This window comes from Mustelus asterias, chromosome 9 (assembly GCF_964213995.1).
Source record: "Mustelus asterias chromosome 9, sMusAst1.hap1.1, whole genome shotgun sequence".
In the NCBI taxonomy this organism is placed as follows: Eukaryota; Metazoa; Chordata; class Chondrichthyes; order Carcharhiniformes; family Triakidae; genus Mustelus; species Mustelus asterias.
The window spans coordinates 3,661,998-3,783,893 of NC_135809.1; the positions used below are offsets into that span (position 1 = coordinate 3,661,998).

The following is a 121,896-nucleotide window of genomic DNA, read 5'->3' on the forward strand; positions in this document are numbered from 1 at the left end:
GAAACTGTGCAGAGAATGAACTGTTAACTTTGCTGAGAATCAGCTAGAAACTGTGCAGAGAATCAGCGGGGAACTGTGCAGAGAATCAGTGGAAAACAGTCCAGGCAATCAGCGGGAAATTGGGCAGAGAATCAGCTGGGAACTGTGCAGAGAATCAGCTGGAAACTGTGCAGAGAATCAGTGGGAAACTGTGCAGAGAATTTGCTGGAAAATATGCAGAATCAGATGGAAACTGTGCAGAGAATGAGCGGGAAACTGTGCAGAGAATCTGCTGGGAACGGTGCAGAGAATCCGTTGGGAACGGTGCAGAGAATTAGTGGGAAACTGTGCAGAGAATCCGCTGGGAACAGTGCTGAGAATCAGCGGGAATCTGTGCAGAGAATCTGCTGGGAACGGTGCAGAGAATCAGCGGGAAACTGTGCAGAGAATCTGCTGGGAACGGTGCAGAGAATCCGCTGGGAACGGTGCAGAGAATTAGTGGGAACCTGTGCAGAGGATCCGCTGGGAACAGTGCTGAGAATCAGCGGGAATCTGTGCAGAGAATCTGCTGGGAACGGTGCTGAGAATCAGCAGGAAACTGTGTGGAGAATTAGCGGGAAACTGTGTGGAGAATTAGCGGGAAAATGTGCTGGGAAACAGCAGGAAAATGTGCAGAGAATCAGCGGGAAAATGGGCAGTGAATGAGTGGGAAACTGTGCTGAGAATCAGCGAGACACTGTGCAGAGAATGAACTGTTAACTTTGCAGAGGATCAGCTGGAAACTGTGCAGAGAAACAGCGGGAAAATGTGCAGAGAATCAGCTGAAAACTACAAAGAATTTACGGGAAAATATGCAGAATCAGATGGAAACTGCAGAGAATCAGCGGGAAACTGTGCAGCGAATGAACTATAATCTGCAGTGAATCAAATGCAAAGTGGACAGAGAAACAGCAGGAAACTGCGGTGAATCAGTGGGAAACTGTGCAGAGAATGAGTGGGAAACTGCGCAGAGAATCCGCTGGAAACTGCAGAGAATCAGCGGGAAACTGCAGAGAAGCAGCGGGAAACTGTGCAGAGAATCAGCCGGAAAATATGCAGAATCAGCTGGAAACTGTGCAGAGAATCAGCTGGAAACTGCAGGGAATCCGCGGGCAACTGTGTAGAGAATCAGCGGAAAACTGTGCAAAGAATTTGCTGGAAAACATGCAGAATCAGATGGAAATTGTGCAGAGAATCAGCGGGAAACTGCAGAGAATCAGCTGGAAACTGCAGAGACTCAGCGGAAAACTGTGCAAAGAATTTGCTGGAAAACATGCAGAATCAGATGGAAATTGTGCAGAGAATCAGCGGGAAACTGTGCAGAGAATCAGCTGGAAACTGCAGAGACTCAGCGGGAAACTGTGCAGAGAATCAGCGGGAAACTGTGCAGCGCGGACGGGGTTGGCGATAATCAATCATCTCCATCCCGTCTGACTCAGAGTGTTGGCAGTTTTGACCTCGAATGGGTCTCGCAGACAGACAGATTTTGCAGAGATTGCAGTCAGTTGTCCTGTATTCGAGTTCTCTCCCCTATTCTCATTTGGTGAATTTAATGTAATCTCACACTTTAAAAAAACACATTGCTTGAATTTTATTTGTAACTAAAATACTGATTAAAAATGACGGTGAGTTTTACGTCGCGTTTTAATCAGTTAAGCTCCCGAAATTCAAAGTTTCTCTCTTAATTTGTGGTTTAAATCTTTCGACATTTACTCTGTCCCTGTTGTATCAGCATTTCCTGATGGTCATCAAAGGGTTAAGTTCAGAACGGGTCCGCAAAGCAGAAACAGTTTCTGCCCCGGATATCAACTTCAAAACTCACTTCTTCAAGTTTATTCTGCCATCTCAGGCTGTGAAAGCTGCCGCTATGTTTCCTGTCTGTCTGTCTGTCTGTCTGTGTGTGATGCAGGAATAGGGGAATCTCTTTAACTGGAATCCCACTGTCCTTGAAATGGGATCAGATAAGAAGTCTGCGCAATCGATCAACCTTCCCCCACCCGGAGTGTGAAACTGCCCACAATGTAACTCCAGCTCCGGAACTCAACTTGTCCGCACTTGTCTCTATCTCCCAGGCTAGCGGGGCGCAATGGGGAGCTTCTCAGATCCACAGATGATGGAACAACCCGAAAAACTAGCCGGAGTATCTCAGTGCTGCCTCTCGGGAGTATTCGAGGTGACTTTTCCCTCTAATATTGGGTCTGTTGTTTGAATCCCCACCGAGTGGGCGAAGCCGAGACAAAACCTAATCTGCGGGTTCATGAGGGGAGAATGTTGGATAAATAAATCTTTGAATTCCAAGGACGAAAACAGCAAGGAAATGTTCGAAGTGAAGGTAGCATTTGATGAATCCCGGTTAATGGTTTTTCATTTCATGATGCTGTCACTGCAGTTGTTGAAATGCAGTTAGTTTGGCATCATATAATGTTCCAGCTAACACTCCCAAGTACTGCAAATTGAAACCAGTCCCTATTTTAAAATGTTGTTAGTTTTCACTTTTTTTTCTACATTCACTGGGTGAGATTTTGCTTTGTAAAGAGTGCTGAGATTCATTTGCATGCACTGGCACTTTCGGATAAATGGCACAACCTTTGGGCAGATTTGTGGTTAAGCAGGAACTACAGAATTTATTGTCCAAATTGTGCCATTCTGCTATCAGCTTTGGGCGACACAGTGGTTAGCACTGCTGCCTCACAGCGCCAGGGACCCAGGTTCAATTCTGGCCTGGGGTGACTGCCTGTGTGGAGTTTGCATGTTCTTCCCTTATCTGCATGTGCGTGCTCCAAAAATGTATGGGCTAAGTTGATTGGCCATGCTAAATTGACCCTTGGTGTTAGAGGGATTGGTGGGGTTACAGAGATAAGGCTGGGGGGGGGGGGGGGGGGTGGGGGGCGGTGTTGTCGGCGCAGGCGCAATGGACACTGTTGGGATTCCATGATTCACCAAACTGGCACTTGACTGCCCGCCTTGCCATTGAAATGCATCGAGGAATGTGAACGCTGTATTAACTACCAACTTAGCTTCTCATTACAAATCTAACTATCTTTTTAACAATGTGACAACTGTCAGTTACTGGCACGCAACCTCTCTGACACAGAAAATTAACTGTCACAAGTGTGGAGCCTTATTCCTTCAGATGTATTATTTCAAATTTTTAAAATGTAAATTTTCAAATTTCCTTTCTGTCTATTTTTTCCCCAGACTCTTATTACAATCTCCCTTACCCTTTATTTCACTTCCTTTATCTAATTTACCCACTGTATTACTTCTTCCTCACTCGTTGCACTGTTTATTTCCTTCAATCTGCTTGGGTTTAGGAGACATTGTTGTTTGTCCTCTTCTGTCAGGTCTCAGTTGCCCCCTCGCTGTGATTCTGTCATCTCAAATTCCAGCAACATGTCACGCAAAATATGTAAAAATCTCAATGTGCGGCAGGCAAGTCTAACTAATACCAGCTGCTATTAGATGTCCTGCTAAAGCAAACTCTGGCTCATTAATGTACTTTGGTTAGATAATTGTGGCAATGCAACCAGGAAAGCATTTTCTAAACTTTTACCAAGAAGCTTTTCTGAAAGTTTGATTTTGAATGTAGCTTCTTCCCTCTATATTACCAGTTTTTAGGGCATTGATAGGTCTCGTGTCAGATGGACTTTGCGTTGTTTGTCCTGAACGCTGATGTCTTTTTTCTGAAACTGTTCAATGAACGTGGAGGGATGAGAGGTTCCGAGATTGACATGGCTGCAGTGTTAAGTGACTGCAGGCAATGACTATTATTTTCTCACAGGAATCTGATACAGCCAGTCTCAAAGCCTTTGTTCCAAATGCCTAAGTAGCTGGGTTGCCCAAGCTTCTGAGTGAGCGCCTAGACCTTGTGCTCGAGTCTATGGAGTGGGACCTGAACCTATGAACTTTCGGGACAGTGGTTCATGTTGACTCCTGGTAAGAATGCTCAGGAAGTGAATGGTCAGAGTGGGGATGAAAAGTAGCCTGGAAAGCTAAGCACCAAATAACCTTCTGTTGGACTTGAACGCTATTGGTAGCAGTCTGCATTAACCAAGCGTCAGCAACTTGTTTGGTCTAGATTTCAATTCCAGTTGTCTTCATTCTCTCCACAGGTAGTTAGGACTTGTCTTGCCTCCTATCCTCATCTCTTTTACCTGATGCTGTGTGTGCTAACACTGAGTGGGGTGAATGCCAGTCCAGAGACCCTCTGCGGGGCAGAGCTTGTAGATGCTCTCCAGTTTGTGTGTGGGGACCGAGGCTTCTACTTCAGTAAGTTTCTTTCTCATTCATTGGGATTAATAGTCACCTTGTGTCAAAATGTGAGTAAATGGTTCAGACTGCAACTCTTCAATCAATGGAATCCTCACAACAGCTTCAGGGCTTTATTTTGTGAAGTATTAATGATGTAATGATAAGGAACAAGTGATTTTGGACCCATGGTTCCCAAATCTTTCCACCACTGGGGGTTTTCTCACCTCACCTCACCTCTGGGTCTGTTGTCAACTTATTGATAGAGATTGATCACTGCCCAGATGATATAAGACAAGGTCTTTTATCATTCATTGATTATCAGCCTATCATATCTGTCCTAGCTCTTTGAAATAATTATCCAATTAGTCCCACTCCTTTTTTCTTTCCTCCCAAGCCCGGCATTCTTTTTAAAGAATATCCAATTTCTAAATTGCAACTGTACTTGTCTTGATGATCCATTCAGCAAGTGCATTCAGATTGTAACTACTCATTGCATAACAAAAATGCACCTCATTTCCAAGCTTGTAGGAGGAGGTTAATGATAGACACCTTGGGGCCAGTAGAGGCAACATTGTGAGAATGGTTTTACAGACAGGGGAGAGATGGTAGGCCACAAGGTGTGTTTTAAAGAAGTATTTTAACCCCTTTGAGTGCTGTGACTCTCAAGAGCAAATACAAAGCAGGTTTTCTTGTAAGTTTTTTTAAAAGATGGCTGGGATTCTCCCAAATAAAGTTCTAAATTCACAATGTGTGGGGAAACGGGAGTAATGCCCACCAGTTTTTTTAGCGTACTTACCAGAGCGAATCTCCAACACCGAGCACTGCAGAGTGCCTCAGCGGGATTCACTCTGGAAAGTAGAAGTTGGGACCTGTTCCCACCCTAGAAGCTGGCAGCATAGCGCTGAGCGGGCCACTGCCCATGTGTCAATCTGTCAGAGCGGAGATTGGCGCTTGCACATTGAATCCCACCCCCCTCCCCCCCGCTCTCCACCCCCCCCCCCACCCCCCCCCCCACCCCCCGCCTCAACCACACAGCCCCAACTCCCTCAGCCCGATGGCCAGCCTCGATAGCCCTCACTCCCTCCCCCATCCATCCTTTTGTAGAGTGACAACGGATATCCTCCCCCCATAGGCCCCCCCCTCCCCCACTCCGACACTGCCCGGTGGGCCTCAATGGCCTCTGGTTCCCTCAGATGGGGTTGGACATCTGTTCCCCATTGGGGGGGAGGAGTCATAAACGATGCTTGAGGGAACCATTCATGGCAGGGTTGGGGGAAGACTCCAGCAGATTCAAATTTCCACATGATAATCAGCCGCACTCCGATTTCCAGCACAGAGCTGATTACGCTACGAAAAAAAAGCTTAGACTGGGAGCCCCCCCACCCTCCTCCCCCCCCCCCCCCCCCCCCCTTCCTCCCCCTCACCCACCCACCCAGTTGCAATCAAGCCCCAAGATGTAGCCTGGTTTGTAACTCTGAAGTAAAAGGGTGTCATCACACCTGTACCTGTTGGTGAATTTCCCGGTCAGATTCTTCCTTTGCCGGGCAATATCACTTCCTTTTGAGTTTCTGTCTCCCCGTCTGATAGGCTGGAGGCTGCTGCTGCTCAAGATGTGGGTCAATAAATGTTTCTTTTCAGATGCCATTTTCTGCCAAGTGACCATATTATTAGCGTTCCTTCTCATTTTCCACACACATGCTTTCTGATGATTTTAGCACTGATTAATAGGGTTTTTATCTTGCCCACTCGCACCTTCTCGTGTTGGGAGTATATTTCCTTTACACTCACTGGGGCAAATTTTACTGTTCCTCCTGCCACGGGAATCGTAGCGGGCGAGGGGCGGACCATGGAAAGGTCCACTGACCTCTGGCAGGATTTTCCAGTCTTGGGGCGAGCACAGCTGTAAAATCCCGCCCATTGAGTGAAATTCCATCCTGCAGCCAGTGAGTTGTGTGGCCATTGTACATCAGTTTCTGTAGACATTTGGACAATAGTAGCTATTAATTCCACAGGACAGATCTGTTGCATTTTTCATGTCTCTCCAATGGAATTTCCCAAAATAGTTGTTGGGACATTTTAATATCCTATCAAGATAAACAGGCTATTTCCAGCCTTGGGCAGTTTCATGCACATCCCCAAACAAGGACAAAAGATCCCCTGACCCCATCTTATTATAACACAGATAGGTCATCCTCCGAGTCATTTATTAAAAAAGTAGTCAATTTGTCTCCAGGATTACACAGGTTGGACAACAGGAAGAGAAAACATTGCAACTGTTTCTCTGGTTACAACTGGATAAATATTAACAATATCAGCTAAATGGAGACGAGGTTTAGAAGTTGGCTGGTGGGCAGTTTCAGTAGATTCAAGGGTGCATCTCATGGACAAGATGAGCTCAAAGAGGACTCAAGGGGAGGAGGGAAAGAAACTAGAGAAAGATGCAAGTTCAGGTTGAGGCCAATGACAAGCCTTAGAAAAGGTTCGGTCAGTGGGTTAGAGAAAGATGGGGCAGAGGCGACTGATTGGATATTCCTAATGATAGTGACAAAGAAGTTCATGAGCTCCTCACACTTTGTGGAAAGGGAGTGTGGAGGACACAGACAAGAGCGATTTAAGCAGATCATTTGCAGTAGAGAAGCTGGGGTTACCTTTGCAATGTAGCAGGATCTTGGCAAAGTGAATAGTTTTGGCATTAGAGAGCAGGACCTGTTCGTGTTTTGTGTGGTCCATCCAGATCTGGTAGTGAACGGCTAAACCAGTCATCCACCATATCCTTTATCCCTCTTCTTAACAGTGGAAGAACTACCATATCTGAAACCTTGACAAAAGTGCACATTTCCTTTCCAGATTTAGTTTTGTACAACACAGCATTTCTTCTACTGAATGTATTTTTTTTGGCATGGACCACTCTCCCTGGGACTTCAAGCCCATGGATTCTGGCAAGGTTTTCAGCCTATGCATTATGGCCAGGGTTTCAGATGATGCATCAAATCATAGGGGTTGTTGGGTTTCCAACAGTCAGCTGGTCAGAGGTACTTTCTTTTCTGGATGTAAAAATATGCTTATAACAGAATTCCTCCAATTTCTAGCCCAGGAACAAGCTATCTGACCCAACCGGTCTGTGCTGTATCAATGTTCCACACAAGCCTCCTCCCACCTATTTCATTTCACCCCTTTCTCCTTCATGTGTTTATCCGGTGTGATAAACAAGGGGTCAAGCAACAATATAGGCAGGGTTCCAAGGCACAACATAGATACCCAGAAGTAAAACCCAATTAATAAACAATTTATTAATTAACCCACATGAAAGAACATAGCCAAGTTCACAGTCAGGAAATCAGAAAAGGTTCTACTTACCGAGGTGATTCTCATCCAATCCTTAGTCAAATTCCAAATCAGACTCTTGTCCACAAGACACATGGTGAACTTGCGCACAGAAGCCCGCCAACGTCCTCACTTTCACCCTAAGGCTTCCTATCTTAGCATGACTCAGTACTTTTAAAAGTTTTTAATACGCTTATTAATTAGTGTCACAAGTAGGCTTACATTAGCAGTGCAATGAAGTTACTGTGAAAATCCCCCAGTCACCAAACTGTAACAGGGAACAACAATTTATACTGCATGAGAAGAGATCACTGGTGGAGGTGTTGCTATGGTGGAGGTGTTGCTATGGTGGAGGTGTTGTTATGGAGAATGCCGCAAGGAGCAGTTAGCTGCCAAGCTTTGTTCAAAGTCAAACTGGGCAGGTCGATTCTGATCGGTCAAAACAATGCCCTGGGAGATGGACCAATGAACGGCTGTTCCTGCATTCTCCAAAACAATGCCTGCACCAATCAGAGTCAACTTGCTAACAGATCAGCACTCAATTTTTATAGGCTATAAATTGTTGTTCCCCATTATCATTTGATAATTTCTACCAAGCTGTCCTGATAAGTACAAACGACAACATGTCTCTTTTGTCAGAAATACTCAAGTTCTGTATCACTAAATTGCTTACTGTTCTGCTATAATTCTGTGATTGTATTCTATAATCATGTGCCTTCTACAGGGCCACTATGTCATGTTTATAATACAGGGGTGAGAACCATATAATGTATTTTTCCTACACAGACAAACCCACAGGCTACAGATCAAGTGTGAGACGGCCACACAGAGGGATTGTGAATGAGTGCTGTTTCCAGAGCTGTGACCTCAAATTGCTGGAGATGTACTGCGCAAAACCACAGAGAGCGGAGGGCCCCGTACGCATCCAGCATCACACAGAGAAAGGACAGAGGGTAAGGAAAGGTCATGTCCAACCCCAACCCCTCTGCCCATTACCGCAGTCCTCAAAGAGTACTGCAACTCCATTGTCTCAAGCTGGAATGATTGCCTTTAGTCTCCATTGCAAACTCTCCATCAACTCCAATCCCCTTCTGAGCAACTGTCTCAAACCATTTGCAAAATTTGCATTATATTTGAACATTCTGCCCCATATCCTCTCCCATCACAAAGACCGAGTTCTCAATCACCAATAAATCTCCCAACTCTGCCCCTACCTCACCTGACCTGGAAAACCTCACCCATGCGTCTGCTACCTCCAGACCTGGCTATTCAATGTTCCCATCTTCCAGCCTGCATATACTTGAGCTCATCTATGTATCTTAGCTTGCACCAAGTCCCATTTGGGCCCCGGTCCCACTCCCAGCTTGGCCCCCACCCCCATCCCTATGCTTTCTGCCCTAAATGCTTCAAATTTAAAACTCTCATCCTGATATTCAAATCTCTCCATGGCCTTCTCCCTCTGTATCTCTGTAACCCCCTCCAGACCCACAATCTTCTGAGAACTCTATGTTCCTCCAGTTCTTGCCTCTTGCACATATCAATCACACTTCCTTCAATCCATTCTTGACAACTACCTGAATTCTCTAAAGGTCTGATATTACTTTCCTCAACCTCTCTACCTCTTTCTCCTCTTTAAACGTGTTCCTGAAAACCAACATTTTTGAACCGAGGTTTGTCTAATATTTTCCCTCTCAAACTTTCCATTTTCTCTGTTTATGCCCCCTTTTTTGATTCAATTATGGGATCTGAGCATTGCTGTCAAGGCCAACATTTACTGCCCTTCCCTAATTGTGCTTGAGAAAGTGGTGGTGAGTCGACTTCCTGAACCACTGCAGTCCCTGTGGTGTAGGTACCCCCACAGTGCTGTTAGGGGCTGGGTTCCAGGATTTTGATCCAGCGACAGTGAAGGAATGGCAATATATTTCCAAGTCAGGATGGTGAGTAACTTGGAGAGGAATCTCCAAGCACTTTGGTACATTTTCACCTACATTACATTTTATACAGAAATGCAAACTATTGTTGTTCAACCTTCCACAGTTGGCATGGTGGCACACTGGTTAGCACTGCTGCCTTACAGCGCCAGGGACCGGGGTTCGATTCCTGGCTTGGGTCAGTATCTGTGCGGAGTTTGCACATTCTCCCCGTGTCTGCATGGGTTTCCTCCGGGTGCTCCGGTTTCCTCCCACAGTCCAAAGATGTGCGGGTTAGGTGGATTGGCCATGCTAAATTGCCACTTAGTGTCAGGGGGACTAGCTAGGGTAAACGCATGGGGTTGTAGGGATAGGGCCTGGGTGGGATTGTGGTCGGTGCAGACTCGATTGGTCGAATGGCCTCCTTCTGCACTGTAGGATTTTATGATTCAAGTAAATGCACCTCTGTAAGTACTGTTTAATTTCCACCACTGAATGTAATTCTTTTGGAGTTACAGGAGAATGTCTGGAGAAATCCCAGTCGAGCTAATGCTAGCAGTGTCAACCGGAACTACCGAATCTGAGACATGAGGAAATAAACGAGGGACCGCCGGAAAACCTTGCTATAAAACTTGCCAATTGTCCACAGTCGGAATCACACACTAGTCACCGTTTATCAATTGAAACCTGCCGTTAGGAGAACTCATTTTGTGGAAAGCACCAATTTTCTCCACCTTAACGCCATTCCTGTTTTTATTTTGTGTGGGGGGAGGGGGAACGAACAAATGGGTTTGAATGGATTCTGCAGCAAGAGAAAAAAGTCTTTCTGAGCAAGAGTTCCACATTCAACATCCATGGGGACGATGGCTCGATCGATGTGCGTGTGTGTGGACCAGTTAAAGGGCCAGTGACTAAGAAACAGATTTCATTTGAACTTACGCCTGAAGATTATGAAATATTTCATTATTAATAAGCTGATCTGATAGTGCCGGGGTCATGTTTGACACTTTATGTAGCATATTCATTTGCATATAAGATGCAGGTTTGAAAACAATTTTCATTGGGGGGTGCATCTTATAAGCAGATTAATACTTCTGTTTTCTCCCAGGAAAATACGTGATGGGGTGGGGAGAACACATTGTGGAGATGGGTTCAGTCTCTAGCTTGCTGTGCAGCCTATATGCATTTGTGGCATATATGCACGCCAATACGGTAATTGAACTGAGCATCAAAAATTCAAGTTGGATTCCAAGTATTTTCCATATTTCCACACCTGTGTGTGTTGATTTTTGTAACTACAGATACCATAAGATTACAAGACACAATCTGATATGATTTCATCTACAACCCTCGGGTACTGCTGAAAAAAGAGATATTTTTGTCAAAGCTTTTAATTTTCCACTCACCAGGCCAATCAGAGGAATAGCATTGCCAGGACAAATAATAAATGTATACCAAATGAGGAGAGAGTGCTGATCGTTTCACACGATTACTTTGATTGGTAGAGGTGTTACCATAGATAATGCACCAGTTGATGGTGACTGACAGTTAACTGCCAAGCATTGTTTAAATTTAAACCAGGCAGCTTGAATCTGATTGGTCAAGCATTGCCCTGAGGAATGAACCAGCGAATGGATGTTACTTGTTTTGTTTCGCTGAAACAGGGACGACCTGTGTTCATGTTCTTTCTGTCTGCATTTCAGCCTCTGAAGAACATGGCCCTGTGTATTAATATATGTAGCTGCAAATGCACCTCACTGTGAGCCTGACAATCTAAAATTGGTTTTCAGCATAATTCTTACCACAATGAAGATTATATAAATGTTGTCCAATCGCGGAATCTCATCTAATGGGGACATTGTGCTTTGGGTTTTGCAACCCCATCGGCTACTTGGGCCTGGTCTGTACCTTGTTTATTGTGAACAGTGGAAGGGACATGTTGTTTGATACGATCTGCCAGTATTTGCAATTTACAACCTACATACCTAACATCATACTGACATAGGAAAGTGGCCAGTCTACCTCAGATTACCCTTAAAGGGCAAGGAATCTAAAATATTTGAACAACTAGCCATTTCACACTGCTTCATGAGTGGTATTCGCCACTACCAGGATGTTGTCATCAAGCCAAAAGTATTTTACCCAGGCCCTCTCCCCCACCCTATCCCCTTAAGGCCACCATTTACCATGGCTAATCCATCTAACTACACATTTTGGGACACAAGGGGCAATTTATCATGGCCAGTCTGCTTAAACTGCACATCTTTGGACTGTGGAAGGAAACCCACGCAGACATGGGGAAAATGTGCAGACTCCGCATAGACAGTGACCCAAGGCTGGAATCAAACCCGGGTCCTTGGCGCTGTGAGGCAGCAGTGCTAACTACTGTGCCATCGTGCTGAGCTACTCTGCCACCATGCTAATAGTCATATGTCGCAAAGACCAGTGGATCATATTAGACGGAACAGTTGATTCCTTGGGGCAATGCCTTGACCAATCAGTGTTAAGCTGCCTAGTTTAAATTCAAACAATGATTGACAATTAACTGTCAGTCATCATCAACTGCTGCATTCTCCATGGCAACGCCTCTACCAATCAGTGTCTACTTGCCAACCAATCGGCACTCTCTTCTCATTTTTTATAACCGCTAATATTCTTGTGAATTGTCCTGATGAGTGCAAGATGAAAAGCTTCCGTAAAAAAGTATTTTTATTTAGCAATACCCGAGCTCTGTGTTACCAAAGAACTATTTGTATTAACCCTGGTTTCAGTCAATACAGTAAGGTCACTGATCTCACTATTCCATTGTTAAGAGGCTGTAATTCTTTGAACTTGAAGTTTGCATTGTGAGCGAATTTTTATAAATCGATTTTATTGTTCTGTTTTTATAGCTCTATCTCTGATCTGTGCATCCACCCCGGCTCCACATGAAGGGCAGAATTTCATACCATATCTCTTATTATGTGAATATGACGGAGCTTAAATGAAACTTTCACATCTTCTTCCAACCGTTTTCTGAGAATCACATAGAATTTCCAGCTTCCATAGCTGGTCCATTCCAGTGTTTGTGCTCCACACAAGTCTCCTCCCACCTCTCTTCATCTCAACCTAACAGCAAATCCTTCTATTCCTTTCTCCCCCATGTGTTTTACCAACTTCCCCTTAAATGTAACATTCACCCAACTAGTAAGTGCCACGGTCCTCGAGGTAAAGGTGTTCCTCCTGAATTCCCAATTATCATCAATGATTATCTTGCATCGCTGACCTCCAGTGTTGGTCTCCCCCACAAGTGTCTCCTTGAAGCTAACTCGAAAAGTTTATTTGTTGGCTTACATTAACACCGCAATGAAGTTACTGTGAAATTCCCCTAGTCGCCACACTCCGGCACCTGTTCGAGTCAATGCACCTAACCAGCATGTCTTTCAAACTGTGGGAGGAAGTCGGAGTACCAGAGGAAACCCCCAGAGACATGGGGAGAACATGCAAACTCCACACAGACAGTGACCCAAGCCAGGAATCGAACCCAGGTCCCTGGTGCTGTGAGGCAGCAGTGCTAACCACTGTGCCACTGTGAGCAAGGTAACATAATCTTAAAATTGGAACTCAACTCTTCTGGGGACAATAGGCATTTCTTCACACAAAAGTGTTGTAGCAACCTGGAATTCTCATTTCAATGGCTTTAGATATTTAGGGATAATTGGGGATTTCAGGGCTGCAATTGATAGATTTATACTGGGTAAATCTCACCGAATTTGGAGCTAAGGTGGGAAAATGGAGTTGGGGTTCAGATAAGTCGTATCTCATTGAATAGCCGAATAAGATTGGGGAGCCATTGGACTTCCTCCTGTTCCTAATGGTACAGTGTTGATTGAGATAGTGCTGCTATTTAGCTGCCCTCCACACCCCACCAGGTACATTAACTGTGAGTTTGGTTTTGCGATAATTCATTTGTTAATTTTCTAATGAAAACATTAACCCACTTGTTCTGTTTAAAGATGCTGATGGAGCTATGTTCTTTTTTTAAATTTCAGTCTATCTTTCCTCCAAAGGCGGAGTGAAGTTTAAAATCCGCTCGATCTTTAATTATCAAGGATCACTGAACTTTGGTCACTAGCATTGCCTCAGAAAGATTTGAATTGTACAATAGCCGACTTGCCTTACTCAGTAAGCTGTTACGGAAGGAAATCTGCTGTCCTTACCCAGTCTGACCTACATGTGGCTTGAGACCCACAGCAATGTGGTTGACTCTTAACTGCCATCTGAAATGTTCAGTTCAAGGGCAATTGGAGCTGGGCAACAAATGCCAACTTTGTCAGAGATGTCCACATCCCATGAAAAAAATTGAAGAAAAAAATTGTGAATCCAACCAAACATTGTGTAATCATCAGCGAATATCCCCACTTCCGATCTTATGATGGAGGGAAACTACCCTGAGGAGCTGAGATGATTGGCCTCCAACCACCAACATCTTCCTCTGTGTCTGACGGGTTTCTGTCTGTCTCTTTTACCATCTTCACCTTCATTGCTTTTCATTTCCATCTTATAGAAAGGATATTATTAAACTAGAAGGAAAGAAGAAAAGATTTACTAGGATGCTACCGGGACTTGATGGATTGAGTTATAAGGAGTGGCTGGATAGACTGGGACTTTTTTCTCTGGAGCGTAGAAGGCTGAGGGGTGATCTTACAGAGTATATATAAAATAACAAGGGGCATAGATCAGCTAGTTGGTTTGGTCAATGTCTTTTCCCAAAGGTAGGGGAGTCTAAAACTAGAGGGCATAGGTTTAAGGTGAGAGGGGAGAGATACAAAAGGGTCCAGTGGGGCAATTGTTTCACACAGAGGGTGGTGAATGTCTGGAACAAACTGCCAGAGGTAGTAGTAGAGGCGGGTACAATTTTGTCTTTTAAAAAGCGTTTAGACAGCTACTTGGGTAAGATGGGTATAGAGGGATATGGGCCAAATGCGGGCAATTGGGACTAGCTTCAGAGTTTAAAAGAAAAGGGCAGCATGGACAAGTTGGGCCGAAGGGCCTGTTTCCATGCTGTAAACCTCTATGACTCTATGGTGTTTGACATGGTCTTTACCAAAACACCCTTCCACACTCACATTGCAAAGGGACCTGGGGGTCCTTGTGCATGAGACGCAAAAGCCCAGTCTGCAGGTACAACAGGTGATCAAGAAGGCAAATGGGATGTTGGCCTATATCGCGAGGGGGATAGAATATAAAAGCAGGGATGTCTTGATGCACCTGTACAGGGCATTGGTGAGGCCGCAGCTGGAATACTGTGTGCAGTATTGGTCCCCTTATATGAGGAAGGATATATTGGCATTGGAGGGAGTGCAGAGAAGGTTCACCAGGTTGATACCGGAGATGAGGGGTTTGGATTATGAGGAGAGGCTGAGGAGATTGGGTTTGTACTCGTTGGAGTTTAGAAGGATGAGGGGGGATCTTATGGAGACTTATAAGATAATGCGGGGGCTGGATAGGGTGGAGGCGGAGAGATTCTTTCCACTTAGTAAGGAAGTTAAAACTAGAGGACACAGCCTCAAAATAAAGGGGGGTCGGTTTAAGACAGAGTTGAGGAGGAACTTCTCCTCCCAGAGGGTGGTGAATCTCTGGAATTCTCTGCCCACTGAGGTGGTGGAGGCTACCTCGCTGAATATGTTTAAAGCGCGGATGGATGGATTCCTGATCGGTAAGGGAATTAAGGGTTATGGGGATCAGGCGGGTAAGTGGTACTGATCCACGTCAGATCAGCCATGATCTTATTGAATGGCGGGGCAGGCTCGAGGGGCTAGATGGCCTACTCCTGCTCCTATTTCTTATGATCTTATGTTCTTACCATCCTCAGCAACTGTTTCTGTGGATTCCAAATCAAGTTCTATCCCTCACATCTTGAGTCCACCCAAGTATCTCCAGAACATACAACATTCTCCGCACTCAGTGCCATGCACCGCCATATTTACACACTCAGCCTCACACTCCAGCAGCAATAACTCATCCTCTCTCAAAGCTGTTCTTGTTCCTAGTTCCATTTTATTCTTCGTCTCACTTGACACCTTAACAAGAAGCTTTTTCTCTTCCTTTCAGGTGTTAAGGGACACAAGCTCCAGCAGCTTAGTGACACCAACATCCACCTGGGACCCTCCCCAAATTCCCATCCCTCTGACCCCATTCCTTCTTTAATCCTCATCCCTTGCTGTGTATTCACTCTGCCCTCTGACCTGCCCCTGTCTGATGCTGAGTGTTCTGTACTCCCCAAGCAATGCAGTTTCATCCCCTGACATCCTCACCTCAATGAATTTACGGCTCAGCGCAATGCTGAATGCTTCTCCAGTTGCCGCTGTTTCCGTGCTTATGTCTTTGGGCAGGAGTCTTTCCCATGTTCAATGGATCTTTTCACCTGTCTCCAGTCTTTCCCCTCCACCTGGACCCCACTCTCTTCCTTCCGACCTGCTTCTGATCTTTTCATTGAGAACTTTTTGTGTGATATCAGCGGGCTCAATTTCTCTGCCCCTTTCACCCAATCTAACCCATCTCCTTCTGAACTTGCTGCACCCTGTTCCCTCAGGTCCAATCCTGACCTTTTGATCAAACCTGCTGACAAAGGTGGTGCTGTTGCCATCCTCTACCTCACAAAGGCTGAGCACCAACTCTCAGATACTTCCGCCTACCTCCCCCTGGAGCATGACCCATCACCGAACATCAAACTATTGTTTCCAGGACTGTCAATGACTTCATCCCCTCTGGAAATCTTCCTTCCACAGCTTCCAAACTCAGTCCCCCAACCCCGCAAAGCCCGCTTCTACCTCCTTCCCAAAGTCCACAAACAGGACTGCCCTGGTACACCCACTGTATTAGCATGTTCCCACCCCCCCACAGAACTCATTTCTTCCTATCAAGACTCAAGACCACAAAATATAGGAGCAGAATTAGGCCATTCGGCCCATTGAGTCTGCTCCACCTTTCAATCATGGTTGATATGATTCTCATCCCCATTCTCCTGCCTTCTCCCCGTAACTCCTGATCCCTTTATTATCTATCTATCCCTGTCTTAAAGACACTCAATGACCTGGCCTCCACCGCCCTCTGTGGCAAAGAATCCATAGATTCGCTACCCTCTGGCTGAAGAAATTCCTCCTTATCTCGGTTTTAAAGGAGCGTCCCTTCACTCTGAGGTTGTGCCCTCGAGTTCTAGTCTCTCCAATACTGTCTCCCCTTGTCCAGTCTCTTCCCACCTACATTTGTGATTCCTCTGATGCACTACATCATATCAACAATTTCCAGTTTCCAAGTCCCAACCGCCGACTCTTCGCCAAGGATCCCAACCCCTCTACACCCCCATCCCCCAGTAGGGTCTTAGGCCTCTGTACTTTCTTCAGCTGAGGCCCAAACAATCCCCATTCAGCCCCTCTCTCCTTTGACTGGCTGAACCTTCACTCAATAACTTGTCCTTTATCTTAACTCACTTACTCCAAATAAAAGATGTAGCTATGGATATCTGCACGAGCCTCAGTTCTGTCTGTTTTTGTCAGTTATGTGGAACATTCCTTGTTCCAGTCCTACTCGGGCCCGATCCCATTTCTGTTACAAGGGTGACTGTATCGGCTGTATCTGAACCAGGAAATAATTATAACTTTTTTTTCCAATTTCTTCCCCTTTCTCACCCTCACTTGCTCCATCTCCCTCACTTTCCTTCCTTGACACCTCAGTCTCCATTTCTGGTGATAGACTGACCACCAATATTCATTACACGCTCACCAACTCCCACAGCCACCTCAACCGTAGATCCTCACACCCTGCTTTCTGTAAGGACCCTATCCCATTCTCCCAGTTTTTCTGCCTCTGTCGCATCTATTCCGATGATGCCACCTTCAAAAACAGCGCTTCTGACATGTCCGCCTTTTTCTTTAACCGAGGATTCTCCCCACTGTGGTTGACAAGTTTTTTAAAAATTTATTTATTAGTGTCACAGGTAGGCTTATATTAACACTGCAATGAAGTTACTGTGAAAATCTCCTAATTGCCACACCCCAGCGCCTGTTCAGGTACACTGAGGGAAAATTTAGCATGGCCAATGCACCTAACCAGCACGTCTTTCGGATTGTGGGAGGAAACCGGAGCACCCGGAGGAAACCCACACACACACACGGAGAACGTATAAACTCCACTGAGACAGTGACCCAAACCAGGAATTGAACCTGGGTCCCTGACACTGTGAGGCAGCAGTGCTAACCACTGTGCCACCGTGCCACCCCAGGATGTGTCAGGACTTCAGAGCTTTGATTTGATTTGTTGGTTGTGGGATCACTTAGCACTGTCTATAGCATGGTGCTTTTGCTTTCTGACATGTATGTAGTCCTGTGTTATAGCTTAACCGGGATGGTTCCTCGTCTACAGCCTTGGCCTCATGGTTTGACGGTAATGGTAGAGTGAGGAATATGCTAGACCATCAGGTTCTAGATTGTGGTTGAGATCCATTCTGTTGCTGCTGCTGATTGACAGCACCTCACAGAGGCCCCGTTCTGACCCATTGGGTCTGACCTGAATCTATCCCATTTAGCACAGTGCTAATGCCACACAACACAGTGAGGGGACCCTCAGTGTGAAATCGAGATTTTGTCTCCACTGTGTGGTGCGCATTACTATCAATACTATCAGTGACAGATGCGCCTTTGATAAGTTGATTGGTGAGGATGAGGTCAAGTAGATTTTTCCCTCTTGTTGGTTCTCTCACAACCTGCCACAGTCCCAGTCTGATAGATGTGTCAGATGTCGACCAGACCAGGTAAGGACAGCAGATTTCCTTCCCTAAAGGACATTAGTGAACCAGATGAGATTTTACAATAATCCAGTCGTTTCATGGTTGCTTTACTAAGATTAGCTTTTTATTCCAGATGGATTTAATTAATTGAATTTTAATCTCTCAGCTGCTGTATTGGGATTTGAACTCGTGCCACAGTGTCATTAGTCCAGGCCTCTGGATTAGTAATCCAGGACCACTAAACTATTGCACCCATTTCAGGATCACTATGACTTGGTTTGATTTATTATTGTCACATGTATTAGCATACAGTGAAAAGTATTGTTTCTTGTGCGCTATACAGACAAAACATACCATTCATAGAGAAGGAAAGGAGAGAGTGCAGAATGTAGTGTTACAGTCATAGCTAGGGTGTAGCGAAAGATCAACTTAATGCGAGGTAGGTCCATTCAGAAGTCTGATGGCAGCAAGGAAGAAGCTGTTCTTGAGTCAGTTGGTACATGAGAGTGGGAAGTGTAGACAGAGTCAGTAGACAGAGACAAGTGTAGACAGAATGGATGGGAGGCTGGTTTGAGTGATGGATTGGGCGACATTCACAACTTTTGGAGTTTCTTGCGGTCTTGGACAGAGCAGGAGCCACCAAGCTGTGATACAACCAGAAAGAACCAGACTTGGATGAGTGTCATGATGAGGGTCCAATTTTGTGTCAGGATATAAAGGTGTTGGGTGTGGGGAGGGGGATGAAATCGGCTTTCCTCATTAGCGAATTGACAATGCACTCTTGTACAGTGTCCGGTCTCCTGCTCTGCAATGGAAATGATCTGCTGGCTCATTGCAATACCACTGCACGTGACTGGGTGAACACCACTTCCACTCTCAATATTGTTCCCAATATCTCATCTTGAACAAGCTTCTCGCAATGTATTGGTTGCACTGCAAACTTAATGATCCCCGCCATTTATAGCAGGTCCCACTGGAGCAAGTGCTTGTGGATCACACTGTGCTGTATTATGTTAATTTATCATCTGTCACGCTTCAGTGCATGCAATGGCAATGGCAACTAGGCAATAGCCTAGTGGTATTATCGCTAGATTATTAATCCAGGAAGACAGCCACAGCACCTGGTGGAATTTGATTTCAGTAAAAATATCTAGAATTAAGAATCTACTGATGACCATGAAACCATTGCCGATTGTCGGAAAAACCCATCTGGTTCACTAATGTCCTTCAGGGACGGAAATCTGCCGTCCTTACCCGGTCTGGCCTACATGTGACTCCAGACCCACAGCAATGGGGTTGATTCTCAATTGCCCTTGGCAACTAGGGATGGGCAATAAATGCTGGCCAGCCAGCAACGCCCATGTCCCATGAATGGATAAAAGAAAATCTTAAAGAGGTTCTTTCCAGGTGCTTATGATATTGTAGTTCTTATTGCGGTAAACATGGTACAATCTGGTCAGGGAACAAAATTCTGGGTGAAATAATCAGAAATAACAACTTTGAAATGAAAGTTAATGTGAGTGTTTAATGGTTTTCGCTCTGTGGCCAGTATAAATGATTGCCCTTGGTAAACTTCAGCGTTTTAAGTAGCGGGGACTTCGTTATTTACAAGGGATTATTTACATAATATGTTCAGTACAAAGGTGCTATTGTGTCGCTTGTTTGTGAAAGTACTTGACCTTAAGAGCAATAGGTTTTATATAACAAACCAGCCAACTTCATCTGAGAACGCATGCAGGAAATGTAGGTTTCACATTTAATAATTGTTGATAATCTTGTCCATTACTTGAATTCTACACCCAGACAGAAAGGCAGAAATCAGCCTCTATTTTATCTCAAAAACCTCAATCGAAGCTGTCCTATTTTAGAAATATTTTCCTGAGGATTGTCCCTCATTCAAGAATATAATAACTGAGCAATTGTACTTTATTTTTCAGTTGGTCCTTGAGTTATGGGGCAATATTATCATCATCTTATCCCAAGAAGGCAATAAACGCCCTTCTCTCAACTGCAGCATTCCTGGGAACTGTGACAATCTATTTCAGTGTGATCAACAAAAGCAAAGATATTGTTATTTCAATCTTGTTTTAGGAAATAGAGTCAATAGAAATGTAACACAGCTCAATAGCATGGCTAGTCAAATAACTAATCCTCACATTATTCTCTCAGAATGAAGATACGGCAATAACTGGATTCACATTGTCTCCCGCCAACGCAGGAGACACAGTGAATCTAGGTATTGTTGTATCTTCATCTTCTGGGTGGCACGTTGGCACAGTGCTTAGCACTGCTGCCTCACAGCACCAGGGACCTGGGTGCAATTCTGGCCTCAGGTGACTGTCTGTGTGGAGTTTGCACATTCTTCCCGTGTCCGCGTGGGTTTCCTCCGGGTGCTCCGGTTTCCTCCCACAGTCCAAAAATGTGCAGGTTAGGTTGATTGATGATGCCAAATTGTCCCTTAGTGTTAGGGGGTCTAGCAGTGTAAATACATGGAGTTACAGGGATAGGGCCTGGGCTGGATGATTGTCGGTGCAGGCTCGATGGGCCAAATGGCCTACTTCTGCACTGTAGGGACTCTATGATTCTATGAGGATGGCCACAGATACCATCTGCACGTGTAAACTGGTCTGCACATGTAGAAACCCAATGGCTTCACTCCTCTGCGCCCATCATGCCAATACACATTCACATGCATCAATTATGTGACTATGTACACACCTGTCTGTTCCTGTACTGTTTCTGTGAATAAAAAGTTCTTTATTTGTACACAGAATGAGGTCATGTTAGTAATTTCTTGCAATTAACCTCATATAAGCTGCAATTACACACGGCAATGGTCTTTATCATGTTATTTAACCTGGATGAACTTTACCCTTGGGGCTGCTGTGTACGATTTGGAAATGAGCTCCACGGATCAGGCACAATTCCCTGCCACTTATTCAAACGTATAAGCCAAATTTGTAAACGGAATGTGTTAATTCAGTGACAATGGTAATACTGCTGAATGTGAGGGTCGAAGGGTAGATCCTGTCTTATTGGTGATGCTCATTTCCTGGCACTTGTGTGGGGTGAATGTTACGTGCCACTTGTCAGTCCAAGCCTGGATATTGTCCAGACCTTGTTGTATTTGGATATGGACTGCTTCAGTATCTGATGAGTCGCGAATGGTGCTGAACATTGAGCAACATCAGCAAATATCCCCATTTCTGACCTTATGATGGAAAAAGGTGAAGCAGCTGAAGACGGTTGGGCCTGAGGAACTCCTGCAGTGATGTGCTAGAGCTGAGATAATAAACCTCCAATCACCACAGTCATGTCCCTTTGTGCCAGATTTGACTCCAACCAGCGGAAGCTTTCCCCCTGATTCCCATTGACTCAGGTTTTGCTAGGGCTCTTTGATGCCACACTTGGTCAAATGCTGCCTTGATGCCAAGGACAGTCACTCTCACCTCACCTCTGCAATTCAGCTCTTTCGCCCATGTTTGAACCAAGGCTGTAATGAGGTCAGGAGTTGAGTGACCCTGGCGAAACCCAAACTGGGCATCAATGAGCAGGTTATTGCTGAGCATGTGCTGCTTGATAGCGCTGTTGATGACCCCTTCCATCACCTTACTGATGATCGAGATTAGACTAATGGGGTGGTAATTGGCTGTGTTGCATTTGCCCTGTTTCTTTCAGGATATACCTGGGCAATTTTCCACATTGCTGAGTAGATGCCACTGTTGTAGCTGTACTGGAACAGCTTGGCTAGGGACACAGCAGGTCCTGGAGCACAAGTCTTCAGTACTATTGTCAGAATATCGACGAGGCCCTTTGCCTTTGCAGTTTCCCATCCTTTCAGTCATTTCTTGATATCAGATAGAGTGAATCAAATTGGCTGAAGACTGACATCTGTGATGTGATGCTGGGGACCTCCTCAGGAGGTCGAGATGGATCATTCACTCGGCACTTCTGGCTGAAGATTGTTGCGAATGCTTCAGCTTTATCTTTCACACTGATGTGCTGGGCTCCTCCATCATTGAGGATGGGGATATTTGTGGAGCCTCCTCCTCCACGGCTGGATGTGGCAGAACTGCAGAGCTTAGATCTGATCATCCTTCACAGATACCTTCACATCCTCTTTGACCACAGGCGAGGCTCCAGAGGACTGGCGAATAGCCAATGTTGTTCTCTTGTTTAAGAAAGGAAGCAGGGACCATCCAGCAAATTATAGGCCAGTGAGGCTGGCATCGGTGGTGGGGAAGCTTTTGGAGAAGATACTGAGGGACAGGATATATGCACACTTGGAGGAAAATGGTTTCATGGTCATCAGTAGATTTTTAATTCGAGATATTTTTTTGTTGAATTCAAATTCCACCATCTGCCATGGCGGGATTCGAACCCGAGTCCCCAGAACATTAGCTGAGTTTCTGGATTAATCGTCCAGCAATAATACCATTTGGCCATCGCCTCCCACTCTGCCTTCCACTCTGTCCTGCCGGTGAGACAGGACATACACGGGAATGGTGATGGTGATATCTCGGGCATTATCTGTAAGGTATGATTCTGAGAGTCTGGCTACATCAGGCTGGTGCCTGGCTAGTCTGTGATACAGCCCTCCCACTGAAATTGACCTCAACGAGTTGGGTAACTTTCGGCTGACAATAGAGGTAAATATTGGATTTCCATTAAATCCCAATGGATTTACAAGGAAGGAAACTGGCTGCCCTGTATTAGGTGGCTTACATGGGTGGGAGTTTCCGGCCGCACTCACCCCGAGGCCTTAAAATCTCACCCGAGCTCAACGGGCCTTTACATGGTCCGTGTCCCGCCTGCTACAATTCCCGTGGTGGGTGGGACAGGAAAATTCCGCCCCATGTGTCTCGGTCACTTGTTATGTGGCCACTGATGACCTAACAACCTTCTAAATGAATAGGAAGACTCACCACTGCCTTAAGCAAGCTACAGATGGGCAAGGAGCATGGCAGTGCTGCCCACATCCTGCCAAAATCTAAAAAACGGAACCCTTTAACGTAAATACTCTAGTTTCTGTCGACCACTTGTGCTGCAGTTTTCAAATGGAGACATTGGCCGGAATTTTACCAGCACGTCCGCCCAAGGTTCCTAACAATCCCGCCTGAGGCCAACGGAGAATGTTATTCTCCCAGCCTTGCCCGCCCCCGGAATCAGGGCAGGTGTGCCAGTAATTGCATTTGACTTCCATTTTGTGCAGTCCATAAGTATCACCTCTCTGTGGTTAGCTAAATAAAGCTTTTCAAGCAATAATCAAAACTGTGTGCACTGGTGTCTTGTTATAGCAGCTGGGTGAACAAATCAGCTCTGTTGCTGCACAGCAAGATCCCGCAGATAACAACATGATGGAGAGCCAGCTAAGCTGGCATGTTTGTTGGTGGAAGGAGGGATGTTTTGATTTGATTTGATTTATTATTGCCACACGTATTAACATACAGTGAAAAGTATTGCTTCTTGAGTGCTATACAGACAAAGCATACCGTTCATAGAGAAGGAAAGGAGAGAGTGCCAAATGTAGTGTTACAGTCATAGCCAGGGCGTAGAGAAAGATCAACTTAATGCGAGGTAGGTCCATTCATGACAGCAGCAGGGAAGAAGCTGTTCTTGAATCAGTTGATTCGTGACCTCAGACTTTTGTATCTTTTTCCCAACGGAAGAAGGTGGAAGAGAGAATGTCCAGGGTGCGTGGGTTCCTTAATTATGCTGGCTGCTTTGCCGAGGCAGCGGGAAGTGTAGACAGAGTCAATGGATGGGAGGCTGGTTTGCATGAAGGATTGGGCTACATTCACGACCTTTTGTAGTTCCTTGCGGTCTTGGGCAGAGCAGGAGCCATACCAAGCTGTGATACAACCAGAAAGAATGCTTTCTATGGTGCACTTGTAAAAGTTGGTGAGAGTCGTAACTGACATGCCGAATTTCCTTAGTCTTCTGAGAAAGTGGAGGCGTTGGCCTAGGACAGCTGGAGAAGCCCTTGCTCTTTTTTGAATAGTATCCCCTAATTGTAAATTTAGCACATTCAAAGGGAAGCCTAGATTGTACACTTGTGTCCCTGAGTGGTGTTACATCGATGAAATACAGCCTCCAACCTTCTGATTCCGAGACTGGAATGTAACCGACTGAGTCACATGCCTAGTTACAGGAACTAAACCCCTGATACAACTGAGCGCAAAGCCTGTGATACCATATTACCCATGAGATGATTCAATTCCATTGTTTCCTACACACACTAGTGAGCAATCCAAAAAACATTTAACAAAACAGAATTAAATATTTTATTACTGAATTACTCCAGCAACAGGGCTGTGATGAATTGAATTGCAAAGCAGTTACATCTTAATATTAAGATGATTAGATACTGTAGCAAGGATAAAAGTTTCTCAAACTGAGAAAAATATATCAGAACAAAGTTTAGTAAAATATTAATTTTCTCTGAATTAAATTTGTTAGATATGGCGTTATTGTTTTATATGAGGGATTAATAAAATCCAGAGATAGAACATCAGTAATGTGGGTGACACTAACACCTCTGACCTTACCAGAAAGTTTTGACATCATTCTGCATTCAACAGCATTCATACACACTCTTTTAATATCATCTGCATGCAAAAGCAATCATTTAGTCATCATTTGATATCAAATTATGATCAAATGGCATAATAGGTGATCCACTGACAAGAAATGAAACCATTCAAAGCTCAAACAACATTGTTTGTGATCACTTAGAACCATTAGTCCTAGGCCCAAACATTTTCAGCTGCTTCATCAATGACCTTCCTTCCATCATAAGTTCAGAAGTCGAGATGTTTACAGATGATGGCACAATGTTCACCACCATCTGTGACTCCTCAGATACTGAAGCGGTCCATGTCCAAATGCAGCAAGATCTGGCCAATATCCAGGCTTTGGCTAACAAGTGGCAAGTAACACAAGCCACACAAGTGCCAGGCAATGATCACCTCCAATGTGGGAGAATCTAACCATCACCCCTTGATATTCAATAGCATTACCACTGCTATACCTTCCACTATCAACATCCCGGGGGATACAATTAAGCAGAAAGTGAACTGGACCCAGCCATATAAATACTGTGGCTACAAGAATAGGTCAGAGGCTGGGAATCCTGTGGCAAGAAACTCACCTCTAAACTCCCCAAAGTCTATCCACCATCTACAAGGCACAAGTCAGGAGTGTGATGGAATACTCTCCACGTGCCTGGATGGGCGCAGCTCCAACAACACTCAAGAAGCTCAACACCATCCAGGACAAAGCAGCTCCGCTTGATTGCTACCCCGTTCACAAACATTCACTATCTCCACCACCAACAAATTGTGGCAGCAGGGTGTACCATCTACAAGATACCCTGCAGGAACCGGCCAGGGCTCCTTGAACAGTACCTTCCAAACCCATGATCATTACCACCTAGAAGGAAAAGAACAGGAGATGCTTGGGAACACCACCTCCTGGATGCTCCCCTCAAAGCCACACACCATCTTCATTGCAGCAGCTCACCATTGCCTTTTCAAGGGCAATTAGGGATGGGCAATAAATGCTGGCCTCGCCAGCGATGCCCCCATCCTGCAAAATGAAATTATTTAAAAATGCAGTGATCAGCAGCCATTCAAGTGACATCAAAAGTGATCATGGAACTCGATAATGGGGAAAACCTCTAAGTTCTGGTGATAAGGGTACAATTGATTAAGTTTTTTCCAAGTTCCAGTTGATGCAGCGCATGCATACAATGCATTAATAGTTTAACAGCGGGTCAGTACATGAATCAATGTTGAGATTATTGTAGTGTGGGTGGAAGGATCTGGAGGCAAAGTGCATTGGGATAATTTTCCAAATACAATTTCAACTGATCTTTGATGCACACATAGAGGCATTCATGATGCATTTTACATATTATTACCAGTCAACTTTCATCTTCAGTCTCCACCCTTCTCACCCACACTTCATTTGATACAATCTCTTCTCATGATTGGATGTGTTCTCATAATGAAAATCCATTCGAGGACCATGTTCATTGACTCATTTTTATTTAATTATTTGTGCAGAAAATTCAAGAATTACATAAATGACAATTTCAATGGAGATTTACACGATTGTTTTGATTTGTTCACAGATGAGGGCGTTGCTGACTAGGCCCAGCATTAATTGCCCATCCCTAGTTGCCTTTCAGAAGGTGGTGGTGAGCTGCCTTCCTGAACCGCTGCAGTCAAGGTGCACCCACTGTGCTGTGGTGAAATGTAAACCTGATCGTAATTGGCTGTTGAGAATAAGTGGACAGTGAAGAAAGTTTTCTCCAAATATAACGGGATCTTGATCAATTGGGCCAGTGGACTGACGAATGGCAGATGGAGTTTAATTTAGAGAAATACGAGGTGATGCATTTTGGTAGATTGAACCAGGGCAGGACTTACTCAGTTAATGGTAGGGCGTTGGGGAGAGTTACAGAACAAAGAGATCTAGGGGTACATGTTCATAGCTCCTTGAAAGTGGAGTCACTGGTGGACAGAGTGGTAAAGAAGGCATTCAGCATGCTTGGTTTCATCGGTGAGAACATTGAATACAGGAGTTGGAACGTCTTGTTGAAGTTGTACAAGACATTGGTAAGGCCACACTTGGAATACTGTATGCAATTCTGGTCACCCTATTATAGAAAGGATATTATTAAACTAGAAAGACTGCAGGAAAGATTTACTAGGATGCTACCGGGACTTGATAGATTGAGTTATAAGGAGAGGCTGGATAGACTGGGACTTTTTTCTCTGGAGCGTAGGAGGCTGAGGGGTGACCTTATAGAGGTCTATAAAATAATGAGGGGCACAAATCAGCCAGATAATCAATATCTTTTCCAAAGGTAGGGGAGTCTAAAACTAGAGGGCATAGGTTAAAGGTGAGAGGGGAAAGATACAAAAGTGTCCAGAGGGGAAATTCTTTCACACAGAGAGTGGTGAGTGTCTGGAACAAGCTGCCAGATGTAGTAGTAGAGGTGGGTATTTTGTCTTTTAAAAAGCATTTAGATAATTGCATGGGTATGATGGGTATAGAGAGATATGGGCCAAATGCGGGCAATTGGGACTAGCTTAGGGGTTTAAAAAAAAGGGCAGCATGGGCAAGTTGGGCCAAAGGGCCTGTTTCCATGCTGTTAACCTCTCTGGCTCTATGACTCTAATAACTTTGGTTTTATGCGAACAAATGCCTTTAAAATATTCCATATAACTAACACAGTAAAAAGATTTTAATATGATTTTAAACGGATTTTATTTTATTCCATTATTATTCATTAGGGTTGCCACCCATAGGGAGTTTTGCAAATTCCTCTGGGCTAACCTATACCAACAACAACCAAAGAGCTTATCGTATGAAAAACAGTTGAGGACTCTGGGTCTGTACTCATGGAATTTAGAAGGATGAGGGGGGATCTTATTGAAACTTACAGGATACTGCGATGTCTGGATAGAGTGGTTGTGGAGAGGATGTTTCCACTAGTCGGAAAAATTAGAACCAGAGGGCACAACCTCAGGCTAAAGGGACGATGCTTTAAAACAGAGATGAGGAGGAATTTCTTCAGCCACCCTGTGTGCAGTTCTCCACCAGTCAAGTGGGCCGGCCTGAGACTAGCAATGACAGTCAAGTGTTGAGGTTGAGGAAGTCGCGGGCAGGAGTCCAAATCTCTTTGGGTTGAGGTCAGGGGTACTGGACGGATTTGGGGGGTGTTTCCAGGCCAGCGGCATCACTCAGGCACAACTGGGAAGCTCTCCAAAGTTCAGCAGTGAGTAGACCCGAAACAGGGAGGGGACTGTGTGCGACTGGGAGGGAGAGTGGTGGGAGAGGGAGTGTTGGTCCAGGCACACAGATCCAAGCAGTTATCTTTCTCGGATGCCCAAGAACAGGGGTGGTCATGGAGGGGTCCGGGCCTGCTAACTATTAGGTAGTCCTCACTCCTGGCTGGGGAGGAAGGTCAGTGGCAGGGGTGTGGGAGAGAATTAGAGGCAGGGATATGAATTGCAGACAACTCTGCTGATCCCAGATGTTCTTCTCCAGACCATCCTTAATTTCTCCTCTGAGTTGGTCTCCTTGGTGCAGTAAGCACCTGCAGCAGTGGCAGTGGTGGAGGGAGCAGCAGAAACAGTAGCGGAGATGGCAGCAGTGGCAGAGGTGGTGAGGAGACATGATCAGAAGGAAGGGGTAATGTGCCAGGTGAAATGGAAGGGACGATGGAAGTTCTAGAGATAAAGTTTGAAAAAAAGGAAGGATTTGCTGTTTATTTTCTCATCATAAAATGAACAGAAATCCTCATGATCACTTTTGATGTCCAATGATCACATTTGATGCCTAATGATCGCTTTTGATTTTGAGTAATTGCTATCCCTGTGAATTTAACCAGTTGTGTTGGCTTTTGAACGCATTAATGACTCCTGAAGTAGGAAGATGTGGTGTTAAAAGATGGCTAACTGAACATTTTCAATGACAAATGTGCATTATTTTTGCAATCAGAACTCATTGCAATTTACCCCTTTTGCTGTCAAATGATATACTGATCACTCTGCATGCAGTTGAACACATAATCAGTGTTAAATTGTTCTGGTAGGGGAGTGAGAAGATTTTGAGCTCAAATATCTGAATGCAGTACTGAAGGATTGTTGAATTGTTGGAGGCCACATTGCAATTAGATTTTAAAACATCTGCCACCTCGTGGTGAACATAAAAGATCCTTTCCCATGGCACTTTTTGAAGAGGGGGCAGGGGAATTACCCCCAGTTTTCTGGCCAATATTTACCCCTTTATTAAGGTTGCACAAAAGCAGACTATTGGGTCATTATCATATTGCTGTTTGTGGGAGCTTGCTGTGTGTAGATTGGTTGCCACTTGTCCTACATTGCAGCAGTGACTACACTTCAAAAGAATGTAATTTGTTGTAAAGCATTTTGGGGCATTTTAAGATTATGAAGGGTGCTATAGAAATGCAAGTTGGGTTGTGGGAATTGGGAGTTGTGTCTCTCCTTGCCCCTGTAGCGAAGGAAGGGGGTAGTTTGATACAGAAAGCAAAGTCTATAATGTTTTCTTATGAGTGAGAAAAATAGAGAGAAGCGAGGGGAATTGCTATCGCAGTTGACTTGATTTATTGACAAAGGCTTTATCAAATACACACAGTTCTATTTACATTATCATGCTTGCAGAATTCCCTGTCATCCAATGTTTAGTTGGATCATTATGTTGGATTCCTAGTAAATGCAAATGGAACCCTGAACTGTCTCTAATTTCCCATTCCTATATTTAGCAAGAACTTTCATATCTGAAACTGTCATTGAATCACTAAGCATGAATCACATAGGAGGCCATTCTGCCCACTATAGATGTGCTGACTCTCTGAAAGAGCTGGTCCGTCCCCACTCCCGTGCTCGTTACCAATAGTCATGTAACTTTCTTTTCTTTTGATTTGTTCAACTCCCCCGTTCAAAGTTACTATTGAATCAGCCGGACATTCGTCATCCTCACAAGTCGCAACCTAAAATATTCTCATATTTTTTCTTTAGCCAATTATATTAAGTGTGCGTCCTCTGTTATCTTTTTCCCTGCCAGTGGAAACAATTTCTCCTTATTTACTCAATCAGCACCCCTCATGGTTTTAAACACCCTCTAAATCTTCTCTCAGCCTTTTTTGCTCTGAGGAGAAAAAGCCCAGTTTCTCCAGCCTCACCACATAACTGAAGCCCCTCATCTTCTGGAGTGGCACAGTGGTTAACACTGCTGCCTCACAGCACCAGGGACTCGGGCTTAATTCCCAGCTCAAGTCACCGTCTGTGTGGAGTTTGCACTTTCTCCCTATGTCTGTGTGAGTTTCCTCCGGGTGCTCCGGTTTCCTCCCACAGTCTGAAAGACGTGCTGGTTAGGTGCATTGACCCGAACAGGTGCCGGAGTGTGGCGACGAGGGGAATTTCACAGTAGCTTCATTGCAGTGTTAATGTAAGTCTTACTTGTGACTAATAAATAAACTTTGATTTACTTAACTGGTGAACCTTCTCTTCATCCTTTTCAGGGACCTTAACATCTTTCTTAATGTGGTGTGCCCAGAAATTACTACGGTTAATAGTCAACAATTTTATTGTTATCCTATTCTGCATGATGCAAGGTAAATTAAATTAATTTTGACCTTTTATCATCGAAGAATTCCTCTTTCTCCGGGTTGTCCGGCTGGAATTGATCAAACATTGAATGCCTTATCTCTCCGTTAATGTTCTTTGAAGGCATTGACCTAACATGCAATGGAATGTTCTAGCATTGAGACCTGGTCACTTAGCCCAATTTGATGAATTTCTACCTTTTCTGCATCACTGGACGATATTTGACACCCAGTGAAGTATTAATTAACCTGACATGCACAGAAGGAGAATAACTGAGCAGGGATTAATTTCCAGACCTTGCTGGAGGAGGGCATCTCACTCTGTTTTTTATTACCTTCCCGCTCGTTGTTGTGTGGTGTGACTTGCTGGGAGTGCAAATTGATGACAGTGGGAGCAACAGAATATCTGGGGCTTCACTGAACAATGGGTCCAGCAGTCTATCTCCTTACCAAATGAGAATGAAGGACTGAGAAAGAAACAGATTAACAATGGTGAAGGAAATCGGATAAATTAGAGACAGATCAGATACAGAAAGAGAAATAAAGAGAGGAAAAGAAAGATTTAGGGAGTGTCACAGACAGCATGGCAAGACAAAGAACAAGAGGTAGGACTTAAATAAAAGGCCATTTCTAGAATCTCAATGAAATTGAACAGTTTATATTGTTATAAAAATAGAAAATGCTAGAAACATTAAGTAGTTCTAGCAATACCTATCTTATGTCAGAAATTAAATTTAAAGTAAATTAAATTGTTTCTTTTCCATGCCGGAGGGGTTTCTGTTTATTGTACTAAATATTAACACATCCCAACAGATACTTACACTGTTAAGTTCCAGCCCTAACTTTCTGTGATGAGTTCAATGGACAATTAATGTGTAAATCCAGCAAGTTTTTAAAAGTACCAGGGAGGCTGAGAGCGAGATGTTGTTTTTGCAAAGCAAATGGAGGAATGGCTTAACAATAAATCAAGCAGCAGGTTCTGGAGGTTCTCAATTCACAGGGTGTCCTGGAACCCAGAACGCATTGATTGATTTGTGAACTAATAGTGTGTCATACTGTCAGTTTCCCAGCAAGCTTTGGCTAAATGTCTTGTATTTGTTTACAGAATGCGCCATTACATATTTAAACCCAAAGCATAAAAGTTAATCAAAACTCTTTTTCTTTATAATCGAACTCAGGCAAATAAATACATTGCCGGTTAATTGCCGCCTTTAAAATAATTATCATGTAAATATAAAAACAATATTAACACCAAATGGTTTCTGCTCTCACCTCTGTAAAGTGGCTGGAGATAGTTTTCTATGTTAAAGTTGCACTGTAAATACAGTTTGTCAATGTTTGATGTTCATAGGTATTTCCAATATTTAAGCAGCGCTATCGCTTAGATAAATGTTTTTTATAATCAAAGCTTGGAATTTGGAAGTGTGGTGAAGCTTTCACAACTTTCCATAGGCTAAAAAAAGGATTTCTCCAAAACAGGAAGGATTCTGCACTCAAAATAAATCCCTCAAGGATTAGCAAGATTTCAATTATGAAACTCATCTTCTTTGTCCAATTTATAAAGTATACGGCGTCCAATTTTAATTCAAGACAGAAGTGAATAGGATGGATTTTTTTTCAAGGATCTCTCAAAACTTGATATTGGGAATTAGATATGTTAATGTATCATCCTTTAAATAAAAGATTAATCTTTTTTAACATTATGTGCCCTTTCTTCTTTCCATAGAGGAAGTAAATCACTCAAACTGCTGCTGTTTTGGATATTGCAAGTGTTGAAATAGAGATAAACCCATTAATTCTGGATTGAAGGAAATGATCAGATGCCTCTTGCTGCGTTGAATCAGACATTCCATTCTTTAAGACAGGATAAATCTAAGCTGCCAGATAGGTTTCTGCAGGAGGTCTATTAATGGTGTTAAAGAATATAAAGTCAGGTGTAGCAGCTTCTCACCTGCTTCAGATTAGACTTCGCTCGTTGGCTTTGGGTTTCTGTGCAAACCGCCTTTGAGGTGAACCAGTGCAAGAATGATCATTTCAGTTCACACAGCTCTCTTTATTTCTGTGCTGTTCTCTGCAGAGTTCTCCGTTTCATCTGCCGTGGGGCAATTGGAAGAAATCAAAGTGCCACAGAATGACTTTAACCAAGAAATGTTGGCGAGTTTTGGTCTACCAGAGCAACTGAGGTCTTCCGGCTCAATCAAGCATCACCAAGGACTGCAGCTGGACAAAGTAAACCCAGCATTCTTGTTTATTACAGTGAATTCTCTCTTACAATATGTAACTGATTCTTTCATTTCCTAAAGAAAACTATTTTTTCGACCTTTAAATGTGTAATATAAATTGTTAAATTGATCATCAGTGAGAACTTTCAACAAGACCCTATATCTTGTGTGTGTGGGTGGGGCTCTGCACCTCCCTCTCTGCCTACGAGGAGTTTGATGGTGTTAATAAGGAAATTGCTTCCATTGACAGAAGAACCATTCGCCTATCACATCCCTGCTGACTTTTTGAAAGCTTGATCTAATTAATCCAACTGCCCAACTCTTTCCTGCAGGCTCTGTGAATTTCTTCTTATTAAATATTTATTGAAAGTGATTATTGATCACTATCCTTTCCGGCAGCATGTTCCAGATCAGGTCACTGTCTATGTGGAGTTTGCATGTTCTCCCTGTGTCTGCATGGGTTTCCTCCGGTTTCCTCCCACAGTCCAAAGATGTGCCGGTTAGGGGGAATTGACCATGCTAAATTCCCCCTTAGTGTCCTAGGATGCGTAGGTTAAAGGGATTAGCGGAGTAAATATGTGGGGTTACAGGGATAAGGCTTCGGTACAGACGCGATGGGCCGAATGGCCTCCTTCTGCACTGTAGAGTTTCTATGATTCTATGAGATCACAACAACTCACAGCAGAATTTTTATTTTCCTCATCTTCCCACAGTTCCTTTCCCATTTTTGTCTGCTGGTAACGGACCCTCCTGCAAACAGTTCTTCCTTATTTATTCTACCATGATCATTATAACCTTGAACACTGCTGTCAATCTGCCTCTTCACTCCCACTGCTAGGAGAACAATCCCAATTGTTCCAGCTTCCTCATATTACTGAAATACCTGTGATGAACCTTTACAGGCCTGAACCTTCCCATTCTCTCATTGTCATTAAAACTCTGCTTAAAACTAATTTATTTGACCAAACATTTAAGACCGGATTCTCAGACCTCACCCGTCGGCCACATTCTCCGTTCTCACTGGCAGGAGGGATGAACGGCCGGAGAATTCCAGCCTTAGTCGCCTATCATAATGTTTCCATCTTTGTCTTGATGTTCATTTCTGTCATTTTTATGCATCCATGAAGCAGCCTTGTTAAAGGTGCTATAAAAATGCAATTTACTGTTGGTGTTGTGAACTTCCATTCTCGTTTTCCTGTTTAGGATTTAGGTTTTAGGATGGACCCCAAAATTCTTCAACGTCCTTTCCTATCTGCTGGTCAGAGGTTATTCAAACTTCCCTTGACCTTGAATAAGCCAGTGAAAGAGCCACTGTACTTCTCCACCAAGAGGACTGACGCATCGCAAGAATCCAACCGGCTGAAACAGTTGGCGATGACAGACGCACATCGAGTCACTAATGGTGGAGAAAATGAGGCTGCGCTTCCTGTGGGCAGGAGGGATTTTGACAGTAAGTTGTTGGCATTTCGGAGTGGTTGTTGAATTGTGATCTGCAATTATAGTGGGGAGGGGGTGGTGGAAGAAGTGGCAAATTGTAGGATGGGCCATCTTATAGAGGTCTATAAAATAATGAGGGGCACAGATCAGCTAGATAGTCAATATCTTTTTCCAAAGGTAGGGAAGTCTCAAACTAGAGGCCATAGGTTTAAGGTGAGAAGGGAGAGATATAAAAGGGTCCAGAGGGGCAATGTTTTCCACACAGAGGGTGTTGAATGTCTGGAACAAGCTGCCAGAGGTAGTAGTAGAGGTGGGTACAATTTTGTCTTTTAAAAAGCATTGAGACAGATACATGGGTAAGATGGGTATAGGGGGATAAGGGCCAAATTGGAACTAGCTTAGGGGTTAAAAAGAAGGGGTGGCATGGACAAGTTGGGCCGAAGGGCATGTTTCCATGCTGTAAACTTCTATGACTCTGATATTTATTCAGCTGTGTGCATTTCATGCCTGTGAATTTTCTTACTTTATGCTATAACCCAGCTGTGGTCTGAGGATAAACTGATCAGTAGTTTTGCGTCTCACTGGAGTAATCAGTTCCAGAATGTCACTTTTCTAGACCAGACGCACTGCCCAAAACAATGAATCTCTGGAACTTACTCAGGCTTTACTGCTGTGCAGAACCATTTGCCAAAGCCAATTACATAATTTAATACATTTTTGGCACAAATGCCAGAAGGTGGCAAACTCAAAGACCGCGTGGTCAATGGGGCAATGCAGCACTGGAGGGAGTTCTGCACAGTCAGAGATGTCATTTCTTTTGGATGGGGCATTAAAATTTCTGAATCAGCTGTGTGCCACATCCCCACTCAGAATATAGCTGTTGGTAAACTGGCTTCTACATTTGACTGCATAACAAGGTACCAAGCTACAGAATAAATTACTGATGAAATGTGTTGCGACACATCAGAGATAGGTGATGAAAGTGAGAGATGAGAGAACTTGCATTTACACAGCACTTTTCACACCCTCAAGGCATTCCCAAAGCAACTCGCATTACTATTGTTGTAACATAAAAAACATAGTGGCCAACTTTTGCACAGCAATGTCCCACAGACAATCAGTTTTATTCCAGTTGGCCAAGGGATAAATATTGGCCAGGACACCAGGCAGAACTCCCTGTTCTTTTTCAAAATAGCGCCATGGGATCTTTTATATCTCTTGCGTCCGAGAGGAATCTCATTTAATGTCATCTCCAGAAATGGAACAAAGGAATTGGAGGAAATTCAGCCCCTCAAGCTGCTTCTGTCATTCAATTTGATTATGACTGATCTGTATCTTAAATTCATCTACACATCCCATTATACCCAACAAAAATCTATAAATCTGGGTTTTCTTTGGTGAGGTGAGGTGGGGTGAGGTGGGGTGGGGTGGGGTGGGGTGGGGTGGGGGGAAGAAAAGGGGCAGAAGAGGGGGGGGGGGGAGAGAAGAGAGGGGGAGGACCCAGATTTCCACTCACCTTTGTGTGAAGAAATGTTCACTGACATCACCCCTGAACAGTCTACCTCTGATTTTAAGGTTACCCTTTCCTTCTGGATTTCCCCCATCAGGGGAAACAATTTTTCCCGATCAAACCCCTTTAGTCATATTGAAGAACAAAGAAAATTACAGCACAGGAACAGGCCCTTTGGCCTCCAAGCCTGCACTGACCATGTTGCCCGTCTGAACTAAAACCCCCTACCCTGCTGGGGACCATATCCCTCTATTCCCATCCTATTCATGTATTTGTCCAGACGCCCCTTAAAACTCACCATCACATCTGCTTCCACTACCTCCCCCGTCAGTGAGTTCCAGGCACCCACCACCCTCTGTGTAAAAAAATTGCCTCGTACATCTCCTTTAAACCTTGCCCCTCGCACCTTAAACCCATGCCCCCTAGTAATTGACTCTTACACCCTGGGAAGAATTTTGTAGACTTCTATCAGGTCGCCCCTCAACTTCTATCATTCCAGTGAGAACAAACACTTCAATTAGCTCCTCCTTTAATCTTCTAAATTCAAGGAAATACAAATGCAGTATTATGGCCTCAGAATTTAGCTCCTTTAGAGCTGGTATCATTCCCGTGAATCTAAATGTAGCAATACACGGGAGTAGCAACCTTGAGTTTTACCAAGGTGTCACAGCCTTAGCTCATTGAATACATTTATGCCGCGGAATCAGAAGAACTTGGATTCAAAACCATATCCACAAAAAGATACAGCACTATCTTCTCGAGACAGCACTATCTTATTGAGGGGGGTCAGAAAAGACTCATTCTGCATTTTAATTATATTTTAATTTCTCTACTGCAGTGCTACGATGTATGCTTGGACGAGTGTACCGACCCTGCTGGCAAAACTGACCACCTCCTTGCAGCCAATAGACTCTTGGTGAAACTTTAAACCCGGCATCTGATTAATGCCACTGTGTTTTCGTAGATGATTGAAACCGTGCATTTGGTCCGTCCTGTGATTTATTCTCCACAGCTTAAACTGTGAATTCTTTAATAACTTGTTCAAAGTTAATAACTATTTATTATTGAACTTGTGACAGTCACTGTATTAAAAAAAATTATTGAAGTACTGAACAGCTTGCGTGCGTAACAGCGAGAGCTTTGCATGTACTGTGCATTTTAAAAATAAATTCACACAAACTGGTTCTTCATAATCGGTGGGTTCAACATTTCAAACATGCATCTTGTCCAGTTTCAAAAGTAGAAAAATAATTTAAACCCGAAAGAAATTTGTGAGCTTTGATTGTCCAGGAATTAACTTATTCTTGGCCTTAGTTTTGACTCCTTTCAAGATCTTCCCTGTTTTCTTCTGTAACGTGACAGATTTCACATCAATACCTGCAGGTGGTTCATTCTCACAGTCCAGAGTGGGGTCCGATTCCACCCGTTTCCGCTTTGCCACCTTCCTGCTGCCTTTCTGATTCCCAATTCCGTCATTCCCAGCTGTCTGGAGAATTGTTGCTGTTCCTCGTTTGCCTGTGGATTCCTGCCCTGCGGCCTGGGCTGTTTGCCTGGAATTTCCTTGTTCAATAGGATGGTAAAGAGGGGAGAAACATAATTCAGACCATACCTGAGAAATTCCAAATTTAAATTATAACAAGGTTATTTTGGAATGTATATCATACTTTCTGAATCTAACTTCTTCAAAGGATCAAGGCACTTTCCCCCACCTCCCAAAATTGGGAGAAACCAGCCAGTGCGGTTCAGTATTTGACACACTGCCCCTCTGTTGCCCAACATTTCAATTTAGCCTTGCAAATGTTTCCTTTAAGTATATTCGTAATTCCCATTTTCTAAATTCAGAAATTCCAAATTTTAATAACTCTCCGCATTAAAATAATGTGTTTCATAGAATTCCAACAGTACAGAAGGAGGCCATTTGGCCCATCAAGCCTGCACCAGCAACAATCCCACCCTATCCTCGTAACCCCACATATTTACCCTGCTAACCCCCCCGCCTCTGAAACTAGGGTCAATTTACCATGACCAATCAACTAACCCGCACATCTTTGGACTGTGGGAGGAAACCGGAGCACCCGGAGGAAACCCACGCAGCCACAGGGAAAACGTGCAGATTTCGCACAGACAGTGACCCAAGCCGGGAATCGAACCCGGGTCCCTGATGTTGTGAGACAGCCGTGCTAACCCATCTCCTTCTCCCTGGTCCTTTTCCACTAAGCTCCTTCTAAGATGCTCTTTAAAATCCATCTCTTTGCCCTAGAATTGGGTCACCTGCCAACTATCTGCTTCTGTGACTCAGTCAGTTTTTTCCGGATAGTGCTGATGAAGCACTTTGGGATGTTTTACTCGGTTAAGGTGCTGAACAATACAAGTTGTTGTTGTCGTGTCCTCTGGTGACTGACCCTCCTGACAGTGGGAACAGTTTCTTAGCAACCATTCGGATTCCTGGACCTCCCAGGTTTGTGCTCCAGGACCACACCTGCAAAAGCATTTTCAGGGACTAATTACTCCTGTGTTAAAAAGCTTTTAGACTCCCCTACCTTTGGTAGGGGAGTTTAAAACTAGAGGGCACAGGTTTAAGGTGAGAGGGGAAAGATACAAAAGGATCCAGAGGGGAAATTTTTTCACACACATGGTGGTGAGTGTCTGGAACAAGCTGCCAGAGGTAGTAGTAGAGGCGGGTACAATTTTGTCTTTTAAAAAGCATTTAGACAGTTACATGGGTATGATGGGTATAGAGGGATATGGGCCAAATGCGGGCAATTGGAATTAGCTTAGAAGTTTAAAAAAAAGGGCGGCATGGACAAGTTGGGCCGAAGGGCCTGTTTCCATGCTGTAAACCTCTATGATTTTAAGCACTTCCTCGCATCAAGCCTCAACTGGCCTTTTACCGGCCTGTTTCCCATATCCCCTTGTATAACATTCATAGTTTAACCATTCCTATTTCTGGAATTCAGCTGGAGATGGTGAACTCTTGTCCACTGCCTTCAAGTTTGCAGAGTCTGACCCTTCCTCAAAGCACGAACAACTCTGCACCACTTTGACATTTCCCTATTGCTTGGGAAAATTAGACCAAGTACTACAAAAAAAACCCAAAAATGCTGTATATATGAAAGTTAGTCTAGCTCTTTTTTCTAGGGCGGCACAGTGGCACTGTGGTTAACACTGCTGTCTCAGTGCCAGATCCCAGGTTCGATTCCGGCCTCGGGTCACTGTGTGGAGTTTGCACGTTCTCCCTGTGTCTGCGTGGGTTTCCTCCGGGTGCTCCGGTTTCCTCCCACAGTCTAAAGATGTGTGGGTTAGGTTGAATGACCATGCTAAATTGCCCCTTAGTGTCAGGGGAACTAGCTAGGGTAAATGCGTGGGGTTATGGGGACAGGGCCCGGGTGGGATTGTGGTCGGTGCAGACTCAATGGGCCGAATGGCCTCCTTCGTGCTGTAGAGATTCTATATCTTTCATTGTACCATTTTGCACAGGAAGTGCTAGAAAGGATGATGGGAAGAAAGGTACAATTTCAGAATCCACTGTCCACTGGGAAGACCACTTGTATGAGCACAGTTTCAGGCCAAACAGCTCGATGCTGGAGTTATTTTCTGCTCTATGTGAGCCTCTCCGAACCCTACATCTAAATTCATCAACAAATCTTCTGTTTCTTTCTCCTGCACGTATTTATCCAGCTTTCCCTTTCTATATTATTCACCTCAACCAGTCTGTGATAGCGAGTTCCACATTCCCACCACTCTCTGGTTTAAAGAGGTTTTGCTTGCATTCTTGACTGGATTTCGTATCAAAAGGTAACAGGGTACAGCAACTCTAAAAAGTCAATCCAAGAGTCTTCTGGGGTCGGAAAGGCAAGTTACTGGTAGCAAGTAATGTTCCCTTTCAAAGTTCATTGTTGTGTGCAATCATTTTTTCCAATGTGCTTAAACTCTTTGCAAGGTATTTATCATGGAACAAGGCTTGTGTGATATCTTTCAGGCTACTGCACAAACTCGCACTTTGCACAAACATTAATAGTAAGCATGTAAACCTATTTATATTCCCTTTCATTTTGTATTCGACAGGAACATAGGAATTAGAAGCAGAAGTTGGCAAATTCAGCCCTTTGAGTCTGCTCTGTCATTCAATCAGATCATGGCTGATCTCTCCCTGGTCTCAAATCCACCTCCCACCTGTCCCCCATATTCTCTTATCCCTTTTTTAAAAATTAGAAATATATCTATCTTCCTCTTGAAACCATTCAACAATTCAGACTCCCCCGCGCTCTGGGGCAGCAAGTTCCACAAATTCACCACTCTCTGCGAGAAGTAGTTCCTCCTCATTTCAGTTTTAAATCTACCGCCTCTCACCCTATACCAATGGCCTCTTGTTCGAGATTGCCCCATAAGAGGAAACATTTGCTTTATCAATCACTTTTTAAAAATTACACAACTTCAGCGAGTACAAGCCCAAACTGTTTCATCTCATCAACCCCTTCATCCCCGGAATCAATCTAGTGAACCTCCTCTGAACTGCCTCCAATGCCACCACATCTTTCCTCAAATTAGGAGACCAAAACTGGACACAATACTCCAGATGTGGTCTCACCAACACCCTATACAATTGCAGCAACACTTCTCTACTTTTATACTCCTGTCCTTTTGCAATAAATGCTAACATCCTATTTGCCTTTTTTATTACATGCTGCACCTGCATACCAACTTTCTGCGATTCATGTACACAGACACCCAGATCCCTCTGCCCGGACATATTTTTAATCTGCTTTCCATTTAGGTAATAATTTGCCTATTTTTTCCACCAAGATGGATAACCTCACACTTATCCGCATTAAACTCCATCTGCCAAATTTTGGCCCATCCTCCAAGTCTATCGATATCCATCTGTGAAATCATTATATCCTCTTCATTGCCTGCTTTCCCACCTATTTTAGTGGCTTCCACAAATTGTTCTATGTTACACTCTGTCCCTGCTTGCAGATCATTTATATAGATTGTAAACAGTTGAGGTCCGAGGACTGACCCCTGCAGCACCCCGTTAGTTACATTTCGCCAGCCAGAGAAGGACCCATTTATCCCGACCCTCTGCTTTCTGTCAGTCAGCCAATCCTCAATCTAATCCAGTACGCTACCCCCAATTCCCTGCGATCTCATCTCTGGATCAGTCTTTTAAGTGGCACCTTGTCAAATCCCATTTCAAGGTTTCAATATTTACAATGAGGCGCTAATATTGGAATTCTAAAGCATGGAGATTTTATTGGTAAACTTCCCATAGTGCTGTCCGTGGGCAATTGGCTTTAGATATTCAAGTTGGTGACAAGAGAAACTCACTCTATAGAACCTCCTGGTGGCCATAGCTTGCAACTGCACTGTGACAGTCGGCATGGCAAAATTGAAAGGGAGGTGTTGACATAGCAACTTACAATGGTCAGTGATGACATGAAGAGGTGGCAACAGGAAGCAGGGTTTGTGGACAGGAAGTGTTCTATGTTATAAAAGGTTTCTAAGAAGAGATAGATTTGTCTTGATATTGCCTTTACCTTCAGTAGGTGCATCGTCACAGAAGATGGTTAGAGCTGGTTTAGGTGCAGGTTGCACGCAGGTTCGAGCGTGGCTCAGGCTGGGATAGTTGGGAGATTTGTTGTTTGCTTCAAAATCCGCTTTGTACGTACAAGAAAACTGTGACTTGATCAAAGTATGCTTCACCTGGAAAGAATGGGAATTGAAATAAAATCCCATGAGTGGAACTAAGCACATAATCCATGTGTTGCAACAAAACCTTAGTCACAAATATTTTTCAGATCAACAATGCAAATTAAATCCTGCAATTGTTTGGTGGCGAGACAAAAATTTATGGTTGGTGCTATTTTGCACCTAATTTATATTTTTGTAGGAAAATGTTTAATCAGCTTAAAATAAAATTAGTTCCAAGTCTAGCAAGGCCAATGTAAAACCACACCTGGAGGTCACCCTTGGAATGTGTGGTATTAGGCTTGAAATTTTTCAGAGCACTGCCAACCAAAGGCTTCTGCGTTGGTCCATGGTTACGGTTGGCAAGGTACTATAGTGATTTGCTTCATGGAGGCTGCTGACCAGAAAACTCTCCCATTCGTAGCAGCTCCCATTGTGGAGCGTTGGAAGGATTTCCAGGTTGATGCTCGACCTGTCTGGCCCTGTTAGGAATGCGCCTTCCTTGCCCATCAAGTCCTGGACTGGGACTTGAACTAAAGCTTTTGGCTCAGAGGAGGGGGTACCACCCACTTCTATATGAAGTATAGGCTTCATACTATAGGAATGATATTGAGAAGGTATAGTGCACAATTACTGGGATGCGTCTACAAGGACGTACAAACATATCGAAGGCTTTGTCTTTTAGAATAAGAGCAATTAAAGGAAGTGTTTTAAAGTTATTAACAGGATTAATAGAAGCATCTCGGTGAGGAAGGCAGATGACAATAGTTATCAGTCAGTATGGATACATCTACTTGAGCAGACAGATATGATATAGTTTCAAATTATATCCAGAAGGCTGCCCCTCCGACTGTGCAGCCCTCCCACAGCGCTGCCCCTGTGACCACGCAGCCCACCCACAACACCGCCTCTCCGACTGCGCAGCCCATCCTCCGTGCTGTCCGCCCGACTGTGCTGCACTCCCTCCGCACTGCCTCAGTTTTGCACCTCTGACAGACAAGCGTTCCCCCACCACTGTCCTTTGACTGTGCAGCGCTCCGAGAGCACTGCCCCTCCGACTGCATAGCCCACCCAAAGCGCTGCCTCTCCGACAGCAGCCCACCCTCAGGGCTGCCCCTCCCACTGTGCAGCGCTGCCTCAGCTCGGTGTTTCTCCTCTGACCATTCAGCGCTCCCTCGATGACAGCCCAGTATAAGTGCAATGGGCCTTGGCCCCACAGTCTCCTGAAACAAAGTGACAGACAAGATTGAGGAAGTCAAGGGGGAATAATCTATCACCAGTCAAATCTCAAAGGATATCATTGGTGACTGACCAATCATCGCACTGGTGATAATGCCTTAGTCACATTGGCAACACACAAAAAATTCAGCAACATAAAGCAAGAAGCATATCTAACCAAAATAAATCTTCCACAAAGAATGGTAGGATATAAACAAGGACTGATGATCAATAGGAGGAAAACTATGAAAATGCACTCTCTGTACACACATAAACCTTCCAGAAATGCTTCTATTTTCTCCCAAAATGAAAGTCAGTTGCATCAGTCAACCTGGAGATGAATTTCAGCAATTGCACACAGCAGCAGCTCACTGAACACAACAAAATTTAACGTCACCTTTGTCAAGCGTTCTTCCTGCATCTTTTCCTGAATGCGATGACGAAAGGGCTTTGGAGATAAGCCACTTGACTGCTTTGGAGAGCTAGAATTAAAACGATGTGAAAGGTTTAATTCCAAAAAGCTTAGCAAGGTTGTACTCGCTCAGGCTGTGTGGCCAGTCTACCATTGAGGTGCCAACCGCCAGCCGCACTGCAATTAACGCAGATAACTGGGTCGTTTCTGCAGAGAAGGGAATGGGGATGGAGGAAAGAAAGGGTCAAAAGGTGAAACTGTGACTGATGTATGCTGGTGTTATTACCCCTCCCCCACCTCAGTGTTGCCAAAACTGTGCAGTATTTTAGAGACAATCTCACAAATGTCATCATTGATGAAAACAAGTTCCTTTTTGTAATGTCTTTTAAAGTGGTGACTATCCCAAAGTGCCTCACACAAACATCAAACAAAGTTTAAAGAGCAGATATTAAGGCAGGTGACTAAACGTTTAGTCAAAGAGCTAAGTCTTAAGGAGTGTCTCAACAGGAGAATAGAGAGATGGAGAGGTTTAGGGTGAGAATTCCAAGAGTTTCAGACCAAGGCAGCTGAAGGCACGGCTGCCAACGGTGGAGCGAGGAAAGTGGGGGATGTGCAAGAGGCTGGAATTGGAGGAGCGCGAAGATCGAGGAGGGTTGTGGGGCTGGAGCTGGTCACAGAGCTGGGGGCAGGGGGGAGGGGGGCGAGATTGAAAACAAGGCAGGTCAGTGTGGTAAACCACTGTTAGCTTATTACCTGTATATGTGACATACCTGGACACATCCCTGCCGGCCCTACCCGAGACTCCTCCCCCCCCCCGGTCCAGGTATAAAGGAGACTGCTCCCCACCCCCCTGCCTCAGTCTGGACCAGTTCATCGGCATGGGTGTGCTCCAAGTCTTTTGCTAATAAAAGCCTATTTGTTCTTGCATACAAACTAGCCTTTGCTCGATTGATGGTGCATCAGTCAGCAAGCACAGGGGTGACGGGTGAGGAGGGTTTGGTGTAAGTTAGCTAATGGGCAGCAGAATTTTGGATAAGCTAAAGTTTACAGAGGGAGCAATGCAGCAAAAGTCAGCCCAGAGAGCATTGGAATAGTCAACCTGAGAGGTACCAAAGGGCATGGATAGCTTCAGCTGAGAGACTAGCACAAGGGAAGGGCTGAATGGCCTGTTGGTGTTTTCAGGAATGTCAGCGTTTACAGCACCAAGTATTTTCCTTGGCGCTTCCATTATTCTCAATGAAATAAATCAAGCAATGCCCTGACAGAGAGTTTGCAAAGGTAATTCTTATTTCACAAGTTATCCAATCCTGCTCCTTCCTCCTACCCTTTGATATTCCTCTCTCCCTTTCAATCAAAAATATTTTTACATTGAATTTTCTGCTACATACTTTGAATCAAATTACCTTCTGTACAAAGAAATAAAGTCAACCACACATTACTGTCGTTGCTAAGCTTCACCCATGGATATTTTAAGGGTAATTTGGCAAACTCATTTGGGAAATTGCTACACTGGGAGCATAGCTTCCTGTAACATGAGAAGGTATCTTGGCTCCAATTAATGAGTGTTCGAGATGGCTATATGTTATAGAAACATAGAAACTAGAAGCAGGAGAAGGCCATTCGGCCCTCTTCTATTCTTCATTAGACCATAAAACTTCGGCACAGTGGTTAGCACTGCTGCCTCACAGCGCCAGGGACCCGGGTTCAATTCCGGCCTCAGGTCACTGTCTGTGTGGAGTCTGCACATTCTCCCTGTGTCTGCGTGGGTTTCCTCTCACACTCAAAAGGTGTGTGGGTTAGTTGATTGGCCGTGCTAAATTGACCTAATACCAGGGGGATTAGCACAGTAAATGTGTGGAGTTATGGGAATAGGGCCTGGGTGGGATGTGGCCGGTACAGACTCGATGGGCTGAATGGCCTCCTTCTGTACTGCAGGGATTCTATGATGATTTTATGATAATTGTGGAACAGTTACCTCAGAGTCATGAAAGCTTTGGGATCAATTCCCACCCCATGAAGTGGAGTTGGATTTTACAGGGAGGGGGCCTTGCTCACTTTCCCGTTACAAAGGTAGCATACTGACCAAGAACCAGCCCACAGTGATAACACACTGCCAGCCCCCTAAACAAGCAAGACACAAGACTTGCTCCCTTTGGGGTCACGACAACCCGCCCTTGACAGCTGCCAGCCAATCTGATTGGCCGACAGCTCTGGCAGTCCCAGGACTCGGTAGCAGGCACTGCCCAGACTGCAGGCAATGGAGATGGCCATGGATTGCAAAGGCACCAGACCCAGGTGAGCCCAGTGTTTTTGGACAGGATGTGGGAGGGTGAGGGGAATAGGAGACCAGGCGGGATGGCACAAGGGGGTGGCTGGGGTATCTTGGGCGGTGCCACTGACGTGCACAGAGCATCCTCCAAAGGACAAGCTCACCTTACCTGTTACTGATTTTCAAAAAATTGCTAGTAGCCTGTCGATTTTGGCGCTTGCCCGCCTACCGGGTCACAAGGTATCAGTGCATTGCCTTGCTGCCTGGCATCAGTCGTAGCTGGCAAATGTGAAATGCAGCCCAGAAGCACGTACTCCAGGTTTTCTCTTTGGGTGGGGAAATGAGGGAGTGCTGCACAGTCAGAGGAAACAGATGAGACCAGGAACATGCCTGTTCTCCAGGTAGGTGTGAAAGATCCCATGGCACTAGTTTTATAATAGCAGGGAAGCTCTCTCTGGCATCTTGGTCAAGACGTCTCCCTCAACCAACACTAATTTTTTTTTATTCCTTCGTGGGACATGGGCGTCGCTGGGTTGCCAGCATTTATTGTCCATCCCTAGTTGCCAGAGGCAATTGAGAGTCAACCACATTGCCATGGCTCTGGAGTCGCATGTAGGCCAGACCAAGTAAGGACGGCGGATTTCCTTCCCTAAAGGACATTAGTGAACCAGATGGGTTTTTCCGACAATCGACAATGGTTTCATGGTCATCAGTAGATTTTTAATTCCAGATATTTTTTATTGAATTCAAATTCCACCATCTGCCGTGGCAGGATTCGAATCCGGGTCCCCAGAACATTAGTTGAGTTTCTGGATTAATAGTCTAGCAATGATACCACCAGGCCATCGCCTCCCCTATTAAACCAGAATATCTGGTCATTATCACGTTACTGTTTGTGGAAGCTGGCTGTGCACAGATTGGATCATGTGTTTCCGTGTTTTCTTCATAACAGTGATGATTCTTCAGAAACTGGCTGTAAAGTGCTTTGAGACACAACGTTCTTTCGTTATGAATGAAACTTTGACTGAAATATATTCCACTTTGTACCTGAACAGGGTCAGCATGCATGGCAGTCCGATCATCGTCGAATGTTGTTCATCTCCATAGAGTAGCTCAGCCTTACCTTTGCTGGGTGGCTGAGCTGCTTCTTCATCAAGTAGGGCTATGAAAGCTTTCACAGTGCTTCTGCCACCATACGCTGTGGCATGGTTGATAGCATAAACTTTGGGCTAAAGATTTTTTTAAAAGAAACAAAAAATAAGTTTTCATCGAAAGAAAGAACAAGACTAATGGCAAAATGAAACAACAGAACAACAGGTGATTCAGTCGATCCTAGAATAGATTCATAGAATTCCTCCAGTGCAGAAAGAGGCCATTTGGCCCATCGAGCCTGCACCGACTCTCCAAAAGAGCATCCCACCCAGGCCCTATCCCCATAACCCCACATATTTACCCTGCTAATCTCTCTAACACTAAGGAGCAATTTAGTATGACCAATCCACCTAACTCGCACATCTTTGGAGCATGGGAGGAAACCGGAGCACCCGGAGGAAACCCACACAGACATGGGGAGAATGTGCAAACTCCACACAAACGGTCCCCCGAGGCCGGAATTGAACCCGGGTCCCTGGTGCTGTGAGGCACCGTGCCACCCCTGTTTGTGTTGGCTCTTTGCTCAAGCTACTCTAATCAGTCCCACTCTCCCATCCCCACCACTCTTCACCCAGAGCCCTACAAACATTCCTTTTCAAGTATTTAATCCATTCTCTTTATTACTGAAACTGCTTTCATTGCCCCCTCAGACTGCACATCCCAGATCATCTCACCGAATTTAAAATAAAAAATTCTCCTCATCCCCCCCTCTGGCTCTCTCTGGATCCTATGATTTTTTCATGGCGCTTTCAACATTTGTTGATATCTACATTGAATTAGGACTTCAGCATGGCCAAGAACAGCCCACTCAGTAAATTAATTAAGAACAAATCACTCATAGGTGGCACAGTGGTTAGCACTGCTGCCTCACAGTGCCAGGGACCCGGGTTCAATTCCGACCTTGGGTGACTCCATGGCCACAGCAATGTGGTTGACACTCAACTGCCCTCCAAGGGCAACTAGGGATGGGTAATAAATGCTGGCCAACCAGCGACGCCCATGTCCCATGAATGAATAAAAAACATCCCGTCAGAGTTGCTTTGGGACTGGGGCTCCAGTTTAAACATAACCCCATCAATTCAACATTGTTATCGATCACTAACTTCACAGAATTACAACTGAAGCTGCAAAAACAAAACTAAAACAGGAATCAATCTGGAACACCCGGTACAGCTGAGGTTTGAAATTTAAATGTATTTGGTATAGTTAATAAGTGCATAAAGTTTTCAGTGGAATATCCTACGGAAAATTTGAAAGTCAATGATGCAACTTGTATCTAGAACAAGAGCTGTTACTAAGTGACTTGAAGGATCTTTTCAAGTCATTTGACTCATCTTTTGTTGCATGGTTAGGAAATACATTTATCCAAAAAGTCAGACTGTACTAATCAGGGGATTAACTCTAATCCCCGGGCTATATGGATCATATTTATGAAAAGGGAAGTGAGGATCTGAAGCGAAGCAGTGGGAGATTTGAATAGAAAGCATCATCACCCGCGAAGGGCTGATGCCCGTCGTAATTTCATCCGTGGACTTGTGCTGAGAGTTGACGACATTATTAATCCTCGCTGTGAGTTCTTGTGTGATCTCCTCGGCAGCCTGGCAGAATGGACTCTCGCTGCTTTGGCCTTTCAGCAGTCGCCTTTTGATGGTGGACAGGATCTGACTGCCTGCAACACTGAAAGCAAAGACAGTTAACCATCGGACGCTCTTCCACAGCATTCCTGGCCAGCCCCCCACATTCTGCCCTCCAGAAACCCGGACTCATCCGAACCTGCTGTCCCCCTTACTAACTCACACGAAGTGGCACAGTGTTTAGCACTGCTGCTTCACAGCACCAGGGACTGGGCTTCAATTCGAGCCTTGGGTCACTGTCTGTGTGGAGTTTACACATTCTCCCCGTGTCTGTGTGAGTTTCCTCCGGGTGCTCCGGTTTCCTCCCACAGTCCAAAGATGTGCGGGTTAGGTGTGATGCTAAATTGCTCCTCAGTGTCTAAAAATGTGTAGGTTGGAGGGATTGGCCATGGTAAACGCACAGGGTTTGTGGGGGGGGGGGGGGGAGGGAGGGAGGAATGATGTTCTTTTCGAGAGCTGGTGCATATTTCAATGGGCCAAATGGCCCCCTTCTGCGCTGTAGGGATTCTATGAAGTCTCCTTATGCACTATGACTGTGTGGCCAAATTCCCCAACATTTTAATTTTCAAGTTTGCTGATGACACCACCATAGTGGGTCAGGTCTCAAACAATGACGAGACAGAGTACAGGAAAGAGAAAGAATCTGGTGAACTGGTACAATGAAAATAATCTCGCCCTCAATGTTAACAAAATGAAGGAGATAGTCATCGACTTTAGGAAGTGTAAAGGAGAACATGCCCCTGTCTACATCAACGGGGACAAAGTAGAAATGCTCAAGTTTCTAGGTGTCCAGATCAGCAAAAACCTGTCCTGGTCCTCCCATGCGAACACTATAGTTAAGAAAGCCTACTGACGCCTCTACTTTCTCAGAAGACGAAGGAAATTTGGCATTTCAGCTACAACTCTCACCAACTTTTACAGATGTGCCATAGAAAGCATTCTTTCTGGTTGTATCACAGCTTGGTATGGGCTCCTGCTCTGCCCAAGACCACAAGAAACTACAAAAGGTTGTGAATGTAGCCCAATCCATCACGCAAACCAGCCTCCCGTCCATTGACTCTGTCTACACTTCCCGCTGCCTCGGAAAAGCAGCCAGCATAATTGATGACCCCACATACCCCGGACGTACTCTCTTCTACCTTCTTCCGTTGGGAAAAAGATACAAACGTCGGAGGACACGTACCACCTGACTCAAGAACAGCTTCTTCTCTGCTGCCATCAGACTCTTGAATGGACCTGCCTCGCATTAAGTTGATCTTTCTCTACACCCTGGCTATGACTGTAACACTACATTCTGCACACTTCCCTTTCCTTCTCTATGAATGGTATGCTTTGTCTGTATAGCGCACAAGAAACAATACTTTTCACTGTATACTAATACTTGTGACAATAATAAATCAAATCAAATCAAATCATTCACCAATCATCCTGGCTGCCCAGTTCCCAGTTAATAAGTGCCTTAAATTTAAAACTGAAATCCTGATTTTCAAATCACTCCCTCTTCACCCTTCCCTATCTCGATAATTTCGGTTAGTTCAACAACTCTCCCAAATCATTGTTTTGCCCCTCTGATGTGGAGATGCCAGCGTTGGACTGGTGTGGGCACAGTAAGAAGTCTCACAACACCAGGTTAAAATCCAACAGGTTTATTTGGTAGCTCAAACTTTCAGAGCGCTGCTCACCTGATGCAGGAGCAGCACTCCGAAAGCTCGTGCTACCAAATAAACCTGTTGGACTTTAACCTGGTGTTGTGAGACTTCTTATTAAGCCCCTCTGTTTTAATCTCTCCACCACTCTCCATCGACAGTAGCCTTGTGACAATGTTACTAGATTCACGATATGAAGATATCCACAGAATAACTGGATTATCATGAAAATACTACCTGGTTCACCAATGCCCAGTTAGGGAAGGAAAACTGCCATCCTTACCCGGTCTGGCCTACATGTAACTCCAAAACTACAGCAATGTAGTTGACTCTTACCTGACCTCTGAAATGGCCGAGTGAGACATTTTATTTTATCAAACCACTCAAGAAATTAAAACAAAAATCAGACCACCTGGCATCCACCTAGGTAATGGAAACAGCAAAGGCACAGCCTGCCCAGTTAACCCAGAGTTCTCCTCACCTCCATCTGGGGGCGTGTACCAAAATTGGGAGAGCTGTCTCACAGACTAGTCAAGCAGCAGCCTGACATAGTCATGCTTACGGAATCGAACCTTGCAGATAACGCCCCAGACACCACCAACATCATTCATGGCTATGTCCTGTCCTACCGGCAAGACAGACCCAGCAGAGGTGGTGGCAGCACAGTGGTATACAGTCAGGAGAGAGTTGCCCTGGGGGTCCTCAACATTGACTCTGGACCCCATGAAGTCTCATGGCATCAGGTCAAATATGGGCAAGGGAACCTCCTGCTGGTTACCACCTACTACCCTCCCTCACCTGATGAATCAATACTCCTCCATGTTGAAAACCACTTGGAGGAAGCACTGAGGGTGGCAAGGACGCTGAATGTACTCTGGGTGGGGACTTCAATCAACAGTAGCACAGCCGCATTGCTGAAGTCCGGTCTGGCTGAGTCCTCAAAGACATAGCCGGCAGACTGGGTGTGGGGTCGGTGGTGAGGGAACTGACCTGAGGGAAAAATCTACTTGATTTCACCCTCACCTATCCACCTGTCACTAATGTATCTGCCCATTGGTATTGGGCAGAGTGATCACACCCTCCTTGTGGAAATGAAGTCCCATCTTTGGGCTGAGGATACCCTCTGTCGTGTCGTGTGGCAGTAACACCATATTGAATGGATAGGTGCAGAACAGACCCAACATCTCCAGACTGGGCATCCATCAGGCGTTGTGGGCCATTAGCGCAACAGAATTGTACTCGACCACAATCAGCAACCTCATGGCCCAGTATATCCCCCACTCTACCATCCCCACCAAGCCAAGGGATGGACCCTGGTTCAATGGAGTGTGCAGGAGGGCATGCCAGGAGCAGCACCAGGCATACCTAAAAATGAGGTGTCAACCTGGTGAAGCTACAACACAGGACTACTTGCATGCCAAACAGCATGAACAGCAAGTAATAGACAGAGCTAAGCGATCCCATAACCAACAGATCCGATAAAATCTAGTCTTGCAACCCCCTTGAATGTTGAAGGTGAAGGGATTATGTGTTTGAGGATTTTGTCAGGATTTGCTGGGGTGGATAGAAACATAACATTTTCCATTGATAGCTAGAGGCCTAGGACAAAGAATCAGAGCAGGCCATTCAGGAGATGTTTAGAAACACTTGCACGCAAAGTGGTGTTGCCCTCCCACAGAACACAGATGTTAGCTTAATTAATAATTTAGAGTCTGAAACTGATAGATTTTTGTTACACGAGAATATAAAGGATATGGAGCCAAGGCTGATGGATGGAGTTCAGCCATGACCTCACTGAATAGCAGGGCAGGCCCAAGGGGCTGAACGGCCTCCCGTGTTCCAAAACTTGTGCTTTGATCATTCCTTTCTGGCTTCAGTTAAACTTACTCTCATTTCTATCATTTCCTTCCTTCACCAATCCTAATCTGCTGACACTGTTCTGAAACTGGCGATAGACGTAGAGAGAGAGCGAGAGAGAGAGACAGGAACACAGGGAGAGAGAGAGAGAGAGAGGCAGGCAGAGAGAGAGCAAAAGAGAGGCAGGCAGGCAGAGAGCAAGAGACGAGATGGGCTGAATGGCCTCCACTATGCTGTAACATTTCTATGGTTCTGTGGATTCAACTCCCAACTGAGCAATTTCAGAATTCAAATTCAGTTTTAAAAATCTGGAAAAGCAGTAAAATCAAAATGGTGAGGCCTGCTGTTGCCACGGTGACTGCTGTCAGATTGTAAACATCAAAACATTAAAAAATAGGAGGCCATTCGGCCCTTCGAGCCTGCTCCATCATTCATTTTGATCATAGCTGATCATCCAACTCATCGTCTGATCTGCCTTCCCTCCATACCCTTTGATCCCCTTCACCCCAAGAGCTATATCGAACTGCTCCTTGAAAACATTCAATGTTTTGGCCTCAACTACTTTATGTGATAGAGAATTCCACAGACTCACCACTCTGAGTGAAGAAATTTCTCCTCATCTCAGTCCTAAAAGGTTTACCCCGTATCTCAATCTGTGACCCCTGGTTCTGGACTCCTCCACTATCGGGAGCATCCTTCCTGCATCTACCCTGTCCAGTCCTGTTAGAATTTTATAGGTTTTTACACGATCCCCCCTCATTCCTTTGAACTCCAGTGAATATAATCTTAACCTAGTCAATCTCTCCTCATACTTCAGTTGTGCCATCCCCAGAATCAGCCTGGTAAACCTTCACTGCACTCCCGATAGAGCAAGAACATCCTTCCTCAAATAAGACCAAAACTGTACACAATATTCCAGGTGTGGCCTCACCAAGGCCCTATATAACTGCATCAAAACATCCCTGCTCCTGTACTCCAATTCTCTCACAATGAAGGCCAACGTACCATTTGCCTTCTTTACCACCTGCTGTACCTACATGCTTACCTTCAGTGACTGGTGTACAAGGATACCCAGGTCTCATTGCACACTCCCCTCTCCTAATTTATGGACATTCAGATTATAATCTGCCTTCCCGTTTTTGCTACCAAAGTGGATAACCTCACATTTATCCAAATTAAACTGCATCAACACCCAACCAATTCATGAATTTGGGGAACAAGCCGACCATCGTACCCAGGTTAGGTCTCCAAATTCACACCAAAATGGGTTGGCTTGATTGCCCTCCAAACTCCCCAGAAAGCCTCTCAATTATTGGAAGTTCACCACCAACACCACCTCCTCAGGGCAACAAGGGATAATTAGGGCATGAGTTCCAGACACGTCAGTCTGGAAAAATCGGCCCTTCAGCCCAATCTAAACCTAAGACTTTTGTGCTAAAATAGGCCACCTTAAACTCCCGTGAACGTCAGTCTTGTCTATGCAATACCCTGCTCAGGTCAGTAGCAAACAGGTTATCGGGTCATTATCACATGGCTGTCTGTGGGAGCTTGCTGTGCACTGATGTCTGCACAATGTTCAGCACCATTCACGACTCCTCAGATACTGAAGCAGTCCATGTCCAAATGTAATAAGATCTGGACAATATCCAAGCTTGGGCTGACAAGTGGCAAGTAACATTTGTGCCACACAAGTGCCAGGCAATGGCCATCTCCAACAAGAGAGAATCTAGCCATCACCCCTTAACGTTCAATGCCATTACCATTGCTGAATCTCCCACTATCAACACCCTGGGGTTATCATTGACCTGAAATGGAACTGGACTAGCTATATAAATACTGTGGCTACAAGAGCAGGTCAAAAGCTGGGAATTGCGTAGGAATGTGTGTGGGAATTCTGACTCCCCAAAGCCTGTCCACCATCTACAAGCCACAAGTCAGGAATGTGATGGAATACTCTCCATTTGCCTGGATGGGTGCAGCTCCAACAACACTCAAGAAGCTCGACACCATCCAGGACAAAGCAACCCACATGATTGCTACCCCTTCCACAAACATTCACGCCCTCCACCACTGACGAACAGTGGCAATTGTGTGTATCATCTACAAGATGCACTGCAGGAACTCACCAAGGTTCCTTACACAGCACCTTCCAAACCCATGACCCCTATCGTCAAGAAGGACAAGGGCAGCAGATATCTGGGAACACCACCACTTGTAAGTCATCCTGACTTGGAAATATATTGCCGTTGCTTCACAGTCGCTGGGTCAAAATCCTGGAATTCTCTCCCTAACAGCACTGTGGGTGTACCTACACCATAGAGAATGCAGCGGTTTACAAAGGCACCACTTTCTGACAAGTAACTGGGGATGGGCAATAAATGCTGGCCTAGCCAGCAATGTCCATATCCCATAGATGAATTAAAAAAAATTAAATTAGCTGCTACGTCACCTATATTATCACAGTGACAACACTTTCAAAGTATTCCATTTACTGTAAAGTGCATTGGGATCCAAGGGCCATGAAAGGGGCTATATAAATGCAAGCTTTTTTTGTAAGGTGCAAAGGAATAGTTTAAACAAGAGAGGCATCCACTGATTGGCAAATATAGATACAAAGTAAATAGATACTGACACACATCTGGTCATCATAATGTAGCCTATTTGTCGCAGAGAAAATTTTGATAAAAAGTTATAATTGTGCTTAACGGACAAGATATAATCCAAATAAAATACTGACTATTCATGCAATTATAAACCCCTTTCTTTCTATATAGGAAATCCTGAAATAGAGGTTAGATTGGGAAAGGACATTAAACTACTGGCTGATAGAGCTGGACTCTGACCTCATAACAGTGAAGATATTTGGCCAATTCTAAATTGTGTAATAATTGACAGATTATAAAAATAAACCAAATGCAAGGCTGGCTGACAGAATCTGCTGATGTCCCGCAGCGTTACTGGGAACTCAGGGCAATGTCACGGTTCTGATCGTTTAAAGAGAAATGCAGATATAACAAACAAGTTTGCCAAACTAAACAGTGTTGGTGAAGGTGGTGCAACCACTGGACCGTGAAGATGCCAGGTCTCAGCGCTCACCCCATCCCAGCTTCCCAGGTGCCTTTATTGGACACATGGCACTGGTCATTTGCCATTAGGGTCACTCAACAAGGTGTTGCTGATAAAAAATGGCACCTTTTACAATCTCAAACAGTGACAGAGAATCATAGAATCATAGAAACTCTACAGTGCAGAAAGAGGCCATTGGGCCCATCGAGTCTGCACTGACCACAATCCCACCAAAGGCCCTACCCCCATATCCCTACATATTTACCCGCTAATCCCTCTAACCTACGTATCTCTGGACACTAAGGGGCAATTTTAGCATGGCCAATCGACCTAACCCGCACATCTTTGGACTGTGGGAGGAAACCGGAGCACCCGGAGGAAACCCACGCGGACACGAGGAGAATGTGCAAACTCCACACAGACAGTGACCCAAGCCGGGAATCGAACCCAGGTCCCTGGAGCTGCGAAGCAGCAGTGCTAACCACTGTGCTACCGTGCTCTTTACAGCTTACAAATTATCCCTGAAGTGTAGACATTGCTGTAATGCCAATTTGAGCTCCCACAAACAGCCAATTAATAATATTGACTGTTATTCCTGTTCTTGTAGTGATTTTAGTTGAGGAATAAATATTAGGTAGGATCCCAGGGAGAATGCCCTTGCTGCTTCTGAACTGGGATGTAGTGGGATCCCTTACCTCCACTCAAGAGGATCAAAGAGATTAATGTCTGATCCTAAAGATGGTGTTAGAGCGCGGGGAGCACGCTCAGTGCTACCCTGTAGTGCCAGCCCCGATTCTGTGTTCAAGTGTCTGGAGTGGCACTTCAGCCAACAACCTTCTGACCAACAGGGGTCGGGGAGAGTGCACATTCAGTGGTACGCTTGCTGTCCCCACAGCAACCCCTGGTGGCAGTCTGAGCAGACCCATAGCTGGGGAGTGAGAATTCCCAAACGTAGGGGAGTCATTGCCTCACTTTCCAAGTTGAAAATGAATTAGATGCCCCCCTCCTGCCCCCCTTACATTGAAACTAAAGGAACAGAACCTCACCTTCCTTTAGGCATCTCACAGCCTTTCAGATTCAACATTAAATTGAATCATTTCAGATCCTCAGCTCTGCATCCATTTTTTTCAGACAGCAGCTTTTGTTAATGATTTTGCTGTTGCCATTTACACCTCGTCTAGACACAGTTTCTGGTTCTTTACTTCTTTGATATGCACCATCCTTTTTTGTCCTTTACTCTCTCCTGCCTTCCACTCTAGCACAGACCACACTCCCCTCCCTTCTCCACTGTCTCTGTACTTCTTCTTTCCCTGCCTTTTTTGATTTTGCACTTGATTCTCCTTCCTCGCCACTTCACACAAAGCTACCCATCAGGCAGGAGCAAAGCAGAAAACAGTCAAAACAATCAATAGCAGGAGGTGCACGTTCTCTGGCACGGAACATAATGGCCTTCCTGCACTTCCGTACCCACAATGCATTGGACGTGTTGCTGGAACGGTGGGAATTGCAACATCGCGATCCTGTTGTCAACTATAAGAGGGGTCACCTTGTAGCAGCGTGTCCTGGACACGGATGTAAACCGGGCAGTACGATGTCACAGTGATTGGCACTGCTGCCTCACAGGGCCAGGGGCTCGGGTTCGATTCCCAATTTGGGTCACTGTCTGTGTGGAGTTTGCACATTCTCCCCGTGTCGGCGTGGGTTTCCTCTGGGAGCTCCGGTTTCCTCCCACAGTCCAAAGATGTGCTGGTGGATTGGCCATGCTAAATTGTCCCTTAGTGTCAGGGGACTAGCTAGGGTAAATGCATGGGGTAATGGGGATAGAGCCTGGTGGGATTGTTGTCGGTGCAGACTCGATGGGCTGAATGGCCTCCTTCTGCACTGTAAGGTTCTATGCTTCTATGATTGTATAATATTTACTAGTTCTGAAAGAAGTTCTTGACTTAAAACATTGGGTGAGAAATTGGATAGCGCTGTTTATTTTTTAGGTGCAGAGGTTGTGATTTGTGACCTGTCCTTGCCCATTCAGGTTGTGGTTGATAACACAAAAACTGGGTGTCATCTGCAGCTGGTAGCATAAAGCCAAGTGGCATCCATGCTACACCTCCAAGTGACTGGCTGGCTCTGCACTTCGCTTGTGGTCTGGCAGCATGGTGTGCAGAACAGGCAGCCAACTCTTCAAGACAAGCTGTGCCTTCAAGGGAAATGACATCAAAATATTACTGCTCCAAAATATTACTACAATGTAAATTACAATGTAAACTGAGGCAGAGAGAGGCTGCCCATAGTGAGGGATGCAACACTGGAGGATCCGGGGTGCAGGTGGGCAGAAAGGGAAAAGTCAGTGTTCATTCCGGGTCCAGGACATGCTTGGGAGCTGGATTATCTTCTGTTACTCGACAGAAAGAGACACCCTTGTGTTTATTGTCTGCAATGAGGTGATTGTAATCCCCAAAATATACAATGTCAACAGGCATTATGAAACATGCCATCCCTCTCACAAGGCAAAATGCCCGGAAGGTTCTGCCTCACGTACTCGACAGCTTTCAAATCTGAAGGCAGCCACAGAGGTGGGCACTTAGACAAGCATTAAACAAAAGAGTGACGTGGGACTTTGGCTAACTTTTGCATTGCTTGGTTACTTGCAAAAAAAATGGAAATCCATTCTCAGATGGCGAATTAGTGAAAAAAAAGCACCATTGAATCATAAGACCATAAGACATAGGAGCAGAATTAGGCCACTCGGCCCATCGAGTCTGCTCCGCCATTCAATCATGGCTGATATTTTTCTCATCCCCATTCTCCTGTCTTTTCCCCATAACCCCTGATCCCCTTATTAATCAAGAACCTATCTATCTCTGTCTTAAAGACACTCAATGACCTGGCCTCCATAGCCTTCTGCGGCAAAGAGTTCCACAGATTCGCCACTCTCTGGCTGAAGAAATTCCTCCTCATCTCTGTTTTAAAGGATCGTCCCTTTAGCCTGAGGTTGTGCGCTCTGGTTCTAGTTTTTCCCACTAGTGGAAACATCCTCTCCATGTCCACTCTATCCAGGCCTCACAGTATCCTGCAAGTTTCAATAAGATCCCCCCTCACCCTTCTAAACTCCAACAAGTACAGACTCAGAGTCCTCAACCATTCCTCATACGACAAGCTCTTCATTCCAGGGATCATTCTTGTGAACCTCCTCTGGACCCTTTACAAGGCCAGCACATCCTTCCTTAGATACGGGGCCCAAAACTGCTCACAATACTCCAATTGGGGTCTGACCAGAGCCTTATACAGCCTCAGAAGTACATCCCTGCTCTTGTATTCTTGAATCGGCAGATGTTTATTTGTTTGGTTTAAACACCAAGAGGAAATGATCAAACGTCTGCCGCTCAGCAGCTGTACCGAGAGTCAGAGAACAAGAAGTTGCTGCTGATCTAGCAGAGCAGCTTTTCAGATCGGTACGATGGTGAGGCTATCAGTGTAGCGCTGGGTAAATGCAGAGATATTAACAACACTGCTCTGCTCCGCACATGGGTTTGTTGTGTTGACTGATCTGAATATGAGAAGAATTTTTAGATCTCTTGGGAATACATGGGCGAACACAGAGCTCACTATTTCAAGTCATTTACTAATTATTTTAAAGGGCATGCATTACCTTTGGAAGAAATTGTATCAGTTACAACAGATAGGAGCGTCTCCATGACAGGAATGCACCAGGGAGTTGGAGCTTTGTTGAAAGCTTGCATACCGAACATATTTGCTGTGCACTGCACAATACACCAAGTACTCTGCGCTAAACTTAACACAGAAGACAGACTGAAAGCTGGTACAGATTGTTAACTTTTTAATGGTTAATGCAAATGCCCAAAGCCCATTCATACAGCTCACCCACTAGCCTAAGTTGCCCACTCGACTAACGCTTTCAGAGGGCAGTTAAGATTCAACCACATTGCTGTGGGTCTGGAGTCACATGTAGGCCAGACCGGGTAAGGACGGCAGATTTCCTTCCCTAAAGGGACATTAGTGAACCAGATGGGTTTTTATGACAATCAAAATTGGCTTCAACGTTCACAATTACTGAGACTAACTTTTAATTCCTGAGTTACGACCATTTAGAAAGATGCGGATTAATCCGGGATAGTCAGCACGGATTCGTGAAGGGCAAGTCGTGCCTCACAAATTTGATAGAATTTTTTGAGGAGGTAACTAAGTGTGTTGATGAAGGTAGGGCAGTTGATGTCATATACATGGATTTTAGTAAGGCGTTTTATAAGGTCCCCCATGGTCGGCTTATGATGAAAGTGAGGAGGTGTGGGATAGAGGGAAAGTTGGCCAATTGGATAGGTAACTGGCTGTCTGATCGAAGACAGAGGGTGGTGGTGGATGGAAAATTTTCGGATTGGAGGCAGGTTGCTAGCGGAGTGCCACAGGGATCAGTGCTTGGTCCTCTGCTCTTTGTGATTTTTATTAATGACTTAGAGGAGGGGGCTGAAGGGTGGATCAGTAAATTTGCTGATGACACCAAGATTGGTGGAGTAGTGGATGAGGTGGAGGGCTGTTGTAGGCTGCAAAGAGACATAGATAGGATGCAAAGCTGGGCTGAAAAATGGCAAATGGATTTTAACCCTGATAAATGTGAGGTGATTCATTTTGGTAGGACTAATTTAAATGTGGATTACAGGGTCAAAGGTAGGGTTCTGAAGACTGTGGAGGAACAGAGAGATCTTGGGGTTCATATCCACAGATCTCTAAAGGTTGCCACTCAAGTGGATAGAGCTGTGAAGAAGGCCTATAATGTGTTAGCTTTTATTAACAGGGGGTTGGGGTTTAAGAGCCGTGGGGTTATGCTGCAACTGTACAGGACCTTGGTGAGACCACATTTGGAATATTGTGTGCAGTTCTGGTCACCTCACTATAAGAAGGATGTGGAAGCGCTGGAAAGAGTGCAGAGAAGATTTACCAGGATGCTGCCTGGTTTGGAGGGTAGGTCTTATGAGGAAAGGTTGAGGGAGCTAGGGCTGTTCTCTCTGGAGCGGAGGAGGCTGAGGGGAGACTTAATAGGGGTTTATAAAATGATGAAGGGGATAGATAGAGTGAACGTTCAAAGACTATTTCCTCGGGTGGATGGAGCTATTACAAGGGGGCATAACTATAGGGTTCGTGGTGGGAGATACAGGAAGGATATCAGAGGTAGGTTCTTTACGCAGAGAGTGGTTGGGGTGTGGAATGGACTGCCTGCAGTGATAGTGGAGTCAGACACTTTAGGAACATTTAAGCGGTTATTGGATAGGCACATGGAGCACACCAGGATGATAGGGAGTGGGACAGCTTGATCTTGGTTTCAGATAAAGCTCAGCACAACCTCGTGGGCCGAAGGGCCTGTTCTGTGCTGTACTGTTCTATGTTCTAAGAGTTTATTAATTGAATTCAAATTCCACTTGCTGCCCTGGTGAGATTTGAACTCAGAACATTAGCTTGTGCCCTGGATGACTGATCCACAAAAATCACAGAATCTTTATTGTGCAGGAGATCATTCAGCCCATCAAGTTTGCACTGGCTCTTTGAAAGAGCATTCTATTTAGAGCCACTTCATCCTCATAACCTTGTACATTATCTCCGTTCAGGAAGTGTGTTCCAGACTCCAAACAAAATCGTGCCCATCACTCTGCTGTTTAAAATAGAAGGCAGCAAACCAGAGAATTATAGATCAGGTGGCTTAACAATTTGTCCGCAACTGACGCAGGTCTGTAATGAAGGACAGATAGCTTGGTGAAGTTCAGCTGATTTGGATTGGTATTGGGTAGGTTAGGCCGGATGCAGCTGGCGGTGCAAAGGGCATGTCATTAGACACGATGGTGGTGTACTGCGACCCCACAGCCCTCTTGCCTCTGCCAGGATTATGCAGATACAAGATACATAAATTAAAGGATATCAAGTCCATCATGGAGGTACCTGCTGCCCTCATCTTCATGATTGCAAAAAGCAGAGGAAATCACAATAAGCATCAGAGCACCCAAATGATCCGGGTACAACTGCACTGAGAGTGTGAGGGTAAAGGTCAGGCAGCGAAGGTTAAGGTGGCTGAGGTCAAGGGTCACTCAGGTTATGCCATTGTCAGCAAAGCATTGAAGCTGATAACTAGTCTAGCATGCAATAAATGCAAGTTAGGCGCCGGGCCCTTTAAATAATGCCAGGGCAGGTTCACACTCATTGTTTATCAAGGGAACAATAGAGAATTTGACCAGATGCACATTGACCTAATTAGGAAACCTGGTGTCATACTGGCCAGCTGGGTAACATCAGGACAGGGACCAATTCAACATCCTCTGGAACACAAACGGAACACACCTGCACAGGCCCTACTTATCCAGCTATAGAAACATAGAATATTAGAGCACGAGGAGGCCATTCAGGTGGCAGTTTTTCAAGGAATGTCTGTCTAGAGTTCTACAGGACAACGTTCCGAGCAGACAGGGAGGAGTTGGTAGGTTAAAGGAACCGTGGTGCACGAAAGCTGTGCGGGACCTAATCGAGAAGAAAAGGAAAGCATACAAAAGGTTTAGCAAGCTTGGCGAAGATAGGGATCGAGATGAGTATACGGCTTGTAGAAAGGGACTAAAGAAGGAAATTAGGAGAGCCAGAAGGGGTCACGAGAAGGCCTTGGCAGGTAGGATTAAGGAAAACCCTAAGGCGTTCTATAAATATGTGAAGAGTAAAAGGATGAGACGAGAAGGAATAGGGCCTATAAAAGGTGAAGGCGGGAAAATCTGTACGGAACCAGTAGAAATGGCAGAGGTGCTTAATGAGTATTTTGCCTCGGTTTTCACAGAGGAGAAGGATCTGGGTGGATGTACTGCGGGTTTGCGGTGGACTGAAAAGATGGAGTATGTGGACTTTAACAAAGAGCTTGTGCTGGAATCTTTGAATGGCATCAAGATAGATAAGTCGCCGGGTCTGGATGGGATGTACCCCAGGTTACTGTGGGAGGCGAGGGAAGAGGTTGCAGAGCCTCTGGCAATGATCTTTGCGTCATCGGCGGAGACGGGGGAGTTGCCGGAGGATTGCGGATGTGGTTCCTATTTTCAAGAAGGGAAATAGGGATAGCCCAGGAAATTACCGACCGGTGAGTCTAACCTCAGTGGTTGGTAAGCTGATGGAGAAGATCCTGAGGGACAAGATTTATGAGCATTTGGAGAGGTTTAGTATGCTCAAGAATACTCAGCATGGCTTTGTCAAAGGCAGATCGTGCCTTACGAGCCTGGTGGAGTTCTTTGAAAATGTGACTAAACTCATTGACGAGGGGAAAGTGGTAGATGTGGTTTATATGGATTTTAGCAAGGCGTTTGATAAGGTCCCCCATGCAAGGCTTCTAGAAAAAGTGAGAGGGCATGGGATCCAAGGGGCTGCTGCCCGGTGGATCCAGAACTGGCTTGCCCAAAGGAGGCAGAGAGTGGGTATAGATGGGCCTTTTTCTAAATGGAGGTCGGTCACCAGTGGTGTGCCCCAGGGATCTGTTCTGGGACCCTTGCTGTTTGTCATTTTCATAAATGACCTGGATGAGGAAGTGGAGGGATGGGTTGGTAAGTTTGCCGACGACACGAAGGTTGGTGGGGTTGTGGATAGTCTGGAGGGATGTCAGAAGTTACAGAGGGACATAGATAGGATGCAAGACTGGACGGAAAAGTGGCAGATGGACTTCAACCCAGATAAATGCGTAGTGGTCCATTTTGGCAGGTCAAATGGGACGAAGGAGTACAATATAAAGGGAAAGACTCTTAGTACTGTAGAGGATCAGAAGGACCTTGGGGTCCGGGTCCATAGGACTCTAAAATCGGCCCCGCAGGTGGAGGAGGTGGTTAAGAAGGCGTATGGTGTGCTGGCCTTTATCAATCGAGGGATTGAGTTTAGGAGTCCGGGGATAATGATGCAGCTATATAAGACCTCGTCAGACCCCACTTGGAGTACTGTGCTCAGTTCGGGTCGCCTCATTACAGGAAGGATGTGGAAAAGATTGAAAGGGTGCAGAGGAGATTTACAAGGATGTTGCCTGGATTGAGTGGCATGCCTTATGAGGATAGGCTGAGGGAGCTCGGTCTTTTCTCCTTGGAAAGACGTAGGATGAGAGGAGACCTAATAGAGGTATATAAGATGTTGAGAGGCATAGATCGGGTGGACTCTCAGAGGCTTTTTCCCAGGGTGGAAATGGCTGCTACGAGAGGACACAGGTTTAAGGTGCTGTGGGGTTGGTACAGGGGAAATGTGAGGGGGAAGTTTTTCACACAGAGGGTGGTGGGCGAGTGGAATCGGCTGCAGTCAGTGGTGGTGGAGGCAAACTCAATAGGGTCCTTTAAGAGACTCCTGGATGAGTACATGGGACTTAATAGGATGGAGGGTTATAGGTAGGCCTAAAAGGTAGGGATCTGTTCGGCACAACTTGTGGGGCCTAAGGGCCTGTTTTGTGCTGTAGTTTTTCTATGTTTCTATTTAGCCCTTTGAGCCTGATCCACCATTCATTAGGATCATGGCCCATCATCCAACCCAATAGCCTCCCTCCCTATCCTTTGATCCCCTTCACCTCAAGTGCCAAGTCTAACTCCTTGAAAACATACAATGTTTGGGTCTCAACTGCTTTCTGTGGAAGTGAATTCCACAGACTGACCACTTTCTGGGTGAAGAAATCTCTCCTCATCTCGGTCTTAAACAGTCTACCTTGTGTACTCAAAACTATGACCCCTGGTTCTAGACAACCCCACCATCAGGAATTTCCTTCCTGCATCTACCCTGTCCAGTCCTGCTAGAATATTATAGCTTTCTATGAGATCTCAACTTATTCTTTTGAACTCCAGTGAATACAATCCTAAACAACTCAATCTCTCCTCATACGCTGAGTGACAGATGCAGGATTGCAGACGGCTGGACGGGGCTGATAGGGAAACCTGCACAAGGTAGACACTCTGCAGCAGGCAATTCCACACCCGTTAACTCTCCCACTCTCCACAAATTCTGCCTGACCTAAGCAAACCTGTGCTTTTAAAAAAAATTCTGATTTGCAGCGCTTAGCTTTTGTAAAAAGATATTTCCCTGTCTATCAACTCCTCCGTTCCGAACACTGATCCACTGTAGCCCAGATAGTCTTGTTTAAAAAGCTGGGGTCCAGTGAGTGCGCAGGTCACAGCCAAGTGTGTGGCTGTTCTGGCAGACTGCAGGCCAACATACAGCTGTGCTCCACTGTAACAGCTGGTGAGAATTGGCCCTCCCTAGGATTCAGTCAGATGTACATACACTAATTATATGGCATGAATATAAAAAAGGGCAACAGAATAGAGCTACATAATAGAGACCGTGTAAAGAACACCACTTCATGTAACTCAAATAGTTTCAATTATTTGCGTGTTAGCTGTGTGTGATGCAATCATGATACAGTTGACTGATTAAACACATGGAGTTTTATGATTTTTAGGGACTGGATGGAGGTGGATTAAATTCAACAGCTGCTCGATGCTCATTCCAAGAATGAGAGAAGACTTGATTTTTCCAGTCAACGCAAACTCAGCATTTTTCATTTTGGCATTCAGCGTATAAAATCTGACAAGCCATTTTGTCTCTCCCTCTGTTTCAAGTTTATTTTCCAGTTAAGCCTTGCTTAACCAGTAAATCAATTTCTATTTGATTTTAAAAAATGTACTTTGCTTTCAGTTAGAATCACAGGACGCGATCTTACCGGCTGTTCATGCCATGCTCCCGCCGCTGAGAGGTCAGGGAATTTGGCACCCAGCCAAATCTCCGTTCATTGCAGGGAGATGGGAAAATCCCGCTGGCGTGAACGGCCGTAACATCCCGGCCTTACAGCGCGGAAGGAGGCCATTTAGCCCATCACGCCTACATTGACCCTTTGAAAGAAGTGCAAGTGACAATTTTTGACCTTCCCGACATTGAGCACTTCACGTTCCAGCTTCCTCTCAGCAAAATGTCCCATGTGTGGAAAATCTACATTCTTATTTTGTACAAGGTGATGTAAAAATCAAATCATTTACTTTATAAAGAAACTCATTTTCTTTCTGACTCGGCTGTACTCCGTTAAACTGTTTGTAGGCCTGAATTTAATTAGACAGCAGGGTAAGCATTTCCTTTGTGTCTCTTGAGCCAGAGCAATTGGTTTGCTCTGCTGCACAGCTTTCACTGTGGCACTGACCTTTCAGTCTCCCACCTGCAACCCAAGCCAGGGGGAGACCCATGCTGCCTCTTTTTCAGAAAGCCTCTCGAACCACGTATCCATCAGGCAGTGCCGAGGACAGCAGTGAGCCTTCCCCTGGAATCAAGACCTGCAGAAGCCTTGCCCACTGAGAGCTGCTGGCCAATCAGAAGGCCTCAATTGGTGGCGGGGTAGGGAGATCGACCGTGGGGCCCTCGTGCCCAGAACATAATCCCTGGCAGAGGCAAGAGGGCAGTGGGGTCCCAGTACACATCCTTCGCATTCTCCAATCAAGCCACCTGAGAGCAGTAGAATCTGCCCCATTTTATTTTTGCTTCAAGAACAGCGAATGTCACAAAAGTTCAGCAGGTCTGGCAGCATCCAGGAGAGAAAGCAGAGCTTCGACAGCCAGCATAATCAAGGACCCCACGCACCCTGGACATTCTCTCTTCCACCTTCTTCCGTTGGGAAAAAGATACAAAAGTCTGACATCACTTACCACCTGACTCCAGAACAGTTTCTTCCCTGCTGCTGTCAGACTTTTAAATGGACTTACCTTGCATTAAGTTGATCTTTCTCTACACCCTAGCTATGACTGTAACACTACATTCTGCACTCTCTCGTTTCCTTCTCTATGAATGGTATGCTTTGTCTATATAGCGTGCAAGAAACAATACTCTTCACTGTGTCCCCAATACATGTGACAGTAATGAATCAAATCAGAGCTAAGTTTTTGAGTCTTTTTGTCTCTTCCTCAGAACTGAGGTGAGTGAGACTGTGTTGGATATTAACGTGTAGCTGAGAAATTGCAACAAAAAAATAGCAAACGTAGCTAACGTGTCCGGTTGCGCACATTGCAGCCCTTGGGACTCGACATCCCCAGTTCAGCAGCTTTAGATTACAACCTTTCTCTTCCATCCTAAACCGAGTTTAAAAAAATATCCCATATGCGCATTACCCCCAACGCCCCCCCCCCACCCCCCATCACAAGCGCGCACATACGCCCTTCTGTCTTGTTCCTAAAGTTGCTACAGTTTGTTGCAATCTCTCTCAGCTCCAACACATTCCCCATCCCTTCAATTCTGACGAATAGCCAAAGGACTCGAAAGGTGAACTCTGCTTTTTCTCCTTACAGATGCTGCCAGACCTGCTGAGATTTTCCAGCATCCTCTGTTCCTATTCCACATTCCGGTATCCGTAGTATTCTGCTCATGTTTGTTATTGTCCATTTAATTAGTGAAAAATTAAAGTAATTTTGTAACAATGTGTTTTGACACAGACTGTTACTGTTTATTCACAATATGAAGCTTTAGATTGTATTTCTAAAGCAGAGATTGAAATAAACCATGCAATTTTATACCTTCATCCTTGGGACATGGCAACGCTGGCGAGGCAGCATTTATTGCCACCCCAAAGTTGCCCAGAGGCATGAGGGGTCAACCACAGAGTGGGACTGGAGTCACCTGTAGAACAGGTACGGCGGCACGGTAGCACCGTGGTTAGCACTGCTGCTTCACAGCGCCAGGGACCTGAGTTCGATTCCCAGCTTGGGTCATTGTCTGTATGGAGTTTGCACGTTCTCCCTGTGTCTGCGTGGGTTTCCTCCGGGTGCTCCGGTTTCCTCCCACAGTCTGAAAGGCGTGCTGGTTAGGTGCATTGACCCAAAAAGGCACCGGAGTGTGGCGACTGGGGAAATTTCACAGTAACTTCATTGCAGTGTTAATGTAAGCCTTGTTTAAACTTTCCCTTTAACCTTCTCTGTTTCTCCTATCTCTCCAATCCTGGCACCATTCAAATAACTCATCACTGATCCCTTCCAAGACTTTGTCCTTCCTAAAGTGCGGTCCAGAATTGGATACAATGCTCCAATCATGTGCACTCGGCAGGTGGACAATGGGAGAGTTATAGGAGAGTTATAATATGTCAGCTGTTGAACATTCGTACAAGCTTTCTGTTTCCAGTTGTGATGGTGAATCTGAAATATGAACCAATCACTTTTGTGCAGATGTTGATGAACGTTCTGGGCAGCTCTTGACATTTTCTGTTTTCATTTTGCACTCAGCTAGTGGCTAAGGGACTGGACTAGAAACCCACAGGCTGGGAGTTCAAATCCAACCATGGCAACTCCTGAGTTCAAAATTTCTGATCATTTCTGGATTGCCGGCAGTACAAAATACACAACTGGTTCATTAGAATATAGAACATTACAGCACAATACAGGCCATTTGGCCCTCGATGTTGCGCCGACCAGTGAAACCAATCTAAAGCCCATCTAACCTACACTATTCCAATATCATCCATATATTTATCCAATGACCATTGGTGAAGGGAAGCTGCCAACATCACCTTTTTTAAAAAGTTTATTTATTAGTCACAAGTAGGTTTACATTCACACTGCAATGAAGTTACTGTGAAATTGCCCTAGTCGCCACACTGCGGCGCCTGTTCAGAAGGAGAATTTAGCATGGCCAATGCGCCTAACCAGCACATCTTTGGACTGTGGGAGGAAACTGGAGCACCCGGAGGAAGCCCACGCAGTCATGGGGAGAACCTGCAGACTCCACACAGACAGTGACCCAAGCCAGGAATCGAACCCAGGTCCCTAGTGCTGAGAGGCAGCAGTACTGACCACTGTGCCACCCCAAACCTACTGCATCTGGTATGCCCAGGCGGTTTCCCATCCAAGTACTAACCAGGCCCAAGTCTGCTTAGCTTCCGAGATCAGACAAGATCGGGCATTTTCAGATTAGTATGGCCGTAGGCAGAGGTGCAATAGATTCAAAATCGTGAGGTTATTTTCTGTTTCTAATGACAGAAGGGTCAGTGACCAGAGGGCAGAGATATTACAAAGATAACTGACAAAAGAGACAGGTGCAAGATGAGGAGAATTTTTTCTTAACAAAAGCACACAGCAACTTCTGATGATCTGGAACGCGCTGCTGGTGGAAGCAGATTCAATGGTTATATTCAGAAATACTTGAAGGAGAGAAAATTTGCACAACTATGGGGACAAGTTTAGGCAAGTTGCATATCTCTATCATAGAGCCAGCACGGGAACAATGGGCTGAATGGCCTCTTTCTATGCTGTAAGATTTTATGACGTCAATGTTGTAGCAAATAAAAAGGCTGTTTGTGCTGCATGAAATTTACTCCCCGTGACATGTTGGTTAAAAATACAACTTGTCTCATTCTATTCATGAGGTGCTAAGAGAAGCTTGATTACCTGGAGTCCAAAGTTTCTCCCATTATTTCTTGCAACTTATCGATGAAATGCACAAAGTCTAGAAGTCCTTTGACGTGTGGCATCAGTGGATCGTTATCTGAAGGTGCATAACCTTTCCCTCCAAGTTCAAAACACCGAATAAAGGATGTTGCAGCCTTAGCGAGGGGGAGGGAGGGGGGGGGGGGGGGGAAACAAAGACACTGTTAGATTGCATACCAAAGAGACAAGTATCAACATAAGCTGCTGTTCTCTTAGTGAAACAGTGCAAGCACAAGGCAATGAACAACCTTTGACAATCTCTTGACACAGCTCACACGCTTGGCAATGACAATGATCAAGGACTGGTTCTGGGGTGTAGTTTCAGTCACAGAGGCACTAATTTTTAAAAATTCTTTCAGGGAATGTGACTAGGCCGGCATTTATTGCCCATTCCTAATTGCCCGTGAGAAGGTGGTAGCGAGTTGGCTTCTTGAATTTCTGCAGTCCATATGGTGTGGGTACACCCACAGTGCTGTTAAGGAGGGAGTTCCAGGATTTTGGCCAGGTGAGATTGAAGGAATGGTGATGTATTTCCAATGTGGAGATGCTGGCGTTGGACTGGGGTAAGCACAGTAAGAAGTCTCACAACACCAGGTTAAAGTCCAACAGGTTTATTTGGTAGCAAATACCATAAGCTTTCGGAGCGCTGCCCCTTCGTCAGATGAAGTGGTTATCCACGAAGTGGATATCCACTCCATCTGACGAAGGAGCTGTGCTCCGAAAGCTTATGGTATTTGCTACCAAATAAACCTGTTGGACTTTAACCTGGTGTTGTGAGACTTCTTAATGTATTTCCTGGCCAGGATGGTGTGTGGCTTGGAGGGGAACTTGCAAGTGGTGATGTTCCCATGCATCTGCTGCCCTTGTCCCTCTAGATGACAGAGGTCATGGGTTTTAAAGGTTCTGTCTCAGGAGCCTTGGTGAGTTGCTACAGTGCATTGTGTAGATGAGACACACTGCTGTCATTGCATGTTGGTGGTGGAGGGAGTGGATGTTGAAAGTGATGGAGCCAATCAAGCAGCTGCTTTCCCTGGATGGTGTCAAGCTCCTCGAGTGTTGTTGGAGCTGCACTCATTCAGGCAAGTGTAGAGTATTCCATCACACTCCTGGCTTGGGCCTTCTGGATGATGGACAGGCTTTGGGGTGTCAGGAGGCGAGTAACTTGCTGCAGTATTCCCAGCCTCTGACCTGCTCCTGTAGCCACAGTATTTATATGGATAGTCCAATTCAGTTCCTGATCGATGGAACCCCCCAGGATGTTGATAGTGGAAGATTCAGCGATGATAATGTCATTGAATGTACAGGATTGATGGTTAGAACAAAGAACAAAGGAAATTACAGCACAGGAACAGGCCCTTTGGCCCTCCAAGCCTGCACCAACCATGCTGCCTGACTGAACTAAAACCCCCTACCCTTCCGGGGACCATATCCCTCCATTCCCATCCTATTCAAGAATTTGTCAAGACACCCCTTAAAAGTCACAGTTAGGTCCTCTCTTGTTGGAGATAGTCATTGCCTGGTTCGAGTGTTTCTTGCCACATCAGCCCAAGCCTGGATATTGTCCGGGTCTTGCTGTATTTGTAAATGGACTGCTTCCAAGTAAGGATAGCAACACAAACTTGCATTCATATATTGCCTTTAACATATCGCCTCCGTAAAACATCGTAAGACACTTCATAGGAGGATACATCAACAAAATTGGACACAAAGACAGAGAACAGTCCAGCACAGCTAACAGTCTCGAGGTATCAAAGGCTGACGATGGAGAAGATTCAGAGCCGAATCCCTCCATAGCTGTTAACGTTACCACAGTAGATAGACAGCACTGTCGCAGCTGTTTAGTTAGAAACATAAGTAAGATATTGTAGATTTTTTCACTAAGATATTACAAAGTGAACAAAATGTGACAAATTATGTGACAAATAATAGTTTTGTTCAGCAGATAATGGCAACAAGCTGAACAAAAGTTGCATTTACATAGTGCCTTTCACAACTTCAGAATGTACAATGCGCTTTACAGCCAATGAAGCACTTTTGTTGTAACTATAGAATGATAGCACACTGTAGCACAGGGGAGGCCATTCAGCCCACTGTCCTTGTGCCAGCTCTTTGAAAGAGCTATCTAATTACCCCCCTATCTCCTGCACTTTCCCCAAGCTCCTGTAATGTTTTTTCCCTTTTCAAAATTACCACTGAATTTGTTTCCAGCGTGTTACAGGACACAACACATTGCAGTGATAGAAAAACCTCATGACTCCTCTGGTCCTTTTGCTCGTTACCATAAATCTGTGTCCTCTGGTTCCCAACCCTCCTGCCAGTGGAAACAGTTTCTCTTTATTTAATTTATCTAAACCTCCACTTAACCTGTGCACCAATCCGTACTCAGCAAGCTTAAATAAGCATCACTGGAGTAAATGACCAGATACTCTTGTTTAAGTGATGTTGGGTTAGAAATAAGTATTGGTGGAAGGCAGCCAGGATAACTCCCCTGTTCGTGGACTGGTGTCATGTGATCTTTTACTTCCACCCGAGAGGGCAGATGGGGCCTTGATTTCAACTTTGCATCCAAAGGATGACACCTCTGACAGTGCAGCACTCTGGCAGTACTGCACTGGGAGTGTCAGCATGTGCTCGAGTCTCTGGAGTAGGATTTGGTCCCCGGTTGCTCTGACTCCGAGATGAGAGTGCTCGCACTGAGTCACAATTGAAGTGGAGATACAATTGAAAATTTCTCCTGGGAAACATGTCAATGATTATTGTTTTCTTTTAAACCCTTTGAAAAAAGTACACATAAAAAATGATACTAATACTCAAGGATTGGCCGGTTAATGGACTCTCCATCACACCTGCGCCCACCGACCTAAAAACAACTCACAGATCGGCAACATTGTGATTTTAAAATTCTCATCGTTGTCCTCAATTCCCTCCCCCTTCCTACCTCTGTAGCCTTCTCCATTCCTCCAACTGGGGAGGCAATGGCCTAGTGGTATTATCGCTAGACTATTAATCCAGAAACTCAGCTAATGTTCTGGGGACCCAGGTTCAAATACTGCCACGGCAGCTGGTGGAATTTGAATTCAATAAACAATATCTAGAATTAAGAATCTACTGATGACCATGAAACCATTGTTGATTGTCGGAAAAACCCACCCGGATCACGAATGTCCTTTAGGGAAGGAAATCTGCCATCCTTACCTGGTCTGGCTTACATGTGACTCCAGAGCCACAGCAATGTGGTTGACTCTCAACTGCCCTTGGGCAACTAGAGATGGGCAATAAATGCTGGCCAGCCAGCGACGCCCATGTCTCACGAATGAATAAAACAAAACTCTCTGACATCCCTTCATCCAGAAGTGGAGAATGTATCTTCAGCTGCCTCAGTCCTAATCCAGGGAATTCCCTTTCATTGAGGGGAAAATTGAACCCGGCACCAGCTTCCATGTCATGGGGGGGGAAAGATCTGCGTGTGCCACCGCACCGGAGGGGACACAGCATCGGCTGGTTTGTCAACCGAGCAGTTTGACAATTTGTTTTGGTTCCGTCATATGTTGTATCTCTTCAAACTTTTCCGCTGTAAACCAAACTTTTGGTCACCTTCCCTACTCTCTCCAGATGGCCTCTTTGTGCTGGAAAGTGTCTGCCAATTTTGATCTGATTATTCTTGGGAAGGGCCTTGGGATATTTTACTCCGTTAAAGGCATATATAAATGTGAATTATTATTCATCAAGCACATGTTAACTTAAATAAGATTAAAAGCATTGTCTTAGGTTGTTTTGTTTTACCAGGTACAGTGATGTTTGCTTGCTGCAAGCTGTGTGCCTCAGATCAGTGAAGGCAGTTCTTCCAAGACCTCGCTCAGGGATATTGATGATACATGCCAGAGCAAGATCGCTCTTCGAGTTCACCAGTAAGTTCAAATAATCACAAAGGAGCTTCCTCAGGGCCGGTGCCAACTGCAGCAGGAATATAACACAGCAGTACAAAAACGTTAACAACAGTTACACAACCAGACAACTTACTTTGTCTTCAGCTACCACTGAGTGCCAAAATATACTTCCCAAGATGTTATAAATCTAAAGGAACATCAGAATTGTTTCTTAAACTTGGAGACTGAAAATATCTGCTTTTAAAAGGTTGATACTCTTGTGTTGTGTCAGCTGTGGCTCAGTGGGTAGCACTCTCTCCTGAGTCTAAATGTTCTGAGTTCAAGTTCCAATCGGAGACTTCAGCACAAAACCTAGGCTGACACTCCCAGTGCAGCATGGTGGAGCTAACGTAGTGTAAGAACAAAGGCATTGGAACAGATCAAAAAGTATCAAGTGAAAGACATAGCAAACAGAGTGGGGAAGAAAAAAGACACCCCCAATAGGTGTTCACATTCACTTTATACTTGTGCAAGAAATTCTACGTTAAATGTTGAAGAGGCCAGATCTAAAGTTACAGCAACAAAGCTGCATGTAACATTTAAGATAGTTTATCATTAACATTCAGTGTTATTTGCAAGAGTCTGTTTGAACTGAAAATATTTAAAAAAAACTTGCCATGAGAGCGAGGAGGAACTCAAGGACTGTCAGCAGTCCTCCCAATCACCTACAATCAATACCCTTTAATCTCTGCTCGAAAACTTTTCAATTTATGAAGATTAAACCAACTGGAGTGGTTCACCATTTTTTTAAAAAGAAAAACCATTATTATTGGGCTCAATCTTTAATGTAACATTTCTGCCCTGAACTCTCCTTCTCAGACATAGCATTCAGTTGCTATGAATTACCTTCACTATTTTCAGAACCTTTACTCAGCCGACTGAAATCTGCCCATTTATTTGTCAGGAACAGAGGGGCAAAAAACAAGCACATTCAGCCACTCAAGTGTTATGTTCCAGAAAACTCGTTAGTGAGGATAGACCTGGAGCCTATCTTTATGCTTATTCATGGGTTTGCACATTACATGCATACACCTCCTAACCCACCAACATAAGTTCTGTTCTGTGGGGCACAAGTAAATCCGCAGTTAATGTTCAGCACCTGCAAACAATTAAACACAATTTCCATACAATTGATATCAAGCTTGTTCCACCATAGCGGTTAGCACTGCTACTTCACAGCACCAGGGACCCGGGTTCAATTCTGACCTCGGATCACTGTCTGTGCAGAGATTGCACGTTCTCCCCATGTCTGCATGGGTTTCCTCTGGGTGCTCCGGTTTCCTCCCACAGTCTGAAAGGCGCACAGGTTAGGTTGGTTGGCCATGGTAAATTGCCCCTTAGTGTCAGGGGAATAGCAGGGTAAATATGTGGAGTTACGAGGATAGGGCCTGGGTGGGATTGTTGTCAGTGCAGACTCAATGGGCCGAATGGCCTCCTTCTGCACTGTAGGAATTCTGTGATTGCAGTATAATTTTCAAATGTCAGCCTCAGTTAGTGTTTCTAATTGTGGGGATAGTGCTACCAACCGAGCCATGCAGATACTCAGGAGTCTGCCTCATTCCCACAACTGCGACGCAACTCCATGTTCACAAGGTGGCCACTAACTTTAAATTAAGTGTCAATGTTTGTTTTAGCATCACCTTAGAAATGACTAGACGATTCTCATTGGCTGGAGAAGTGGGAACTGGAGTCAAGGAATCTTCTAACATTTTCGAAGTGCCCAAAAGGAAATCCAACAGTTCCACCTGAAAGAATTTGCAATTATTTACTTTAGCAACACATCAACAATACATTGCATCAGATAAAACAGAACGGTGTAGCACAGAAGGAGACTGTTCGGCATATCGTGTCTGGGCCAGCTCCCTGAAAGAGCTATCCAACTGGTCCCATACCCAATAACCGTACAATCATTTCCCCTTCAAGTATTTATCCGGTTCTCTCTTGAAAGTCATTGTTGAATCTATTTCCTTGCCATTCCAAATCATAACAACTTGCCACATTAAAAGAAAATAATTCTAATCTCCACGTGCCCCCTCCCCCAGTTCTTTCACTAATTATCAGAAATTGGTGTCCTCTGGTTGCCATTGGAAACAGTTTCATCCTATTAACTATCGTCAGTGTTATCTGCTTCAAATATTCTATGTGGCAGCAAGTTCCGCTTTCATGTCACTCACTGTCCAAAGATATTTCTCCTCAATTCTTCATTAGCAGATTTTCAGTGGCATTGCTCAATTATTTTGCATAGATATAAGTGCACTATCACGCCACAAATTAAAACATGCTACCGTGCAAAGGGACCTGGGGGTCCTTGTGCATGAGACGCAAAAGCCCAGTCTGCAGGTACAACAGGTGATCAAGAAGGCAAATGGGATGTTGGCCTATATTGCGAGGGGGATAGAATATAAAAGCAGGGATGACTTGATGCACCTGTACAGGGCATTGGTGAGGCCGCAGCTGGAATACTGTGTGCAGTATTGGGACCCTTATATGAGGAAGGATATATTGGCATTGGAGGGAGTGCAGAGAAGGTTCACCAGGTTGATACCGGAGATGAGGGGTTTGGATTATGAGGAGAGGCTGAGGAGATTGGGTTTGTACTCGTTGGAGTTTAGAAGGATGAGGGGGGATCTTATGGAGACTTATAAGATAATGCGGGGGCTGGATAGGGTGGAGGCGGAGAGATTCTTTCCACTTAGTAAGGAAGATAAAACTAGAGGACACAGCCTCAAAATAAAGGGGGGTCGGTTTAAGACAGAGTTGAGGAGGAACTTCTTCTCCCAGAGGGTGGTGAATCTCTGGAATTCTCTGCCCACTGAGGTGGTGGAGGCTACCTCGCTGAATATGTTTAAAGCGCGGATGGATGGATTCCTGATCGGTAAGGGAATTAAGGGTTATGGGGATCAGGCGGGTAAGTGGTACTGATCCACGTCAGATCAGCCATGATCTTATTGAATGGCGGGGCAGGCTCGAGGGGCTAGATGGCCTACTCCTGCTCCTATTTCTTATGTTCTTATCACACTTTGATGTTAACGTTATTAAGGCCACAGGGCCCAATTGCTGTTAAGCAAGTACAGCCTTGGATCAATCAGTGTTCCATTGTTGCAGAGTCAGACAGCAGTGCAGATGTAAAAATGCTCATCATTTCAGACTGCAGTTCATGGATAAATGGAATGAGTGAAGGGAGGGAAAGCAGAGACACACAGGCAGACTGGGAGAGACAGGCCAGGATTTTACATTAATAACTACCAGTACTCTCCATTACTGAGTAAATCAGATAGCAACAACTGGAGTATGCACACTTCCAGTTAAAAGCAAAAACCGGGAAATTGTGACCTGGGTACCTCTTCACGATACAGTACCTCACCAATGCACTCAGCATTGAAGGAATTGCAATGACATGAAGTTGGGGAAGCACGGTACCACAGTGGTTAGCACTGCTGCTTCACAGCTCCAAGGACCTGGGTTCGATTCCCGGCTTGGGTCACTGTCTGTGTGGAGTTTGCACATTCTCCTCGTGTCTGCGTGGGTTTCCTCCGGGTGCTCCGGTTTCCTCCCACAGTCCAAAGATGTGCGGGTTAGGTTGATTGGCCATGCTAAAATTGTCCCTTAGTGTCCTGAGATGCGTAGGTTAGAGGGATTAGTGGGTAAATATGTAGGGATATGGGGGTAGGGCCTGGGTGGGATTGTGGTCGGTGCAGACTCGATGGGCCGAATGGCCTCTTTCTGTGCTGTAGGGTTTCTATGATTCATTTCTATGATTATCCACTAAACACACTAGAAGCAAATAGGTCTGTGCACTCAGATACAAGTGAATTTTAACATTGTGATAAGTCATAATTATGACCAAATATCATCTCCAGTCCTGAAAATTAACTTTACAATTGTGGAGTCTCGAGCCTTCAGAACTCAGAGGAGTTTTTTGTTTCAGAAATTAACACACTTTCTTTACTTTTTATGTCTGTTCCTTGATGTTGGTTGACGGTTAATATTAAACAGGACAATTGCCCTCACTGGAATGAGGGGTTAAATTGAGGATCCAACCACCCTCATAGGTGCCCATAAGACAATAAGGAATAGGAACAGGAGGAGACCATTCAGCCTTTTGAGCCTACTCTGCCATTTAACAAGATCATGGCTGATCTAACACTCACTAAGTTCACTTTCCTGCTTTCTCTCCTTAATTCCCCAACTGATTAAAAACCTATCGATCTCAGCCTAGGTAATGTTCAAGGACTCAACCTCCACAGCTTCCTGGGGCAAAGAATTCCAAAGATTCACCACAGTCTGAGATAAGAAATTCTTCCTCAAATCCATCTTAAAGGAGCATCCCATTATTCTGCGACTATGCCCTCTTTCCCACACTCTCCCATGAGTGGAAATATCCTCCCAACATTTATCCTGTCTACCCCCCTAAAAATATTTTATGTTTGAATCATAACACTTCTCATTCCTCTGAACTCCAAGGAGTACAAACCCAACTTGTTCAATCTTTCCTCATATGGCAGTCCCTCCATACCCAGCCGGGATCATCCTAGTGAGCCTCCTCTGTACTGCCTCCAATGATAATATATCTTTCCTTAAATGAGGGGACCAAAACTGTCTACGTATTCTAAATGTGGTCTCACTAGTTCCTTGTACAGTTACAGCAATGGTATGTTTTGCCTCCTTCCCTTTTGGAACAACATTAGCAGTTTTTCAATCCTTTGGTGCAGTGGGTGCGGATGCGAAAGGTCCCATGGAATGATATTTGATTTGATTTATTATTGTCACATGTATTAGCATGCAGTGAAAAATATTGTTTCTTGTGCGCTATACAGACAAAGCATACCGTTCATAGGGAAGGAAGGGAGAGAGTGCAGAATGTAGTGTTACAGTCATAGCTAGGGTGTAGAGAAAGAACAACTTAGTGCGAGGTATTGAAGAAAAGGGAGTTTTCCTTGGTGTGGTGGCCAATTTTTATCCCTAAACCAACAAAGAAACATCCATAATTTACATAGAATTCAAAACAGAGAAACAGGCCATTTGGCCAGTGTTTATGTTCCACACAAGCCTCCTCCCAACTTGCTGCAAATCAATCGATAAGCATAGCCTTTAGTTTATTTTTTTTCCTTTTATACTTATCTATCTATCCCTTCGATCTCACCTTGGATAATATTGCTGCAGGATCACATTCAGGTTGTAACTTGGCACAAATCTTGTACACATCTATCAGGTCCACAGAGTTACTCTGGCTCAGAAAGTCTTGATATGTTTTTTGGATTTTGTTATATTCTTCTGGCACCTCTTCAAATTCGCTCAGCAACTCCAGCTTCTCTTGCACTAAGTGTTTCCATGACAGGAGCAGTTCACTTAAGGCTATGTTGAATTCTCCGTAGGACTGAGGATTAAATTCAAAACAGCATTCAACCCAAAATCCCATCCAGCCATTAGAAACAGAAAGAAAATGATTCAAAGAAAGTTATAAATTGCAAAAGCATTTCAGAAACAGTTATGGTTCAATTCCAATCAAGGCATGAGTCAAGTTTATTATTAAATTAGGAATTGCATGTGGCTCCCATTAACATGTTCTTAACTGTGAACTCTGACTCAATGGGTAGCACCCTTGTCTGTGAATCAGAGGGTTGTGTGTTCAGGTTCCCCTAAAGAGACTTGGTCACATAATCCAGGCTGATGCTCTACTTGGCACTGAGAGAGTTCTGCACAGCAACGATGTCATCCTTTGGATGAGATGCTAATTTGAGGCTACTCCTACCCTCGCAACCCCTCAGAGTTATTTGAAAAAGATATGGCATTCTCCCCAGTGTCCTAGCTAATATTTATCTCTGAACATACTTTGTTAAAAAAAAAATCTGAATATTTTCACATTGCATCTGTGTGATCTTGCTGCGGTCAAATTGGCTGCATCTTGTCCTACATTACAACAGTGGTGACACTTCTAAAGGTATTTAGTTGGTTGTAAAGTTGTCTGGCACACCATTGGGTTGTGAAGGGCTCTATATAAATGAACGGTCTTCCTTTAAATGTGACCTAGACATGGATAAAAGGAGGGGGCCAAAGGGAGCAACAAGTTGAATTCTGTAGCTACATCTACAGAACACAAGTCAGAGGGTGTCATGCTAAAAGTGTGCAGCCTCCTCTGGGCAAATAACACCAGTGAAAATGCTTGCCAGTTTCGTCCAATGATACACATGAGCCACAAGGCTGACCCCTGGTCTCAAATGTCTGAGTTATGAAGAAAGATAAGGGAAGTTACACTTTTCAGCTTTGTAAAGAACGGAGAGGCATTCAGAGATAATTATACAGTATAGAATTCTGGAACAGTACAGTACTGCTGGTGGCCATTTGGCCCATCGTGCCTGTGCCAGCTCTTCAAAAGAGATAATCAGTTAGTCCCACTTCCCAGCTTTTCCCTAATAACCATGCAATGTTTTCCTATTCCAATAGATATCCAATTTTCCTTTGAAAGATTGCATAACTGAAGTCCCTCAGCCCTGATACAATTCTGGTAATTCGCCCTCATGGCTGTTCCAAGGCTTTGACATCCTTTTTTCTGAATTCTGTTATGATTAAGAATGCACCAGGTTCAAAGGCAACTTTCAAAACAGAATTCACTTTATGCAAAGGAAACAGTTACAGATTATGGGTTTACAATCCACCTGGCCCCAAAATCCTTTACCCCTTAATCACCCACTTTATCAAATATTGGTCCAATTCTCTTAACTTTTCCTATACTATCTGCCTTTCTCAGCAATCCACACATATTGTCAAATCCATGCCAACCTCAAACAATTACTCATGGGATACAGAAGAGGTGATTTGATTGAGAATTTTAGGACTTTGAAAGGAGCTGATAGGGTAGATAGACATTTTTTTTTTTACACAAGGTGGAGAGTCTAGGATAGAACCATAGAGTCCCTCCAGTGAAGAAGGAGGCCATTCAGCCCATCAAGTTTGCACTAACTCTCCAAAAGATCACCTTACCAGGACCATCCCGCCCTATCTCCATAAATCTGTGCATTTACCATGGCCGATCCACCTAACCTACACACCTTAGACATTAAGGGACAATTTAGCCAGAAAATCAAAATTATGCGATTCAGAAGAGAAGTTGGTGTACACTACTTCATGCAGAAGGTGGGTGGGAAGTGTGATCCCAAACCAGAGGTGGAAGCATGAAACTGGATAAGAACCCTTGTCTTGATAGTTTATTGACAAAATGCAGCATTACACATGTCCTTTCCCCTCACCGACCAACACCTCGTACCCCAGCAGTCCCTTCTTTCTACTCTTGAATAAACCAATGAAACAAAAATAAATAAATTAACAAATTAACCAATCAAATTGACAGTCATATATACGGTCAGTCCCATACCGACAATACTAATTAACAGCCCTTTAAAGGACAAGTGTCTCTTGATAACTCTTTTGGGCAAAAATAAATAAGTAAATAAACAATTAACTGAAGAACCAACCTTTAAAGGGGCATGTCCCTTTTATATACACTTAATTGTAAACCAAAAATCAAAATCAGAAAGAAGAAAGATAGGCGATGTTAACCCCTGTAACTAAACCAAAACTGCAAAGGAAATTTAACTCACCCAAAACGTAATTCCTGAGGGGTGATGATGCACCCCAGCCCCCGTGGAGCTCATTGGTCACGCCCCCTCTCTCAAGCCAGCTGCCTGTGAATGTAGCTGTGGTAGAGGGACGGATAGTTGGATGGGACGATTCCTTCGACCACCCGCTGCCTGGGCACCTTGGCCAAGTTAAGGAGCAGGCTTACGAGGAGGTAGATCCTTTTTTATATGCACTCGAGATACTGAATGGATCAATACCCTCCATCTATTTATCCTTAACATTGAGTTTTCCCCATAAAAAAAAGCAGATGCCAACTCAATTAATACTTTCAAATTTGAGAGCAACACACTTTTGCTAAACATGTTTCATAGAATCCCTACAGTGCAGGAGGCCATTTGGCCCATCAAGCCTGCACTGACCACAATCCCACCCAGCCTCTATTCCCGTAACCCCTCATATTTACCCTGCTAGTCCTCCTGACACTAGGATTAATTAAGCTTGGCCAATTCACCTAACCAGCACATCTTTGGAGTGTGGGAGGAAACCAGAGCACCCGGAGGAAACCCACGCAAACACGGGGAGAATGTGCAAACTCCACACAGACTGTGACCCAAGGCCAGAATTGAACCTGGGTCCCTGGCTAACCACTGTGCCACCCGTGCTGCCCCGTGTTTATAGAAGGATATGGAGCCAAGCTGACTGGATGGAGTTAGCAAGCAGATGACCACAGTGAGTGGCAGGAGAGGCTCGAGGGGCTGAATGGCCTCCCTCTGTTCTTGTGTTGTCCAAGTTTGATTCCACTGATGATACCAACTTACCTCTTTGTTTATCTCAGCCATAGAAAGCTGCAAAACAATAAGCATGTTGTCTGCGCCACAAATAGTGGTCCTTTCATGCTCGGGTGATTGGCACCATCCTTTCCGGAATCTTCTGATCAACGCGAGTACCCTCTGCTGAAGAGAATCCATGTCCCTGAGTGACAATGAATAGACACCATAATAAGTGAAATAAACATCTACAAATTCAAGTAGTGAAGACATTGAGGTGAAGAATGAATGTTGTGGCCAAAAGGCCTGTTTCTGAGCTGTAATTTTCTATGGTTCTATAAGTGCAGGTCAGTGGGACTAGGCATAAAATGGTTCAGCACAGACAAGAAGGGCCAAAAGGCCTGTTTCTGAGCTGTAATTTTCTATGGTTCTATGTAGCAGCTGTATCTCAGAGATTCTATGATGGGATGCATCAATCATTCTTCACTCAGAATCTTTTGGTTCTTTGTGGAATTCGATTCTTTTCTGGAATGGATTTGTTGATCCATCAGCAAATTAAAAAGAGGCCGAGCCTGTCTTTAACCAATAGGAAGCTTGCACAAGACCCCCATCATCCACCAAGGAAACAACAACTTGTATTTATATAGCATCCTTAATGCAATAATCTTAATTAGACAATTACAGAGAGTCACCTAGTCAGGATCAATACACTTCTCTCATTAATCAGAAAGGCAGATTTCAGATGGTGGCATTGTGGTAATGGCTAAGGCACTGGGGGGACAAGCATTCAAATCCCACCACGGCAGCTGGTGGAATTTAAATCCAGTTAACCGATGGGCTTTTGCGACAATTGAAAGCTTGTCTCAATAATAATGACGATGAAACTATCATCTATTGTCGTAACACCTCATCTGGTTCACTAATGTCCTTTAGGGAAGGAAATCTGCCCCTACCTGGTCTGGCCTACTGGTGACACCAGACTCACAGCAATCTGGTTGACTCCGAACTGCCCTCTGAAATGGTCGATCAAGCCACTCAGTTCAAGGGGCAGTTAGGGATGGGCAACTGGTCTTGCCAACAATGCCCACATCCCATAAAAGAATAAAGAACAAAAGATTAGCAAAAACTGAGAATTTGATGTTACATGTAGGCCATCTGAACTCCCAATTCTCCAGATCATACAATCATAGAATCCTTACAGTGCAGGAGGAGGCCAGTTGGCCCACTAACCACAATCACACCCAGGACATAACCCCATGCATTTATCCTAGCTAGTCCCCCTGACACAAGGGGCAATTTAGCATGGCCAATCCGCCTCACCTGCACATTTTTGGACTGCGGGAGGAAACTGAAGCATCCAAAAGAAACTCACGCAGATACGGGGAAAATGTGGAAACTCCACACAGACAGTGACCCAAGCCAGGAATCCAACCCAGGCCCCTGACACTGTGAGGCAGCAGTGCTAACCACTGTACCACCCTCTCTGAGGGCACACTAAAAGTGCAACAGGAATATTACTGGCAGATCGCCCATGGTGCTGAGTTAGAGAATCCACTGATTTTTTAAAAAATCAACAAAATGTGACTGGGGAAGAATTACAGGAAACAAGTGTGACACTTACACCAAGTTATTTTGAATAAGACATGAAACATTTGATACAATATAGAACTGAGGGAGACCATTTGGCCCATCATGCATGTGCCAGCTCTTTTGAAGGGGCGATCCAATTAATCTGACATGACTGCAGATGTTTCCTTTCAAAATACATATCCCCAAATGCTCTTTGAACATTGCATTGAATCAGCAGTCATTATGCAATGAGCTAGAAATCTAGAGGACTTCATTAATGATCCAGAGACATGACTTCAAATTCCACTACAGCAGCCGGGGAAGAATTTAAATCCAGTTAATTAAATAAATCTGCAACAAAAAGCTGGTCTCAATAATGGTAATCATGAAATTATTGGATTATCATGAAAATAGTCATCAAGTCCACTTTATGTCCTTAAGGAAAGGAAATGCCTTCCTGATCCGGCTTGGTGTTCTCAGACTCACTGTGCGGTCAACTCTTAATTGCCCTTTCAAAATGGCCTCACGAGCTACTGGGTTAAAAGCAGTTAGAGATTGGCATTAAATATTGGTTATGCCAACAATGACCACATCCTATATATGAAATATCTTCTATCCCTCCTCTAAGGTCTTTACATTCAAAACTTGGGGTCATAAATATAAGACAATCTCTAATAAACACAAGAAAGAATTCAAGAGAAACTTCTTTACCAAGATAATGGTAATCACGTGACCATAGAAATCATAGAAACCCTACAGTACAGAAAGAGGCCATTTGGCCCATCGAATCTGCACCGACTACAATCCCACCCAGGCCCTACCCCCATATCCCTACATATTTTACCCACTAATCCCTCTAACCTACACATCTTAGGACACTAAGGGGAAATTTAAGCATGGCCAATCCACCTAACCCGCACATCTTTGGATGTGGGAGGAAACCGGAGCACCCGGAGGAAACCCACGCAGACACGAGGAGAATGTGCAAACTCCACACAGACAGTGACCTAAGCCGGGAATCGAACCCACGTCCCTGGAGCTGTGAAGCAGCAGTGCTAACCACTGTGCTACCGTGCCGCCCCATTTGAAGCAAATAGCAGACATTTAAAGGGAACCTGGATGAGTGCGAGGAAGGATAGATTCAAAGGGTTAAAGAGAGCTAGGAGGAGACTCGTGTGGAGCATAAATGGAGAAGTGGGACTGAAAGGGCTGTTTCTGTGCTGGGAATTCTGCGTGAAATGTAGTGTCCAAAATTAAACAGTACCCCAGCTAAGGCCTGGTTTTGAAATACTGTTGTTTTGTGTTTCTCTCTACCACAGTTCAGGATAAATTGGCTATTGCTACAGATGTGACTTGACACATTAATGCAGATTACATTGTGCATCAGATACAAGTCGGAAGAAACATAACTAGGACACATGCACGTACGCGCAGACAATCTTACTACAAAACAGTGCAAATAGCCTCTGCTTGTCAGTAATCACAGCTACCTGGTGTGTTCAATGAGTAGCGAGCCAATTCTGGGGTTTTTTGTTCGGACTTAGCCAGGTCCCCCTTTCATTCAGTCAATGCCAGATTCCTTCTTTAAGTACACAAATCACATTTACTGAACTCAATGAAAGAACTAAACCATGTCTGGCACCAGGAATCTATTTTCCTTCCAGAATCAAGACTTAACTTCCACCTAGCTCAGAAGTCGGTCCAGCATTACGCAATGCCACATTTCTAACCCTGAATCAGAACAACTAACGCATTGGGTTGCCCATTGGTGCCACTGTTTGTTTTGTGTAAGGTACAAGATGTTATGCAAAATGGTTCGAAACTCTCACTTGTTTTCCCATTATATTAGATTGTCATTCTGGACTAACCCAAGCCCTAATCTGTCCGGTCATGGCAGGGCTAGTTCAGGTACCTGTTTTACACCTTGCCCAATTTTAACTCTCCATTGACTTGGGAGTGTAAGATCTGGCAGGTTGCAAAATGAGCATCTGATTAGAATCTGCTCGGAAGGTTAGGTTCAAAATCAGGCCATTCATTTCTCGAGTCTTGCTGAAAAGGGAGACATATTTTGTCAAAGCTTTTCATCTTGTATTCATCAGGACAATTCGCAAGAATACCAATGTCAGGAGAAACATCAAATTTATACTGTATGAGAAGAGAGTGCTGATTGGTTGAAAAGTGGACTCTCGTCGGTAGAGGCCTTGTCGTGGTGAATGCACCAGTTGACGGTAACTGACAGTTAACTGCCAAACATTCACATCTGCTATGCCAATTTGTGATTGGGCTGTCACTTGTACAAAGTTCTTGCCCAGAAGAAATATGCATGGTTTAGCGGTGCTCGACAGTGAGAGGTTATGTTCATTCACTCACTGCAAATCTCAGGAGCCTGCTGCATAAACCCATAATTCTCACTGGTACACTGGAAGATTAAGAAAAATTGCAAGATTGCTCCAAACGCTGAGAAAACCCCTGCAACTGGGGTGGGGCAGAAATGTGGGATGGTAATAAAGATTGCAATTTTATATTTGTAGGTGATGTGTAAAGGCCAACATTTGTTTCCCATCCTTAGTTCACCTGAACCACTGGAGTCTATACAGTTATCACAATGGCATTAGGAAATGAATTGCCAGTGACAATAAAGCAATGGCAGAAATGCCCAAGATGGAATGGTACGCGACTTAGAAATGTGAGAAAAATAAGGAAAGAATAGAAGCACAGTTAATGTAGGGAGGAGTTATACAATAAATGACAGAGTCATCAGGAGTACAGAAACACAGAGGGACCTAGGTGTGCAAGTCCACAAATCCTTGAAGGTGGCAACACAGGTGGAGAAGGTGGTGAAGAAGGCATATGGTATGCTTGCCTTTATAGGACGGGGTATAGAGTATAAAAGCTGGAGTCTGATGATGCAGCTGTATAGAACGCTGGTTAGGCCACATTTGGAGTACTGCGTCCAGTTCTGGTCACCGCACTACCAGAAGGACGTGGAGGCATTGGAGAGAGTGCAGAGAAGGTTTACCAGGATGTTGCCTGGTATGGAGGGTCTTAGCTATGAGGAGAGATTGGGTAAACTGGGGTTGTTCTCCCTGGAAAGACGGAGAATGAGGGGAGATCTAATAGAGGTGTACAAGATTATGAAGGGGATAGATAGGGTGAACGGTGGGAAGCTTTTTCCAAGATCAGAAGTGACGTTCACGAGGGGTCACGGGCTCAAGGTGAGAGGGGCGAAGTATAACTCAGATATTAGAGGGATGTTTTTTACACAGAGGGTGGTGGGGGCCTGGAATGCGCTGCCAAGTAGGGTGGTGGAGGCAGGCACGCTGACATCGTTTAAGACTTACCTGGATAGTCACATGAGCAGCCTGGGAATGGAGGGATACAAACGATTGGTCTAGTTGGACCAAGGAGCGGCACAGGCTTGGAGGGCCGAAGGGCCTGTTTCCTGTGCTGTACTGTTCTTTGTATTCAACTTCCCGAAACACCATGAAGGCTCTAAGGACAGTGTGGGACTGGAGTCATGTCTGGGCCAGTCCAGGTAATGACAGTAAGTTCCATTCCCCAAGAGGCATGAGTGAATCATTTAGGTTTTCATGGTTGTTTCCCTGGTGTCAGGCCATAAATTGCCAGATTTATCAAATTTAATTTTCCAATTTACCATGTTGGGAATTTGAAATTCTGATTTTGCTAGTTCAGTAAGTCGAATTATGAGATTACTATATCCAGTGAGGCACTGTGTATTGCTGACAACCAAAAGTTTCACACTTAGAAATTAGTCATTGTTGACAGTTCCAAACATAACAATTAGACATTAAACTGTTTGTGCATCTTGACTTAGGGACATAGGACTTAGGAGCAGGAGTAGGCCATTCAGCCCTTCAAGCCTGCTCTGCCTTTCAGTATGATGGCGGACCTGGCTGTGGTCTCCACTCCACTTTCCTGTCTCTCTCTCTCTCTCCTCTCCCCCCCCCCCCCCCCCCCAATCCCCTTGTCTATTGAAAATCTGTCCAACTCTGCCTTGAATTAATTCAATGACCTATCCTCCACTGCCCTCTGGGGAAGAGAATTCCGCAAACTAATGACCCTTTGAGAGAAAATAATTCTACTCATCTCAGTCTTAACTGCAGACCTCATCTTTTAAACTGCATCTCATGGTTTACGCCTTACCCACAAGTGGAAAATCCTCCTGGCACCCACCCTGTCAAAGCCCCTCAGAATCTTGTATGTTTCAATAAGATCAGAATATATTAATAATCATACTTATTAACAGTAAAATAAGATGTAACACTCCCCATTCGATTATGATTTTAGTTTGTTAGCTATTTAAGGAACTACCTAAGAGTGTGAAATAGATCCAATCATAACTTTCAAAGGGGAATTGGATTATAGATCACCACTGATGCACAGTAGTAGCAGTATGTATTATCTCCAAGATGTATTGCAGTAACTGACCAAGGTTCCTTTGACAGCACCTTCCAAACCTACAACCTCTTCCATCTAGATGGACAAAGGCAGCCGATGCACAGGGGAAAAAAAACACCTGCAAGTTCCCCTCCAAGCCACACACCATCCTGACTCAGAAATATATCGCAATTCCTTTGCTGGATCAAAATCCTGGAATTCTCATATTGTGGGAGTACCTATCCCACATGGACTGCAGCAGTTCAAGTTAGTTCACCACCACTTTCTCAACGGTAATTAGGGATGGGCAATAAATGTTGGTCAGTATTGGGACCTTTGCTTTTCCTGATATGATCTAGATCTTGGTGTGCAGGGGACAATTTACTGTGAAAAGAACAATATAGAATTTCAAAAGGACATAGACAAATAAGTTCAGAGTGTGGAGAAGTGATGCATTTTGGCAGGAAAAACATGGAGACACCATATAAAATAAGGAGTATAATACCTAAGGGTGTGCAGGAGCAGAGGGAGCTGGGTGTATATGTGCATAGATCACTGAAGGTGGCAGGTCAGATGGAGAGAGCAGTTAATAAAGCATACAGTATCCTGGGTTTTATTAATAAGGGCAGAGTACAAGAGCAAGGAGGTTATGGTGAATTAATACAAGATATTAGTTAGATCCTAGCTAGAGTATTGTGTATAGTTCAGGGTACCACACTACGGGAAGTATGTGAAAGCATTGGAGAGAGTGCAGAAGAGGTTTACAAGAATGGTTTCAAAGGTGAGAATCTTTAGTTATGAGGCTAGATTGGAGAGATTGGAACTGCTCTCCTTGTAGACAAGGCGGCTAAGAGGAGATTTGATAGAGGTGTTCAAAATCACAAGAGGGCTGGACAGAGAAGATAGGTTATTTATTCGTGTCACAAGTAGGCTTACATTAACACTACTGTGAAAATCCCCTAGCCGCCACACACCGGCGTCTGTTTGGGTACACAGAGGGAGAATTTAGCATGGCCAATGTACCTAACCAGCACATCTTTCGGACTGTGGGAGGAAACTGAGGCACCCAGACAAAACCCTCGCCGACATGGGGAGAACATGCAGACTCTGCACAGACAGTAACCCAAGCCAGGAATTGAACCCAGGTCCCTGGCACTGTGAGGCAGCAGTGCTAACCACTATTACCGTTTGGCCTGTGTATGGAGAGTAATTGTTCTCCTTCGTAAAATAATCAAGAATGAGAGGGGGCAGATTTGAAATAATTTGCAAAAGTAGTAAATGTGATGTGAAAAAACACTTTTTCACACAGCAAGTGGTTGCTTCTGGAAAGCGCTGCCAGGAAGTGTGGTGGAGGCAGGTTCAATCGAGGCATTCAAGAGGGCATTAGATGATTATTATAGAAACAAAAGTGCAACGGTATGGGGAAAAGGCAGGGGAATAGCACTCAGTCACGGTGCTCATTAGGGGAGCCAGTGTAGACATGATGGGCCAAATGGTCTCCATCTACACCTTAACAATTCTATTAGCTTGCCAGCAATGTTCACATCCTATAAAAGAATGGTGGGGGTGGGGGGTGGGGGGGGGGAGGGGTGTAGAGAGAGAGAGAGCCTGAAAAGATAACATTTTCAGGACTTGGGAATAGAGCAGGGAGAGTGGAATTAATTGATAAATCTTTCAGAGAGCTAGCATTAGCCAAATGGCCTCCTTCTGAGATGTACGATTCTGTAACAGCATTTGATTGCAAAGCTGTAATGTTCAAAAACGGTATTGACACTCCCACTGACCCCTGACAACTGCTTACACGTTTGCCTGGGAAGACTTGTAATTATCAACAGATTGCCAGGGGATCTCTGCCTGTCCTAAACAATAGGCTGGACGAGAACAGGCGCAGAACAGTAAATTAAACCTGAAGGACTCCTCTGGATTGGCCAACGGTTCCGGGAGCAGAATTTCAAACTCTGAACAACGGTGAACAGGATAGAAAGTGTAGAGAATCGCAGCCACACCGAACTCACTTCATTACAACTTCTTCAGGTTACTGGTAAAAAGCTACAAAGCGTACCCCAGCTTTCCTCCTCGGTTAATAAGCCTCCCAGAATCGGCAATTTAAAAAATAATCATGGGCGTTCAGAAGACAGGCTGAAAACACATATGGGGCGGGGAAATCACAAATATCCAGAGGAAAGCACGAGCGTTTGGTTGTTTCAGTAAAAGAGGCATCAAACCAAAGCTCATTTTATTCAAATTGCTTGCAACTTAGACTTGCGGTGGAAATGGGGCGAGAGGTCAGTGAGGAAACAAACTCACCAACTGTCAGTGGTGTACAAACTGCTTCCAAACTCCACTGTCACCACCTAGAATCCCAAATATCCCCCTATTTAAAGTTAATACTGACCATGCACACTACTTTAATACCCCCCTTCCCCCCGGGGTCCTGAGGCTATCCTGGGGCACAGGAAGATCCCATCCATACCTGGGTAACTCCAGCTGTCTCTGGATGGTTTAAAAGTCCCGGGGCTGCGGGAACCAATCAGAGCGGCCGCGCGACAATGTTGCACTTTCCACTCGGAAGGGAAGCGGCCGCGGCCAATCAACGGGCAGCGCGAGTGTCTGAAGGTTCCATCGCGGGAATCCCTGGGTTGTATCCAATCTGAACGTTCCACCGGGGATTCCCCTGCGCCGGGACCCGGCACACACAGAGATGCTGGTGAACGAGGGGGCGGCGCGGTGTGCCAGCCACTCGGTACCGAGCGAGGAGACGGTGCACGTGGTGGAGTTTAACCCTTTCGACAGCAGCGGCGCCGGCAGCCTGCTCGCCTACGGCGGGGACAACTACATCGTGGTGGGGAGCTGCCGCTTCCAGGTGGGCTGACTGGGACCCCCCCTTCCCCAAACCTCAGGTGTCACAAGGGAAAAGGGGTGCACCTGCATTACTGTAATTAAGTCGGGCAATGCAGCAGCCATTATTTGTGCACAGCAAGATCCCACAACGTTATTTTTCAGTTTAAAGTTTATTGATTAGTGTCACAAGTAGGCTTACATTAACACTGCAATGAAGTTACTGTGAAAATTTCCTAGTTACCACACTCTGGTGCCTGTTTGGGCACTATAGAATCCCGATAGTACAGAAGGAGCCATTCGGCCCATCGAGCCTGCACCAACAACAATCCCACCCCATCCCCCCAAAACTATGGTCAATTTAGCATAGCCAATCAACCTAACCAGCACATCTTTAGACTGTGGGAGGAAACCGGAGAACCCAGAGGAAACCCACGCCGACACGGGGAGAACGTGCAGACTGCACACAGACAGTGACCCAAGCCGGGATGATTAAATAAAAAGCTTGCATTTATGCAGTGCCTCTTGCCACTCCAGGATGTCCCAAACCACTTTTTTTTATAGCCAACGAAATACTGATTTTTTTTTAACCAAATAACTGCAGATGCTGGAATCTGAAACAAAAACAGAAAATGCTGGAAAATCTTAGCAGGTCTGTCAACATCTGTGGAGAGAGAATAACTGACGTTTCGAGTCTGGGTGACCCTTCATTCTGTTCTCCCTCCACAGATGCTCTGATGTGGAGATGCCGGTGTTGGACTGGGGTAAGCACAATAAGAAGTCTCACAACACCAGGTTAAAGTCCAACAGGTTTATTTGGAATCACCAGCTTTCGGAGCGCTGCTCCTTCCTCAGGTGAGTCAACTCACTCACTCACCTGATGAAGGAGCAGTGTTCCGAAAGCTCGTGATCCCAAATAACCCTGTTGGACTTTAACCTGGTGTTGTGAGACTTCTTACCGTGTCCACAGATGCTGTCAGACCTGCTGAGATTTTCTGGTTTGTGTGTGTACGTTTTTTGAAGTGTGGCCATTAGTTGGGAAATAGGACAGGCGAGGGTACACAGAACGATCCCACATTAAGAGAGAGATATAATTACCTCTCTGCAGCCTTACACAAAATCAGGATGCGTCAAAGTTCTTTACTGCTGATTAAATCCTTTTTTGAAGTGTGGTCACTGATGTTGGAAATGAGTCGGCCAATTTCCTGATAGCAGGATATCTCAAACTAAAGGGGAATAATGACCAGTTAATCTGTTTGTGATGTGCAGCTCTGACGAAGGGTCATCCAGACTCGAAACGTTGGCTCTATTCTCTCCCCACAGATACTGTCAGACCGGCTGAGATTTTTCAGCATTTTCTGTTTTTGGATCTGTTTGTGCTTTTGGGTGAGGGATAAAGATTCTGCTCTTCTTCCAAATAATAGGTGTGGGATCTTTTCCATCCCTGACACTGCGATTGCAGTCTCGGCTTAATGTCTCATTTGAAAAACGGCACTGCTGTCAGTGTCGCACTCCCTCAGCCATCCTGAATTACACACTCAGGTCTGCGGAATGGGATTCAAACCCAGCGCCTTCAGACTGGAGGCCAGAGTGCTACTCACACAGGGAATTGTTTGTGAATATTATGAATCTCTCTCTCTCTCTCTTCTGTGATAATATCTTTAAGGAGGAAGATGCAGAAATTAAAGGAATGGAATACAAGACCCTCCAGACTTTTCATCGAGGTATACGGGTGGATTCGATTGCTTGGAGCCCAGAAACTAAGGTGGACTCACTGACACAACTGATCCGGTAAGAGAGAACATTCCAATTTGTTCAAGGAATGTAGCTATCATTGGCAAGGCTGGCATTTTACCGCGACTACACTGGCGGCCCTCGAGAGGGAGCATGTGGTGTTCTTGGGCACCATCGAGACCTGTTGGACCCGCAGGGACTGGAGTGCGTTATTAACCCCTTTAATCACCTTTTCATTTGATCTTTTAAGTTTTGTTTCTGCTTTGTTTTTGTTTCAGACGGTTCCACTTTAAGGGGTTGTCCGTCTTGCTTTGTTCCTCAATTTATTCAATTTAGTTTAATTTGTTTAACCAAAAGATTGGCAAGGCTGGCATTGATTGCCTTTGAGAAAGAGGTAATGATGGCATGCCTGTTTCCTGACCTCCTGTAGTCTGGATGGCAATTCTTTGTAGCAGGTTTAACACAACTGAGTGTCTCGGTAAACCACTCCGAGGGCAGTTAATAGTCAGCCGTGTTAGTGTGGATCTAGAATCAAATACGAACAAGGAGCAGGCGTAGGCCATTCAGCCCCTCAATCCATTTAAAAAGATCTTGGCGGATCTGATTGTAACCTTAAACTGCATCCCATCTACTCCCCTCCTTGCTTACCAAGAATCTATTCACCTCCGCCTTAAAATAGTCAGACCACCACCTTTTCAGGAAGAGAGTTCCAAAGACTCATGACCTTCAGAAAAAGTTTAATCACTGTTCCATTTTAAATGGGTGACCACTTATTTTTAAACAGTGACTCTTAATTCAAGATTCTCCCACAAGGGGAAACATCCTCTCCACATCCCCCCTGCCGAGACCCCCCAGAATTTTAAATATTGAAATCAAGTCACCTCTTGCCCATCTAAACTCCAGCAAATACAAGCCTAGCCTGTGCAAACTTTACTCGTAAGATACCATTCCAGGTATTAGTAAACGATCTTGCTTGGAGAGCTGGTGCAGACACGATGGGCCAAATAGCCTCTTTCTGCACTGTAACAATTGTGTGTGGAATAGGAAAACACTACATTATTTAAATGGAGAAAGATTGGTACAGAGGGATCCGGGTGTCCATAAATAGATGAATCACAAAAAGCTAGTGTGGAGGTCCAGCAAGTGATTAGGAAGTCACATAGAATGTTGGTGTTTATTATGAATGAATAATGGAATATTAATGCATGGAAGTTTTGTTAACATTATACAGGGCATTGGTGAGACCATATCTGAAGCTCGGTGTACATTTCTGGTCTCCTTACTTGAAGGATATAATTGCTTTAGATGCAATACAGAGAAGGTTCACTCAACTGATTCATGGGATGAAGGGGTTATCCTATGAGGAAAGGTTGGACAGGTTGGGCCTGTATCCATTGGAGTTTAGAAGAATGAGGGATCATATTGAAACATAAAACATCCTGAGGACAATTGACAGTCTGGATGCTGAACGGGTTTTTGGGGGAGTCTAGAACTTGCAGGTACTCTTTGAAAGTAAAGGATCTGCTGTTTAAGACAAAGATAGAGAGAAATGTGTTCCGAGGGTCATTGATCTGGAGAATCCTCTTTCCCAGATAGTAGTGGAAACTGGGTCATTGCATATTTTTAAGGCTTAGTTAGATAAATTCTTCTTTGACAAGAGGAAGGAAAGTGGAGTTGAGGGCGTAATCAGATGAGCCATGACCTTATCAAATTGCAGAGTAGGCTTGAGGGGCCGAATGAGGGAAGATCTTGTAGAAACATATAAGATTATGAAGGAAAAGGTAAGATAGGAGCAGGGAGGTTGTTTCACTGGCAGATGAAACTAGAATTAGGGGGAATGGCCTCAAAATAAGGGGAAGCAGATTTAGGACTGAGTTCAGGAGGAACTTCTTCACCCAAAGGGTTGTGAATCTATGTAATTTCCCGCCCAGTGAAGCAGTTAAGGCTACCTCCTTGAATGTTTTTAAGGCAAGGATAGATAAATCTTTGAACAGTAAAGAAACTAAGGGTTATGCTAAGTGGAGCTGAGTCCACGAAAAGATCAACCATGATCTTATTGAATGGCGGAGCAAGCTCGAGGGGCCAAATGGCCTACTCCTGCTCCTAATTCTTATGTTCTTATGGCTTACTCTTCTGAGTTCAAATGTTTATATAAAGTCAGGACATCCCAGAGTGCTTTACAGCCACTGAAGTACTTTTTGAAAAGTTGTCAGCCAATTTACACACAGCAAGATCCCACAAACACCAATGACAAGAGTTTTTTTTTAAGTGATGTTGATTGAGGGAATAAATATTGACCAAGGAGAACTTCCCTGTTCCTCTTCAAGTTTGTCCTGTGGAATCTCTTAAGTCCACTAAGATGGCTGGTAGGGCACTGGTGTAGCAGCACTTCTAACAGCGCAGCACTCCTTCAGTAATGCACAGGAATCCTGGATTTTGTGCTCAAATCTTTGTGGCAGGACTTGATTCTTTAATTTTCAGACTCGGGGACGAAACAATTGAACATGAAACATGTTTTTACAGGGTTATTAGGAGAGGCTGTGGTGTGGGATAAACATGCACAGCTCTTTGAGAGAGCAGACGCACACATGAGGGGTTGAATGGTTTCATTCTGTGCTGTATGAGATTCAAATCTGCCTTTTACACTTGCCCATTGTTTGTGAGTAGTTATAGAGCATCAAGTTTCACTGTAATTCACCCTGTCTTCAGGCACATTCACTTTACAAACCATTAAATAATCCCAAGCATTTGATGATTGCTGTTTTCCAGTGGTGAATAATTGCTCATCTTGAATTAACTTGTGAAAGTTGGCTAAGATCGAGTGTCAGATCCAGCCCAAGATGGGGTGAATGCCTCATCTTGTCAGCTTGGATCTTGTTTGTCTCTCTTGTGGGGACCTTGAATTGGATTCAATTGGAATTTGATTTTTGGAGCAAGTAGGTCTGCCTGGTCCACTCTGCATATTGCCTTTGTAACTTTTAAGATTGAAGTAAAAAATAAAGTTTTAAAATTCCCATTCGGTGAAACGCCAGATACCAGAGGACAGTTTGCAGTGACAGCTTTAATGAGTCTTCCTCAGAATTTGATTTGATTTATTATTGGAAGAGCCTTGGCTGTTTAGCAATGACAGATCTCTTCATTGTGACTGAGTGGATATCACTGTGGCCTTTGAGTCAGAAGGTTGTGGGTTTAAGCCCCACTATAAGGACTTGGTTATAAAGCACCCAGAGACGTCCTGAAGCTGTGAAAGGCGCTGTTTAGGTGTAATGTTGTTCGCTCTTTTTTAGATTGACAAACCCAGTAAAGCGAAACTCTGACATAGGGTCATCCAGACTCGAAACGTTTGCTCTGTCTCTCTCTCTCTCTCCACAGATGCTGTCAGACCTGCTGAGATTTTCCAGCATTTTCTGTTTTTGTGTTGAAGGATAAACTGTACCTGATTTTGATGTGGTTTATTTTTCAGTTTAATTAGCAATGCATTGTGCTGGTCTTTTCCATTTATATCTTTTGATGTTTGCAGGTTTTGTGCAGCAGATGCTGACAGGAAGTTGAGATTGCTCACATCTGATCTGAAGGAAAACACCAGTTGGCAGGTACATCTTCCAGTCTAACTTCAGAAAAATCAGCTATTGGCGGTGTACCGCATTGGTGATGAGCAGAGTTGTAAAAGGTGCTATAGAAATGCACGCTCTGTCTTGTTAATCTAAAAGAATGAGCAAAGTTGTATTTAAATAGCATCCTTCACCCCAAAGTTCTTTACAACTAGTGAAGTGTAATCACTGTATTAATAATAACAAAGAACAGCACAGGAACAGGCCCTTCGGCCCACCAAGCCTGCATCGATCATGTTGTCCTATCTAGACCAACTGCCTGTATCCCTCTATTCCCCGCCTGTTCATGTGTTTATCCAGATACATCTTAAATGTCACGAACGTATCTACCTCAATCACCTCACTTGGCAGTGCGTTCCAGGCCCCCACCACCCTCTGTGTAAAAAACACTTTCCCCCGCACATCTCCACTGAACCTTTCCCCCCCCTTACCTTGAACTTGTGCCCCCTTGTAATTGTCATTTCTGCCCTGGGAAAAAGCTTCCAACTGTTCACCTTATCCATACCTCTCATAATTTTATAAACTTCTATGAGGTCACCTTTCAGTCTCCATCTTTCCAGGAAGAACAATCCCAGTTTATTCAATCTCTCCCCATAGCTAATACCCTCCATACCAGGCAACATCCTGGTAAACCTTTTCTGTACTCCCTCCAAAGCCACCACGTCCTTCTGGCAGTGTGGCGACCAGAATTGGACGCTAATCCAAATGTGGCCGACCAACGTTTTATAACATAATTTGCCAACTTTTATACTTGATGCCCCGGCCGATGAAGACAAGCATGTCATATGCTTTCTTCACCACCTTTTCCACCTGTGCTGCCACTTTTAAGGATGTGTGGACCTGTGCTCCCAGATCTCTCTGTGTGTCTCTGCCCCTGATGGTTCTGCCATTTATTTTATAGCTCCCACCTGAATTGGATCTATCAAAATGCATCACCTTGCATTTGTCTGGATTAAATTCCATCTGCCATTTCTCCGCCCAATGTTCCAGCCTATCTTTATCGTGCTGTATTATGTAGGAAGTGTGACAGGAAGTGTGAGCTAGATCTCAGTCAGTAATGTGATATTGATTATTGTGATCTGGATTGAGAATAGAACATTAGCCTGGCCAAACTTTTGAGCTAAGCTTGCCTCCTGCCTTGAGCCTCTGGCTAAATTTACACCACATTGGCTAAAAGGAAACAAGTCTCCATTGGTCAGAAGAAATAGGAGTAGGCCATTCAATAACAAGATGGGTATAGAGGGATATGGGCCAAATGCAGGCAACTGGGACTAGCTTAGGGGTTTAAAAAAAAGGGCGGCATGGACAAGTTGGGCCGAAGGGCCTGTTTCCATGCTGTAAACCTCCATGACTTTATGCAGATCGGTTTTGTAAGTGGGCAAAAAATTGACGGACGGAGTGTAATGTGGGAAAATGTGAACCCATCCACTTTGGCGGGAATAGAAAAGCAGTATATTATTTAAATGCTGAACAAGACTGCAGTACAGGGAATCTGGATGTCTTGGTATTAGATTCACATTGTGGGCTTAACTCCACTTTTCTGCCTACCTTCCATTACCTGGACTTCCTGGTCAATCAAAAATCTCTCTAACTTTGTCTCAATGACCCAGTCTCCACTGCTCTCTGGGGAAAAGAATTCCAAAGATTAATCTTTGAGAGAAGAAATTTCTCCTTATCTCCATCTTAAAAAGAGATCCTCTTATTTTAAGCTTTACTCACAATTCTAGATTTCTCCACGAGGAGAGTTACCCTCTCGGCATCTTCCGTCTCTGAATCTTGAATGTTTAAGTAAGATCACCTCTCATTTTTCTAAACTCTAATGAGTATCAGCCCAAGCTCCTCAACCTTTCCTCGTAAGGCAATCCCCTTCATCCCAGGAATCAGCCTAGTGAACCTCTCTGAACTGCTTCCAGTGCAAGTATATCCTTAAGTAAGGAGACCAAAAATGTACACAGTACTCCAGGTGTGGTCTCACCAGTGTCCTGTAGAGTTGTAGCAAAACTTCTCTACTTTTATACTCCATCCTCCTTGCAATAAAGGCCCACTTTCTGTTTGCCTCCTAATCAGTTGCTGTACCTGACTTTTTGTGAGTCTAATACCAAGACATCCAGATTCCCTGTACTGCAGTCTTGTTCAGCATTTAAATAATATACTGCTTTTCTATTCCCGCCAAAGTGGATGGGTTCACATTTTCCCACATTACACTCCGTCCGTCAAATTTTTGCCCACTTACAAAACCGACCTACATAAGTCATAGAGGTTTACAGCATTGAAACAGGCCCTTTGGCCCAACTTGTCCATGCCGCCCTTTTGTTTTAAACCCCTAAGCTCGTCCCAGTTGCCTGCATTTGGCTCATATCCCTCTATACCCATCTTACCCGTGTAACTGTCTTTTAAACGCCTTTTAAAAGAAAAATTGTACCCACCTCTACTACTGCCTCTGGCAGCTTGTTCCAGACACTCACCACCCTCTGTGAAAAAATTGCCCCTCTGGACACTTTTGTATCTCTCCCCTCTCTCTTTAAACCTATGCCCTCTAGTTTTAGACTCCCCTACCTTTGGGAAAAGATATTGACTATCTAGCTGATTTGTGCCCCTCATTATTTTATAGACCTCCTTAAGATCGCCCCCTCAGCCTCCTATGCTCCAGAGAAAAAAGTCCCAGTCTATCCAGCCTCTCCTTATAACTCAATCCATCAAGTCCCGGTAGCATCCTAGTAAATCTCTTCTGCACTCTACATCTGTTTTGCAGACTCTTCCCATCCTCTTCACAACTTGATTTCCATCTCCTTTTGGACTGCAGCCCCATCTGTCCTCTAAGGTGGGTATAAAGATCCCAGGGTTGTAGATGATGAAGAACAGGGGGTTGGGGGATTCTCCCTGGTTCCTGGTCAATATCTGTCTTTCTGGCAACGTCACCAAGTCAAATTAACTGGTCATTATCACATTGCTGATTTTTGGGATCTTTCTCTGCATATTGAATCCCCAATACCACAACAGTGACTACACTTCAGAAAGCAAAGTATGTCGGGGAACCTAAGGATGTGAAGAGTGTTCGTTCTCTCTTTAAGAGAAATTCCCTGGTGGTTCAACCTTGAACTATACAGAATGGAAATGTCCTGGGCATAACCTTCTCATCCATGTAGATAGCAGATCTCATCTGAGGAGCAGGAAGGGTCTCTGATCCATCAAGGTGTCCTGGGGTGACTCTGTTCCATTAGCTGTGTGCATGTTGGGTCAGTACAGCTCTGCAATGCCCCCTTTGTGTTGATTCTCTGTCAGACCTGCAATGGAATAAAGATTCCCTAAGTTAGAGGAACCGTGTCTCAGCCAGTGCGTTAAGGAGAGAAAAAACAGGAGTTGGAACAAAGAATACAAGTGAACATAAATTACTGACCAAACCTGCTGGATATACTCTATAAAGTTAGCAACTTTGTTGTAATGTTTTGTATATTGCAGAATCTGATAGCACAGGTAGGGACCACTCTGTGTGTTGTGTCTGTACTGGTTCTTTGACCACACCTGTGAACAGTTTTTGGTCCCCTTATCTAAGGAAAGGTACACTGGCATTGGAGGCAATGCAGTGAAGGTTCACTAGGTTGATCCCAGATATGGAGGGATTTTCTTATGAGGAGAGGCTGAGTAGGTTGGGCCTGAATTCATTGGAGTTTGGAAGAATGAGAGGTGACCTTATTGAGACATATTGGGTTCAACAGGGTCGATGCTGAGAGTTGTTTCCCCCTGTGGGAGAGTCTAGGACCAGAGGGCGGAATCTCAGAGTGAGGGGGTCACCCATTGAAGACAGAGATGAGGAAGAATTTCTGCTGAGTGAATCTGTGGAATTCTTTACCGCTGAGGGCTGTAGGTTAAGTATGTTCAAGGCTGAGTCAGACAGATTTTTAATCAGTAAGGAAATCAAGGGTTGTGGCGATAAGACGGGCAAGTGAAGTTGAGGATTATCACATCAGATCAGCCATGATCTCATTGAATGGTGGAGCAGACTCGATGGGCCGAATGGCCTGCCCCTGCTCTATGTCTTATGGTCCAATGCAAATAGCCATCTTTTTACTCCTACTCTGCTCTTTTCCATTGTCATTTGAGGTATTTATCCAATACCCTTTGAAAAGTTATTATTGTAACTGCTTCCACTGCTCTTCCAGATCACCACAACTTAGAATTAAAAATAATTTCACTTCATCCCCAACTGCCCTTGGCCATCTTGTCAATTATCTTAAATTTGTTTTCTCTGGTTACTGACCTTCCTGCCCGTCGCACTCTCCACCTTCCCTGTGGGGGAAAATCCCAGTTTCTCCTATCTCTTCACACAACCCGATGTCTCTCATCCCAGGTACTATTTTAGTCCATCTGTTCTGTGCTCTCCCCAGGCCATGATATCCTCCTCCCTAAGGTGTAGTAATCTTCACCCCAACATGACAAGAGTGCAAGTAATCAGTTACAAGCTGTGTGTTTTAATCGTGGACTACCTGTGTGTCACTCAGTGGCAGCAACAAGGTTTTGTAATGCCTTTTGCAATGCTTCTCCACCACACTCGTGTTGTGCTGGACTTAAATGAACTGTCTACTTTAGTTAGTTCCAAGTACTGAAATATTAATGAAATGTGACATCAACCAGCTGAGTTTGAAATAAGGCCATTGTTCAAATTTAGATTTCCACTGAAGTGTCCTGATTTATTATTCCATGTAGGTAATAGAAGGTCACACTGATTACATCAACGATCTAGTATTTGACCCCAACACTGGGAAACAGATTGCAAGCGTTAGTGACGATCACACATGTCGGTAGGTGCAGTACTTATTATCGACTTATATTTTTAGCTTTAGGCTGTAAACTTTATTGGCCAGAAATAAACTCTTGTGTGGGATGGGGGGGGGAAATGCTTTGTCTCTGTTACAGTTAATGTGAGGGAAAAAATTGGTCAACTCTGCCTTTTGTCCATTGATTTTCTTTATTGTTGCCAGATTAAATAAACTCTTGCCAAGACAAACTCTGATGCTTTTATTTCTTGACGTACTGAACTGGCAGAGATGATATTGGATGGTGCTGTTTTGGGCACCCAGAGACACGGTTGCCACTACTTAGCAAAGCCCTTGCCTACTATTGCCAGTTTGGAAGATGCAGGTTGCAGTGTGTTAAGGATGTCCTTTATTTCAGGCAGAAGTAGCTGTGATTGCTCAATAGATGACATTTTTAAAAAATCATCCTTAATCTGCTTTTTGGATGCAAGACTCTGTCTGCCCCCTCAAGTGGATGTCAAAGATCCCATGGTGCTTCCTTCAAAGAGGAGCAGGGAATTCTACCCAGCTTCCCTGTTCTATTCATCTCTCAACCATGAAGACCACAGGGGATCATCAATAGATCTCCCCGTGGGTAACAAGCTCCCTTATTGAGTGAGCAAAGGTTTGCCCAAGAGGAGCAGTCAGCAGGGGTTTCAAACCTGTTACTCTCCTAAACTGTTGTTGTGGGTCCCGAGGTGAGACCTGACTGTGAGCTGCGGGCACAGCCCTTTCCTTTGGTTCACAAGAGGGTTGGTGACGGAAACCTGGCGTTCGGCTGAATTCCTACATTGGCGATGAGATTTTTTTTTTTCTCCATCTTTTCCCTTTGGACAACCTCTGTATGCCAAGAATCTTCTCCGGTAGGAAAAAGCCATTGTGCCTCTTTTTCAGGAAACTCGAACCCTATGACACCAGACTGGGCAAATTATACAGAGTGCATATGTTACTTCTTCCATATTAACAACATCAAAGGAGATGGAAAAGAAAAAGTGATATTGTTGACAGTATGTGGAGCCCCAACTTTCAGAGAGAGAGATACTTTTCCAGGTGGCCGAAGTACCGTATTTAGGCTACTGAGCAAATGGCAAGGGTTTACATCCAGTAGAGGATAAGATAAAGGCCAACAAGGAAGCAGGAACACCACAAAGTTAAAATACTTCCTGATACTAGTCAATTATTATGAAAAATTTTATCCTGAATTTTGCTTCCATTCTGGCCCCCTTGCATGCCCTGCCACAAAAATACCAGAGAAAGTCTTGGGAAGCTCCGCAGGCAGGGACATTTTCTAAAGTTAAGTTTCAGTTACTTTCATCTCACTTACTGACCCATTTTGACCCAAAGAAAGAGCTTATAATAACTTGCGATGCTTCCCTGTACGGTGCGGTGCTGGAAGGACAGGACAGAAAAGTCCACCACGAATGGCTTCAGGACCCCTTTGGATGCAGAGCAATGATATTCCCAAATTGAGATGGAAGTATTTGGTGTGAAGGAATTCCATCAATAGGTCTGGTTGACGGATTTTATAATTACTGACCACAAACCCTTATTGGTCCTATTCACAATGGACAAGCCAATTCCCCCCATCACCTCCATTCAGGCACAACACTGGGCCTTGTTATTGGCCACCGAAGAATATCTTCTGGAACACTGCCCAGATAGCTAATGTGGACGCACTGCGTCACCTCCCGTCACCTACAGGCCTGGTTCCTCTACTAGCATTGGAAGAAATTGTATGACTCTGAACCTTTTGGAGAAGTTGCCAGTGTCAGCAAGGCAGAATAAAGCCTGGAACCTCCTCCAGCCCTGCAGCCTCCAAAATCTGCCAATTCTGCTCCTCCTGGAACATCTCCCATTTTAAACACTCCTCCAATGGTGGCCTTGACTTCAGCTACGTAGACCCTCTGGCAATCCCACTTAAAACCTCTCCCACCTCTCTCTCCAGTTGAATACACTCCTTAGGACCTGCTTCTTTGACCAAGCTTTCGTCACCTGACCAAACCACAATGTGGCTCTGTCAAATTTTGTTATAAAATATCCTGTGATGCTCCTTGATGCAATTTCTTGTGTGAAAGCCACTGTATAAGTATAAGTTGTTGAGGGGTGACTCAAGAACTCATCTGTACTCACATGGGTGTAAAATATTATGTAGCCTGATTATTGAAGAAGGCCAGTGGAGTTCTCCCTGGTGTTTTGGCCAATATTTATTCCTCTGTCAACATTGCTGAAATAGACTGTCTAGTCATTATCATATTGCTGTTTGTGGGAGCTTGCTGTGCATATATTTGGCTGCTACATTCTCTCTTCCAATTTCTCCTTCTGTGTGGACTGCTGTCAAACCCCAGACTCAAATCAAACTACAAATAGTTCTTTATTTTAATAAATATGAATCCATCTGTTTGGGTGGGTGGGAAGGATCCCATGGAACCATTTGGAGAAGAGTAGGGAGTTCTCCCGATATCCTGGCCAAGCGCCTTCCTTTCATCCGACACCACCAAGGACAGTGCAATTGGCCGGTCATCTGGTTTGCTGCTTGTGGAATCTTGCTGTGCGTCTAATTGGCTGCCGAGCTTTTTAGCACAATGGCAACTGGAACTTCCAAGAACAAATTTTCCGGATGGGAAGTATCTTAGGAATCTCCCGGGGATGTTCAGGTGATATATAATTCTGACCTCCCTCTTCCTCTGCTTTTGTGGCAGCTGCCTCGAATATATTTAGCCTTTATCTGACCTGTTTGTGTGTGCGTGTATATATCCATATATCTCTGTAGCCAGCTTAACTTGGCACCAGTTTATGATGGCTTTCGGTCCAATATACTAACCTTAAACTATCAGCAGCCATCATCTAATCCTGAGGTAATCCTTTTCATTCCTTTTGCTGGCTCTCAAAAAAAACAATGAAAAACCTTTGCTTCTCCAAGGAGATGTGAGTGGGCGACGAAGACAAGAGTTCATTGTGTGGGAGTTGTTGAATATTTGGAGACTGCTGGATTTGCCTACGTTTTGTGAAATTCTGGTGCACTTGCATTGTGATTTTTGACTGATTATTCTCGCCAGTCTGCCCTCTTTGTGAGGGAACTGCAGGTGGAGACTGCGGTTTTTTGTTTCGTTGCCACTTCATTTGTATGCCAATAGCTGAAACCAATATTTTGCATATTCAAGGAATGCTTCTTGATTCCAAGAAACATGTTTTTTTTTCCCCAAGTTTTCCATATAATTTTCCACAGTTGTACGGGATGGTGAAATCACGCACAAGTAAATGACACATCTGAATTTATGTTTTATAGTTTTGGTCCATATTCATTCAGCTGGCTTTAGTTGTCCAGATAATCTTGTGGAAGGTGTGATTATAATTCATCTGCTTGTCCGTTTATGTTTCATTCTTCCAGTTGTGTTTGAACAAGACCCATTGCACAGTTTATTCTCATCCACTTGGGACATGTATTGTGTTCAGCCATGGCTCAGTGGGCAGCGCTCTCACCTCTAGACAAGAAAGTTGACTGTTCAAGTTCCACTCCAGAGATCGGAGCGAATAAACTTGACTGACTCTCCCAGTGCAGCACTGAGGGAGTGCTGCATTGTCAGAGGGGCCCGTCTTTTGGAGGAGACATTAAATCAAGGCCCCCTTGACCTTTTAAGGTGGATGTAAAGGATCCTATTCCTTATTTGAATAAACGCAGACAAGGTATTGCTGGTATTCTAGCCATAAATCCCTCGACCAGCATTGTTAAAACAGATTATTTAGCAAGATTCCACATGAGTTAATGACTATGTGAAAATTGCCTGCTGTATTTCCTACATTACAGTAAGAAGTCTCACAACACCAGGTTAAAGTCCAACAGGTTTATTTGGTAGCAAATACCATAAGCTTTCGGAGCACAGCTCCTTCGTCAGATGGAGTGGATATCTGTTCTCAAACAGTGCAAACAGACACAGAAATCAAATTACAGAATACTGATTAGAATGCAAATCTCTACAGCCAGCCAGGTCTTAACTGTACAGACAATGTGGGTGGAGGGAGCATTCGACACAGGTTAAAGAGATGTGTATTGTCTCCAGACAGAACAGCTAGTGAAATTCTGCAAGTCCAGGAGGCAAGCTGTGGGGGTTATTGATAATGTGACATAAATCCAACATCCCGGTTTAGGCCGTCCTCATGTGTGCGGAACTTGGCTATCAGTTTCTGCTCAGCGACTCTGCGCTGTCGTGTGTCGTGAAGGCCGCCTTGGAGAACGCTTACCTGAAGATCCAAGGCTGAATGCCCGTGACTGCTGAAGTGCTCCCCCACAGGAAGAGAACAGTCTTGCTTTCCTACATTACAACAGTGACTGGGATTTAATTTTTAAAAAACTTCATTGACTGTAAAGTATTTTATGTTGTCCTGATGTTGTGAAAAGCACTAGAGAAATATAAGTTGGGGTCTTTTATCATTATGTTTTTTAAGTCTATTTATTAGTGTCACAAGTAGGCTGACATTAACAGTGCAATGAAGTTACTGTGAAAATCCCCAAGTCGCCAAACTCCGGCACCTGTTCATGTACACTGAGCGAAAAGTTTACATGGCCAGTGCATCTAACTAGGGCTGTGGGAGGAAACCGGAGCGCCCGGAGGAAACCCACACAGACATGGGGAGAACGTGGAAACTCCACATAGACAGTGACCTAAGGTTGGAATCGAACCCAGGTCCCTGGCGCTGTGAGGCAGCAAGGCTAACCACTGTGCCACCGTGTCACCCCATGCGGTGTTGGCATACATGTATGTTCGTAAGACCATACAATATAGGAGCAGATTTAGCCCATTCGGCCCATCGAGTCTGCTCTGCCATTCAATCATAACTGATATGTTTCTCAACCCCATTCTCCCGCCTTTTCCCCGTAACCTTTGATTCCCTTACCAATCAAGAACCTATATATTTCTGTCTTAAATATATCCAATGACCTGGCCTCCACAACCCTGTGTGGCAATGAATTCCACAGATTCACCACCCTCTGGTTGAGAGACATACACATACACACCCCCCTCCCCCTCTTCATAACAACTGATGTATAATACACAAAGAAGCTCCAATTTGGAAAGTTTAAAAACTGAACCTATATTGTTGAAGGTTGTACATTATTAACCTGAATAACGTTGTGAATGGTCACACTGGACAATTTTAATCTTTGCCCATCATGTGTTTAGACTTTAGGATTCTACTCTTATGGGTAGGCATTCCCACTTTCTATTTAATTCCCTCCTCTGTTCCAACTTAGTTTTGCATCGTACAGGTTGTGGGTACCTTCCCAATCCCAATTCTTCTCTCAGCCACACAATGGTGTCTCAGCAAAATTCTTCCCCTCAGCCTCGGGGATTGTACCTTTGTCCTGGAGGCTGAATTTTTTGTTGGGACTTTACAGAACGAATGAAACTTCGGCACATGTGATAATGTAGAACAGGAGCAGTGGCCAAAGAATGATGTGTTGAATGAGGAAAACTTACCTGTCCTTCCCTCCTTTTCCAAGTCCTATCTTTGCTAAGCAGATCACAAACATCTGAAATAGAAGCAGGAATTGCTCACATGGCCCCCAAAGCCTGCCCTATCCTTCGCTACAATCGTGGCTTCTCCCTCAGCTCCCCTTTCCTGCCCACTCACTATAAAACCTTAGCTTCTTTAAAATCCAAAAATCTGCAGACTTCAGTCTGAACATACTCGAGCACTTAAAGTCCTTATAATTGCACAGTAGCATTGCTTGAAAAAGAAATACATGCTGTCAAAGTTTTTCATTTTGTACTGATCAGGTCAGATTCACAAAAATACCAAATCTAAAGGGAACAATTTATAATACACGAGAAGAGGGTGCTGATTGGTTAGAGGCATTGCCACAAAGAATGCATGAGGAACAGAGGGTGGTGAGTGTCTGGAACAAGCTGCCAGATGCAGTAGTAGAGGCGGGTACAATTTTGTCTTTTAAAAAGCGTTTAGATAGTTACGTGAGTAAGATGGCTATCGAGGGATATGGGCCAAACACAGGCAATTGGGACTAGCTTAGTCGTTTAAAAAAAAAAGGTCGGCTTTGACAAGTTGGGCCAAAGGGCCTGTTTCCATGCTGTAAACCTCTATGACTCTATAACAGTTAACCTGGGGGACAGCAATTCCCTGTTTCATTCCTCACAGCAATGCCTTGATCAATCAGAGCCTGATTTGAATTTAAATAAAAGCTTGGTGATTAACTGTTTCCTGATGCATCCTCCGTACCAACTCCCAATCTGCTCTGCCCAAGACTACAAGGAACTACAAAAGGTCGTGAATGAAGCCCAATCCATCACGCAAACCAGCCTCCCATCCATTGACTCTGTCTACACTTCCCGCTGCCTCGGCAAAGCAGCCAGCATAATTAAGGACCCCACGCACCCCAGACATTCTCTCTTCCACCTTCTTCATTCGGGAAAAAGATACAAAAGTCTGAGGTCACGTACCAACCGACTCAAGAACAGCTTCTTCCCTGCTGCTGTCAAACTTTTGAATGGACTTACCTCGCATTAAGTTGATCTTTCTCTACATCCTAGCTATGACTGTAACACTATATTCTGCACTCTCTCGTTTCCTTCTCTATGAACGGTATGCTTTGTATAGCGTGCGAGAAACAATACTTTTCACTATGTTAATACATGTGACAATAATAAATCAAATCAAATCAAAATTAATCAGAGTCCTCTTGCCAGCCAATTAACACCCTCTTCTCATGCAGTGCAAATTGTTCCTTTGAGATTTGGTATTCTTGTGAATTTATCCTGATGAATGCAAAATGAAAAGCTCTGACAGCGTCTCTTTTGTTCAGCAGTCAGTTGCTCCCATAGATAGAGAATTCCAAAGATTCACAACCCTCTGAGCGAAGAAATTTCTCCTCGTGTCATTCCGAAATGCTGAGACTATGCTTCCGTGTATATTCCATATGACTCTACTCAATCTAATTATTTATCGAATGGAACTTGCTTAATAACTGATCAGCTGGGTTTTTTTCTACACATCTGTTTAATTTCTTGATTATTACATATTGAAATATTTTTCTAACTACTGGGAATGTAACAAGAAGTATGGCATTTGATCCATCAACTGTGCGTTGCAAGTTTGTTAGCTCTTTTTCATCTTAACTGCCCAGCTTTAATTCAAATTGCTGGCTTTCTACATATTCTGGAATATATTTCTGTCCAGACAACTGACAAGTTCCCTACGGCCCCCAAACAGTCCATTTAAGTCTGGCCAACGCTTTGTTGGAGAGTTGACAAGAATGTTAAATGCACAAAGAAAGGTTCTTTGGAAGTCCTTCCCTCAGCACCCTTGTCTTAACTCCTCCTCTTCAATATACTTTAACCCTGTTCTGATCATCTCCTACTCTCCATATCAGCCTGCTCTTTACCCAATCTGCAGTACATGCTGTTTGATGTTGCTTTATACCTTAAGCAAGTTTTGAAGAAGACATATTTACTCGAGTTGTCTTTAACCAATTCCACCAAATGCAGAGTAATTGCTAATTCATTAATGTTTGTGGGATCTTGCCATGCTACTCCATGAGTCACTTTGGACTCATTCACTTCATTCCAGGGGAAGAGGTAACGGGGTTTATAAGCACACCTTTGTATGTGGCATCTTAAGTGGATTGATTAGCCATTATTAAGAATTATGTGTCTTATTCTGAAATATATTGCAGTATCTGGGACCTTGATGGAAATCAAAAGACATCGTTTCTCCTTCATTCGCCAGGAATGAGTTTGTGTTGGCATCCCGAGGAGATGTACAAGGTTAGCTTGAAAGGTTTTTAGTCGTCATATTTCCGCTTACTGCCTTCAGATATAAAGAGAAAGCGTTAAAATACTGCAGAAAATTGGAAACATTGGGAGCACCAACTCATTGGAACACTGATGTGTAACACATTGGAATGCCAATACATCAGAATGTATCATTGGAAATAGGAGCTGAAGAAAGCCAGTTAGCCTGTTGAGTTTGCTGCACTGTTCAATAATGAATAGGATCTATCACAACTCCACCTCCCTGCATCCAAAGATCATAGAAACCCTACAGTGCAGAAGGAGGCCATTCGGCCCATCGAGTCTGCACCGACCACAATCCCACCCCACATATTTACCCGCTAATCCCTCTAACCTATGCATCCCAGGACTCTAAGGGGCAATTTTTAACCTGGCCAATCAACCTAACCCGCACATCTTTGGACTGTGGGAGGAAACCGGAGCACCCGGAGGAAACCCACGCAGACACGAGGAGAATGTGCAAACTCCACACAGACAGTGACCCGAGCCGGGAATCGAACCCGGGACCCTGGAGCTGTGAAGCAGCAGTGCTAACCACTGTGCTACCGTGCCGCCCCACTGACACTTTTTATAGATTTTTATAGATAAAAACTTTTTATAGATAAAAACTTTTTATAGATTTCAATGAGATCCACTTTCATTCTTCTGAACTCCAGGGAATGTAGGCCTAGTTTACTCAATCTCTCCTCAGCTAGGAACTGGACTGGGGAACCTTCACTGCAATCCATGAGGATCTATATGTCTGTCTTGAATATACTCAAATTACTGACCATCCAGAACCCTCTGAGGTAGAGAATTCCAAAAAAATCCCAACTCTTGAGGAAATCTCTCCTCATCTCAGCCCTAAATAGCTGATCCCTTATCCCGTGACTATGATCCTCTGTTCCAGATTCCCTAGCATCTATCTACGCTGGCAATCCCCTTCAAACTTTTTATAGATTTCAATGAGATCCACTTTCATTCTTCTGAACTCCAGGGAATGTAGGCCTAGTTTACTCAATCTCTCCTCAGCTAGGAACTGGACTGGGGAACCTTCACTGCAATCCATGAGGACAAGTATATGTTTCCTTGGATAAGGAGACAAAAACTGCACAGTACTCGAGAGGTTGTCTCAACAATGCCCTGAATCATTGCAGTTAGACTTCCTCTTAATCCATTTGTAACAAAGTTAACATACTATTTGCCTTTATTTATTTAGAGGATAGGGCGTTGCTGGCTCGGCCAGTATTTATTCTGCTGCCTCTGTACACCTGTGTATTTTAAAGGTGGTGGAGAATAATAGAATCCCTACGCTGCAGAAGGAGGCCATTCGGCCCATTGAGTCTGCACCAACTCTTCAAATGAAAAGGAATAGTCTCCACTTACCTGTAGGAGAGCAGCTCCATGAACACCATCCCCCAGGTCAAAGCAGCCTGCTTGATTGGCACCCCATCCACTTTCACTTGCTCCAACACAGACACACAGTAGCAGCAGCAGTGTGTACCATCTACAGCAACTCGCCAAGGCTCCTTTGACAGCACCTTCCAGACCTGTGACCTCCAGCAGCTTGTAGGACAAAGGCAGCAAATGCATAGGAACACCACCACCTGCAAATTCTCATCTGGGGCACACACCATCCTGACTCGGTACTTTATCACCATCCATCTGCCCCTGGCTGTTCAGTTGCTCCCATTAACACATTCTGCCACCATTGGCACTCTTCATCCCTCAATTAACATTCCCCTTTGTCTTATGTCCATGACAAATTTGTCAATATTGCCTTTGCCCTGACCTATCCCTGTTCCTCTGTTCTGCCTCATCTCCTCCACCCACTTTCCAACTCTATAATTCGGTACATTTCTACCTTGCTTCAGTTCTGTAGAAGGGTCATACAGTGCAGAAGAGGCCTTTTGGTCCATCAAATCTCCACTGACGCATTTGAAATACCTGACCTCCCACCTAATCCCATTTACCAGCACTTGTTATGACGTGTCAAGTGCTCATCCAGGTACTTTTTAAAGGATGTGAGGCATCCCGCCTCCACCACCCTCCCAGGCAGTGCATTCCAGACCCTCACCACCCTCTGGGTAAAAAGGTTTTTCCTCACATCATCCCTAAACCTCCTGCCCCTCACCTTGAACCTGTGTCCCCTCGTGACTGACCATTCAACTAAGGGGAACAGCTGCTCCTTATCCACTCTGTCCATGCCCCTCATAATCTTGTACACCTCGATCAGGCCGCCCCTCAGTTTTCTCTGCTCCAACAAAAACCTAAGCCTACCCAACCTCTCTTCATCACTTAAATATTCCATCCCAGGCAGCATCCTGGTGAATCTCCTCTGCATCGTCTCCAGTGCAATCACATCCTTCCTATAATGTGGTGAGCAGAACTGCACACAGTGCTCCAGCTGTGGCTTCACCAAAGTTCTGTACAACTCCAACATGACTTCCCTGCTTTTGTAATCTAAGTCTCAATTGATAAAGGCAAGTGTCCCATTTGCCCTTTTCACCACCCTACTAACATGCCATTCCGTCTTCAGAAATCATATGGACTCGAAACATTAACTCATGTTTCCCCTCCGCAGCTGCTGCCGGACCGGCTGAGTTTATCCAGCATTTTCTGATTTTATTTCAGATTTTCAGCATGTGCTGTGTTTAGTTTAATTTGAAAGTGCTGGCACGCTCTTAGTGAATCTGTAGATTGGTGATGAGCAGCTGACTGTTTGCTTTTGTCTTTGCAGCTGATGGTGGCAGAGAAGAATGGAATCATTCGCTTTTATGACCTGGTTACTCTGCAGGCAATCCTGTCTCTGGACTGTGGCCAGATGCCACTGCTGTCGGCAGACTGGTGTCTGGGCAACACTATCAAAGTCGGTGCGGTTGCAGGGAATGATTGGCTGATCTGGGATATCACACGCTCCAGGTATTCTGCTAGAGGTTTCGGGAAGGCAGAGGGAGGGACAATGGGAATTGACCGAAGAACTCTTTGCCCCGATACTTGAAATATTCACTGGCGAATTGACATTGTACATTTAGCTTTGCAAAACAGAAGGGAATTGTGAAGAGTCAAGGAGTTTAATCTAGTTGGGAATGGGATTAAACGTTATCCGTGTTATAGTGTGTATGTGTATATATTTATGTTTCTGTGTGTCTATATATTTTACCAGTAAGAAGTCTGACAATACCAGGTTAAAGTCCAACAGGTTTAAGTTTATTTATTAGTCACAAGTAGGCTTACATTAACACTGCAATGAAGTTACTGTGAAAATCCCCTAGTCGCCACACTCCGGCACCTGTTCAGGTACACTGAGGGAGAATTTAGCATGGCCAACACACCTAACTTGCACATCTTTGGACTGTGGGAGGAAACCGGAGCACCCATTGGAAACCCACACAGACACTGGGAGAACGTGCAAACTCCACACAGACAGTGACCCAAGCCGGGAATCGAACCCGGGTCTCTGGCGTTGTGAGGCAGCAGTGCTAACTACTGTGACAACGTGCCGCCCCCGTTTATTTGGAATCACGATCTTTCGGAGCACTGCTCCTTCACCAGGTGAGTGAACACCCACCTGAGGAAGGAGCAGTGCTCCGAAAGCTCATGATTCCAAATAAACATGTTGGACTTTAACCTGGCGTTGTTAAAACTCTTACTGTGCCCACCCCAGTCCAATGCTGGCATCTCCACATCATATATTTTTTCATATGTATTTGTCTTTAGATCAGAGAAGTTAACGGGCGGGGTTCTCCGGCTGCACTCACCCCAAAACCAGAGAATCCCGCCCGAGGTCAAGGGACCTTTGCATGGTCTGCCCCACCCCCCCCCCCCCCCCCCCCCCGCCCCCGCTCGCTATGATTCCTGTGGCGGATGGGACAAGAGAATTCTCCCCGTTATATTAAACCTGGATTGATCCTTCATTCAACCACATTTGGAGTACCGCAAACAATTCTAATTTCCTTAAGATTTACTAGAATGACACAGGAAGTGAGAGAGTATAACCAGTGGAAAGACGATAGGCTGTGGTGAGGCAGATGCAAAGAGGCTGCAGAAGGATATCGACTGATTGGGTGACAGAGCTCGGACATGGCAGATGTGTGAAGTTATCGACTTTGAAAGGAAAAATAAAAAAGCAGAATTTGTTTTGCATCTAGACTGAGAGACGTGGGTGTCCTTGTACATTTTTTAAACATTTATTTATTTTTTATTGCATTTAAATTCCATCTGCTGTGGTGGGATTCAAACACTGGTCCACAGAGCTTTACTCTGCGTCTCTGAATTACTGGTCCAGCAACAATACACTGTGCCACTGCCAAAGTTAGCATTTAGGTATGGCAAATAATTAGGAAGACAAATGATATGTTTGGTTTTGTTAACAAGTATAAGAATAAATAAGTATTTATACAATTGTACAGGACATTTGTAAGGCACGGCATTTGACAAGATGTCGCACCAAAGACTGCTACATAAGATAAAGGTGTACGGTGTTACGGGTAATGTATTAGCATGGATAGAGGATTGGTTAACTAACAGAAATTAAAGAGTGGGGGTAAATGGGTGTTTTTCTGCTTGGCGACCAGTGACTAGTGCTGTGCCTCAGGGATCAGTGTTGGGACCGCAATTGTTTACGATTTACACAGATAATTTTAATTGGGGACCAAGTGTAGTGTGTCAAAATTCGCAGACGACACTAAGATGAGTGGCAGGGCAAGTGTGCAGAGGATGCTGAAAGTCTGCAAAGGGATATAGATAGTCTAAGCGAGTGGGCGAAGGTCTGGCAGATGGAGTACAATGTTGGTAAATGTGAGGTCATCCATTTTGGTAGGAATAACAGCAAAATGGACTATTATTTAAATGGTAGAAAATTTGCTGCATGCTGCTGTGCAGAGGGACCTGGGTGTCCTTTGTGCAGGAACCAAAGAGTTGGTTTGCAGGTGCAGCAGGTAATTAAGAAGGCAAATGGAATTTTGTCCTTTATTGTTAGAGGGATGGAGTTTAAAAACAGCAAGGTTATGTTGCAGCTGTATAAGGTGCTGGTGAGGCCACACCTGGAGTACTGTGTACAGTTTTGGTCTCCTTACTTGAGAAAGGATATACTGGCACTGGAGGGAGTGCAGAGGAGATTCACTAGGTTGATTCCGGAGTTGAGAGGGTTGGCTTATGAGGAGAGACTGAGTAGACTGGGGCTATACTCACTGGAATTCAGAAGAATGAGGGGAGATCTTATAGAAACATATAAGATTATGAAGGGAATAGATAAGATAGAAGCAGGAAAGTTGTTTCCACTGGCGGGTGAAACCAGAACTAGGGGGCATAAGCTCAAAATATGGGGAAGCAGATTTAGGACTGAGTTGAAGAGGAACTTCTTCACACGAAGGGTTGTGAATCTGTGGAATTCCCTGCCCAGTGAAGCAGTTGAGACTACCTCATTGAATGTTTTTAAGGGAAGGATAGATACATTTTTGAACAGTAAAGGAATTAAGGATTATGGAGAGCGGGTGGATAAGTGGAGCTGAGTCCACGAAAAGATTAGCCATGATCTTATTGAATGGTGGAACAGGCTCGAGGAGCCAGATGGCCTACTCCTGCTCCTAGCTCTTATGTTTATCTGGTGTACATAAGAACTCAGAGTAGGAGTAGGCCATTCAGCCCCTCGAGCCTGCTTCACCATTCAATACGATCATGGCTGATCTCATCTCAGTCTCAACTCCACTTTCCTGCCTGTTCACCATAGCCCTCCAAGCCCATTACTAATTAAAAATCTGTCTATCTCCTCAAATTTACTCAATGTCCCGACATCCACCACACCCTTTGAGAGAAGTAATTTCAACTCATTTTCATTTAAAATCTTTTTTATATTCACGTGTGCAACACGGGTGTCGCTGGCTGGCCAGCATTTATTGCCCATCCCTAGTTGCCCTTATTCAGAGGGCAGTTGAGAGTCAACCGCATTGCTGTGGTTCTGGAGTCACATATAGGTCTGACCCGGTAAGGACGGCAGATTTCCTTCCCTAAAGGACATTATTGAACCAGATGGTTTTTTCCGACAATCGACAATGGTTTCATGGTCATCTGTAGATTTTAATTCCAGCAAATCTGTCACCCCGATCCTAAAACAATCACCTCTTGTTCTAGATTTCCCTACAAGAGGAAACATCCTCTCCACGTCTACTTTGTCAATCCCCTTTATCATTGTGTGCTCCTCAGTTGTGCAGGTTTGGTGGCCTTATCTAAGAAAGGACATATTCTACCCAGCATGAGTGCAACAAAGGCTCACTAGATTGGTTCCCGAGATGTGAGGATTGTCAGATGACGAGTGATTGAGTAGACGAGGCCTATACTCTGTTTCTCTCTCCACAGATGACGCCAAAATGCTGAGCAGAACCTGCATTTTCAGTTCCTATTTAAGATTTCTGACACCCACAGTATTTTGCTCTTGTCTTAGGTTCTTATTTTATGTCTTGTAGTTACCCCCAAGAGAAGCGACCGTCCCACTTGGATGGAGCACGACGAATCCGGTAACTCAGAATTTATTGACGGATGTGATCACAGTTCCTTTTGTTAGAGAAATAGAGGGTATCCCCCCCACAACGATATCCACAGTGGTTAAAATTTACCCTTTACCAAACTAATTCCCACCATTATTTGGGGTGGCGGGGCGGGGGGCGGAGGGGTGCATGAAGCAAACGGCCATGGGTGTGGTGCTGGAGTTGTGTAAAGATCTGACATTTTCTCCAGTTTGGCGCTCTTCAGCTTCAAACTATGGAACTAAGTGGCTGGGGTGTAACATGTTAAATGCATCAAGCAGATTAGGGTTAATTGAGAGATTTCACTGGGTTAATTATTGGAAGGATTGGGTGGGGGGCGGCGAATCAAATTGTGCCGCACCATTCAGCCTATCATTCCTGTGCGTGATCTTTTGAAAGAGCGATCCAATTAATCGCACTCCTCTGCTGTTTTCCCATGGCCTTGCCATTTTCAGATCTTTGTTGGACAGTCTTTATTTACTCAATCTAATTTATTCTACTTCTGGTTATCTAGATGGTCAAAAGCCAATGAAAATCTTTTTGCAACAACTGGTTACCCAGGCAAGATGAACAGCCAGTTGCTCGTTCATCATTTGGGTCATCCCCAGGTAAGGTACAAATAAGCACTGGCTCTGTTTGTCAGTAATTGTTAATCAATTAAAAAGAACTTGTCGCTCTTTCGAACATCTCTAAATGTTTTGCAGTGAATTAAGTGTAGTCACTGTTATAGGACCTCTCGGGGGCGACATGGTGACACAGTGGTTAGCGCTGCTGCCTCACAGCACCAGGGGCACGGGTTCGATTCCTGGCTTGGGTCACTGTCTGTGTGGAGTTTGCACATTCTCCCCGTGTCTGTGTGGGTTTCCTCCGGGTGCTCCGGTTTCCTTCCGCAGTCCAAGGATGTGTGAGTTAGGTGAATTGGTCATGCTAAATTCTCCCTCGGTGTACTCGAACAGGCACCAGAGTGTGGCGACTGGGGGATTTTCACAGTAACTTCATTGCAGTGTTAATGTAAGCCTACTTGTGACACAAATAAATAAACTTTAAACTTTTAAATAAACTTAAATAAAGTTTAAACTTTTAACTAATGTGCTGGTTATGGTTGGCCATGCTAAATTCTCCCTCAGTGTACCCGAACAGGTGCCAGAATGTGGCAACTAGGGGATTTTCACAGTACCTTCATTGCTGTGTTAATGTAAGCCTAGTTGTGACTAATAAATAAACTTTAATTTTATAATAACTAGACAATCAGTTATTAGGTGGGAACTGAAGAATACATTTTGGCCAGATCGCTGGGGAAAAACTGCCCTACTTTTCTTTGAAATAGCACTACAGGATCTTCTATATTCATCTTCGTAATGTCATATCCGAAAGACAGCACCTCCAACAGTGCAGCAGTCTCAATGCTAGCGTTGGAATCAACAGCTTGGATTATGGGCTTATGACCCTGGAGTGCAACATGAATGCAGTCTCCTGACTTGAGACGAGAGAGAGAGAGAGAGTGGCATTGAGCCACGGGGACACTCAGTTTGGGTGTCAACTTGTATCAACTGCACACTGTCACGCCTGACAGATTTCCCTCAACCCTTGAATAATGTTATTGCCTCGCAATGGCAATGGAAAGGTGGCCGTGGAGGGCAGGTTCATGTGGTAGAAGAAATGTTTACAGGCAAAGGGTTGCTATTGAGTGTGGAATACATAACCTCAAGTGACTGCTAAAACCATGGAGTTCAATAAAAATATTTTACAGAAACTCTAAGCAACATTATGAATCCACGGAATCCTAGAATTATAGAACCCCCACAGTGCAGAAAGAGGCCACTCGGCCCATTGAGTCTGCACCCAAAGCACCTCACCCATGCCCTCCCCTCCACCCTAACCCCATAACCCTACACATATTTAACATGGCTAATTCACCTAACCTACACATTTTTGTACACTAAGGGGCAATTTAGCATGGCCTATACACCTGACCTGCACATTTTTGGAGTGTGGGAGGAAGCCGGGGCAACCGGAGGAAACCCACGCAGACACGGGGAGAATGTGCAAATTCCACACAAACAGTCACTCAAGGCAGGAATTGAACCTGGGTCCCTGGCGCTGTGGGGCAGCAGTGCTAACCACTGTGCCACCGTGCCCTGCCCACTTGATTAATCTCTCAAATAAAAACATGGTTAGAACATAGAACATAGAACAGTACAGCACCGAACAGGCCCTTCGGCCCACGATGTTGTGCCGACCTTCATCTGAAACCAAGATCAAGCTATCCCACTCCCTACCATCCTGGTGTGCTCCATGTGCCTATCCAATAACCGCTTAAATGTTCCTAAAGTGTCTGACTCCACTATCACTGCAGGCAGTCCATTCCACACCCCAACCACTCTCTGCGTGAAGAACCTACCTCTGATATCCTTCCTATATCTCCCACCATGAACCCTATAGTTATGCCCCCTTGTAATAGCTCCATCCACCCGAGGAAATAGTCTTTGAACGTTCACTCGATCTATCCCCTTCATCATTTTATAAACCTCTATTAAGTCTCCCCTCAATCTCCTCCGCTCCAGAGAGAACAGCCCCAGCTCCCTCAACCTTTCCTCATAAGACCGACACTCCAAACCAGGCAGCATCCTGGTAAATCTCCTCTGCACTCTTTCCAGCGCTTCCACATCCTTCTTATAGTGAGGTGACCAGAACTGCACGCAATATTCCAAATGCGGTCTCACCAAGGTCCTGTACAGTTGCAGCATAACCCCACGGCTCTTAAACTCCAACCCCCTGTTAATAAAAGCTAACACACTATATGCCTTCTTCACAGCTCTATCCACTTGAGTGGCAACCTTTAGAGATCTGTGGATATGGACCCCAAGATCTCTCTGTTCCTCCACAGTCTTCAGAACCCTACCTTTGACCCTGTAATCCACATTTAAATTAGTCCTACCAAAATGAATCACCTCACATTTATCAGGGTTAAACTAGGTTTCTCATCGCTATTGTAAATGCTTTCAGAATACGACAAAAGCTGTGGGCCCTGACAATATTCTGGCAGTAGTGCTCCAGATCTTGCTGCACCCCTAGCCAAGCTGTTCCAGTACAGCTACAACATTGGCATCTACGCAGCAATATGGCAAATTGCCCAGGTATGTCCTGTAAACAGGAAACAGGACAAATCCAACTCGGCCAATTACTGCCACATCAGTCTACACTTGATCATTAGTAAAGTGATGGAAGGGTCATTAGCAGCACTGACTCAGCAAAAGCCTGCTCACTGACGCTCAGTTTGGGTTCTGCCAGGGCCACTCAGCTCCTGACCTCATTACACCCTTAGTTCAAACATGGACAAAACAAGTTGAACTCCAGAGGTGAGGTGACAGTGATTGGGCGGCACAGTGGTTAGCACAGCTGCCTCACAACGCCCGAGACCCGGGTTCATTTCCGACCTTGGGTGACTGTGTGGAGTTTGTACAGAGTTTGCACTTTCTCCCTGTGTCTGCGTGGGTTTCCTTCAGGTGCTCTGGTTTCCTCCCACACTCCAAAGATATTCAGGTTAGGTGGATTGACCATGCTAAATTGCCCCTTACTGCTCAGGGATGTGTAGGTTAAGTGAGTTAGGTATGAAAATTGTGCGGGATTGCGACCCCTTCCACAAACATTCACTCCCTGCACCACCAACAAACCATGGCAGCAGTGTGTATCGTCTATAAGATGCACTGCAGGAACTCACCCAGGTTCCTTAGGCAGCACCTTCCAAGTCCATGATTGCTACCATCTAGAAGGACAGCACCATCTGGAGGTCCCCCTCCTGACCATCCTGACTTGGAAATATATCGCCGTTCCTTCACTGTTGCTGGGTCAAAATCCTGGAACTCCCTCCCTAACAGCACTGTGGGTGTACCTACGCCTTGTGGACTGTTGTGGTTCAAGAAGGCAGCTCACCACCATCTTCTCGAGGACAATTAGGGATAGGCAATAAATGCTGGCCCAGCCAGCGACATTCACATCCCATTCATGATTTTTTTAAAATCCCCTTTTTTCTCTACTGCACACCTACACACAAACACACCCATATCAATACACGTCAGCACAAGCACAGTTTATGCACCCACACACCTTTCAGGACATTCTAAGGCATTTCCCAGGCAATGAGTTATATTTGATTATGTGTTTCCACTGTTGTAGACAAACGCAACAACCAATTTACCCACAGCAAGTTCCTGTAACTAGCAAAAAGGATGATTTGGGGCTAAAGGGATATGGGGGGAATGCGAGATCAGGGTATTGAATTTGATGATCAGCCATTATCAAAATGAATGGCGGAGCAGGCTCAAAGGGCTGAATAGCCTAAGAACAAAGAAACTTACAGCACAGGAACAGGCCCTTCAGCCCTCCAAGCCTGTGCCGACTGTGCTGCCCATCTGAACTAAAATCCCGCCCTTTTAAGGGACCATATCCACGTATTCCCATCCTATTCATGTATTTGTCAAGATGCCCCTTAAAAATCACAATCATATCTGTTTCCACTACCTCCCCCCGGCAACGAGTTCCAGGCACCCACCACCCTCTGTGTAAAAAGACTTGCCTCGTACATCTCCTTTAAGCCTTGCCCCTCGCACCTTAAACCTGTGCCCCCTCATAATTGACTCTTCCACCTTGGGAAAAAGCTTCTGACTATCCACTCTGTCCATGCCTCTCATAATCTTGTAGACTTCTATCAGGTCGCCCCAATACCTCCAGTGAAAACAAACCAAGTTTCTCCAACCTCTGCTTCGATGTTTCTATGTATGATTGTTGGAGACAGTGAAGTAAATTTCACCAAGATAGTGCCTCTGCACCCCTACCCTGAACTGCTAACAGCAGCAGCAAGAATCTGAATGTAGCACCTAGGCAAAAAAAGTGAAATTCTTCTCTTTTTTCCTTTCTGCAGGTCATTATGCTTGGCTCTGCACCCGTGGCTTCAGGACTGAGTTGGCACCGCTCACTCCCGTTATGTGCCATCGGTGGCAATCGGAAGGTTTTGTTTTGGATGACTGAGATGTAGACAGAAAATCTTTCTTTCAGACTGTAAAATAATTTCAAGTTGGGTTCTGGGTTAAATTTTGTGAAGTGGGTTGATGTGAAGCCTGACTATGCCCACAGCACTAAAATATCTGGAAGTGAGCTGAAAAATTAAAGATTTCTCCATTGTACTTATTGGTAATTTTGTGTCTCATTTACTTACAACAACTATTTTCATTTATAGAGCATCTTTTAATGTGTCCTGCGGTTCTTCACAGAAGCATTATCAAACAACATATTTCACTGAACCACAAGGAGCTAGTTGGACAGATAGTGGAATTCATTGCCACAGAGGGCTGTGGAGGCCGAGACGTTGAGCGTCTTCAAGACAGAAATTGATAAATTCTTGATTTCTCGAGGAATTAAGGGCTATGGGGAGAGAGCGGGTAAATGGAGTTGAAATCAACCATGATTGAATGGTGGAGTGGACTCGATGGGCCGAATGGCCTTACTTCCGCTCCTATGTCTTATGGTCTTATGGTCTTATAGCCAAAACTGAGATGGGTCTTGCATAGTACTTACAGAAATACACCATACATGTCCATGCCAGTGTTTATGCACCGCACAAGCCCCCTTCATCTCACCCTATTGACAGATTCACCTCTTCCATTTTTCTTTGTGTTTCTCCAATGCTATTCACCTGAGTTGTGAGTTCCACATTCTCGCCACTCTCTCGATAAAGAAGTTTCCCCTGACCTGACTGTTGGAATTCTCAACTACAATCTTTATGGTTTCAGTTTTCTAATTCGGGAAATATCTTCTCTAAGTGCACCCTTTCAAATCCTTTAACGATCCACCACTCAGCGTATGACAGAGAGAGGCCAAGGAGGTTTAAGGAGAGAATTTCAGAACTTATGGCTATGACCCTTAAAGACACTGGGATACATTGTAGGTGCGGTCAGGAGAAGTTGGCCAACCATGTTGAATGAGGCAGTGCAGGTAACCAAACCTGGAATCTGCTTATTTAGTGGAGTCAAACAGGAATTTCCTAATATTGTTTTTGTACTTATTCAGAAGGAAGCAGTACTGACCACTGAGGAAGGTGGTGCATGAGGCCATCATACTGTGAGCACCATCAGATGAGAACTGCAATGGTACAAAATGGTGGCCCACCATCATCTTTTCAGAGACCTCAAGTTAAAAAAAATAATTGGCATCCCAAATGTTCTAGCATCATACCTCCATCCTAACATCGTCAAGTCAAGTGTAACCGGATATTATTAAGCCAGTGAGTGCACAGCATTCAAACTGAGGAAAAATATAAAAGATGCAGAGAAGTGGTTTTAGAAAGATACAGATGAGAAACTATCAATGGACTGAATGGCCTTCTGTGAAACTTGCATTTCTGTAATGTCTTTAATATGCTCAGGATGTTTTGAAGTGTTTTACAACCAAAGAATCACGTTAAGTGCGGTCATGCCTCTACTTTCTCAGAAGACTAAGGAAATTTGGCATGTCAGCTTTTACAGATGCACCATAGAAAGCATTCTTTCTGGTTGTATCGCAGCTTGGTATGGCTCCTGCTCTGCCAAAGACCGCAAGGAACTACAAAAGGTTTTGAATGTAGCCCAATTCATCACGCAAACTAGACTCCCATCCATTGACTCTGTCTACACTTCCCACTGCCTCGGCAAAGCAGCCAGCATAATTAAGGATCCCACGCACCCCGGACATTCTCTCTTCCACCTTCTTCTGTCGGGAAAAAGATACAAAAGTCTGAGGTCACGTACCAACCGACTCAAGAACAGCTTCTTCCCTGCTGCTGTCAGACTTTTGAATGGACCGACCTTGCATTAAGTTGATCTTTCTCTACACGCTAGCTATGACTGTAACACTACATTCTGCACTTTCTCCTTTCCTTCCCTATGAATGGTATGTTTTGTCTGTATAGCGCGCAAGAAATGATACTTTTTACTGTAAATACATGTGACAATAAATCCAATCAAATCAAATCACTGCTGTAGGAAACCGAGAAGTACATTTACACACACAATCTATTTTAGTGACAATCGGCCCAGGACTCCTTCAAAAATAATGACCAGTGATCAATGATCTTTTATATCTACTTGCAATGGCTGATGGAGTCTTGGTTTAATATCTCATTTTACACCATCTCCATAAGTGCGGCAGTCTTCTTGTATTGGCCCTCGGTCTATATGTGCTCAAGTCTTTGAAGTGGGATCTGAACCCACATTCTTGTGACTGCAGGTAACATTGCCACCCACTAAGGCCCAGCAGACACTGACCAGCCAGGATTTATCTGACTGATACCATTTGTGAACCCGCTTGTGTTTGTAATGTCATCATTTGTTGGTTATCCAATCATGTATATCACCGGTTTCGTTTTATTTTGTTCATGAGATGTGGACTTTGCTGACAAGACCAGCATTTATTACCCATTTATTACACATTGACGAAGGGAAAGCGGTAGATGTGGTTTATATGGATTTTAGCAAGGCGTTCGATAAGGTCCCCCATGCAAGGCTTCACGAAAAAGTGAGAGGGCATGGGATCCAAGGGGCTGCTGCCCGGTGGATCCAGAACTGGCTTGCCCAAAGAAGGCAGAGAGTGGGTATAGATGGGTCTTTTTCTAATTAGAGGTCGGTCACCAGTGGTGTGCCCCAGGGATCTGTTCTGGGATCCTTGCTGTTTGTCATTTTCATAAATGACCTGGATGAGGAAGTACTCCAAGTAGAGTCCGATGGGTTGGTAAGTTTGCTGACGACACGAAGGTTGGTGGGGTTGTGGATAGTCTGGAGGGATGTCGGAAGTTACAGAGGGACATAGATAGGATGCAAGACTGGGCGGAGAAGTGGCAGATGGACTTCAACCCAGATAAATGTGTCATGGTCCATTTTGGCAGGTCGAATGGGATGAAGGAGTACAATATAAAGGGAAAGACTCTTAGTACGGTAGAGGATCAGAAGGACCTTGGGGTCCGGGTCCATAGGACTCTAAAATCGGCCCCGCAGGTGGAGGAGGTGGTTAAGAAGGCGTATGGTGTGCTGGCCTTTATCAATCGAGGGATTGAGTTTAGGAGTCCGGGGATAATGATGCAGATATATAAGACCCTCGTCAGACCCCACTTGGAGTACTGTGCTCAGTTCTGGTCCCCTCACTATAGGAAGGATGTGGAAAAGATTGAAAGGATGCAGAGGAGATTTACAAGGATGTTGCCTGGATTGAGTGGCATGCCTTATGAGGATAGGCTGAGGGAGCTCGGTCTTTTCTCCTTGGAGAGACGTAGGATGAGAGGAGACCTAATAGAGGTATATAAGATGTTGAGAGGCATAGATCGGGTGGACTCTCAGAGGCTTTTTCCCAGGGTGGAAATGGCTGCTACGAGAGGACACAGGT

General features: G+C 44.6%; 4 protein-coding genes and 1 pseudogene across 6 annotated transcripts; 3 read left to right on the plus strand and 2 right to left on the minus strand.

The window, feature by feature from the left end:
- Positions 1-1,837: 1,837 nt before the first annotated feature.
- On the plus strand, positions 1,838-12,381 carry igf1 (insulin-like growth factor 1). Of its 2 annotated transcripts, none has more exons than XM_078219524.1 (4): positions 1,838-2,191; positions 4,131-4,287; positions 8,380-8,546; positions 10,022-12,381. In XM_078219524.1, exons 1-4 carry the CDS (start codon positions 2,105-2,107, stop codon positions 10,085-10,087), a joined length of 477 nt encoding a protein of 158 aa, XP_078075650.1. In that variant the 5' UTR covers positions 1,838-2,104; the 3' UTR covers positions 10,088-12,381. The 2 variants fall into 2 exon arrangements, with proteins under 2 accessions (XP_078075650.1, XP_078075651.1); XM_078219525.1 differs by lacking the exon at positions 1,838-2,191 and adding an exon at positions 2,328-2,350.
- Positions 12,382-30,843: 18,462 nt separating this feature from the next.
- Positions 30,844-36,551, plus strand: pmch (pro-melanin-concentrating hormone). 2 transcript variants are annotated; one of them, XM_078221119.1, is made up of 4 exons: positions 30,844-31,014; positions 32,487-32,638; positions 33,835-34,081; positions 36,417-36,551. In XM_078221119.1, exons 1-4 carry the CDS (start codon positions 30,993-30,995, stop codon positions 36,464-36,466), a joined length of 471 nt encoding a protein of 156 aa, XP_078077245.1. In that variant the 5' UTR covers positions 30,844-30,992; the 3' UTR covers positions 36,467-36,551. The 2 variants fall into 2 exon arrangements, with proteins under 2 accessions (XP_078077245.1, XP_078077244.1); XM_078221118.1 differs by lacking the exon at positions 30,844-31,014 and having other exon boundaries at positions 32,435-32,638.
- Positions 36,093-88,692, minus strand: parpbp (PARP1 binding protein). Its single transcript, XM_078221116.1, has 11 exons — positions 88,677-88,692; positions 80,288-80,441; positions 77,035-77,268; positions 73,532-73,636; positions 71,749-71,919; positions 67,927-68,081; positions 47,811-47,994; positions 46,213-46,394; positions 42,882-42,966; positions 41,116-41,281; positions 36,093-37,138 (listed from the first exon to the last, which is right to left on the minus strand). The coding sequence occupies exons 2-11, from the start codon at positions 80,435-80,437 to the stop codon at positions 36,831-36,833; spliced, it is 1,740 nt and encodes a 579-aa protein (XP_078077242.1). The 5' UTR covers positions 80,438-80,441; positions 88,677-88,692; the 3' UTR covers positions 36,093-36,830.
- Positions 67,348-67,466, minus strand: LOC144499291 (5S ribosomal RNA; annotated as a pseudogene).
- Positions 88,693-88,787: 95 nt separating the features above from the next.
- nup37 (nucleoporin 37) lies at positions 88,788-118,679 on the plus strand. The gene is made up of 9 exons (XM_078221120.1): positions 88,788-89,066; positions 90,708-90,832; positions 94,296-94,368; positions 99,091-99,185; positions 106,867-106,957; positions 109,704-109,885; positions 113,428-113,478; positions 114,002-114,095; positions 118,409-118,679. Exons 1-9 carry the CDS (start codon positions 88,905-88,907, stop codon positions 118,520-118,522), a joined length of 987 nt encoding a protein of 328 aa, XP_078077246.1. The 5' UTR covers positions 88,788-88,904; the 3' UTR covers positions 118,523-118,679.
- The last annotated feature ends 3,217 nt before the right edge of the window (positions 118,680-121,896 follow it).

Bases quoted from the DNA above. Each gene is read 5' to 3' on its own strand.
- igf1 (XM_078219524.1), top strand. From the start codon at position 2,105: ATGGGGAGCTTCTCAGATCCACAGATGATGGAACAACCCGAAAAACTA. The intron at 2,192-4,130 runs GTGACTTTTCCC...TTCTCTCCACAG, and splicing joins GCCTCTCGGGAGTATTCGAG to GTAGTTAGGACTTGTCTTGC. The intron at 4,288-8,379 runs GTAAGTTTCTTT...TTTCCTACACAG, and splicing joins GGACCGAGGCTTCTACTTCA to ACAAACCCACAGGCTACAGA.
- parpbp (XM_078221116.1), bottom strand. From the start codon at position 80,437: ATGGATTCTCTTCAGCAGAGGGTACTCGCGTTGATCAGAAGATTCCGG. The intron at 77,269-80,287 runs GTAAGTTGGTAT...TTTAATCCTCAG, and splicing joins TGGCTGAGATAAACAAAGAG to TCCTACGGAGAATTCAACAT. The intron at 47,995-67,926 runs GTAATCAAGCTT...CTTTGCTTTCAG, and splicing joins GGAGAAACTTTGGACTCCAG to TGTTGCAGGCAGTCAGATCC.
- nup37 (XM_078221120.1), top strand. From the start codon at position 88,905: ATGCTGGTGAACGAGGGGGCGGCGCGGTGTGCCAGCCACTCGGTACCG. The intron at 90,833-94,295 runs GTAAGAGAGAAC...TGATGTTTGCAG, and splicing joins TCACTGACACAACTGATCCG to GTTTTGTGCAGCAGATGCTG. The intron at 99,186-106,866 runs GTAGGTGCAGTA...AATATATTGCAG, and splicing joins AGTGACGATCACACATGTCG to TATCTGGGACCTTGATGGAA.
- pmch (XM_078221118.1), top strand. From the start codon at position 32,435: ATGATCATTTCAGTTCACACAGCTCTCTTTATTTCTGTGCTGTTCTCT. The intron at 32,639-33,834 runs GTAAACCCAGCA...TTTCCTGTTTAG, and splicing joins AAGGACTGCAGCTGGACAAA to GATTTAGGTTTTAGGATGGA. The intron at 34,082-36,416 runs GTAAGTTGTTGG...TCTCTACTGCAG, and splicing joins GGGCAGGAGGGATTTTGACA to TGCTACGATGTATGCTTGGA.